This window comes from Bos javanicus, chromosome 15 (genome assembly GCF_032452875.1).
Source record: "Bos javanicus breed banteng chromosome 15, ARS-OSU_banteng_1.0, whole genome shotgun sequence".
NCBI classification, from domain to species: domain Eukaryota; kingdom Metazoa; phylum Chordata; class Mammalia; order Artiodactyla; family Bovidae; genus Bos; species Bos javanicus.
The window spans coordinates 12,197,000-12,341,178 of record NC_083882.1 but is presented as its reverse complement, the minus strand read 5'-3'; positions in this window follow the sequence as shown (position 1 = coordinate 12,341,178).

The following is a 144,179-nucleotide window of genomic DNA, read 5'->3' as shown; positions in this document are numbered from 1 at the left end:
CAACCCCAAGGACTGTAGCCTGCCAGATTTCTCTGTCCATGGAATTCTCCAGGCAAGAATACTGAAGTGGGTTGCCATTTCCTCCTCCAGAGGATCTTCTTGACCCAGATGTCGAGCCAGGATCTCCTGCATTTGCAGGCAGATTCTTTACCCTCTAAACCACCAGAGAAGCCTGAACTATCTATATTACTATTATTGTAGTCTTTTTTATTATTGTTTTCTTTCACTTGTATCATAGTGATTTCTTGTGCATTTTAAATCTCTATTAGTTACTCCCTTGTTTTTGTTAGAGATTTAAAAAGAAAAGCATTTGGCTGGGTATAAAGTTGAGAATATTTTGTTAATAGCAACAGCATTTGCAGGGGCTCATACTAATAGCATTGTTTTCCCACCATTAAAGTGAAAGAAAAATAAATTACATATTGATGTTCCAGTATAAAAGTATATCATAAATGTTTTATAACAACTTTGATTCTATAATATCTGGGATTTTATTTGGTACCAACAATGTTTTCCAGAGTAAAAACTCTTTTATACTGGCATTAAGTCAAAATACATCTTCCCCTTGAGTTTTTGTCTGCCACACTTTGATACTCAATTGAAAGTGATATAGTGTCAGATTATTGAGTGTTTGTTGTCAGGAAAACAAATAATACAATGCACCATGGGGAACAACATGAATCTGTGGGCAAAGGTGAGTGTTTTATAACAGCAGCCAGTGTTTTTTTTTTAAAAAAGAGTATTTTCACCTGCTATGGGTATATAGTTATGACTGGAAACACACGCAGGTATATTCATTTCTCTTTGCCAGAATTTTACTATTATTTTGGTATTTTATTTAAAATAAATATAGGGGATGACCAATCATGCCAATTGAATAAGATAAAATAGTTTGAAATGCAAACATACTTATGGTGAAGAAGCCTATATTTTAAAAAAATATTTAGTAAAACAAATTGCTTTTGTTAACAGTATTATGTAAGAGATTCTAATATAGCTAGCTTCTCATATATGAGGACCAGGGAGGACTGACAAATTAAATAAGATTGGGCTTTTCTTTCCTGTAATGCCACAGCTATTTACATGTTACCAATTTATGCATGTGTGCTTCAGAAGGTTGAACATATAAACATTTAAAAAAAAATAGAAAAAGACTAGGCACTATTAAAGTTTTATAACATAAATGTAATTCTACTAATGAAGTGAATCTCTGCAAGTTTTCTTTTTGTCTGTATATGTCTCCAGTGTTTTTTAAAAAATAGCAGTATGACAACTGGAAAATTACTGTATGACTATATTTCCATGGTTTGTGTTTGTTTGTTTGTTTTCCTCTAAACCTTATATAAACATTCTCAGAGGAGTCTAATTTATAACCATTCTGAAATGGTGACATTTCAAAATTATCAAGCTTTGTTTTTCTGTGCTAGATAGTATCCTCTAAATAACAAAATTCCAGTGAGCTGGAACAATCACCTGCAGAGAATGTTTTAGCAAACAGACCTTTCCCTGAAGCACAGTTGGAATTATATCCAACTGTCAGAAAGATCCACAGATTATATCTAAGGGTATGTATTGTCTAAGGATCTGCATTATCTATGCCCAGGTAGAAGGTCAACAGACATCGCTCTTAATATTTTCTGGTTGTTATTTAAACCTTTCTCTAGTTGGAAAAGCAGAAATTCACTAATGAGTTTGATAGATTTGAATTTAGTTTGCTGCCCAAATACACATTTTTATTGAATGATTTCTGAATTTAGTAATCTGGTCTTGAACAACAATGTGTTAACTGAATTTCCCAAGATTAAAGATGTTTAACCTCAGAACAGGTGACCATTTAAAGAGATGCTATAGCTCAGGTGCAGGCATCTGACCTCTAGCTAAATGAACTTTAAATAACTTTTCAACACTAAAATCTGTCTGTATGTAGAATATAATCAATTGTTCCATGAAACAGAAACTTAGGAGACAAAAGAGAGAGTTTGTTACCTCAAATATTATTGCCTTTTTGTTTCTTAATATTTATTGAGCTCCTGCTATATATCAGGAATTGTAAAAGGTACCAAGATCCTACCTGTGAATATTGTCCTTGGCAATTTCAATTATTGTCCCTGGTACAACTTAGAATCTAATTAAGAATATTTACTTTAAAAATATAATTCCTAATTATCAGAGAAGGCGATGGCACCCCACTCCAGTACTCTTGCCTGGAAAATCCCATGGACGGAGGAGCCTGGTAGGTTGCAGTCCACGGGGTCGCAAAGTGTCGGACGCGACTGAGGGACTTCACTTTCACTTTTCACTTTCATGCATTGAAGAAGGAAATTGCAACCCACTCCCGTGTTCTTGCCTGGAGAATCCCAAGGATGGGGGAGCCTGGTGGGCTGCTGTCTATGGGGTCACACAGAATCAGACATTACTGAAGCAACTTAGCAGCAGCAGCAGGAGCAGCAGCTCAATTATTGATCATACTTGTGCTGATTAAATACTGAGAGTAGTGTCTATGAGTATATGTTTCATGAGGAGCTGATATTATTTCTTGTTTAATCTGAGCACTGAAATAGGAATTAAGATGTGTCCGGGTACAAATGAGGGAGATGGTCAGTACAAGGGCTCCAAAATCACTGCAGATGGTGACTTCAGCCATGAAATTAAAAGACACTTACTCCTTGGAAGAAAAGTTATGACCAATCTCGATAGCATATTGAAAAGCAAAGACATTACTTTGCCAACAAAGGTCCGTCTAGTCAATGCTATGGTTTTTCCAGTGGTCATGTATGGATGTGAGAATTGGACTATGAAGAAGGCTGAGCGCCGAAGAATTGATGCCTTTGAACTGTGGTGTTGGAGAAGACTTGAGAGTTCCTTGGACTGAAAGGAGATACAACCAGTCCATTCTGAAGGAGATCAACCCTGGGATTTCTTTGGAAGGAATTATGCTAAAGCTTAAACTACAGTATTTTGGCCACCTCATGTGAAGAGTTGACTCTTTGGAATAGACTCTGATTCTGAGAGGGATTGGGGGAAGGAGGAAAAGGGAATGACAAAGGATGAGATGGCTGGATGGCATCACTGACTCGATGGATGTGAGTCCAAATGAACTCCGGGAGTTGGTGATGGACAGGGAGGCCTGGCATGCTGCGGTTCATGGGGCCACAAAGAGTAGGACACGACTGAGTGACTGAACTGAACTGAACCAAAAGTGACCAAAGAAAATGTTTTGGCAAGGCAGGAAGGAAATAACAGTGATTAGACTAAGGTGGGGAACTTATCAATGTAGATACTAAAGGAAAGTGGTAACTCACCCACAAGTATTCCCCACGTTTCATTGTCATTGGTGGAATAAGAAATATAGCATCATGTAAAAAAAAAAATGACCCTGAGATGAGACAGGTATATACTTGAATGTTAAATTGACTGTATGGTTGTTGTGAGGATTAGAAATAATATGGGTCTTTGATAGACCAAAAAAAAAAAAATTCAGTAAGAGGTTGGTATCATTAATGGTATTACTACTAATAATACTATTGTGAAAAGTGAAGTTGCTCAGTCTTATCGGATTCTTTGCATCCCCCCGGGCTGTAGCTTACTAGGCTCCTCTGTCCATGGGATTTTCCAGGCACGAGGACTGAAGTGGGTTGCCATTTCCTTCTCCAGGGATCTTCTCAATCCAGAGATCGAAGCTGGGTCTCCTGCACTGCAGACAGATGATTTACCATCTGAGCCACCAGGGAAGCCAATACTACTATTATATAATATCAATTATTCACTTTACTTGCAAATAGTCCAAGAAACTTCTAAGAACAGTCCAAGAAATAGTCCAGAAAACTGAAAGTTAGAGACAACTTGCCGTTCCTCTATTATTCAGGAACTTTGAATTATCATTTTTTTGCATATTTGAAATCATTTTTCCACATGACCTTCACATAATATAATAGTCTCATATTTTTCTGGACTCCCATTTAATTTCTTGTTACTGTTGGAATTACTTTAACGTGGATAAGCAATGTATTCCTATTCCTTTACATGTATACAGATAGAAGGAAGGCAGAAAAGGTACTGGATGTTCCAAACTGTAAATGATTTTGTAACTCAATTCTCTTATCCAGCTGTTGTTCGATGACTTGTTTTGGAGAATTTAAGTCTGCTTTTCACAGTGCACATATACAATGCACCACTAGAGGCCATGAGACACCTCAGTAAATAAACAGATCTACATATCAATTAGTACTTTCATTGGCATGCAAAAGTTTGTTGTGAGAGCTGGAGCAAATGAATTTTTCAGTGAAGTTTACAGATTTGTATGGAGGAAAATAAAATATAATATTGTATGATCTTTTATATATTTAAGAGTTTCTATGGAAACAACTTTATAATAGAATGTGGTAAAGGATTAAGAAACAGTTTTGAAATATGAATTGATGATATATAGTTTTTTTCTCATGAAGTATTGAGAAGCAAAGTGACTTTCTTATAATCATAAAGTTAAAATGAATAATGCAGCAGTATTTAGCCTTAAACTACTAGGCCATGGAAAAAATACTTTATAAGATTATAATAGATATAATAAAAAATGCATAAAGTAAGTATAAGTTTGGTATGAAAGTAACTGTGGTTTTATATTGCTGAACTTTGTCATTTGTTATTGGAATACATTCTTAAATAAATGTGTTTATGTTATACATGATTTTAATGATCATTTCTCACTATTTTTTTTGCTAATGACTTATTACTTGCTATTTATTTTATATTTATCTAGACTATGGAAATGATGTTAAGTAAAAAGCAAATTCAAACAATTTTCTTATTCGAGTTTCAAAATGGGTTGTAAAGCTGTGGAAACAACTTGTCACATCAACAATGCATTTGACCCAGAAAGTACAATGCAGCTAATGAAAGTACAGTGCAGCTATAATTCAAGAAGTTTTGCAAAGGAGAAGAGAGCCTTAAAGTTGAGGAGCATAGTAGCTGGTTATTGGAAGGTGACAATGACTGGTTGAGAGGATCACTGAAGATGATCCTCTTACAATTACATGAGAAGGTGCTGAGGAAATCACCATTGTCCATTCTATGGTCATTCAGCATGTGAAGCAAACTTGAAAGGTGAAAAGGCTCAATAAATGGGTGTCTCATGAGCTGACTGCAAATCAAAAAAAAAAAATCATTTTGAAATATCATTTTCTCTTATTCTATGCAACAACAATGATGAACCATTTCCTGATTGGGTTGTAATGTGAGATGAAAAGAGGATTTTATATGACAACCGGTTATGACCAGCTCAGTGGTTGAACTGAGGAGAAACTCCAATGCACTTCCCAAGCCAACCTTGCACCAAAAAAAAGGTCATGGTCATTGTTTAGTGGTCTGCTGCCTGTCTAATCCACTACATCTTTCTGAATCCCAGTGAAACACTACACCTGAGAGGTATGCTCAGCGAATCAATGAGATACACTGAAAACTGCATTGCCTGCAGCCAGCATTGGTCAACAGAAAGGGCCCAAATCTTCTCCATGACAATGCCCAACCGCATGTTGCTCAACCAGTGCTTCAGAAGTTGAACAAATTGAGCTATGAAGTTTTGCCTCATCTGCCGTATTCACCTAATCTCTCACCAAAGTACTAGACCATCACTTCTTCAAGCACTTCAACAACTTTCTGCAGGGAAAATGCTTCCACAACCAGCAGGAGGTAGAAAATGCTCTCCAAGAGTTTATTGAATCCTGCAACAGGTATTTTTATGCTACAGGAATAAACAAACTTGGCAAAAATGTGCTGAATATAATGGCTCCTATTTTGATTAATAAAGATGTATTTGAACCTAGTTATGATTTAAAAGTCACAGCCTGAAACCACAGTTATGTTTGCACCAATCTAATAGTAGGAAAGGCAAACTTTTTTACAACCCTTTCTTTTGATATTCGAATTTTGTCTGTTAAAACCATTGGTCCCATTAAAATAAGAATGTGTGTGAAAATGATACATTTACATGTGTGTGTGCTTTCACGTCTGACTGTTTTGCAACCCTTTGTACTGTAGCCTACCAGCCCCCTCTATCCATGGATTTCCCAGGCAAGACTACTGGACTGGGTTGCCATTTCCTTCTACAGGGGATCTTCCTGATCTAGGGATTGAACCCTGTCTCTTGAATTTCCTGCATTGGCAGACAGATCCTTTACCACTGCATCCCCTGGGAAGCCCAAAACATGTGCAAATGAAGCAGAAATTTCTTCTAAATCTTTTAATTTAGCTTATGTGTTCCAATTTTAAATTTGTCTGAAGGATGATTTGTAACTAGTTGATTTTCAAAGCTTTAAATTAAATATGTTCTTTTACTGTGGTGATTATATTAAAAACATGAAATGGTATTGCATTGACAATTGAATGTTCCATAAAGGCTAGCAAAGAAACCTATTGATAAAGGAAATCAGGATTCATTAAATTTACTGCATCAAGGGAGAACTTAACTTGAAATATTGTCTCAGAAGTAGGCTGAAGAAAGATATTTATAGACTTTTTTTATCTAGGCTCATGAGTTTTAAGATACACCTTCTGAGATGGGGAGCTAATAGAAATTGGATAAAAATAACAATATTTTTTGTGAAAAAGTTTTAAAATAAACTGTTGTCTGGTGAGTGGGCTGTGGCCATGTGTGCAATCTATTGTTTCAGTATGAGAGAAGTTTTTCCACATGAACACATCATTTGATTAGACAAAATGGTTTGTGAGAATTTCTTGAAGAAAACAGTAAATTTCTTATTTACTATCCTATTTCCTCAGTAAAAATTTCCTGTAACAGACTCTTAACAGAGATACTGTCAGTTGAATACTATTGATGCTGGTTATATCAACTGTCAGTAACCCTCTGTGTGGTGTGTCATTCTCCGGCCTAAACTGGAAGATGCACCTGTACTGTATGCATCACTTGTCAAATTCTTTTCACTGATATGATATTATTTTTACATCGTATATTCAAGAGAAGGTTGATTTACAGTTTTATGTATAATGTTATATTTGTTTTACAAAGGCTTGGGAAATGTCTTTACCTTTTTAATGCTTAGGATAACTTGTACAACATTTGGACTATGTAATCTTTTATTATCTGGTGGTATTTTCTTGTGGAGACTTCTATGTCTACTGATTTTTTAGGTGGGGGGGATATTTTTTATATAACTAGCACCATGTCTTGTATTTCTTTTTGAAACATGTAGGCTAACTCATGAGATCGATGTTGATAGTCTGTATTTTGCTAGGAAATTATGGATTTCATATTTTCACAAAGATCTACATATTTTTCTCATAATTTTCAAGTCACCTGTGTTTCAGTTGTTGTTTTTCCCATTGGATTTCTTATGTTGCTTGTAGTTTTTTCTTTTTTCTTTGAACACATTGGCTATCAGTTTCTGAATGTTGATTTATTAATTATATCTTTTTTTCTAGTCTCTGTCTAATAATATTTTGCCATTATTTTCTCCTTTTGATTTCCACATGCAAATTTACTTTGTGTTCCTTAATCTTTTGATCTGTAAGAGCAGCTCACTAGCTTTCATAATTTCTGTATTACTGATAAAGTTTATAGTGATATGAATTTTGTCTAATAATAAGTTGAATCTACCATGTACACATATACCATGATGTGTATTGATTTCTTCATGATTGATTGACTTTTTAAATCTGTAATTTCAGAGTATACTTTTTCCTCTACCCAAGATTTTCTTGATAAAAGGTTAAGAAAGGGCCTGTTTGTTTTTCTATTTGTCTGCTCTTTGTTTTTGTTGGTAATTTCTAGATTTTTTTTTTTGTATCTGATGGAATATATTGTTTGAAATATTTCTACTTTCTAAATTCTACTTTGATATTAGCACATTTCATTTTATTTGCCTGATACACTTTTTATAAAATTGAAGTATAGTAGGGAATAGATACCTACTCTAGTATTCTTGGAGCTTCTCTGCTGGCTCAACCAGTAAAGAATCTGCCTGCAATGCAGGACATGTGGCCTTTGATCCATGTATTGGGAAGATCCCCTGGAGAAGGGACTACCTTCTCCCTTGCAGAAGGGAAGGATACCCACTGAAGTATTCTTACCTGGAGAATTTCATGGACAGAGGAGCCTGAAAGGCTGCATGCAGTCCATGGGGTTGCAAAGAATCAGAGACAACAGTGACTAACATTTTCACTTTCATAGTTGATTTACAGTGTTGAATTAGTTTCAGGTGTGCAGCACATATATATTAATATGTACATGTAGGCTTCCTGATGACTCAGTGGTAAAGAATCCACCTGCAATGTAAGAGTTGCAGGAGATGCTGCTTCGATCCCTGGGTTTGGAAGATCCCCTGGAGGAAGGCATGGCAGTCCAGTATTCTTGTCCAAAGAATCCCATGGACAGAAAAGCCTGAGCAACCTGCAGTTCACAGTGTTGCAAAGAGTCAGACATGACTGAATCGACTTAGAACACATGCACCTATGTATGTGTACATAAATATTTTATTTCATTATCTATTTTATGTGTAGTAGTGAAAGAGATGAGAATACCAGACCACCTGATCTGCCTCTTGAGAAACCTATATGCAGGTCAGGAAGCAACAATTAGAACTGGACATGGAACAACAGGCTGGTTCCAAATAGGAAAAGGAGTATGTCAAGGCTGTATATTGTCACCCTGCTTATTTAACTTATATGCAGAGCACATCTTGAGAAACGCTGGGCTGGAAGAAGCACAAGCTGGAATCAAGATTGCCGGGAGAAATATCAATAACCTCAGATACGCAGATGATATCACCTTTATGGCAGAACGTGAAGAGGAACTAAAAAGCCTCTTGATGAAAATGAAAGAGAAGAGTGAAAAAGTTGGCTTAAAGCTCAACATTCAGAAAACGAAGATCATGGCATCTGGTCCTATCACTTCATGGGAAATAGATGGGGAAACAGTGGAAACAGTGTCAGACTTTATTTTGGGGGGCTCCAAAATCACTGCAGATGGTTACTTCAGCCATGAAATCAAAAGACGCTTACTCCTTGGAAGAAAAGTTATGACCAACCTAGATAGCATATTCAAAAGCAGAGACATTACTTTGCCAACAAAGGTCCATCTAGTCAAGGCTATGGCTTTTCTGGTGGTCATGCATGGATGTGAGATCTGGACTGTGAAGAAAGCTGAGCACAGAAGAACTGATGCTTTTGAACTGTGGTGTTGGAGAAGACTCTTGAGAGTCCCTTGGACTGCAAGGAGATCCAACTAGTCCATTCTGAAGGAGATCAGCCCTGAGATTTCTTTAGAAAGAATGATGCTAAAGTTGAAACTCCAGTACATTGGCCACCTCATGAGAAGAGTTGACTCATTGGAAAAGACTCTGATGCTGGGAGGAATTAGGGGCAGGAGGAGAAGGGGACGACAGAGGATGAGATGGCTGGATGGTATCACTGACTCGATGGACGTGAGTCTGAGTTAACTCCAGGAGTTGGTGATGGACAGGGAGGCCTGACGTGCTGCAATTCATGGGGTCGCAAAGAGTCGGACACGACTGAGCGACTCAACTGAACTGAACTGAGTGTGCATATGCTAATTCCAAACTCTTATAATTTATCCTTTCCTCCTCTCTACTAGCCATAATACTTTTGTCTATTCTTTATTTGTAGTCTTTCTGAATTGGTGTTAATTGTGCTTACAGTAAAACATAGTTAGATTTTGGTTTGTGAACCAAACTGAAAAATTATCTTTAATTACATGAGTTAATTCCTTTGGTATTTACATATATTATTGTCTTCGGTATAAACTCTGTCACAACTTTTGCAATTATGTATAGTTTGCTTTATATGATAGTTGTTTCCTTAGGAGATGTATATGTTCTGTGGCTAGGAAAAAGTTGGTACCTTTCTAGAAAATTTAACAGTTGAATTGTAGTGGTTGATTGTAATAGTTACTCTTGTACATGCATATTTCTATTGTCTTTAGTCTCCTAATTTATTCCTTAATATTTTAACCACTTATCATTTTTTGTATAATTTAGTGCCACCTATTGACATACTAAAATGGTTTACAATAATTTCCCATTGTCCTCTCATTTCTCCTCCTACTTTATTGTATTGTTTCATTTTTTATTAAACAATTTTAAAATTATTTTTCCATCCTCATATATTTTCTGTTTAGCCCTAGGGTGTACATTTGGTGATTTTAATATACTCACCATTAGTTTAATTAAGTCTCATTTGTTTATTTTTGTTTTCGCCTTCATTACTGTGGGAGGTGGGTCATAGAAGATTTTGCTGTGATTTATGTCAGAGAGTGTTCTGCATATGTTTTCCTCTAAAAGCTTTTGCACAATGAAGGAAACAATAAGCAAGGTGAAAAAGTCAGCCTTCAGAATAGGAGAAAATAATAGCAACTGAAACAACTGACAAATAATTAATCTCCAAAATATACAAACAGCTCATGCAGCTCAATACGAGGAAAATGAACAACCCAGTCAAAAAGTGGGCCAAAGAATGAAACAGACATTTCTCCAAAGAAGACAAACAGGTGGTTAGTAAACACATGAAAAGATGCTAATCACTCATTATTAGAGAAATGCAAATCAAAACCACAATGAGGTATCATCTCACGGTGGTCAGAATGACCACCATCAGTCTACAAACAATAAATGCTGGAGAGGGTGTAGAGAAAAGGGAACCCTCTTACATTGTTGGTGGGAATGCAAACTGGTACAGCCACTATGCACAACAGTGTGGAGAATGCTTAAAAAAGCTGGAAATAGAACTGCTCTAAGACCCAGAAATCCCACTGCTGGGCATACACACAGAGTAAACCAGAATTGAAAGAGATGTATATACCCCAATGTTCATTGCAACACTGTTTACAACACCAAGGAAGCAACCTAGATGCCCATTGGCAGATGAATGGATCATGAAGTTGTGTACATATACACAATGGGATATTACTTAGCCATTAAAAAGAATACATCTGAGTCGGTTCTGATAAAGTGGTTGGAACTGGAGCTTATTATACAGACAGAAACTGAAAAGTGAAAGTGAGTCTCTCAGTCATTTCCAACTCTTTGCAACCCCATGGACTATAGAGTCCATGGAATTCTCCAGGCCAGAATACTGGAGTGAGTAGCCTATCCTTTCTCCAGTAGATCTTCCCTACCCAGGAATCAAACCGGGGTCTCCTGCATTGCAGGTGGATTCTTTGCCAACTGAGCTATCAGGGAAGCCCTCATACAAAGAGAAGTAAGTCAGAAAGAGAAACACCAAAATAGTATATTAACACATGTTTGGAATGTAGAAAGACGATAATGATGACCCTATTATGAGGCAGCAAAAGAGACACAGATGTAAAGAACAGATTTTTGGACTATGTGGGAGAAGATGAGAATGGGAAGATTTGAAAAAATAACATTGAAACATGTATATTACCATATGTAAAATAAATGACTAGTGCAAGTTTGATATATGAAGCAGGACACTGAAAGCTGGTGCCCTAGGACAACCCAGAGGGGTGGTGTAGGGAGGGAGGTGTGTGTATGGGGTTCAGGATGGGGGGACACACGTGCACCCATAGCTGATTCATGTCAGTATGTGGCAAAAAAAAATCACAATATTGTCAACTAATTATCTTCCAATTAAAATGAATTAATTAATCTAAAAAAAAATCAATCACCATTAGGACTTTAGTTTTTTTCAGGCAACATTTGTTTTTGAAGGAAGCTCTCCCTCTGGTATATTCCTCAAGAAGTGCAGATAGTTGCAAAAATTTTTAAGTTAATGTTGAAAGATTTTCTCTATAGTCTTGATGTTTTAATGACAGCATGGCTAGATATAAAATACTTTACCTTTGTTTATTTGATTGGAGAAAAAAGCTGCTTAATTATTCTTTGCTTTGTATGTTGGTTTTTAAATTTCTGATGTGAACCTAATTTTTTAGTTTTTGAAATTTATCTGACCTTTACCTTGAAGACTTTACTTTTGAAAGTTGAGTATTTTATTTGGCTCTTTACCAGAGTGGATCATTGTTCCTTCCCTCTCCTCACCCTGATATACTAAATGAGCTCTTTCAACTTTTAGGTTATCTTTTTTCTAAAAATATTTATTGGATTATAGTTTTACATGTTAGGTCTGTTCCATTGTTTTACTTTTTAAAAGATAATGATAATACATTGTTCTTTCTTTATCTTCAGTTTCTACTATTTTATTTTTGACCCTTTTTGCTTTTTTATTGATACTATTTTCTTTTTCTTACTTATTACACCTTGTCTCTCTCCCTTATTTTCTTTTAGTCTGTACCTTTTAATGCATGGTATAATTTATTTTCCACTTCTGAGATAATGTGTTTCTCTTGACTTCAATGAACCCTCTCCATAATCTTCATATTTTTTGTACATTTGTTTTTAATTTTTGGATTTATGATTTCTATTTGTCTTTCATACACTCACATAATTATTTGTGTATATTTGATTCTCTTTGGAAAGCTAACATAGTTTTCTTCTGGTTTGTGCTTCTATTCAGGGAAAAACATTTTCAATTGATATGAAAACTTTTTTGTTATTTATTTTATGTTCAAGGGTTACAGTATTCTAGTTTAATGGCACATGCAGCTCTAAGTATATTAAAGTCATTTCAGTTCAGTTCAGTCACTCAGTCGTGTCTGACTCTTTGCAACCCCATGGACTGCAGCATGCCAGGCCTCCCTGTCCATCAGCAACTGCCAGAATTTACTCAAGTTCATGTCCATTGAGTCAGTGAGGCCATCCAACCATCCCATCCTCTGTCATCCTCTTCTCCTGCCCCCAGTCCCTCCCAGCATCAGTGTCTTTTCCAATGAATCAGTCCTTCAAATCAGGTGGTCAAAGTATTGGAGTTTCAGCTTCAGCATCAGTCCTTCCAATGAATATTCAGGACTGATTTCCTTTAGGATGGACTTGTTGGATCTCCTTGCTGTCCAAAGGACTCTCAGGAGTCTTCTCCAATACCATAGCTCAAAAGCATCAATTCTACAATACTCAGCTATCTTTATGGTCCAACTCTCACATCCACACAAGACTACTGGAAAAACCATACCTTTGACTAGACAGACTTTTGTGGGCAAAGTAATGTCTCTGCTTTTTAATATGCTGTCTAGGTTGGTCAAACTTTTCTTCCAAGGAGCAAGTGTCTTTAAATTTCATGGCTGCAGTCACCATCTACAGTGATTTTGGAGCCTGAAAAGATAAAGTCAGTTAGCAGATTCTATTTCTTTTCTTTTCATGGAGAGGAAATACTCAGGTTACAAAAATCAAGAAATTTTATTGCCACAATCAGAGCTGTATTTCTCTGGTTTAAAGGACTTCAAATCATCATAAGCATAAGAAATACAAAGAAAAACTCAATATCATTTGTAAGTTTCAAAGGGACTGAAGCTTGGATTAGTATCCACATACATTCTTTAAAATTCTATTATGATAATCCTGATGACAAGTGAGAACTGTAGAAGAAATACACTCATAAATTTTGGTAAAGATATCTAAACAAATTTTACCTCTTGCAATCATACAGATGTCATAGACATGCCAAAAGTTATTTTCTTATAATTTACAACCAGATTTTCTGTACCTTACTGGTTTCCTCTTTACTTTTTCTATAAATAGAAAAAGGTGCTTTCATTTCATTTATTTATTTATAGCTTTTTTTATGGATTTCTCTTTCTTATTGCAATTCTACTTTTTTTTTCCCCTCATGTATTCTGAAGCTATTAGAAATGCAGTTACTGTTGATAAACTTGCCCCTTTAACATCATTAAATAATCTTCTTTACTACTGGTAATATTTTTTTTCTCAGGAATCTATTTTGTCTAAGGTTAATATAATCCATTCAATGTTTTGTGATTAGTGTTAGTATGAAGAATCATTGCTCACTTTTTAATTTTAATCTATTTATCTTTTAATTTTTAGTTGGATTTCCTAGGCATCTTATAATAGAAACATAATTTATTTATTCACATTACTAACCTCTCCCTTTCATTTGAGGTCTTTAAGCCATTTACCCATTCCAGTCCATCTTAGTTCACTGATTCCTAGAATGCTCACTCTTGCCATCTCCTGTTTGACCACTTTCAATTTGCCTTGATTCATGGACCAAACATTCCAGGTTCCTATGAAATATTGCTCTTTACAGCATCAAACCTTGCTTTGGGCTCCAAAATCACTGCAAATGGTGACTGCAGCCATGAAATTAAAAGACACTTACTCCTTGGAAGGAAAGTTATGACCAACCTAGACAGAATACTAAAAAGCAGAGACATTACTTTATCAATAAAGGTCCATCTCGTCAAGACTATGTTTTTTCCAGTAGTCATGTACGGTTGTGAGAGTTGGACTACAAGGAAAGCTGAGCACTGAAGAATTGATGCTTTTGAAATGTGGTGTTGGAGAAGACTCTTGAGAGTCCCTTGGACCACAAGGAGGTCCAACCAATCCATCCTAAAGGAGATCAGTCTTGGGTGTTTACTGGTAGGACTGATGTTGAAGCTGAAACTCCAATACTTTGGCCACCTGATGGGAAGAGCTGACTCTTTGGAAAAAACCCTGATACTGGGAAAGATTGAGAGCAGGAGGAGAAGGGGACGACAGAGGATGAGATGGTTGGATGGCATCACTGACTCAATGGACATGAGTTTGAGTAAACTCTGAGAGTTGGTGATGGACAGGGAGGTCTGGCGTGCTGCAGTTCATGGGGTCTCAAAGAGTCAGACATGACTGAACAACTGAACTGAAGCCATTTACATTTAATACAATTATAATAAATTTGAGCTTGAATCTATCATTTTTCTCTTTCTTTTCTACTTGAACTATATGTTTCATTCTTCCTCTTTTACTCACTATGATAGGATTAATCAAATATTTTAGTGATTCTATTTTATCTATTGTTTTAATGTTTTTTATGTATAATTTCTGTTACTATTTTAGTAGATTATTTTAGTAATACATTATTCACCTAAAACTTAGTATATTCTATCTTCAAGTGATATTATATCACTGCATGCTTAGTGTAATGATCTCTAAATATTATAATCTTTCTTTTTGAACGTTGCATTACTATTAAAATGTATTTCTTAATATGTCATAAATGACAATATATTGTCATTGCTTTTATTTTAATCAGTTATTGTTTTAAACCCAACAAATTACATTTTCCAGGTTTCTTTCTTTGTTTTTTTACTTAGATTTCTTTCTGGTCTTATTTTTTTTCTGCTTGAAATATTTCCTTCTAAATTCATCTCCTTGGAGGTCTGTTGGTGATGAATCAGCATCTGTTTGCCTGAAAGTGTTTTTGGTTTCCATTTTTGAAATATATTTTCATGAAACATTTCTAGTTTGACACCTTTCATTTTTAAAACATTTCACAAAATTTTTTGTGAAAAAAATTTATCACCTGTTTTACTAAACAAAAGCAAATCTGCTATCAATTTGATCTTTTTCTCCCCCCTGTCAGTTCAGTCACTCAGTTGTGTCCGATTCCTTGTGACCCCATGGACTGCAGCACGACAGGCTCCCCTGTCCATCACCAAATCCCGGAGCTTGCTCAAACTCATGTTCATCAGGTCAGTGATGCCATCCAACCATCTCATCCTCTGTCATCCTTTTTTTCTCTTGCCTTCAATCTTTCCCAGCATCAGGGTCTTTTCCAATGACTCAGTTTTTCGCATCAGGTGGCCAAAGTAATGGAGTTTCAGCTTAGGCATCAGTCCTTTCAATGAATACTCAGGACTTATATCTTTTAGGATTAGCTGGTTGGATCTCATTGCAGTCCAAGAGACTCTCAACAGTCCTCTCCAACACCACAGTTCAAAAGCATCAACTCTTCGGCACTCAGCTTTCTTTGTAGTCCAACTCTCACATCCATACATGACCACAGGAAAAACCATAGACTTGACTAGATGGACCTTTGTTGGCAAAGTAATGTCTCTACTTTTTAATATGTTAGCAAAGTAATGTCTCTGCTTCTAAATATGCTGTCTAGGTTGGTCTTAGCTTTTCTTCCAAAGAGCAATTGTCTTTTAATTTGATGACTACAATCACCATCTGTAGTGATTTTGCAGCCCAAGAAAAGAAAGTCTCTCACTTTTTCCATTTGTTTCCCCATCTATTTGCTGTGAAGGGATGGGACTAGATGCCATGATCTTAGTTTTTTTAATGTTGAGTGTTGTTTTGTTTTGTTTATTTAGAAATACAAAAGAGCTTTTATTTTGTATATATAAATTACAAACCACATACATAATTAGAACAAATTAAAAATATGTTTAGTGTGTGAACAAGAATAATTACAGTGCCTCAACCAGTCTTGGCACATGATACAGTAGTTTAAGGTTGATGTTTCTGTTTTGACAGTAGGCTTATAAAGGGGATGAAAGGCAAAAAAAAAAAAAAGCGAAAAACCTGATTTCTCCTTTCTTATGTTACGTTAAACGGGTAATAGCATAATGAAGGACTAGCGTTTCTTTTTTTAAATTATATTTTAAATTTTAATATAAATTTATTTATTTTAATTGGAGGCTAATTACTTTACAATATTGTATTGGTTTTGCCATACATCAACATGAATTCGCCATGAGTGTACATGTGTTCCCCATCCTGAACCTCCCTCCCCATCCCATCCCTCTGGGTCATCCCAGTGCACCAGGCCCAAGTATCCTGTCTTATGAATCAAACCTGGACTGGTGATTCATTTCACATATGATAATATACATGTTTCAATGCCATTCTCCCAAATCATCCCACACTCGCCCTCTCCCACAGAGTCCAAAAGACTGTTCTATACATCTGTGTCTCTTTTGCTGTCTCGCATACAGGGTTATCGTTACCATCTTTCTAAATTCCATATATATGCATTAGTATACTGTATTGGAAGGAATGATGCTAAAGCTGAAACTCCAGTACTTTGGCCACCTCATGCAAAGAGTTGACTCATTGGAAAAGACTCTGATGCTGGGAGCGATTGGGGACAAGAGGAGAAGGGGACGACAGAGGATGAGATGGCTGGATGGCATCACTGACTCGATGGACGTGAGTCTCAGTGAACTCCGGGAGTTGGTGATGGACAGGGAGGCCTGGCCTGCTGCGATTCATGGGGTTGCAAAGAGTCAGACACGACTGAGCGACTGATCTGATCTGATCTGATCTGATACTGTATTGGTGTTTTTCTTTCTGGCTTACTTCACTCTGTATAATAGGCTCCAGTTTCATCCACCTCATTAGAACTGATTCAAATGTATTCTTTTTAATGGCTCAGTAATATTCCATTGTGTATATGTACCACAGCTTTCTTATCCATTCATCTGCTGATGGACATGTCCCGACTATTTTAAACAGTGCTGCTATGAACATTGGGGTACATTTGTCTCTTTCAATTCTGGTTTCCTCAGTGTGTATGTACAGCAGTGGGATTGCTGGGTCATTAGGCAATTCTATTTCCAGTTTTTTTAAAGAATCTCCACACTGTTCTCCATTAACTCTGTTTTTCCACTCTCCTCTCTCACTTTCATCAAGAGGCTCCTTAGTTCCTCTTTGCTTTCTGTCTTAAGGGTGGTGTCATCTGCCTATCTTATTGGTATTTCTCCTGGAAATCTTGATTCCAACTTGTGTGTCATCCAATCTAGCATTTCACATGATGCACTCTACATATAAGTTAAATAAGCAGGGTGACAGTATATTGATTGAAGTATTGCTTTCCCAATTTGAAATCAATCTGTTGTTCCATGCCTGGTTCTCACTGTTGCTTCTTGACCTGAATGCAGATTTCTCAGGAGGCAGGTAAGGTGGTATGGTAAGGTGGTCTTTTTTTTTTTTTTTTTTTCCTGTGTTTTTTCCCCTGTAATTAATGTTCTTCTTCCCAATCCTGGCTGCTTTAAAATTATTTCTTTATTATCAATTTTATGAAATTTGGTCAAACTTGGAACTTCTTAAACCATTATTTCTTAAAATAGTTCTTTCCAACTTCCATCTCAATTAAAGATTCTAGTTACATGTGTATAAGATCATTTGGAGTTTGCAGTTTTCCAGAGATCATTAATGCTATTCATTTTTTTAAAATCTTTCTCTCATTGTGGTTAATTTTAGATGAATTCTAGTGATAAGTCTTTAATTTTACTAACCTTTTTTTCTTCAATTTCTGACGTGTCTTTAATCCCATCCAGTTGTATTTTTCATTGTATCCTCATAGCATCCATTACTAAAATTTTAAGCCTTCTAAAATATAATTTTAATGTTTTTGCTTAATATTCTTAGCTTTTTCTGTAGCATCTTAGGCAATTTCAAGTTACAACACATGTTTATATACATTGTATATTAATTCTATCATCTGTATAATATTTGGGCTGATTAGTTTTCTCTTCATAGTGGTTTTATTTTCCTGATTTTTATAATTTATTTTATTGGGTGCTTGATATTTATGCATTCTTATTTATGTTTTATGTTTAATTCTTGAGAGAGTCATTTCCTAGGTAGGTTGATAAGAAGCCTAGGGGTCCCCAAGGAGAGAGGGATCTTGAATTCTCAAGAAGGAAGAAACCACAAACTTTTTTTCCTCTACATTCCATAGGATTATATAACAATACTGTATCCTGCCTGAGGACAGTCTCTGGATTAAACCTTCTGGCTAATTCTTTTATCTTAAAATGTAAATTATGGGAGTAGGTCTGGTGAGGTCTTTACAACCTCCAGACATTCTTTGGATTCATTGGAGAGTATATAGCTCCATTGCTAACACTAGCAAGGGGGTACTCTTTTTACCCCTTTCTGATGTCAGAAGCTTTCTCTATCTCCTTTATACTTTAATAAAACTTTATTACACAAAAGCTCTGAGTGATCAAGCCTCATCTCTGGGCCCAGATTGAATTCTTCTTCTCCAGAGGCCAAGAATCCCGGCATCTTTGCGTCATTTAGCAACAATCTTTCGTCTTGGGGGCTTGTACAGGATTTTTCAGGACAAGGTAAGGATGCTTGGAGCTCTAGTTCTTTGTTCTCCTAGTGAACACGTTTTGTGCTGTACTTTATTAACTCTATGGTGTGCTTAAGTCAATGCATGAAATGCCCTGTGTGAAGCAAGTGAGGAGGCCTGCTCTGCTGTTCTGTGGTGACCTCATACAACTTACAGCAGAAACCTGTTGGGGGTTTATATTGACCTGCCAATGCCAAGAGACACCCAACATCTCCTTTGGTGACCTGATAGAAATGGGCAAAGCTTGTGGAGCAAACTCTTTATTGGTCAAAATTTTCGGTCTCTTTGACCATTTCACAACTCCATGGAAATTAGAAGTACTAACCTAATCTAGACTAGAGATCTCTTCAAGAAAATTAGAGATACCAAGGGAAGATTTCTTGCAAAGATGGGCTAGATAAAGGACAGAAATGTTATGGACCTAACAGAAGCAAAGTATATTAAGAAGAGGTGGCAAAAATACACAGAGGAATTGTATAAAAAACATCTTCATGACCAAGATAATCACAATTGTGTGATCACTCACCTAGAGCCACACATCCTGGAATATGAAGTCAAGTAGGCTTTAGAAAGCATTACTATGAACAAAGCTAGTGGAGGTGATGGAATTTCAGTTGAGCTCTTTCAAATCCTGAAAGATGATGCTGTGAAAGTATGCACTCAATATGCCACAAATATGGAAAACTCAGCAAAGTCCACAGGACTGGAAAAGGTCAGTTTTCATTCCAATCCCAAAGAAAGGCAATGCAAAAGAATGCTCAAAATACCACACAATTTCACTCATCTCACATGCTAGTAAAGTAATGCTCAAAATTCTTCAAGCCAGGCTTTAACAATATGTGAACTGTGGACATCCAGATGTTCAAGCTGGTTTTAGAAAAGATAGAGGAACCAGAGATCAAATTGCCAACATCCACTGCATCATCAAAAAAGCAAGAGTTCCAGAAAAACATCTATTTCTGCTTTATTGACTATGCCAAAGGCCTTGACTGTGTGGATCACAATAAACTGTGGAAAATTATTCAAGAGATGGAAATCCCAGATCACCTGACCTGCCTCTTGAGAAACCTATATGCAGGTCAGGAAGCAACAGTTATAACTGGACATGGAAAAACAGACTGGTTCCAAATAGGAAAAGGAGTATGTCAAGGCTGTATACTGTTACCCTGATTATTGAACTTATATGCAGAGCACATCATGAGAAATGCTGGGCTGGAAGAAGCACAAGCTGGAATCAAGATTGCTGGGAGAAATATCAATAACCTCAGATATGCAGATGAAACCACCCTTATGGCAGAAAGTGAAGAGGAACTAAAAAGCCTCTTAATGAAATTGAAAGAGAAGAGTGAAAAAGTTGGCTTAAAGTTCAAACGAAGAAAATGAAGATCATGGCATCTGTTCACATCACTTCATGGGAAATAGATGGGGAAACAGTGGAAACAGTGTCAAACTTTATTTTGGGGGACTCCAAAATCCCTGTAGATGGTGACTGCAGCCATGAAATTAAAAGATGCTTACTCCTTGGAAGGAAAGTTATGACCAACCTAGATAGCATATTCAAAAGCACAGACATTACTTTGTCAACAAAGGTCCGTCTAATCAAGGCTATGGTTTTTCCAGTGGTCATGTATGGATATGAGATTTGTACTGTGAAGAAAGCTGAGTGCCAAAGAATTGATGCTTTTGAGCTGTGGTGTTGGAGAAGACTCTTGAGAGTCCCTTGAACTACAAGGAGATCCAACCAGTCCATTCTAAAGAAGATCAGTCCTGGGTGTTCATTGGAAGGACTGATGCTAAAGCTGAAACTCCAGTACTTTGGGCACCTCATGCTAAGAGTTGACTCATTGGAAAAGAGTCTGATGCTGGGAGGGATTGGGGGCAGAAGGAGAAGGGGACGACAGAGGATGAGATGGCTGGATGGCATCACCAACTCGATGGACATGATTTTGGGTAAACTCTGGGTGTTGGTGATGGACAGGGAGTCAGGGAGTGCTGCAATTCATGGGGTCACAAAGAGTCGGACAAGACTGAGAGACTGAACTGAACCGAAGTGAACTGAACCTAATCTATGGGATCATAGACTGTCAAGGGACTTGTGATCTATGCTGTTACAGTGTACTATGACTTAGGCCCCAAATTTGGATTGGTAGTCAGGAAGTGCCTAGCCTCGCTAGAAATCGAAAGTTCAGAAGTTAGATGGAGCTTTAGCTACAAGAGCATCTTTGAGGTTAAAGGTTACTCATATTGGAACTACAATGGGTTTTTTTCCTTTGGTAATGCTGGCTCTTAGTGGACAGAGGAGACTCTTACACTGGTGTGGTGATGTTTAGGAGGCTATTTTACTGGTGTGGTGATGCTGGGAAGAAACATCTCAGTTTTATGTTCGTATCAGTCTTATTGTGGGCAAGAATATACTCAGGGTCGTGCACAGACACTCAGGTGACAAATTTTTCCCCCAGCTGTTTAGCCTGGGAGGCATTCCAGAAGGTTACTCTGATCGCACCCTGGGTGGCATCAGAGGCAAAAAAGCTTTTAATGGTGAGGAGCTGGACGTCAATCAGGGATGCCATCAGATCTACCCCTGGTGCATCTCCACCCCATCTCAGTCATAGAACCGGCAGGGACGAGTAGGTCGCCTGCATCAGTAAGGGACAGATTAAGTCCGACCAGGAAATAAAAGCTTTGGTGTAAAATCTGTCTACACCCCCATCTAGAGCAAGGAGGGAGCCTCCAGTAGAAAGATGGTGCTGGTGGCTTTTTTTCTCTCTTACAGATGGGAGCTAACAATTCCAGGTTCACTCCTTTGAACTGTATCCTGAAAAACTGGGATATATTTAATCCCCAGGGCTTAAAAAAGACACACCTGGTCTTCCTATGTGATACTGTATGGCTACGGTATCCATTGGAATATGGCAAATGGTGACCGGTTGGAGGGTCTCTTAAGAATAATACTGTTTTACAAGTAGATCGATTCTGTAGAAAACAAGGGAAATGGGTAGAAGTAGCATATGTGTTGCCCTTTTTCTCTCTGCGAAATATGCCAGACTTATGTCCTAAGGGTATAGATTTGGGTGTGACTCCTTCAGCTCCCTCCTGTCCTCCTACTTTGCTAGATGAGATGGAAGATAGGAGACAAAGAGATAAAGAAAAGCAGGTTTCTCCAATCTATCCCTGGAATCATATGTGCAAAGCAGCCAGAGAGACTGAGGAACAGCCACACAATCTGTTGCCTTTTCATGAAACACCCACTGGGAGAAATAATCAGTCTATGAGAGTTAATAAGCCTTTTTCTTATCAAGAAATACAAAGAATCAAGGAGGATCTGGGAGAATATTTAGAGGACCCAGAAAAATATATCAGAGCTTTTAAAGGTGTTACTCTGTTTTATGACCTTATTTGGAAGGATGTGATGTATATCTTGGGACAAAAGCTGACTCCCGACTCAGAAACTCCAGTTTTGGGAAAAGCGGTTGCTTATGGAGATGAATGGTTTGGTAATGAATCAGTAGGGAAGAGGGAGGATGAGATAACCGCCCTCCCCATTGGAAATCAGGTGGTACAAATACAGAACCAGACTGGGACTACAACACAGCTAAAGGAAGATGGGATCAGAGTCATTTTGTCAGATGTATTCTTGAAGGACTCAGACAGGCGTGTGCTAAGCCTTTAAACTATGTCAAACTGGCAAGCATAGAACAAGAGAAGGAAGCTTCTGGTAAATTCCTATATAGACTGAGAGAAGACCTTTGCAGATTCACTGAGATTGATCCCGAAACTGAAGAGGGAAAAGTGATCTTAAAAAATAGATTTCTCACTCAGTCAGCCCCAGATATCTGCCATAAGCTAGTAAAACAGGCATATGGAACAAATCAGTCTTTAGTTAATCTGTTACAACTGATTCAGACAGTCTATTATGGTAGGGAATATGAGGAAAAGAAAGAAAGGCAGAAAAAGACAAAGGAACAGGTGGAAGCCTTTGCAATGGCTATGAAAACCATTCTTAAACAGCCTGAGGAAAAAGATCCCCAGAGGGACCTAGGTGAAAAGGGATGGGCTTGGTATTACTGTGAAAGGGAGGGGCAACTCAACCAGAATTGCCCTCAGGCATCTAAGCCATCCAGGCTCCATGTCTGGTCTGCAAAGGACCACACTGGAAGAGACTGCCCCCAGAAATGTAGGTTTCAGGGGTCGGACTCTCAAGACAATCAGGACTGAAGGTGCCCAGGGGTCCCCACACAAGCTCCCATCCTAATTACACCCGAGGAACCCGGGGTATTAACTGTGGGAGGCCAATCCATCAATTTCCTTTCAGACATGGGGGCAACTTACTCTGTGCTTACCAAAGCCCCTGGCCCACTTTCTTTCCGATCCGCTTCTGTAATGGGACTCTCTGGATGAGACACAAGATGGGCCTGATAATCTATGTGAGTCTACTTCTGCTGACTCCAAAAATCCTGAGTCTGCCATTTGATTCTAGACAATGCTGTCCTGTCCTGGGCTCACTCCTATGCTGCATTTCATAATCGGTCTAACTGCTGGGTCTGCGGAGCACTCCCCTCTTCATCAGTGGAAGGCTTCCATGGTGGACATCTCCACTTCAAGGAAAATACTTTCTCCAAGTCTGCGAATACCTTCAACAGCAATTGAATGTGATGCCTCTTCTTAAACTGATTACATCTAACAACCTTAAGATGGATTGATGTAACTACAGACATAATGTAACTTTTCATTTTGATTTTAATTTGATTTAATGACTATTTTTGCCTTATGTCTGTAACTGTATAATGGGGTTTTCTAACTGTCTAAAAGCTTTTAAGTTACAAATTGTTGTCCAACTCCTACGAGTGCCACAGACTCCTCCAGCTATTGCGTGGGGGCCCTGGATCAGAGATACTCAGTATAAGGGTTAGGAGAATATGTTGCCTCAACAATTTAGGGACTGTGCCTCTAAACAGCAGGAAGTAGTTATGGAATGAAAACGATGTCCCCTTCCCTTGGCAACATAATTCTCCTAAAAGAAAAGGGGAGAATGAGAGAGTCATTTCCTAGGTAGGTTGAGAAGAAGTCTAAGGGTCCCCAAGGAGAGAGAGGTCTGGAATTCTCAAGAGGGAAGAAAGGACAAACTTTGTTTCCTCTGTCTTCCTTAGGATTATATAACAATAATGTACCCTGCCTGAGGACAGTCTCTGGATTAAACTTTCTGGCTAATCCCGTTATCTTATAATGTAAACTAGGGGATTAAGTCTAGTGAGGTCTTTACAACCTCCAGACATTCTGTGGATTCATTCGAGAGTATATAATTCCATTGCTAACACTAGCAAGGGGGGTACTCTTTCTAACCCCTTCTGATGTCTATGTCAGAAGCTTTCAATATCTCCTGTATACTTTCAGTTCAGTTCAGTTCAGTGCAGTCACTCAGTAGTGTCTGACTCTTTGCGACCCCATGAATTGCACCACGCCAGGCTTCCCTGTACATCACTAACTCCCAGAGTGCACTCAGACTCATGTCCTTTGAGTCAGTGATGCCATCCAGCCATCTCATCCTCTGTCGTCCTCTTCTCCTCCTGCCCTCAATCCCTCCTAGCACCAAGCCTTTTCCAATGAGTCAGCTCTTCGCATGAGGTGGCCAAAGTACTGGAGTTTCAGCTTTAGCATCATGCCTTCCAAAGAAATCCCAGGGTTGATCTCCTTCAGAATGGACTGGTTGGATCTCCTTGCAATCCAAGGGACTCTCAACAGTCTTCTCCAACACCACAGTTCAAAAGCATCAATTCTTTGGTGCTCAGCTTTTTTCACAGTTCAACTCTAACATCCATACATGACCACTGAAAAAACCATAACCTTGACTAGACAGAACTTTGTTGGCAAATTAATATTTATGCTTTTCAATATACTATCTAGGTTGGTGATGACTTTCCTTCCAAGGAGTAAGCGTCTTTTAATTTCATGGCTGCAGTCACCATCTGCAGGGATCTTAGAGCCCAAAAATTAAAGTCTGACATTGTTTCCACTGTTTCCCCATCTATTTCCCATGAAGTGATGGGAACAGATGCCATGATCTTGGTTTTCTGAATGTTAAGCTTTAAGCCAACTTTTTCACTCTCCACTTTCGCTTTCATCAAGAGGCTTTTGAGTTCCTCTTCACTTTCTGTCATAAGGGTGGTGTCATCTGCATGTCTGAGGTTATTGATATTTCTCCTGGCAATCTTGATTCCGGCTTGTGCTTCTTCCAGCCCAGAGTTTCTCATGATGTACTCTGCATATAAGTTCAATAATCAGGGTGACAGTATACAGCTTGACATACTCCTTTTCCTATTTGGAACCAGTCTGTTTTTCCATGTCCAGTTCTAACTGTTGCTTCCTGACGTGCCTATTGGTTTCTCAAGAGGCAGGTCACGTGGTCTGGTATTCCCATCTCTTTCAGAATTTTCCACAGTTTATTGTGATCCACACAGTCAAAGGCTTTGGCATAGTCAATAAAGCAGAAATATATGTTTTTCTGGAACTCTCTGGCTTTTTCCATAATCCAGCAGATGTTGGCAATTTGATCTCTGGTTCCTCTGCCTTTTCTAAAACCAGCTTGAACATCAGGAAGTTCACGGTTCACATATTGCTGAAGCCTGGCTTGGAGAATTTTGAGCATTACTTTACTAGCGTGTGAGATGAATGCAATTGTGTGGTAGTTTGAGCATTCTTTGGCATTGCCTTTCTTTGGGATTGGAATGAAAACTGACCTTTTCCAGTCCTGTGGCCACTGCTGAGTTTTCCAAATTTGCTGGCATATTGAGTGCAGCACTTTCACAGCATCATCTTTCAGGATTTGAAATAGCTCAGCTAGAATTCCATCGCCTCCACTAACTTTGTTCATAGTGATGCTTTCTAAGGCCCACTTGACTTCACATTCCAGGATATCTGGCTCTAGGTGAGGGATTACACCATCGTGATTATCTTGGTCGTGAAGATCTTTTTGTACAGTTCTTCTGTGTATTATTGTAACCTCTTCTTAATATCTCCTGCTTCTGGTAAGTCCATACCATTTCTGTCCTTTATAGAGTCCATCTTTGCATCACATCTTCCCTTGGTATCTCTAATTTTCTTGAAGAGATCTCTAGTCTTTCCCATTCTGTTTTTTCCCTCTATTTCTTTGCAATGATCACTGAGGAAGGCTTTCTTATCTCTTCTTGCTATTCTTTGGAACTCTGCATTTAGATGTTTATCTCTTTTCTTTTCTCCTTTCCTTTTCACTTCTCTTCTTTTCACAGCTATTTTTAAGGCCTTCCCAGACAGCCATTTTAGTTTTTTGCATTTCTTTTCCATGGGGATGGTCTTGATCCCTGTCTCCTGTACAATGTTACAAACCTCCATCCATAGTTCACCAGGCATTCTATCAGATGTAGTCTTTGATAGTGTAAATCTATTTTTCACTTCCACTGTATAATCATAAGGAATTTGATTTAGGTCATACCTGAATGGTCTAGTGGTTTTCCCTACTTTCCTCAATTTAAGTCTGAATTTGCCAATAAGGAGTTCATGATCTGAGCCACAGTCAGCTCCCAGTCTGGTTTTTGCTGACTCTATAGATCTTCTCCATCTTTGGTTGCAAAGAATATGATCAATCTGATTTTAGTTTTGACCATCTGGTAAAGTCCATGTGCAGAGTCTTCTCTTGTGTTGTTGGAAGAGGGTTTTTCCTATGACCAATGTGTTCTCTTGGCAAAACTCTATTAGTCTTTGCCCTGCTTCATTCCATATTCCAAGGCCAAATTTGCCTGTTACTCCAGGTGTTTCTTAACTTCCTACTTTTGCGTTCCAGTCCCTTTAATGAAAAGGACATCTTTTTTGGTGTTAGTTCTAAAAGGTCTTGTAGGTCTTCGTAGATCCATTCAACTTCAGCTTCTTCAGCTTTGCTGTTTGGGGCATAGACTTGGATTACTGTGATACTGAATGGTTTGCCTTGGAAACGAACAGAGATCACTCTGTCGTTTTTGAGACTGCATCCAAGTACTACATTTCAGACTCTTTTGTTGACCATGATGGCTACTCCATTTCTTCTAAGGGATTCTTGCCCATAGTCGTAGATATAATGGTCATCTGAGTTAAATTCACTCATTCCAGTCCATTTTAGTTCGCTGATTGCTAGAATGTCAACGTTCACTCTTGTCATCTCCTGTTTGACCACTTCCAAGAATTGATGCTTTTGAGCTGTGGTGTTGGAGAAGACTCTTGAGAATCCCTTGGACTGCAAGGAGATCCAACCAGTCCATTCTGAAGGAGATCATCCCTGGAATTTCTTTGGAAGGAATGATGCTAAAGCTGAAACTCCAGTACTTTGGCCATGTCATGCGAAGAGTTGACTCATTGGAAAAGACTCTGATGCTGGGAGGGATTGGGGGCAGGAGGAGAAGGGGATGGCAGAGGATGAGGTGGCTGGATGGCATCACTGACCCAATGGACGTGAGTCTGAGTGTACTCTGGAAGTTGGTAATGGACAGGGAAGCCTGGCATGCTGGGATTCATGGGGTCACAAAGAGTGGGACATGACTGAGCAACTGAACTGAACTGAACTGAACTGAGCTGTATTTGCCTTGATTCATGGACATGACATTCCAGGTTCCTATGCAATATTTCTCTTTACAGCTTGGGACCTTGCTTCTATCTCCAGTCACATCCACAGCTGGGTATTGTTTTTGCTTTGGCTCCATCCCTTCATTCTTTCTGGAGTTATTTCTCCACTGATCTCCAGTAGCTTATTGAGCACCTACTGACCTGGGGAGTTCCTCTTTCAGTATCCTATCATTTTGCCTTTTCATACTGTTCATGGGGTTCTCAAGGCAAGAATACTGAAGTGGTTTGCCATTCCCTTCTCCAGTGGACCACAGTCTGTCAGACCGCTCCACCATGACCCACCCGTCTTGGGTGGCTCCACAGGGCATGGTTTAGTTTCATTGAGTTAGACAAGGCTGTGGTCCTAGTGTGATTAGATTGACCTGTTTTCTGTGATTATGGTTTCAGTGTGTCTGCCTTCTGATGCCCTCTTGCTACACCTACCATCTTACTTTGATTTCTCTTAATGGCTGCTCCAGTAAAGCGCAGCCACCGCTCCTTACCTTGGACAAGCGGTATCTCCTCACCCCTCCCCCTCCTGACCTTGAACGTGGAGTAGCTCCTCTAGGCCCTCCGGCGCCCGTGCAGCCACAGATCCTTGGACGTGGTGTAGGTCCTCTCGGCTGCTCCTGTGCTGTTGCAGCCTGGCACTCTCGCCCACCACCCCTGACCTCGGACGTGGGATAGCTCCTCTTGGCCGCCACCCCTCGGGCATGGGGTCCTCCAGGCTTCTGCCCCTGACCTCGGAGGTGGGGTAGCTCCTCTCGGCCACGCTTGTGCACTGTCGCAGCCGCCCGAGGTCGTGCACCATGTCTCTCACAAAGAATCGGACACGACTGAGCGACTGAACTGAACTGAACTGAACATATATGGTTACATATATATATGTGTGTGTGTGTGTGTGTGTGCAGTGGAACACTGCTCAGTCATAAAAATAAAAATTTTGCCATTTGCAACCACAAAGATGGACGAGGAGGGTATTACACATTGTGAAACAAGTGAACAAAGACAAATATTGTATGTTTTCTCTAATATAAGGAATTTCAACATATAAAACAAATAAATAAAACAGAAACACTTACAGATAAAGAGAACAAGCTAGTGTTTACAAGAATGGAGAGAGGTAGTGGGAGGATCAGAATAGTTGAAGGGGATTAAGAAGTACAAACAGCTAACTAGAAAATGTAAAAATCTAATGTAAAGCACAGGGTATTTGACCCATATTTTATAATACATTTATATGGAGTATTAGCTATAAAAATACAGATTTACCATGTTGTACACCTGTAACTGATGTTATAACTTAAGTCAACAATCCTTCAATAGACAAAATGAATATATGTCTACAGCCCAGTTGTTTATAATAGCAAGAAATTTTAAACTTCTATGTATATATAATGTTACCATTTTACAAAGTTAAAATACTATTCTTCTCAGATGCTTAACTACATGTATTGAAGAAAGAGGTGCTTATAAAGACTACCTTCACCTATGCCACTTTTTTCTGAGCAGGTGATGATAAAATTCTGCCACAGAAGAAAAAACATTTCCACTTATAAATCATGCTTCATCTACTAGGTTTGTCACTGATTACTTCAGTCTTTACATATATAGCATGCTTTAAATATTTTATATATTAAATATATATATATTTATTTATTTATTTATTTATTTATTTTCCCATCTACATGTGATTTACTTCATGTTAAAGAATCAAGTTAAAGAATTAAGGAATCAATGATGATAAGTTGTGGTATATCTTCTTTAGGTATATATGCAGAAACATGCTACAAAATAAAATTTTGTTATAGTTATATTTTACTAAAAAACTATAATTCAAATTACTTACAAAATTATGTAACATACAAAATAATGTCACTGAGTTTGTACATGGCTAGTTTACCTGCCGGAGAAGGCAATGGCACCCCACTCCAGTACTCTTGCCTGGAAAATCCCATGGACAGAGGAGCCTGGTAGGCTGCAGTCCATGGGGTCGCTAAGAGTCAGACATGACTGAACGACTTCACTTTCACTTTTCACTTTCATGCATTGGAGAAGGACATGGCAACCCATTCCAGTATTCTTACCTGGGGAATCCCAGGGATGGGGAAGCCTGGTAGGCTGCCATCCATGGGGTCACACAGAGTCGGACAAGACTGAAGTGACTTAGCAGCAGCAGCAGTTTACCTGCAGAACACTTCATATTATGAATTTTACAACAGCAAATCTTGAGTTCTTTCTTTAGATAAAGGAAATTATCTTACTGTATTTGTCTAATTTGTTGTCCTCTTATTTTTATTCCTTTTAGAACATTTATTGTTCATAATATGTCTTTGTATCTTTCTTCTAACTCGTTTTCCTTATAATATCTCATTGTTTACTCTTTTTAAATTTTTTATTGGATATTTGAAATCACTAATCATCTTCTCAGGAAGGTCAATGTTTTATTTTTTATTTTTTATTCCATGTGGTGTTTAATTTAATTTTATTTTTAAACTTCACAATATTGTATTAGTTTTGCCAAATATCGAAATGATCTGCCACAGGTATACCTGTGTTCCCCACCCTGAACCCTCCTCCCTCCTCCCTCCCCGTACCATCCCTCTGGGTCGTCCCAGTGCACCAGCCCCAAGCATCCAGTATTGTGCATCGAACCTGGACTGGCAGTCCTCCCCCTCCATTGTTTGAAAAATTCAGATTTCATTTCTTTCCATAAATCATTTTTGCTTTCTTTTTACTATTTATTTATTTTAATTTTGACAATTAACAGTGCTTTTTTAACAGACATTTCTTTGTGATATACAACTTGGATCTCCTCCCTTATGTTGTTGAGTTGTATATGTGCCTATGTATATGTGTATATATGTGTCGTGTGCATATTTATGACGGTTTTAAATCCATTAATACCTATACAACTTATTCCTTTATAGTTCGGCAAGAAGTGGGAAAACAATGTGAGCAGTGAAATAGAATTACTACTGGTGGTAAGTTGATTGGCAAAAACTTATTCCTCTTCATAAGGTCTAGAGAACTTTTGTGCTCTCTAATCCCCTCAAGTGCACATTTTGTCCCTTCCTCCAAACACAAGAAGAGGAAACAATCAGCTATCATTTTGGGTCATCACAGATCCATCAAATTCTGTCAATTCAAGCAGACACTCCAAGTACCCATGGAAGAAGCTGTCCTGCCATTTTGGAGAGTCACAGGAGTTTGCAGCTGAATGACCTTGGGCATTCTTCTCTTTGACTGAGTCCTCTAAGAAAAGTCAAATTTCCTCTGTATCATGGGTCATTCGGGCTTCCCTAGTGGCTCAGTCCCTAAAGAATCCATCTACAATGTGGAAGACCTGGCTTGGATCCCTGGGTTGGGAAGATACCCTGGAAGAGGGCATGGCAGTAGTCTTGCCTGAAGCATCCCCAAGGACAGAGGAGCCTGGCGGGTTGCAGTCCACGAAGTTGCATTGTCAGACATGACTGAGCAACTAAACACAGCACAGCATCATGGGTCATTCAGCTCTCACCAACTCTAAGAGTGCCTGATCCAGAAGTCCGTGCAGCCCTGGATATACCCTGTAGGTTTTCCCTGTTCAAGTTATTAATTTTGATTTTCTGTATTTCCCTCAAAAAATAGTCCAGATACTGAGATAATCAGGCACATGCTTCAGAAACATATTTCTCTGTCCTTTATTATTTTGAAATAATGCAAATTAGGTGAAGACACAGTTGCCTCTTGAACACACAGGTTTAAACTGTGCAGGTACACTTATAGGTAGAATTTCTCAACAGTAAATGCTGCAGTAAGTAATACACAATCCATGGCTGATTGCATCTATGGACATGGAACTGAATATTTGTAGAGGAACTGCATATAATGACAACCAAATATGTTATAGGCATTTTTTTTTCCAGCAGGGTTTGCACCCCAACCTCCATGTTGTTGAAGTAGGATGTAATGACTAATCATTTAATAGATGGGAATGCTCTTTCCAAGTACAAATACTAACCAGTATTAATATTTTATCATATTAACTAGTATTGATCTTTTTAGATGCATTTTTCAAACCATAGTATAGTTTATTTTTGAGATCTAATCTTGTCAAGATTTATACAAGAAGGGAATCTCTGAGTAGTTTAAAATAGGGTTATGTTTGAAACATGGCAGTAAGATATTGAAAAATAATTTTGAATCTAGACAATACTTCACAAGCTGTGATTAATCTTGGCACTTATACAATCCAATTTTTGCTCTGGATGTATGTTGTTTCTACCTCTCCTTTTTTTCTCTTTAATAGTTCTGTTCACATCCTCTCAAAGGCTGATATTTTCATGGTATATTTCTTTTCCTTTCTCTTGATTTTGAAAAGTCACCTATTAATTTCATAACCTATAATGTAAACTATTTCTCCTAAAGTTCTGCTCACTTCTGTGACAAGGCATTAACTATTTTTAAGTCTTCTCAAAAATATAATTTATAAATTTGGAGGATAAATGTAGAAAATGTTTGAAGAAAACAGATATCAAGTGACTGGTTTAGGACACTCATAGCTGATTGTTCAGGAAGATTTGAAAAAGAATGCCAGTGGTGGTTCATATATATGCCACAAGTCATAGAGATAAAAGTAAACTGTTACTCCAAAATTGAGAGAGAAGGGTGCATACAAGAAAGTGGACAAGATTTTTTTTTTTTTCCCTGGGACAAAAGTCCCTGGAGCTCTTAACTGGTAAGGACATTGGAAATGCTGGAGAGTGTGAATGAGGATTGACTAGCATGAGAGTGAGAAGCTGCAAGGGATCTGCAGTCTTGCTGGAGGCACTCTTCCATGCATTTTAATTCTAGGAATCTAGCCAGTTTTCACAGTGAGGAACCACTAAACATCCCCCCAGGATGAAATGAAAGTAACCATTTTGAAATACCTCCAAAAGATTTTCTATAATAAAGACTTACTTTTTAGGTGATAAGACTTTAGGAGAATCTTATCTCACCTGGAGGGAAGGGCATGCATTCAATCACTGCTACACCACATATAATCTGTCCCTTACAAAAGAGGGAGGGGAAGAAGACAAGAAACACTCATGAATGTGTAACTAGCCCAAGAACAAAGACCTATCAAAAATCAATTTAACTATAAGATTAGAAAATCTTCCCCCTCCCAAATCTTACTAAGACATCTCCAGGCCTCCAGTAAAATAATAGAAAAAAGGAGCTGAAAGAGCTACAAAATAAGGTATTTATAGAATATTTCTGAGAGAAGGACATAAATAAAAGGAAATGGAAAATCACGGACACTAGACTTACAGCTACAGTAAACATTGTAATCTAACTCTAGCAACATATTAACTTCAATTAACCTTAAATGATCACCTCAGTTATCCTCACATCTTAAACACAAGTTCACAAACAGTTGATAACAAAAGGCCAGAAATATATATATATAGATATATATCTATATATATCTATATCTATCTATCTATCTATATATATATATATATATATATATGCTATAAAAATACCAGTTATAAGAAGACTGATATAGTACATTGAAATAAGAAGTCAAATTTTGGATCAATCAATATTACAAAAGATTAAAAGGAATCATAATTTTTTAAAGGGGTCAATTTAAAACTAAGACAGCAATATTAAATTTGCACATGTCTATAACATGGCTTTATTATATACAGAGTAAAAGCTGAGAAAAATTAGCTGAATCAATTTAATTATTCTAAACTTACACTGTGTCGAGACCAGCTCGACAAGCAAGGTTTCCAAAAGTGCGATATGGTGAGAGAATGAGAAATGAGACACAAAAATTCAGAGAAAAGCAAGGATCAGGGGACCAAAACTGCTCCAAGGTGAAGTTATTGAAACTGAATCCAAGCCGGCTTTTTTATACTTTCAGCCGTGAATGAAAGAATATGCAGGGAGTTAAAGTATAACTCATGTGGCCTTCAGGGCCAAAGAACAAAATGATCATTAACCATTGAGTAATTAGGAAACAATAATCAATAACAAATCAGTAACTAAGATTAATATTCTTATCTATAGATTTTCCACCAGATATGTAAAACATGTGACTCTGAAACACCAATTGAGAAAGAGTTTGGGGTCGGTATTATGACCCCAGTATCATATCTTATTTTCAAGATTATGAACTGTTCCCTCTGGACTTGTTTCAAGAGTCTCATGCCTTATAGCATCCAGTTTATCAATAATCATAGATTTCTTTTGTGGCCCTTGCCAGGGCCTGCTTTTCTTTTATTCTTCCTGTCTCCCACAGCATTTGAAAACTTTAACAATATAATAAATATACTGTTAAATAAATAGCTATAATATTTCATAAGTATGGGCTTCTCTAGTGGCTCAGACAGTAAAGCATCTGTCTGCAATGCAGGAGACCCGGGTTTGATCCCTGAGTTGGGAAGATCCCATGGAGAAGGAAATGGCAGCCCACTCCAGTGTTCTTGCTTAGAAAATCCCATGGATCTTGGAGCCTAGTAGACTACCATCCATGGGGTCACAAAGAGTCGGAAACAACTGAGCATCTTCACTTCACTTCATAAGTATGAACTACTATATGTTAGAATATATAAAAGTAGAACCATGCAATTAACAAGACTAGCATATAGACAGTAGAGCCAGACAACCATAGAAAGTGTTCGTTTCATCTGGGTAGACAAGATTCTTGGCTGTGGCCTCACAGTTACACATAGCTGCCTTTATGACTGATTAATTTTTTAATTAAATTAATTTTTAACTGAAAGATAATTACTTTACAGCATTGTGTCAATTTTTGCCAAACATCAACATGAATCAGCCATAGGTAGACATATGTTCCCTCTGTCCTGAACATCTCTCCCACTGCCTTCCCATCCCAATCCTCTAGGTTGTTACATAGACCCTGTTTGAGTTCTCTAAGTCACACAGCAAATTCCCATTGGCTACCTATTTTACATATGGCAATGTATGTTTTCACATTACTCTCTCCATACAGCCTACCCTCTCCTTTCTCCCCCCATTCCCTATGTCCATAAGTTTTTTTCTCTATGTCTGTATCTTCACTGCTGTCCTGTAAGTAGGTTCATCAGTACTATCTTTCTAGACTCCATATATATATATAACTTAGTATACAATGATTGTTTTTTTCTTTCTGACTTACTTCACTCTGTATAATAGGCTCTAGATTCATCCACCTTATTAGGATTGACTCAAATGCATTCCATTTTATGGCCGAGTAATATTCCATTGTATATATATACCACAACTTCTTTATCCATTCATTTTTCAATAGACCTCTAGGTTTCTTCCATGTCCTAGCTATTGTAGATAATGCTCCAATGAGCACTGGGGTACTTGTGTCTTTTTTTTAGATTTGGTTTCCTCAGGGTATATGCCTAGTAGTGGAATTTCTGGGCCATGTGGTGGCTTTATTCCTAGTTTTTCAAGTTTATTGATACACACCACAGAAAGATGATGAGAAACTCTGGCTTAGAGTAAGACCATGGAAGTAGGTGACTGAGGTGAATTCTGCTGGCAGAAGGTAAGAAAATTAGAGGCTAAGGTGTTGGATGGAAATGTGAGAACTGGTAATCTAAATAATTATCTTCACTTAAAAATTAACCATGGATTTGATAAGTGAGGGAGAGGAAATATAAAATTTGCACTCTTTTCAAGTGACTGTGGAACAATTAACAAGTTTTATAAGTTCTATACTCATAGTGAATATTTAGTCTGACTATACAAATAGGATTAAATAAGGAATCAATAAAAATAAGATAACTGCAAAACCCATAATATTTGGAAATTAAGTAATGTATCTTTACCTAATACATGGGTCAAAAAATGTCATAGGAAAAATTATTAAATGTTTTGAATGAAATATAAATGAAAATATATATTCCAAATTTGTGATGATAAAGCTTACACAGGGAAAGAATTTTACACATTAAAGACAGTGCTGAATAAAATAAAATTAAATTAAACTTAAAAAATAAAGACATGTCTACAAGAGACCCACCTCAAAACAGGGGTCACATACAGACTGAAAGTGAAGGGCTGGAAAAAGATTTTCCATGCAAATTGGGACCAAAAGAAAGCAGGAGTCACAATACTCGTATCAGATAAATTAGACTTTAAAACAAAGGCTGTGAAAAGAGACAAAGAAGGTCACTACATAATGATCAAAGGATCAATCCAAGAAGAAGATATAACAATTATAAATATATATCCACCCAACATGGGAGCACCGCAGTATGTAAGACAAATCCTAACAAGTATGAAAGGAGAAATTAACAATAACACAATAATAGTGGGAGACTTTAATACCCCACTCACACTTATGGATAGATCAACTAAACAGAAAATTAACAAGGAAAAAAAAAAAACATGTATCTATAAAGTTCACTAAAGCAAAGCACAGTAAAATGAGGTATGGCAATAAAAGGCGTTAAATTTATCAAATAAAAAAAAAGTATTTATTATGGAAAAAAAAATAAAGACAGTGCTGAAAACATAATATATGAATAAAAGAAAGCAAGTTAACATCAAATCAATTATAATGGAAAAATGGAGAGCTAAGTTTTTTTTTTTTTTTTTTTTTTTACTTAAAAGACTAATGCAAATGATACATTCATTGGCTAATCTGAGACACAAATTATCTACACAAAGAATATAAACAGGTGCATCACCACAGACAGAAAAAATAAACTCAAAAGGAGAGTAACTTTATGCTAACAAAGAAAATAAATTATATGAAGTGGAAATTAATCTAGAAAAATATAACATAAAATGTGATACAAGAATAAATAGTAGTGTCTGAACAATCCTGTGTTCTTGTGTCTGTTTAAAACATTAGGGTATTACTAATAAATTTCCCACAAATAAACTACAGTACAAAATTATTTCACTATTGGAAACAAGTAAAGTAGGAAATACATGAAAAATCAAACATGATATTCAATCTACAAAAACAAATACAATGTATAGATCAGTCTTATGGACTCTGTTGGAGAGGGAGAGGGTGGGGAGATTTGGGAGAATAGCATTGAAACATGTATAATATCATGTATGAAACGAGTCGCCAGTCCAGGTTTGATGCACGGTACTGGATGCTTGGGGCTGGTGCACTGGGACGACACAGAGGGAGGGTAGGGGAGGGAGGAGGGAGAAGGGTTCAGGATGGGGAACGCGGGTATACCTGTGGCGGATTCATTTTGATATTTGGCAAAACTAATACAATATTGTAAAGTTTAAAAATAAAATAAAATAAAAAAGAAAACAAGAGAATCCATAAACTATCAATACTATAAGAATTTAGTAAGGTTTCCTAGATATAAGTTAAATATATGAGAAAATCAATTCTGCTTTTGCCCTTTCCTATTACAATGATTATAAGAATCAGACAGTTTCTGGTTCAAGGAGGATTAGAGAGTTGCAACACCCTATCTCCACCAGAAAGCCCAGCCTAGACCCAAACTGGTAAGTTCACTAGAGATCAGCCAAGTCATCCAGACAACCACAGAGACTCATGAGCTAAATATTCCTTACTGTTATAATGATAATACTGATAATGGTAGTGAAAATTAAAAATTTCATTCCTATCTACTAATCAATTAGGTTTAGCATTAGCAACAAAATTGCAGATCCAGGAGTAAATCCAATAAAAAAAAGTATGTGAGACCATTCTGAAAAAAGTTACAAGAATTTACTTAAAGATATAAAATATACCTAAATAAATGGAAATATAAAGCATGTTTTAGATGAGAAGACTCTATTCATAAAGATGACAAATTTCTCCAGGGTAGTATCAGTATCTGGTGAAATCTGAATTAAAAATCTCAACAAGGATTTTTGTTCAAATAAAAGAAACAAAGGGCTGAAAACAACAAAGGGAAATTTGAAGTTTTATGTAACTAAGGTGTATTTCAAATCTGTATGTGGCAGTAGGGGTAAAGGGAAGTATACTATTATGTAAATGGGACTGGGACAACTGGTTACCAAATAAAAATTATTTATTGTTGTTCAGTCAAAAACAAAACAAAAACAAAAACAAATACAACATGGATTGTAGATATAAATGCAAGAGGTAAAACAGTGTCTTGATCAATACTATAAGAGAGCATTTATATTATCTTGAAGAGGTGAGCAGGTATAATATGTAGAGACTTAACAGCAGCAGCAGTAGCAGCAGAAAACAATAACAATAAAGGAAAATAAATAAATAAAAATGTATAAAATTAAAATGTATAAAATAGTCATCAAAGCATACCAATAAAGAAATAAAAAATTAGTTAAATAATGGGAAAAGATATTGCAAGACAATGTCAGAGATAATACTCATATATAGAATATGTAAGAGTTCAGAGTTCAGTCACTCAGCCTTGTCTGACTCTTTGTGACCCCATGAAATGCAGCATGCCAGGCCTCCCTGTTCATCACCAACTTACGGAGTTCACTCAGACTCACGTCCATTAAGCCAGTGATGCCATCCAGACATCTCATCCTCTGTCATCCCCTTTTCCTCCTGCCCACAATTCCTCCCAGCATCAGAGTCTTTCCAATGAGTCAACTCTTTGCATGAGGTGGCCAAAGTACTGGAGTTTCAGCCTTTGCATCATTCCTTCCAAAGAACACCCAGGGCTGATCTCCTTTAGAATGGACTGGTTGGATCTCCTTGCAGTCCAAGGGACTCTCAAGAGTCTTCTCCAACACCACAGTTTAAAAGCATCAATTCTTAGGTGCTCAGCTTTCTTCACAGTCCAACTCTCACATCCGTACATGACCACTGGAAAAACCATAGCCTTGACTAGATGGACCTTTGTTGGCAAAGTAATGTCTGTGCTTTTCAATATGCTATCTAGGTTTTGCTAACCTTTCTTCCAAGGAGTAAGCATCTTTTAATTTCATGGCTGCAGTCACCATCTGCAGGGATTTTGGAGCCCCTGAAAATAAAGTCTGACACTGTTTCCACTGTTTCCCCATCTATTTCCCATGAAGTGATGGGACCAGATGCCATGATCTTCGTTTTCTGAATGTTGTAAAGAACTTCCAAAAATTAATAAGAAATAGAAAACCACTTCAAATTTGTCAAAAGTATTAACTAAGTCTTTATACAAAGAACTTATTTAAAAATTCAATCAGCATACTTAGTTCAGTAAAGTCACTCAGTTGTGTCCAATTCTTTGCCAGCCCATGGACTGCAGCACGCCAGGCCTCCCTGTCCCTCACCAAGTCCTGGAGTTTACTCAAACTCATATCCAATGAGTTGGTGATACCATCCAAACATCTCATCCTCTGTCATCCCCTTCTCCTCCCACCGTCAATCATTCCCAGCATCAGGGTCTTTTCCAATGAGTCAGTTCTTCGAATCAAGTGGTCAAGGTATTGGAGTTTCAGCGACAGCATCAGTCCTTCCAATGAATATTCAGGACTTATTTCCTTTAGGACAGACTGGTTGGATCTCTTTGTAGTCCAAGGACCTCTCAAGAGTTTCCCCAACCCCACAGTTCAAAAGCATCAATTCTTTTGTGCCCAGCTTTCTTTATAGTCCAAACCTCACATCCATACATGACTACTGGAAAAACAGTAGCTTTGACTAGATGCACCTTTCTGGCAAAATAATGTCTCTGCTTTTTAATATGCTATACAGGTTGGTCATAACTTTTCTGCCAAGGAGTAAGCCTCTTTAAATTTCATGGTTGCACTGACCATCTGAAGTGATTTTGGAGCCCCCCCAAAAAAAGTCTTTCACTGTTTCCATTGTTTCCCCATCTATTTGCCATGAAATGGTGGGACCAGATGCCATGATTTTCATTTTCTAAATGTTGAGTTCTAAGCCAACTTTTTTACTCTCCTCTTTCACTTTCATCAAGAGGCTCTTTAGTTCCTCTTCACTTTCTTCCATAAGGGTGGTGTCATCTGCATATCTGAGGTTATTGATATTTCTCCTGGCAATATTCATTTCAGCTTGTGCTTCTTCCAGCCCAGTGTTTCTCATGATGTACTCTGCATAGAAGTTAAATAAGTTGGATGACAATATACAGCTTTTGCATACTCCTTTCCTGATTTGGAACCAGTCTGTTTTTCCATGTTTTTCTAGTTCTAACTGTTGCTTCCTGACCTGCATACAGATTTCTCAGGAGGCAGGTCAGGTGGTCTGGCATTCCCATATCTTTAAGAAGTTTCCAGTTTGTTGTGATCCACACAGTCAAAGTCATTGGCATAGTCAATAAAGCAGTAAATCTTTTTCAGGAACTCTCTTGCTTTTTCAATGATCCGATGGATGTTGGCAATTTGATCTCTGGTTCCTCTGCCTTGAATATCTGGAAGTCATGGTTCATGCATTGTTGAAGCCTGACATGGAGAATTTTGAGCATTGCTCTGCTAGCGTGGGGAATGACTGCAATTGTGTGGTAGTTTGACAATTCTTTGGCATTGCCTTTCTTTGGGATTGAAATGAAACTAACCTTTTCCAGTCCTGTGGCCATTGCTGAGTTTTCTAGATTTGCTGGCATATTGAGTGCAATACTTTCATAGCATCATCTTTCAGGATTTGAAATAGCTCAACTGGGATTCCATCACCTTGACTAGCTTTGTTCATAGTCATGATTTCTAAGGCCCACTTGACTGACTTCACATTCCTTGATGTATGGCTCTAGGTGAGTGAACACACCATTGTGATTATCTGGGTCGTGAAGATCTTTTTGTATAGTTCTTCTGTGTAAAATTGCCACTTTGCCTTAATATCTTCTGTTTCTGTTAGTTCCCTACTATTTCTGTCCTTTATTGTGCCCATCTTTTCATGAAATGTACCCTTGGCATCTCTAATTTTCTTGGGGAAATCTCTAGTCTTTCCCATTGTAATGTTTTCCTCTATTTCTTTGCATTAATCACTGAGGAAGTGATTTCTTTCTTATCTCTCCTTGATATTTTTTGGAACTCTGACTTCAAATGGGTATTCCTTTGCCTTTTGCTTTTCGTCTTTTCTCAGCTATTTGTAAGTCTTCGTCAGGCAACCATTTTGACTTTTTGCATTTCTTTTTCTTGGGAATGGTCTTGATCCCTGCCTCCTGTACAAGTCATGAACCTCTGTCCATAGTTCTACAGGCACTCTATCAGATCTAGTTCCTTAAATCTATTTGTCACCTCCACTATAATTGTAAGGGATTTGATTTAGGCCACACCTGAATGGCCTAGTGGTTTTCCCTACTTTTTTCAATGTAAGTTTGAATTTGTCATTAAGGTGTTCATGATCTGAGCCACAGTCAGCTCCTGGTCTTGTTTTTGCTCTCTGTATAGAGCTTCTCCATCTTTGGCTGCAAAGAATATAATCTGATTTTGGTATTGATCATCTGATGTCCATATATAGAGTCTTCTCTTGTGTTGTTGGAAGAGGGTGTTTGCTTTGACCAGTGCATTCTCTTGGCAAAACTATATTACCTTTGCCCTGCTTTATTCTGAACTCCAAGGCCAAATTTGCCTGTTACTCCAGGTATTTCTTGACTTCCTACTTTTTTATTGCAGTCTCCTATAATGAAAGGGACATCTTTTTTGGATGTTAGTTCTAGAAGGTCTTGTAGGTCTTCATAGAACCTTTCAACTTCAGCTTCGTCACTCGTTAGGGCATATTACTCGTTAAGGCATAGACTTGGATTACTGTGATATTGAATGGTTTGCCTTGGAAACAAACAGAGATCATTCTGTCGTTTTTGAGATTGTATGCAAGTACTGCATTTCAGACTCTTTTGTTGACTATGAGGGCGACTCCATTTCTTCTAAGGGATTTGTACCCACAGTAGTAGATATAATGGTCATCTAAGTTAAATTCACTCATTCCAGTCCATTTTATTCCACTGATTCCTAAAATGTTGATGTTCACTCTTGCCATCTCCTGTTTGCCCACTTCCAATTTGCCTTGATTCATGGACCTAACATTTCAGGTTGCTATACAAATATTGCTCTTTACAGCATCAGAATTTACTTCCATCACCAGTCACATCCACAACAGCATTATTGTTGCTTTGGGTCTGTCTCTTCATTCTTTCTGGAGTTGTTTCTCCACTGATCTCCAGCAGCATATTTGGCAACTACTGACCTAGAGTGTCCTTTCAGTGTCCTATTTTTGCCTTTACATACTGCTCATGGGGTTCTCAAGGCAAGAATACTGAGGTAGTGTGCCATCCCTTCTCTAGCGCCTCACACCCAATCAGTATATTGGAGAAATGCAAATGAAGATTGTAATAATATATGATTAGGCCTAAAAGAGGATTCTGCAGTGTCAATACTATTCTATATATTGATCTGATGAGGTAGACAGATACATTTTTTATTCTCTTTTTCAAATAAGAAAAACTAAAAGCACAGTCATTAGATTAATTACCCAAGTCATAGAGTCAGTGAATGAAAAATACAGAGGATGCAAAGTCTGATTTTCTGATATTAACCATTGACATCTGGAAATACAGGCCAGGGACATCTGTTGAAGTTATGGGAATCTGAAAGATCGATTTACAGAATAAATGAAGTAGTATTGCACGTGTTTGTCCTTAGTCTCTCAGTCGTGTTTGACTCTGCAACCCCATGGACTGTAGCTTGTCAGTCTCCTTTGTCCATGGGAATTCTCCAGGCAAGAATATTGGGGTGGGTAGCCATGCCCCCTTCCAGGCGATCTTCCCAACCCAAGGATCAAACCCAGGTCTCCTGCATTGCAGGCAGATTCTTTACCATCTGAGCTACCAGGGAAGCCCATGAATACTGAAGTGAGTAAATTATCCCTTCTCCAGGGGATCTTCCCGACCCAGGAAGTGAACCGAAGTTTCCTCCATTGCAGGTGCATTCTTTACCAGCTGAGTTAGGAGGGAAGCCCTTTAGTAGAGTATAAGAATGTCTGATTAGTTGGAACAATCCACTCCTGGGTTCATGCTAGATACCAGATTATTCTTTACCAGTTTAAAGCTATGAAAATATGTAATTTGGTATTCAGCAGTTTCCAAGTCACAGAGTCTCAGAAACGACAATAAACTGACTGAGAGACAGTGAGAATGACTTCTATCATTCATTACTCAGGGGTTTAGGATGGAAAATCATACAAGTTGCTGCCCTACAAACCAATTTCCCTATCTCTGAGAAAATAGTGTTTTCATAATAAAGATTGACACTGAGTCAAGTATGTTTCTTTTATAATGGCTATGTGAACTCTGATTTTAGATCTCTGCATATGTCTTAAATCGTGAATATTCAAGACCTAGAAGAATCTATATTGCAAAAGCAAGCACTTTAACAAAAAGCACTTTTTTTTTTTTTTTGGCACTCTTATTGTATTTACTGCCATCTATTTTCACATTGAAGTTTCTGACTTAAGTTCTTTATAGTCAACCACATATAACAATTACTATTTAAATAATATTTCTTTTAAATCAAAAGAGACATAATAAATGAAAGATAATGCTTTTATTCTTAAGAGAAAAAGCTGTTCTATTGAGAAGTAAGTTAATCTTTTGAGATTTAAATCTGTACTTCTTTTTATTTAATTTCTATGCATTTTAATTACATATTTATGTTTATAGCAAGGTAAGCTGGATTCATCCAAGTTTTTATTTTGTCATTAATTTTGTGTGATTGAACAGAGAATTAAAAGAAAAATGATGCCTTTTTGGCTCATTACTCAAATTCAAATTTGCATGCTTCCTCTTCTGTAAACCTGTCTTGTAAGTAGTGCTATTAATGCTCTGTTATTGTAGTGCACTGAACACAACAGCATTCAACATTTAAATACAGTAATGTAATTAAATATTTATATATACTGTTCCTAACCAGTATTTTGTTTCAGGTACTATTTAATATTTTTGCATTTCTACTTCCTATGAAAGTACCTGATTTACACAAAAATTCATTTCAAATGTCAAGTGCATGAATGCAAATCTGTTTCCCTCAAAACTCTCAATGGGGAAGGGACAACCATAAGTATATGAAAGAGATTAATAGTTGATATACAAAGGATTGGTCATTGAATGTTTCAGAAGAGACAGCTGAAGATTAGAGAGATTAAGTCATATATCTAGGGTTGTGCAATTATAAGGTGACGAAACCCTGACTGCTACTGATGCAATGCTACTTCAATTTGCCTTTGACACATACATCCAATAATTGTTTCCTGTAAAGTTACAAAACCTCCTTTTTCTATTTTTCCTTAACCAAGTCCTTTTAATATCCTTTTTTTTTCCTAAGATTTTTTATATAGTTTTACTTTAGTGAAATCATCCAAATAGCATGAAACATGTTCAATTTAAAGAATGCATTTTTTGGGTAGTCCGGTGGTTTAGTACAGGCGTGTGGTGTGTCTTCCTGCAAAGATGCCGGATCCAGCAAAATCCACTCCTGAGAAAGATTTAAAAAAAAAAAAAAAAGAATGCATTTTTTAAAATTACAAAAACTGTTCAATAACGCTTTGTTATTTTTATGTGCCTTCCCATACTTCTAGTTTGACAATCACAATATCCCAATATTTGGGACTGTTGTTTCCTTTTTATGGAGGAGAATGGCATTACAAAATTACAATATTTGCCTAAAGTCAGATAATTGGTGCTTTTAAAATTTCGGATTTAAGGAAGTCAGCAACTGTTATAACACCTCTAACCAGATATAAAGACATCTCTCTTTCTCCCTCTCTCCAGTTCTCTTTTGCCCACCCATCTTTGCCTGTTAATGCATTGTTCATCAAGCTTAAAACATTGATAGACTTAATTCATACTTTTATGAAGCAATTGTCTCACCATAATAATTATAATATGATGTCAAAATATTCAGCATATATAAGACTAATATAGAAAATATTTAAAGGGCCTGAGACAGGTTTCTATTACAAGTATTTACATTAATATATGAATAAAAAAACTTTATAGCACTATTCACATTTTAGCATTTTCAAAGACAAAAATAATTGAACCCAAATGACCTACCTTTATACTAAGCACACATCAGAGATTTAATAGTCAAGAAATAATTTTAAGAATAAGGCAAATATTTAAGAATAAGGCAAATATTAACTTGCTTAAAAGTGTAGGACGCTGCTGTTGTTTCTCAGATACTTTTCAAGTCGATGAGGTTAAGCATTTGTGTCTGTGCCTTGTCACATATTTCAGAGCTTTGAGACTATCATACAGTCAATTGTAAGAACTGTGCCTCAGACTTACTGGTTTTAACTTCCTATGAATTTGAACATTAAAATCATGTGTCTGACTTTAGTGTTATATCAGAATTAATGACACAAATAATAAAGTACAAGCTAATTGTACTGTATACACAATATCTTAGGGTTTTTAAGACTATTTATTTACATAATTTTATTAAATATTTACAACAATCCTAGGAAATGAACACTAAAGTTATTCCCATTTTATAGATGAGAAAAATGAAGCTGGAGGAAAGTGAAGAGCTTGTTCAAAATCATGCAGTTTTCTAAGCATTGTAGCTAAAGTTTAAACTCTAAAAGTTTATTTTCAAAGCCAATTTTCTTAATATATTGTTATCTTTATCAAGCATATTTATTTTTGTATAAACATATAGTAAAAAGAAAAAAACAGAAAATAAGAAAAAAGTCTCCCAAATGCAAACAGTTATGTAATATATGGAGGTATAACTAGAGATATCAGAAAATAAAGTGGTCAGCAATAAATTTTATTAATACAATTGGAAGGCCATTAAATTTTTTTCAGTGTGTTTCAGAAGTGAACAAAGATGATAAATAATAGAAAGTTAGTGGGAAACAGAATATTAGTCTAAACAAGAAAGTTAGTATAAAACAAAGGGTATTACCCACTATCCAGTTCTACAAGGATTAAATCATTAGCCAATGTAGTCACAGACCAACAGTGCACCCTGTGAGAAATTCAGGACTAAACACAGGATGAAGCACTCTACCTCTGAGAAAAACAGTCATCAGATAGAAGTACATTTCAGAAAGAGTTTTAATGAATTCAGATTTTTGTATGTTGCTGCTAAGTCGCTTCAGTCGTGTCCGACTCTGTGCGACCTCATAGAGGGCAGCCCACCAGGCTCCCCCGTCCCTGGGATTCTCCAGGCAAGAACACTGGAGTGGGTTGCCATTTCCTTCTCCAATGCATGAAATTGAAAAGTGAGAGTGAAGTCACTCAGTCGTGTTTGACTCTTAGCAACCCCATGGACTGCAGCCTACCAGGCTCCTCTGTCCATGGGACTTTCAAGGCAAGAGTACTGGAGTGGGGTGCCATTGCCTTCTCTGAGATTCTTGTATATTCCCACAGAAAGAAGGGCCCTAAAATCAGTGAGATATCTGTTTCCATAAGAGTAACCTCTTATGAAAATGCCTGCTTTACTGCATATATCCCTTAGCCAAAAAGTGATATATGTTGTATGTGTTAAGTTACTGCAGTCATAACTTTGCAACCCTATGGACTGCAGCCTGCCAGGCTCCTCTGCCCATGGAATCCTCCAGTAAAGAGTACTGGAGTGGGTTCTCGTGCCCTCCTCCAGGGGATTTTCCTGACTCAGGGACTGAACACATGTCTCTTACTTCCCCTGTATTGGCAGGCATGTTCTTTACCACTAGCTCCACCTGGGAAGCCCCCACAAGTCATGTATATACTGGTTTGTCTCCCTACCTATTTGGAGCAGAACTACTAAGAGGCTGTTTCCTGGGTTATAGTTCTCAGTATGGTATCAGTAAGGCCATAGTTCTTAATGTTGTCTCCTTTTCTTTTAGTTGACATTGATGATAATGAATAAAACCCATTTTCTAGAGAAGAGAGGCCTCTCAAGTGTGTGTTTTCCAAAAGATTGTGAAATGTTATAGAGCCTTTAAAATTGTATGTGAGAGATATATCAAAGTAAATGTTTTAAATATATGTTAAATAGGACAGAGGCATACATTTCAAATGATCTTAAAATATTAAGAGAAAGAATGTTGAAACATTAAAATATTAATTAAATTAATTCAGTGATAAATTAAAGGGAAAAGGCCACAAAAACTGTTACATTTTTTCTTCAAATTGGCCACACTAAATGCATATTACTTCTATAATTTCTAAAACAAATGCATAAAATATACAGAAATTAATAGTACATAATTCCTCAGTAATTGCACAATTCTAATGTTCTCATTTGATTCATTTTAAATAAACAACTTTTGTATAGAAAAGCCTCTCTGCACTGTGATTTCATTGGCACCTGTTTTGATTGGCCTCTTTCATAAGTAAAAAGAAGACACAATCATTTCATAAGGAATGATTGTTTATACTAATATATTGTTTGAAACAAAAAATAATCAAATATCTTTTTGATACTAGATAACTTTATCATTTAAAATATCTCTTTAAATAGTATACTGGGGGAATTCCCTGAAAGTCCAATGGTTAAGACTCTGTGCTTCCACAAATGGGGGCACAGGTTCAATCCCTGGTTGGGAAACCCAGATTTTGCATGCTGTGTGGCATTACAAAATAAATAAATGAATAGTATGCCAGTCATACAAATTGAGGCAATTGAAATTAAAATATATATATATGGCATGGCCACTCATTAAATGATTATTCACTAATAACATTTATGATTTACTATGTATCAAATATAATGCCACATGCTAAGAATACAATACTTTATAAAAGGTAATCAAGAAAGCCTGAAGTAGGTTATAATTCATTGTAAGAAACAGAATAATAGACTAAATAAGAAATTGTAATATTTGGCAATAAGTTCTCTGATACAGAGGGTAAACAAAGGCATTAAAACTTAGACTTCAAGGCTATGGTTTTCTCTGTTACACAATTATATGTCAATAATACATTGAAATAAATTTGAGAACACAATAAACAAGACCTGTATAGAGAACAAAAGCCTTCCACGTTTTGCAAATATTTTGAAAAGATCTACACATTCTCAAATCAATGCTGTGCAGAATATTTTGTTCTAATAAAAAGTACTTGTTATTTGAATTATGTGTGAAAATTCTATTGATCAAGTAACTCTTTAACACTGTCAATAGCCTCATCTTTAAATTCTGAAGATAATGACATATTATGCATAATTTAAAGATGTCTCCAGAGATCTATCATTATCTCCTATTCTCATATTTACTTATAAAATTATCTCATTTATAAGATAATTTTAGGTATCTCATATGTTATATTATTACATATGAGATAGTGATTATCACATATTATAATTTTATATAAATACATACCATAAATATAAATACATATATGTGCTATATGCTAAGTCACTTCAGTCATGTCCAACTCTACGCAATGCTATGCACTGTAGCCCTTCAGTCTCTTCTGTCCATGGGATTTTCCATGTAAGAATACTGGAGTGGGTTGCCTTTTCCTTCTCCAGGGGATCTTCCCAACCCGGGGATCAAAACCTCATCTCCTCTGGCTCCTTTTTTGCAGGTAGATTCTTTACTGGTGAGACACCAGAAAAGCCAAATTATATATATATATATATATATATATATATATATATATATATATATATATATTCTGAAAGAGATGGAAATACCAGACCACCTGACCTGCCTCTTGAGAAACCTGTATGTGGGTCAGGAAGCAACAGTTAGAACTGGATATGGAAAAACAGACTGGTTCCAAATAGGAAAAGGAGTACATCAAGGCTGTATATTGTCACCCTGCTTATTTAACTTCTATGCAGAGTACATCATGAGAAACGCTGGGCTGGAAGAAACACAAGCTGGAATCAAGATTGCCAGGAGAAATATCAGTAACCTCAGATATGCAGATGACACCACCCTTATGGCAGAAAGTGAAGAGGAACTCAAAAGCCTCTTGATGAAAGTGAAAGTGGAGAGTTAAAAAGTTGGCTTAAAGCTCAACATTCAGAAAATGAAGGTCATGGCATCTGGTCCCATCACTTCATGGGAAATAGATGGGGAAACAGTGGAAACAGTAGAAACAGTATCAGACTTTATTTTTATGGGCTCCAAAATCACTGCAGATGGTGACTGCAGCCATGGAATTAAAAGACACTTATTCCTTGGAAGGAGAGTTATGACCAACCTAGATAGCATATTCAAAGCAGAGACATTACTTTGCCAACAAAGTTTCGTCTAGTCAAGGCTATGGTTTTTCCAGTGGTCATGTATGGATGTGAGAGTTGGACTGTGAAGAAGGCTGAGCGCCTAAGAATTGATGCTTTTGAACTGTGGTGTTGGAGAAGACTCTTGAGAGTCGCTTGGACTGCAAGGAGATCCAACCAGTCCATTCTGAAGGAGATCAGCCCTGGGATTTCTTTGGAAGGCATGATACTAAAGCTGAAACCCCAGTACTTTGGCCACCTCATGTGAAGAGTTGACTCATTGGAAAAGATTCTGATGCTGGGAGGGATTTAGGGCAAGAGGAGAAGGGAACGACAGAGGATGAGATGGCTGGATGACATCACTGACTCAATGGACGTGAGTCTGGGTAAACTCCAGGAGTTGGTGATGGACAGGGAGGCCTGGCGTGCTGCGATTCCTGGGGTCCCAAAAAGTCGGACACGACTGAGAGACTGATATATATATATATATATATATATATATATATATATATATATATATATATATATATGGAATATACCAGGTTTTCTTTTGTAGATCTAAAAAGAAGGGGTCTCTAAATACATGTTCCATTCTGCTCACACAAAAGTAAGCCAAACTATTTTATGTGAAACTCATAATCTAAAATGGTAAGAAATCTTAAAACTTGACTAAGCTTATGTGAGTTCTTAGAAAAAGTTATAGTATAGTTTGATCTAAATGAAACAAACGAAAGACCAAACATTCGCTGAAACTTTTTCTCATATCGTGACTTATGTTCAGTTAAGTTCAGTTGCTCAGTCGTGTCTGACTCTCTGCGACCCCATGGACTGCAGCATGCCAGGCTTCCCTGTCCATCAACAACTCCCAGAGCTTACTCAAACTCATGTCCATCAAGTCAGTGATGCCATTCATCCATCCTGTCCTCTGTCATCTCCTCCTCCTGCTTTCAATCTTTCCCAGCATCAGGGTCTTTTACAATGAGGCAGTTCTTCACATCAGATGGCCAAAGTTTTGAAGTTTCAGCTTCAGCATCAGTCCTTCCAATGAATATTCAGGACTGATTTCCCTTAGGTTGGACTGGTTGGATCTCCTTGCAGTCCAAGGGACTCTCAAGAGTCTTCTCCCAGCACCACAGTTCAAAAGTATCATTTCTTTGGCACTCAGCTTTCTTATGTGGCTTATAACATATATATTTAAATATCATTTCATTTAATCAATATTAAATATTTCATTATAAGGTCCCTAAATAACCTATAATACAATATCAATATCAGATGAGAAAACTGACAACCATAAGCATACACTGAAATCTCCCAGAAGTCTTGAATCTTTGTTTAGCAATTTTCTTTTCTTCTTCGATTTCACATTGAAGACTAGAGATACTGATTTACAATAGTGTTATTTTCACCACAAGTATTGATTCACATACTTAAATTTATAGCAAATGAGGTTTAAATGTATCTGGCAAAACTCTGTAGAAAGATGTATGTTCTTTAAATATATATATATAGTATTTTAAATTGCACACATATATGTCTCAATACACACATACTCAAATCCACATGATTTAAGAAATGAAAAACCCAACTTACAATAGTGTCTTCCATTAAGTTTGCATAGACGGCATTTGTTTTGTTTTGTTTTGTTTTGTTTTGAGATGTACTTAGACTGATCTTAGTGACCTAACTATTCTCTTATTATGCTAGGGCTCTCAGAGTTGCTGGGCTCACATCCCAGGACATCTAGACAATCTTCAACACCCAAGCCATGATTCTCCATCTACAATAAATTTTGTCAGGCAATAAAAAGAATAGACAAAATCTTAACAAAATTGCTCTGAATATTTTAAGTGTTACTTGTACTGTCCTTAACAGCCACATTTTTATCAAGAGCAAACTAAAATGTTCAAAAGCAAAAGAGATGGAAACACTGTCCACAGGGAGGAAAGAACTTACAGTTTTTCAGTAGCTTTGTTGTTGATGTCAGCACATCCATTCAAGGAAATTTTATTCTGGCTTTGCATGCTTTAGCAACTAAGATGATTGGGAAGATTCATTCCTTTTCCATTCATTAATCAAATATTTAATTGATACTAGGCACAGTGCTAACAAATCTTTATTCTCTAATTGTGTTTGCAATTATTTTTGTATAAAATTGGAATACATTCAAAGTCCTGATTGAGAAAGTTCTGCTGCTGCTGCTGCTGCTGCTAAGTCTCTTCAGTCGTGTCAGAGTCTGTGCAACCCCATAGACGACAGCCCATCAGGCTCCTGCATCCCTGGGATTCTCCAGGTAAGGACACTAGAGTGGGTTGCCATTTCCTTCTCCAATGCATGAAAGTGAAGAGTGAAAGTCAAGTCTCTCAGTCATGTCTGATTCTTAGCGACCCCATGGACTGCGGTCCACCAGGCTCCTCCGTCCATGGGATTTTCCAGGCAAGAGTACTGGAGTGGGGTGCCATTGCCTTCTCTGGAGAAGATTCTACACTGTGCCAACATTAAAAAAAATAATAATAATTAAAGTAAAAATTGCAGTATCATTGCGTGGGTACTTCGTAGATAGTTTGTTAGAACAGTTAGTACTTACTCTGTGGCCTTACTCTGCAAATAAATCATCCAGCTTGTTTGAAATTAAAACTTGTAATTTTACTGGAAGAGTTTTCTTCCATTTACAAAGATATAGCCAATGCAAATGACCAAAATAAGGGAGCGTATTGTTTATTTAACATAAAGAATCTAAGTTGCTCTGTTTGATAACCAAGTCTCTGAAGCTATCTTATTATAATTAAGAAGCAAAATACATTGCATTTTCCTGTTCCTTGTCTTTTATATGTGACTAACATTTGTAAGACACAAGGATAGAAAGGTTACCACAGAATTTATATTTAATAATTATTAATTCACTTATCCAGTGTCAATTGTGGGCATAGCATAATATGCAGAGTCAGAAAAACAACTAAATGAATACTGTGAGCAATCTGAATTCAAGATACTGGTACAGTAGATAATGTACTTTGTGGGAATTTTTACTGAAACAGTATGATAAAAGATGAGTTTATCCTGTATTCATGGAAGTTATGGGGACTTCTGATAAATACAAGTAATAAAAGTAAAGTGGCTTAGACGTTATTGCCTACATTGGATGCAAGACCATCATAAAGCACACTTTCCCAGTTGACCTATCTCCCTACATTTGACATCAAATTCCTCTAAATTGCTGGCATGGCCTTTAGAATCTAAAAGCTAGAAGGTGACTACTTGAGGCTGATGCATTTTTAATAATGGCAAACCTGAGATACATCATGGCAGAAATTGCATCTGATGCCAGGGTGATTAGCATATGTTCCAGCTGCAGCCAGCCCTTCTGCTGATTTCCCCAATGAACTGTGAACCTCAGAAGTGTTTTGCTGACCTTGTATTGAGTGTGCTTTTCCAGAACTCCCAGTTGGAAAGATACAAAATATATTTAATTCACAGTGGCAGCTGTCTTTTGCTTACTGGTGAATTTGGGTGACAGTAACACTTGGGACCAAATAATAGCAATGTCATCTTGGATGAAAAGAGATAGTAAATTTCTTAGAGAAAGAGATATTTAAGTTGTAATTATAAATTAACAATCTGAATTTTAAAACCTGTAGGAGAATTTGTCATCCAACATTGTGAATTTGTTCGAATAGTCACTTGCAATGATTGTCTATTTGTCCCAATGCTGCTATCATCAATATAGACAGTTTTGGAACATTGAATTTTATTGGTAAAAAATATCTTATTAATTTAAATGAATTGCCTTTATTTACATATTTCTTCCATTATAATCAGCATTAGTTCTACAAATAAATGTTAACTATTTTAGAATTACAAGGAGCTGTACTGCTGCAGTAAGATATTAAAATGGAGTTCTAAACTAATTTTATGAAAAGTCAGTCTTCTGTAATATTTTATGCCATAAAATACTTTATATATGTATCTTATATTATAAATGTTAAACTGTGCATTTTATACTATAAACCTCTACTATTTTTTTATAAATGTCATATCCTTCTGTTAAAATCAAATTATTCCAAGGGGCACATTCAGTTCAGTTCAGTTGTTCAGTCGTGTCCGACTCTTTGCGACCCCATGAATCACAGCACGCCAGGTCTCCCTGTCCATCACCAACTCCCAGAGTGCACACAGACTCATGTCCATCGAGTCAGTGATGCCATCCAGCCATCTCATCCTCTGCCGTGCCCTTTTCCTCCTGTCCCCAATCCCTCCCAGCATCAGAGTCTTTTCCAATGAGTTAACTCTTCACATGAGGTGGCCAAAGTACTGGGGTTTCAGCTTTAGCATCATGCCTTCCAAAGAAATCCCAGGGCTGATCTCCTTCAGAATGGACTGGTTGGATCTCCTTGCAGTCCAAGGGACTCTCAAGAGTCTTCTCCAACACCACAGTTCAAAAGCATCAATTCTTCGGTGCTCAGCCTTCTTCACAGTCCAACTCTCACATCCATGCGTGACCACAGGATAAACCATAGCCTTGACTAGATGGACCTTTGTTGGCAAAGTAATGTCTCTGCTTTTGAATATGCTATCTAGGTTGGTCATAACTTTCCTTCCAAGGAATAAGCGTCTTTTAATTTCATGGCTGCAGTCACCATCTGCAGTGATTTTAGAGCCCCCCCCAAAATGAAGTCTGACACTGTTTCCACTGTTTCTCCATCTATTTCCCATGAAGTGATGGGACCGGATGCCATGATCTTTGTTTTCTGAATGTTGAGCTTTATAATTCCTAGTAATGTATTGTTCTTAGTACATGAATGTATCAAGTATTGAGTGTTGTAGTCAATAGGCCAGTAAATTTGGAAAACTCAGCAGTGCCCATAGGACTGGAAAAGCTCAATTTTCATACCAATCTCAAGGAAGGGCAATGTCAAAAAATCTTCAAACTACCACAGAATTGCAGTCATTTCACACTCTAGCAAGGTAATGCTCAAAATCCTTCAAGTTAGGCTTCAACAGTATGTGAATGGAGAACTTCCAGATGTATAGGTTGTATTTAGAACATGCAGTTCAGTTCAGTTCAGTCACTCAGTTGTGTCTGACTCTTCATGACCCCATGAATTGCAGCACGCCAGGCCTCCTTGTCCATCACCAACTCCCGGCGTTCACTCAGACTCACATCCATTGAGTCAGTGATGTCATCCAGCCATCTCATCCTCTGTCGTCCCCTTCTCCTTCTGCTGCCAACATCCATTGGATAATAGAAAAAGCAAGAGAATTCCAGAAAAACACCTATTTCTGCTTCATTGACTACACTAAAGCCTTTGACTGTGTGGATCACAACAAACTAGAAAAATATTAAAAGATAGGAATACCAGATCACCCTATGTGCCTCCTCAGAAATCTGTATGCAGGTCAGGAAGCAACATTTAGAACTGGACATGGAACAACAAACTGGTTACAAATTGGGAAAGGAGTATGCCAAGGCTGTATATTATCACCCTGCTTATTTAACTTATATGCAGAGTACATCATGAGAAATGCTGGGCTGGATGAAGCACAAGCTGGAATCAAGATTGCCAGGAGAAATATCAATAACCTCAGATATTCAAATGACACTATCCTTATGGCAGAAAGCAAAGAGGAACTAAACCTATTGATGAAAGTGAAAGAGGAGAGTGAAAAAGATGGCTTTAAACTCAACATTAAAAAAATGAAGATCATTACATCTGGTCCCATCACTTCATGACAAATAGTTGGGGAAACAATGGAAACAGTGATAGACTTTATTTTCTTGGGCTCCAAAATCACAGCAGATAATGACTGCAGCTGTGAATGTAAAAGACACTTGCTCATTGGAAGAAAAGCTTTGACCAACCTAGACAGTGTATTAAAAAACAGAGATGTTGCTTTGCTGACAGAGGTTCATACAGTCAAGGCTATAGTTTTTCCAGTAGTCATGTACAGATGTGACAGTTGGACCATAAAGAAGGTTGAGCACCAGAGAATAATGCTTCTGAACTGTGTTGCTGGAGAAGACTCTTGGGAGTCCCTTGGACAACAAAGAGATCCAACCAGTCCATCCTAAAAGGAATCAACCCTGAATATTCATTGGAAGGACTGATGCTGAAGCTGAAGCTCCAACACTTCTGCCACCTGATGCAAAGAGCCAACTCATTGGAAAAGACCTTGATGCTTGGGAAGATTGAAGGCACAAGGAGAAGGGAAATGACAAAAGACAAGATGATTGGTTGGCATCACCAACTCAATGGACATGAGATTTAGCAAGCTCCAGTAGATGGTGAAGGAGAGGAAAGCCTCAAGTGCTGCAGTCCATGGGGTTACAAAGAGTCAGACATGACTGCGAAACTGGAAAAGAACAACACTATTCTTAGATTCTTGCATGAGATGACAGCAAACATAATGAAAAATTTCATTTAACATTTATATCATTTTGTGAAGGAAAATCTTATTTCTATTAAAAACAAAATGTAAAAATAAGTGTCCCATAGTTGAGGCACAGAGATAATGAAATGCTAATTTTTTAATAGGCTAATGTTGTAAAAAAGAATTGGTGTTTTTGAACTGTGGTGCTGAGAAGACTCTTGAAAGACCCTTGGACAGCAAGGAGATCAAGCCAGTAAATCTTAAAGGAAATCAATCCTGACTATCCATTGGAAGACCTGATGCTGAAGCTTCAATACTTTGTCCACTTGAAACAAATAGCCTACTTATTGGAAAAGACCATGATTCTGGGAAAGACTTAAGGCAGAAGGAGGAAAGGGTGACAGAGGATGAGATGGTTGAATGGGATCCCTGATGCAATGAACATGAATTTGGGCAGTCTCTGGTAGATGGGGGCAGGGATGCATGCTGAGCTGCAGTCCATGGGATTGCGAAGAATCTGTCATGACTTGGTGACTGAACAGCAACAATGTTGTAAAAGGACAACAGTAGTCACACAAATCTTGAGACTTTTTTTCATTCAATCAAATACTCACTTGGCAAATAAGTATGAGTTTATTCAGAGATGGAGACTTTTAGACAAAAATGAGTCATGGAGGAGAAGCTAAGATGGTGGAGGAATAGGACAGGGAGACCACTTTCTCCCCCCACAAATTCATCAAAAGAACATTTAAACACCAAGTAAATTCCACAAAAAAACTTCTGAATGCTGGCAGAGGACATCAGGCACCCAGAAAAGCAACCCATTGTCTTCAAAAGGATGTAGGAAAAAATATAAAAGACAAAGAAAGGCAAAAGAGGGAGGGATGGAGCTCCGTCCCGGGAAGGGAGTCTTAAAAAGAGAGAAGTTTCCAAACACCAGGAAACACTCTCATGGCCGAGTCTGTGCCAAGCCTTCGAAGCACAGAGGGCAACATAACAGGGAGGAAAAATAAATAAACAATTAAAACCCACAGATTACGAGCCCAACAGTAACTCCCCCAGCGGAGAAGCAGTGCAGATGCCTGCATCTGCTACTAGCAAGCTGGGACTGGGCAGGGAGGCGTGGGCTGCATCGCTTAGAGTAAGGATCTGGCCTGAATGCCCCAAGCGCTATCTGAGCGAACTAATTTGGGCTAGCAAACCAGACTGGGACAACTACCACGCCAAAAGCCAGCCCTAACCTAAGACACTGCCAGGCTTGCGCATGGAACAAAGGACTGAACAGAGATAGCCAGCTGCAGACCATCTCCCTCCAGTGACAGGCAGCCAGAGCCAGAAAGGGGCAATCGCAGATCCAGAGAGACGTTATCTACAAAACTGTAAGCAGGCTTCTTTGCTTAGACTTCTTGGGGTTCTGGTCAGTCAACAACCGCCTGAGAAGGTGTGCCGGTTATACATCCTGAAAACCGAGCGGCAGGGAGGCGATAAGATGCAGCAACCGCTCTCACCAAACACCTCATCACCTGAGCTGCTCGGACCTGGGAAGGGCACAAAACGCAGGCCCAACCGAGTCTGCGCCTCTGAGGACTACCTGAGTGCCTGAACCTGAGCGGCTTAGACCTGGGAGGTGCAGGCAGCCCAGGGCCAGCCTCAGATGATTCCCGGTGGAGCAACCTAGAACCTGAGCATTGTGGGCAGGGAGGCTACACCCGCCGTGAATGGGGGCAGGCCCAGTGTGGCTGAGGCACTGCGAGCACACGCCAGTGTTATTTGTTTGCAGCGTCTTCCCTCTCCACAGTGCAACTGAACAAGTGAGCCTAAAAAAAAAAAAAAAAGAAGTGTCCACCACTGCCCCCTTTGTATCAGGGCAGAAATCAGACACTGAAGAGACCAGCAAACAGAAGAAGCTGTAACAGAGGGAACCGCCTTGGAAGCGACAGGCAATAGAGTAAATAGGTAGTCGTTAATACCGACTACATAGGAAGGGGCCTATAGATCTTGAGAAATATAAGCCAGACCAAGGAACTAGCCGAAAATGAACTGACCCCACAATACCCACACCACCACCAGAGAAAGTCCTAGATATATTTTTACTATTTTTATGATCATTCTTTTTTTTTAATTTTTAAAAAAATTTTAAATCCTCTATTACTCCTTTAATTTTCACTTTTACAACCTACTATTACTTTGCAAAAAAAAAAGACCCTATTTTTTTTAAAAGCAAACTTCATATATATATTTTATAATTTTTGTAACCTTGTTTTTTTTTTCTTTTTGTCTTTCTTTTTTTTTTTTCCTTCTTTTCTTTGACATTGTATTTTTGAAATTCCAAACTCTAATCTAGATTTTTAATTTTAGCTTTTTGGTATTTGTTATCAATTTTGTACCTATATATATTTTATAATTTTTGTGACTATTTTTCTCTCTTTCTTTCTCTTCTTCTTTTCTTTAACATTGTATTTTTGAAATTCCAAACTCTACTCTAGATTTTTAATTTATGCTTTTTAGTATTTGTTATCAATTTTGTACCTATATTTTTTTTTTATAATTTTTGTGATGTTGTTTTTGTTTGTTTGTTTTTTCTCTTTCTTTTTCTTCTTCTTTTCTTTAACATTGCATTTTTGAAATTCCAAACTCTAGATTTTTAACTTCTGCTTTTTGTATTTGATATCAATTTTGTACATATATTTTCTTTATAATTTATGTGACTTTTTTTTTTTTCCTCTTTCTCTCTTTCTTTCCCTTCTTCTTTTTTTTTAACATTGTATTTTTGAAATTTCAAACTCTACTCTAGATTTTTAATTTTTGCTTTTAGGTATTTGTTACCAATTTTGTACCTTTAAGAACCCAATCTTCAGTACCCATTTTTTTACTTGGGAGTGAGATTACTGGCTTGATTGCTCTCTCCCTCTTTGGACTCTCCTTTTTCTCCACCAGGTCACCTGTGTCTCCTCCCTAAACCCTCGCTACTCTACCCAACTCCATGAATTTCTGTGTGTTCCAGACGGTGGAGAACACTTAGGGAACTGATTACTGGCTGTATCTGTCTCTTTCCTTTTCATTCCCCCGTTTTATCCTCCTGGCCACCTCTGTCTCCTTCCTCCCTCTTCTCTTCTCTGTATAACTCTGTGTACATCTCTGAGCGGTCCAGTTGTGGAGTACACATAAGGAAGTGATTACTGGCTAGACTGCTCTCTCCTCTATTGATTCCACCTCATCTCATTCAGGTCACCTCTAACTCCCTCCTTCCTCTTCTCTTCTCCATGTAACACTGTGAACCTCTCTGAGTGACCCTCACAGTGGAGAAACTTTTCATCTTTAACCTAGATGTTTTATCAATGGTGCTGTATAGAAGGAGAAGTTTTGAGACTACTGTAAAAATAAGACCAATAACTGGAAGCAGGAGGCTTAAGTCCAAACCCTGTCTCCAGGGAACTCCTGACTCCAGGGAACATTAATTGAAAGGAGCTCATCAAACGCCTCCATACCTACACTGAAACCAAGCACCGCACAAGGGCCAACAAGTTCCAGGGCAAGACATACCAAGCAAATTCTCCAGCAACACAGGAACACAGCCCTGAGCTCCAATATACAGGCTGCCCAAAGTTACTACAAAACCATAGACATCTCATAACTCATTACTGGACACCTCATTGTACTCCAGAGAGAAATCCAGCTTCACCCACCAGAACACTGACACAAGCTTCCTGAACCAAGAAACCTTGACAAGCCACCTGTACAAACCCACACATAGCGAGGAAACTCCACAATAAAGAGAACTCCACAAACTGCCAGAATACAGAAAAGACACCCCAAACTCAGGAATATAAAAAAGATGAAGAGACAGAGGAATACCCAGTATGTAAAGGAACAGGATAAATGCCCACCAAACCAAACCAAAGAGGAAGAGATAGGGAATCTACCTGATAAAGAATTCCAAATAATGATAGTGAAATTGATCCAAAATCTTGAAATCAAAATGGAATCACAGATAAATAGCCTGGAGACAAGGATTGAGAAGATGCAAGAAAGGTTTAACAAGGACCTAAAAGAAATGAAAAAGAGTCAATATATAATGAATAATGCAATAAATGAAATAAAAAACACTCTGGAGGCAACAAATAGTAGAATAACAGAGGCAGAAGATAGGATTAGTAAATTAGAAGATAGAATGGTAGAATTAAATGAATCAGAGAGGATAAAAGAAAAATGAATTAAAAGAAATGAAGACAATCTCAGAGACCTCCAGGACAATGTTAAACTCTACAACATTCAAATCATAGGAGTCCCAGAAGAAGAAGACAAAAAGAAAGACCATGAGAAAATACTTGAGGAGATAATAGTTGAAAACTTCCCTAAAATGGGGAAGGAAATAATCACTCAAGTCCAAGAAACCCAGAGAGTCCCAAACAGGATAAACCCAAGGCGAAACACCCCAAGACACATATATTAATCAAATTAACAAAGATCAAACACAAAGAACAAATATTAAAAGCAGCAAGGGAAAAACAACAAATAACACACAAGGGGATTCCCATAAGGATAACAGCTGATCTTTCAAGAGAAACTCTTCAAGCCAGAAGGGAATGGCAAGACATACTTAAAGTGATGAAAGAAAATAACCTACAGCCCAGATTATTGTACCCAGCAAGGATCTCATTCAAATATGAAGGAGAAATCTAAAGCTTTACAGACAAGCAAAAGCTGAGAGAATTCAACACCACCAAACCAGCCCTCCAACAAATACTAAAGGATATTCTCTAGACAGGAAACACAAAAACGGTGTATAAATTCAAACCCAAAACAATAAAGTAAATGGCAATGGAATCATACTTATCAATAATTACTTTAAACGTAAATGGGTTGAATGCCCCAAACAAAAGACATAGACTGGCTGAATGGATACAAAAACAAGACCCCTACATATGCTGTCTACAAGAGACCCACCTCAAAACAGGGGACACATACAGACTGAAAGTGAAGGGCTGGAAAAAGATTTTCCATGCAAATAGAGACCAAAAGAAAGCAGGAATAGCAATACTCATATCAGATAAAATAGACTTTAAAACAAAGGCTGTGAAAAGAGACAAAGAAGGTCACTACATAATGATCAAAGGATCAATCCAAGAAGATATAACAATTATAAATATATATGCACCTAAAATAGGAGCACCACAATATGTAAGACAAATGCTAACAAGTATGAAAGGAGAAATTAACAATAACACAATAATAGTGGGAGACTTTAATACCCCACTCACACCTATGGATAGATCAAGTAAAGAGAAAATTAACAAGGAAACACAAACTTTAAACGATACAATAGACCAGTTAGACCTAATTGATATCTACAGGACATTTCATCCCCAAACAATGAATTTCATCTTTTTCTCAAGTGCACATGGAACCTTCTCCAGGATAGATCACATCCTGGGCCATAAATCTAGCCTTGGTAAATTCAAAAAAATTGAAATCATTTCAAGCATCTTTTCTGACCACAATGCAGTAAGATTAGATGTCAATTACAGGAGAAAAACTATTAAAAATTCCAACATATGGAGGCTGAACAACACGCTGCTGAATAACCAGCAAATCACAGAAGAAATCAAGAAAGAAATAAAAATTTGCATAGAAATGAATGAAAATGAAAATACAACAACCCAAAACCTGTGGGACACTGTAAAAGCAGTCCTAGGGGGAAAGTTCATAGCAATACAGGCATACCTCAAGAAACAAGAAAAAAGTCAAATAAATAACCTAACCCTACACTTAAAGCAACTAGAAAGGGAAAAATGAAGAACCCCAAGGTTAGTAGAAGGAAAGAAATCTTAAAAATTAGGGCAGAAATAAATGCAAAAGAAACAAAAGAGACTGTAGCAAAAATCAACAAAGCCAAAAGCTGGTTCTTTGAAAGGATAAGTAAAATTGACAAACCATTAGCCAGACTCATCAAGAAACAAGGGGAGAAAAATCAAATCAATAAAATTAGAATTGAAAATGGAGAGATCACAACAAACAACAAAGAAATACAAAGGATCATAAGAGACTACTATCAGCAATTATATTCCAATAAAATGGACAACTTGGAAGAAATGGACAAATTCTTAGAAAAGTACATCTTTCCAAAACTCGACCAGGAAGAAATAGAAAATCTTAACAGACCCATCACAAGCACAGAAATTGAAACTGTAATCAGAAATCTTCCAGCAAACAAAAGCCCAGGTCCAGACGGCTTCACAGCTGAATTTTACCAAAAATTTATAGAAGAACTAACACCTATCCTACTCAAACTCTTCCAGAAAATTCCAAAGGAAGGTAAACTTCCAAATTCATTCTATGAGGCCACCATCACCCTAATACCAAAACCTGACAAAGATGCCACAGAAAAAGAAAACTACAGGCCAATATCACTGATGAATATAGATGCAAAAATCCGTAACAAAATTCTAGCAATCAGAATCCAACAACACATTAAAAAGATCATACACCATGACCAAGTGGGCTTTATCCCAGGGATGCAAGTGTTCTTCAATATCCGCAAATCAATCAATGTAATACACCACATTAACGAATTGAAAAACAAAAACCATATGATTATCTCAATAGATGCAGAGAAAGCCTTTGACAAAATTCAACATCCATTTATGATAAAAACTCTCCAGAAAGCAGGAATAGAAGGAACATACCTCAACATAATAAAAGCTATATATGACAAACCCACAGCAAACATTATCCTCAATGGTGAAAAATTGAAAGCATTTCCTCTAAAGTCAGGAACAAGACAAGCGTGCCCACTTTCACCATTACTATTCAACATAGCTTTGGAAGTTTTAGCCACAGCAGTCAGAGCAGAAAGAAATAAAAGGAATCCAAATTGGAAAAGAAGAAGTAAAACTCTCACTGTTTGCAGATGATATGATCCTCTACATAGAAAACCCTAAAGACTCCACCAGAAAATTACTAGAACTAATCAATGATTATAGTAAAGTTGCAGGATATAAAATCAACGCACAGAAATCCCTTGCATTCCTATACACTAATAATGAGAAAACAGAAAGAGAAATTAAGGAAACAATCCCATTCACCATTGCAACGAAAAGAATAAAACACTTAGGAATATATCTACCTAAAGAAACTAAAGACCTATATATAGAAAACTATAAAACACTGGTGAAAAAAATCAAAGAGGACACTAATAGATGGAGAAATATACCATGTTCATGGACTGGAAGAATCAATATAGTGAAAATGAGTATACTACCCAAAGCAATTTATAGATTCAATGCAATCCCTATCAAGCTACCAAAGGTATTCTTTACAAGCTAGAACAAATAATTTCACAATTTGTATGGAAATACAAAAATTCTCGAATAGTCAAAGCAATCTTGAGAAAGAAAAATGGAACTGGAGGAATCAACCTGCCTGACTTCAGGCTCTACTATAAAGCCATAGTCATCAAGACAGTACGGTACTGGCACAAAGACAGAAATATAGATCCATGGAACAAAATAGAAAGCCCAGAGGTAAACCCACACACCTATGGACACCTTATCTTTGACAAAGGAGGCAAGAATATACAATGGATTAAAGACAATCTCTTTAACAAGTGGTGCTGCAAGAACTGGTCAAAAACTTGTAAAAGAAGGAAACTAGAACACTTCCTAACACCATACACAAAAATAAACTCAAAAAGGATTAAAGATCTAAATGTAAGACCAGAAACTATAAAACTCCTAGAGGAGAACATAGGCAAAACACTCTCCGACATATATCACAGCAGGATCCTCTATGACCCACCTCCCAGAATATTGGAAATAAAAGCAAAAATAAACAAATGGGACCTAATTAAACTTAAAAGCTTCTGTACAACAAAGGAAACTATAAGCAAGGAGAAAAGACAGCCTTCAGAATGGGAGAAAATAATAGCAAATGAAGCAACTGACAAACAACTAATCTCAAAAATATACAAGCAACTCCTACAGCTCAATTCCAGAAAAATAAATGATCCAATCAAAAAATGGGCCAAAGAACTAAATAGACATTTCTCCAAAGAAGACATACAGATGGCTAACAAACACATGAAAAGATGCTCAACATCACTCATTATCAGAGAAATGCAAATCAAAACCACTATGAGGTACCATTTCACACCAGTCAGCATGGCTGAAATCCAAAAGTCTACAAGCAATAAATGTTGGAGAGGGTGTGGAGAAAAGGGAACCCTCTTACACTGTTGGTGGGAATGCAAACTAGTACAGCCACTATGAAGAACAGTGTGGAGATTCCTTGAAATACTGAAAATAGAACTGCCTTATGATCCAGCAATCCCACTGCTGGGCATACACACTGAGGAAACCAGAATTGAAAGAGACACGTGTACCCCAATGTTCACTGCATCACTGTTTATAATAGCCAAGACATGGAAGCAACCTAAATGTCCATCAGCAGATGAACAGATAAGAAAGCTATGGTACATATACACAATGGATTATTGCTCAACCATTAAAAAGAATACATTTGAATCAGTTCTAATGAGGTGGATGAAACTGGAGCCTATTATACAGAGTGAAGTAAGCCAGAAAGAAAAACACCAATATAGTATACTAATGCATATATATGGAGTTTAGAAAGATGGTAACAATAACCCTGTATATGAGACAGCAAAAGAGACACTGATGTATAGAACAGTCTTTTGGACTCTGTGGGAGAGGGAGAGGGTGGGATGATTTGGGAGAATGGCATTGAAACATGTATAATATCATATATGAAACGAGTCGCCCGTCCAGGTTTGATGCATGATACAGGATGCTTGGGGCTGGTGCACTGGGACGACCCAGAGGGATGGTATGGGGAGGGAGGAGGGAGGAGGGTTCAGGATGGGGAACACATGTATACCTGTGGCAGATTCATTTTGATATATGGCAAAACCAATACAATATTGTAAAGTTAAAAAATAAAATAAATGAGTCAGAAAAACATAGAATTTGATATGAGATAAATAAATTCCAGTTTTGGAATTTACAGATGGCTCAAAGTATGATCAGACAACATTCTTAAAGAAGGCCTGGAATTGATGACTTCAGCACTGGATGCATGAGACAGTATGGTATAATTCATGAAGTAAGAGAGAGGTGATGAGACAAGGAAGAATCACTGTCATATGGTATCTGGAGGTCTACTGCAGACTCAATACAAGAATAAGAATTGCCATAACTACTAATAGCAATAAAGATATTTGATTTTTTTCACAACTAGGACTACCAGAGAAACCTCATTCATCCTAAGGATAATAAAACGTTAAATGATATAACTTTTGGAAAATAATAGAAAGTTCAGTAACAGCATAAATGAAAACCTCACATATGATAAAAGTGACAGCTGACTATCAAAGACTAGTTAAAAATATGTAATATTAAATATATATATAAAGATAAAGGAAATAATGCATAATTTGTGATTATATGACTCCACACACATAGAAATGAGTTCCAGGGAATTTATTTATTTATTTATTTTAAATTTTATTTTATTTTTAAACTTTATATAATTGTATTAGTTTTGCCAAATATCAAAATGAATCCATCACAGGTATACATGTGCTCCCCAATTCTGAAAAGCAAGACTGTATACCTTTTCCAAAAATGTGAAAGTCATATGTTATGACTGATAAGAACTTATTAACACAACAGAAAAGAAATGGAAGCCAAAAACTTAAGAGAAAGGTTAATTGTATTGGAAGATTTTATGGATTCTAATATTAGTTGTTCACAGTTTTGTTTGCTTGGGGTACATTAGTGAGGAAAGCAAAGATCTTTGCTGTTTTAGCACTTATCAGACGAAAGATGAAATGGTTTTTTTAAGAAATCACATCATAAGTGTTATTACATAGCATGGTAGTAAACTATAAATTCTAAAGGGATGTAACCAATAAAATATTGTAAAGTAATTAACCTCCAATTAAAATAAATAAATTAAAAAATAATCTAGGGTAGAAGAGTCAGCATATCTGAAGTGAGAATCAAGGGCTGTTGCAATTTAAAAAAAAAGGGTAACCTCTTTAGGTCTTGTTGAAAAGTTGACATTCAAACCAACTTGGGAGAGAGACAAAACATCATGCACATAACTGTGTATTTGAGGAACACTATGAAAATGAACATGATTAGAGCAGAGTGAGCAAAAGAGAGACTGTTAGGAACTGATATTCTTAAGAGCTGACATCAGAAATAAAATTATAACTTGTTCATATGTAGCCATTGAATTCTGTGGTATGTTTCAGAAATTATTTCTTTATTCCAAAATATTGAGAATGTTTGTATGTATTTTCTTCTCCAAATTTAATATTTTGGCTTTTACAGTGAAACATTTCAACATCTGAAACTGATTATTTTTTATGATGAGAAGAAATTAATTATAACTGCATTTTTTCTTATGGCAAATCAATTGGAACAGTGTTTTTTGAATGAGCCTTCCCATCTCCACTGATTCCACTGACTTGTAATTCTATTTTTGCCAAATCAATTCATTTACACGTATGCTGCATTCTAGCCTGTCTATTTTACTCCATTTGCTTCATTTGGTCTATTGTTTTGTGGTAAGTCTTAATATATTGTGGCTTTATCATCTGAAAAATTGTCTTGTTCCTTTGGTCCTTTTAGATCTTTCATTAAATACAAGTAGAAACTGATTGCAAAGAACTACCAGAAGCTAACTGCAAACTTCTACCAGAAGTAAGTTTAAAGAATTTGAATGGAATTTCACTGACTTTATAAGTTAATAAACAAAATCAACATCTTTAGAAAACTGTCTTTCTAAATAACAACTCTACTATAATTATTCATTTACTTGCACTCTATAAAGTGCTTCATTTCTTAAGTTTCAATTTATTCTGTTTTCATTTTCATTCATTTCTATGTATTTTCTAATTTCCTATGTGACTAAATTTTGATAAATTAGTTGTTTAAGGGTCAGTTATTAAATTTCCAAAAGTTTTTGAATTTTTCAGTTTTAACTTTGTTGATTTCTAACTTCATACTGTTGTGGCTGAAAAAGGAAGATATTTTTCATGGTCTCTACTTTTCAAATCTATTGAGACTGAATTAGTAGGCTAACATGGTCTATTCTTAAAAATGTCATATACACTTAAGAAGAATATGTATGCCTTGTTGTTGGATAGTGTTCTGTATTTGTGCATTAGATCTATTAAACTAATTTTACTGTGTTGTGTAGGTCCTTCAGTTTAGTTCATTCACTCAGTCATGTCCAACTATTTGTGACCCCATGGACTGCAGCAAACTGGGCTTCCCTATCCATCACCAGTTCCCAGAGCTTGCTCATATTCACGCCCATCAAGTTGGTGATGCCATCCAACTGTCTCATCCTCTGTCATCCCCTTCTCCTTCCACCTTCAATATTTCCCAACATCAGGGTCTTTTCTAATCAGTCAGTTCCCCACATCAGGTGGCTCAATTATTGGAGTTTCAGCTTCAACATCAGTCCTTCCAATGAATATTCAGGACTGATTTCCTTTACGATTGACTGGTTGAATCTCCTTGCACTTCAAGGGCCGCTCAAGCATCTTCTTCAACATCACAGTTCAAAAGCATAAATTCTTTAGCACTTAGCTTTCTTTATAGTCCAACCCTCACATCCATGCACAACTACTGGAAAAACTATGGCTTTGACTAGACAGAACTTTGTTGGCAAAGCAATGTCTCTGCTTTTTAATATACTATCTAGATTGGTCATTGGAGAAGGCAATGGCAACCCAATCCAGTACTCTTGCCTGGAAAATCCCATGGACGGAGGAGCCTGGTAGACTGCAGTCCATGGGATCGCTAAGAGTCAGACACGACTGAGCAACTTCCCTTTCACTTTTCACTTTCATGCATTGGAGAAGGAAATGGCAACCCACTCCAGTGTTCTTGCCTGGAGAATCCCAGGGATGGGGGAGCCTGGTGAGCTGCCGTCTACGGGGTAGCACAGAGTCAGACACGACTGAAGTGACTTAGCAGTAGCAGGTTGGTCATAACTTTTCATCCAAGGAGCAAGTGTCTTTTAATGTCATGGAAGCAGTCACCATCCACAGTGATTTTAGAGCCCAATAAACAAAGTCTGTCACTGTTTCCATTGTTTCCCCATCTATTTGCCATGAAGTGATGGGACCAGATGCAATGACCTTAGTTTTTTGAATGTTGAGTTTAAACCAACTTTTTCACTTTCCTCTTTAACTTTCATCAACAGGCTCTTTAGTTCTTCTTCACTTTCTGCCATAAGTGTAGTGTCATTTACATATCAGAAGTTATTGATATTTCTCCTGGCAATCTTGATTCCAGCTTATACTTCATCCAGCCTGGCATTTTGCAAGATGTATTCTGCATATAAGTTAAATAAGCAGGGTGACAATATGCAGCCTTGATGTACTCCTTTCCCAATTTGGAACCAGTCTGTTTTCCCATGTCCAGATGTAACTGTTGCTTCTTGAACTGCATACAGATTTCTCAGAAGGCAGTTCAGGTGGTCTGGTATTCCAATTTCTTTACGAATTTTCTATAGTTTGTTGTGATCCACACAAGCAAAGGCTTTGGCATAGTCAATAAAGCTGAAGTAGATGTTTTTCTGGAACACTCTTGCTTTTTTGATGATTCAAGAAATGTTGGCAATTTGATCTCTGGTTACTCTGCCTTTTCTAAATCCAACTCGAACATCTGGAAGTTCACAGTTCAGGTACTGTTGAAGCCTGGCTTGGAGAATTGTGAGCATTACTTTCCTAGCATGTGAGATGAGTGCAATTGTGCAGTAGTTTGAACATTCTTTGGCGTTACCTTTCTCTGGGATTGTAATGAAAACTGACCTTTTCCAGTCCTGTGGCCACTGCTGAGTTTTCCAAATTTGCTGGCATATTGAGTGCAGCACTTTCTCAGCATCACCTTTTAGGATTTATAGCTCAACTGGATTTCCATCACCTGCACCTGCTTTGCTCACACTCATGCTTCCTAAGACCCTCTTGACTTGGCATTCCAGGATTTCTGGCTCTAGGTGAGTGACCAAACCATTGTGGTTATCTGGGTTATGAAAATCTTTTTGTTTAGTTCTTCTCTGTATTCTTACCACCTCTACTTAATATCTTCTGCTTCTGTTAGCTCCATAACATTTCTGTTCTTTAATGTGCTCATCTTTGCATGAAATATTCCCTTGGTATCTCTAATTTTCTTGAAGAGATCTCTGGACTTTCGCATTCTATTGTTTTCCTCAATTTCTTTGCATTCATCACTGAGGAACACTTTCTTATCCCTCCTTGCTATTCTTTGGAACTCTGCATTCAAATGGGTATATCTTTCTTTTCTCCCTTGCCTTTCACTTCTCTTTTTTTCTCAGCTATTTGTAAGGCCTCCTCAGACAACCATTCTGTCATTTTGCATTTCTTTTTCTTGGGGATGGTCTTGATCACCACCTCCTGTAAAATGTCACGAACCTCCATCTATAGTTTTTCAGGCACTCTATCAGACCTAATCCCTTGAATCTATATGTCACTTCCACTGTACAATCATAAAGGATTTTATTTAGATCATACCTGCATGGTGTAGTGGTTTTCCCTACTTTCTTCAATATAAGTCTCTATTTGGCAATGAGGAGTTCACGATCTGAGCCAGGGTAAACTCCATTTTCTTACTTATCTCTGTTTGTTTAAACCATTAAGGAAAATTATCTAATATTTTGAATATATTAAACTATCTCTAGGATGGAACTGCCTATTTATCATTAATTCTGTCAGGTTTTACTTGATATATTTTGATGACATTATTATTATGTAAATGTCTATAATTGGTATATCTTTTACTGCATTGTATTAATATATAATGTCCTTGTCTCATATGTTTTTCTTATTTATAACCATTTTTGTATGATATTTGTATAGCCATTCCTGCACCCTTTCAACTATTACTTACATGGAATAACTTTTTGAATCCTTTCAATTTTAACATGTTTGTGTCTCTAGATCTACAGGAAATCTCTTGTAAAAAAATATCTCATTGGACCACTTTTATTTATCCAGTCTGTAAGTTTGCATTTTGACTGAAGATTTAATCCATTTACATATGAATAATTATCGATAAGGAGGGACTGATTTCTATCATTTTTTTTATTTGTTTTCCTTTTACCTTGTAGGTTTTTGTTCCTAATTTCCTCCATTACTATGCTACTGGGGGTTTTGATGAAGTGTTTAATATCTGTGTTCTTTCATTTTGTGTATTCCACAGCTATTTTTTGTTACCACTGACATTTAATTGTTACATTTAATATCCTAATTTTAAGATACCTTAATTTGAATTTATACTGATTTAACTTCAATAATGTTTAAAAATTTCACTCATTCAAAACTCTCCCCACACCTTTCATTGTTGTCCCCAAATTATATCTTTATATATTTTGTAGCCAAAAGCATAATAACTCTTTTAAATGCAATAATCTTTTTTATATAGCAACCAAAGTGTGGAGTTACAAATAAAAATTACACTATCTTTTAGAATATATATTTTTAATATCTTACTCTTCTATATCATGTGAAAACAAAAAGTGGAGTTACAGATTATTGTTAGAGTAAAAATAGCTTTAAAAATTGTCTATGAGATGGATGAAACTGGAACCTATTATACAGAGTGAAGTAAGCCAGAAAGAAAAACACCAATACAGTATACTAATGCATATATATGGAATTTAGAAAGATGGTAACAATAACCCTGTGTACGAGACAGCAAAAGAGACACTGATGTATAGATCAGTCTTATGGACTCTGTGGGAGAGGGAGAGGGTGGGGAGATTTGGGATAATAGCATTGAAACATGTATAATATCATGTATGAAACGAGTCACCAGTCCAGGTTCGATACACGATACTGGATGCTTGGGGCTGCTGCACTGGGATGACCCAGAGGGAGGGTATGGGGAGGGAGGAGGGAGGAGGGTTCAGGATGGGGAACACAGGTATACCTGTGGTGGATTCATTTCGATATTTGGCAAAACTAATACAATATTGTAAAGTTTAAAAATAAAATAAAATTAAAAAAAATTGTCTATGTATTTACTTTTATTGATATTTTTGTTTCTTCAGACAGCTTTGAGTTATTTCCTTGTCCTTTCTTTTCATCCTACAGGATTCTCTTGAGTATTTCTTGCAGGTAATGTTTAGTAATAATAAATCCTTTAAGCCTTTGTTTATCAGGGAATGTCTTAATTTTTCCTTTGCTTGTGAAGGTCAGTTTTGCCAGAAAAAGGATTCTTGGTTGACAGGTGGTTACTTTTAACCCTCTAAATATAGACACATGATTTTTTACATTGCTTCACTCTTCACTTTATTTTGCTTTACAGGTATTGCATTTTTTACAAATTGAAAGTGTTTTTTTGTTTGTTTGTTTATGGCTTTGCAACAAGTAAACCTATTGGTGTCATTTTTCCAACAGCATTTGCTTACTTTGTATCTCTGTATCACATTATTATTAATTCTTGTAATATTTCAAACTCTCCTTCAACAAAATGATTATGAATTACTGAAGGCTCAGCTGATAGCTGGCATTTTTTAACAATAAAGTATTTTTAATTAAGATATGCACATTTTAACACATAGTGCTATTGCATACTTAATAGGCTATAGTATATTGTAAACATAAGTTTTACATGCATAGAAAAACCAAAAAACTCATGTGACTCAAATTATTGCAATATCTGCTTTATTGCAGTGGTCAGGAACCAAACCTACAACATCTTCGAGTTGTACTTATACATCATTCCACTGATTTCTGGCCACCAAACTTTCTGATGGGAAATAGATTTATAACCTTATTGAAGATCACTTGTATGAGACAAATTGTTTCTGTTTTGCTGTTTTCAAGATTTTCTCTTTGAGTTTGGCTTTTGAAAATTTTATTGTGTTGCAATGTGAGAATCTGAGTTCTTCTGGGGTTTGTTTAGCTACTTGGATATTAACTACCTGCATTTCATTAAATTTAGGAAGTTTTCACCCATTACTTGTTCAAACATTCTCAATAATTCCTTTACCTCTCTTTTTCTCTATTGAAGCTCATGTAATGTATTTTTTGATCAACTTGATTGTGACTCACAGGTCTCTTAGGCCCTGTAGATTTTTCTTAACTCTGTTTCTTTTGATTCGTTAAAATTAGTAATTTCCAACATTCTATTTTTCAGTTTGCTAATGCCTTCTTTGGCCTGCTTAAATATGACCTGAATCCCTCAGTGAAACTTTTATTCCAATTATATTCCAGTTACTGTACTTGAAGACAGTTCTTTTAAAGGTTTTTTTTTTTTTTTCCTAGTAAATGTACCAAGTCTTTTTCAGTGACAGTATCTGTTGATTTATTTTTTTCAAATGAGATATACTTTCCTGTTCTTTACGTGTCTTTTTCTTTTAAACTGAATATTTGAATCTAATAATGTGGTAATCAGATTCTCCCCATTTCCCAGGGTTTGCTGATTTTATTATTATTATTTTATTTTATTTTATTTTTTTGGTCTTTAATTGCAATCGCTCTATTTTGAGGATCAGCCTAAACTATAAACCTAATTTTTTCTCAGATCTTTTACAAGCCTTTTTTTTTCTTTTTTTAAAATTTTATTTTATTTTTAAACTTTACATAATTGTATTAGTTTTGCCAAATATCAAAATGAATCCGCCACAGGTATACATGTGTTCCCCATCCTGAACCCTCCTCCCTCCTCCCTCCCCATACCATCCCTCTGGGTCGTCCCAATGCACTAGCCCCAAGCATCCAGTATCGTGCATCGAACCTGGACGGGCATCTCGTTTCTTACATGATATTTTACATATTTCAATGCCATTCTCCCAAGTCTTCCCACCCTCTCCCTCTCCCACAGAGTCCATAAGACTGTTCTATACATCAGTGTCTCTTTTGCTCCCTAGCATTTTTGACCATTTATAATTATCCCCTTATATGCCTTTGCGTTCAAATTTTCTCTCCTAAAAGGAAAAGAAGAGAAAAACAGTGAGAAGGTAGGGTGCTGGCCTTCGAATTTCCTGGGAATCATTTCAGATGGAGAAGGAATTTTCAACCATAGGGGAAGGTGCACCAACAATGCACCAACAATTACTGCCCAGCTATTTTTCTGCAACTTTGTGATCAGAGGCAGCACTCAGCAATCAGAGCACAGACCCCTAATATTTAAAGGACATGTGGTGTTTTGTTTTGTTTTTTTTTTTTTTTTCTGGCCTTGGCTCACACAAACCATATGTAAATTGAAGGATGGATGACAGAAAACTGGTACAGTGTTGGGAGTTGAACTTGATCTTAAACTAACTACATAGCATCATCTAGCTTCTCCTGGAAGTTCCAAGCTTTCAGTAGACTCCAGGGTTCCAAGATAGTTGCATCTTCACATCAGACAGATTCTGCCAGTGCAGTTGTAGTTTAGGTGGAGTAGAGATTCCCAGTGCGTCTTACACTACCATCTTCCCAGATTCTCTGTCACGTTTTTTGTGTTAAACAGACTATATTGGGACAAGTCTCATTTAGTCATACTATGCAATGTGTTTCATATGTTGCTATATTCGATTTGCAACTAATTTGTTCCAGGTTTTTATACCTATATTTATACATAATATTGGCTCTATTTTTATTATAATATCTTAAATATATTTTCAGGGCAATATTTTGATCATATACTGAGATATGGATTCCTCCATCTACTTTTTTTGTGAGGATTGTGAAAAAATATATTGTTAGTTGTTTACATTTTTGATATAATTTACCAGGTACGTCCTCTGTACCAGAGTGCTTCTTTGTGGTGAATTTATAATTACTGATTCAATGTCTTTAATTATCACAAATCAGTTCAGATTTTCTATTTTCCCTTGAGTGAGTTCCAGCAGTTTGTATGCTTCTAGAAATTTGTCCACTTATTCTATATTATACATTTTGTTGATATACAGATATTTATGGTATACCCAATAATCATATTTTTGGGGCTTCCCTAATAGCTCAGTAGGTAAAGAATCTGCCTGAATGCAGAAGACCCAGGTTCAATTCCTGGGTCGAGAAGATCCTCTGGAGAAGGAAATGGCAACCCATTCCAGTATTTTTGCCTGGAAAATCCCAAGGACAGAGGAGCCTGGTGGACTACAATACATGGGATCACAGGAGTTGGACACGACTTAGCAACTAAAACACCACCATAATCATATTTATTTCTAGAAGGTTGTAGTTAAGTATCTTTCTTCATTTCTTATTTTGATGATTTAATAGTTTTTCCTCTTCTTTATTGGTCAGTCTAGGTAAAGTTTTGTCAAATTTGTTAATCTATTGAAAGAACTGATTCTTCGTATCATTGATTCTCTAAGTGTTTTTCTAGTCTCTACTGCATTCATTTCCACTCATAATTTCCTTCTTTCTATATAATTTCTATTTGGGGTGCTATATTTTTTAATTCTTATGATAGAAATTTAGGTTTATTGATTTGAAATATTTTTGTTTTATAAATTCCCTCTGGGTACCACTCTTACTGTATCTCATAATTATTTGTATGTTGTATTTAGGATTTATGTCTGTACGTGTGTGCTAAGTCGCTTCAGTCATGTCTGACTCTTTGCCACCCCATGGACTGTAGCCTTCCAGGCTCCTCTGCCCATAGGATTTTCCAGGCAAGAATACTGGAGTGGGTTGCCACTTCCTTCTCCAATTTATGTCTGACATTTTGATACTTGTTTTTAACTTATCCTGTCTTGTTTCTTGCTGAATTTTTCCTTGACTATCTTCTTTAAATAGATATTTCCAAGGTCCTATATTGATTCCTTTTTTTGTTTTGTTTTGTTTTGTTTAATGACAGCTTTCAAAGTTATTTTTGTGGTTGTTCTAATGATGACAGTTACCATGTTAACTTTCAAAAATACAGTTTTGATTATGACTTTAATTCAATAATATACAGAAGTTTGCCCCCATATAGCTCCAATTCTTCCCTCATAATATCATCATAGAACATATGTCTTTATACATCATGTGCCCATCAACACATTTTTATACTTATTAATACATTTGTCTGTTTAATCAGAAGGAAAAATTGCAAAGAAAAATATATTTATGCAGTCTTTTATGTAGCTGTCTTTCTCACAGCTCTTCATTTCATTATGTAGATTCAAGTTTTTGCCTAATATTCTTCTGTTTCAGCCATAACAACTCTTTCTAGTATTTCTCATAGTACTTTGTACATGATCTTAAAGATTGAGGGAATAAGGAGAAGAGAGCTACAGAGAATGAGATGGTTAGATAGCATCACTGACTCAATGGACGTGAACTTGAGCAGACTCTGGGAGATAGTGGAGGGCAAGGAAGCCTGGTGTGCTGCAGTTCATGGGGTTGCAAAGAGTCAGACAGTACTAACTGACTGAAGAACAACAGCATAGTGAAGGGATAGTCTGCTAGCCATTCATTTTCTCAGTTTTATTTATCTGAACTTGTCTTTATTTCTTATTCATTTTGAAAAATAGTTTTGCTGGATGTTGAATTTTTGATATACACTCTTTTCCTAGTAGAGGTATTAGTACATCATTCTACTGCTCTCTGTACTCCATAGTTTCTGAAAATGAATCTTCTGAAAATCTTATAGAGCATCCCTTTTATATGATGAATTACTTCTGTCTTACTGTTCACATGATTTTTCTTCCTCTTTGTCTTTAAACAGTTTGTTATACTTCAAAAATTTGTTATGTTTCTTTGATTGTATTTTACTTGGAGGTTTCCAGTCTGATGCTAGTGGTAAAGAACTTGCCTGCCAATGCTGGAGACATAAGAGATGGAGAGTTTGACCCTCAGGTCAGGAAGATCCCCTGGAAGAAAACATGACAAACCACTCCAATATTCTTGCCTGGAAAATCCCAAGAACAGAGGAGCCTTGTGGGCTACAGTCCACAAGGTTGCAAATACTCAGACATGACTGAAGCAACTTAGCACAGCACGGCATACATTGTACCTGGAGTTCCTTGAGATTCATTGTGTGTGGTTTAATAGTTTTGCAGTCATTAAGTCCTCAGATATCATTGTTGCCCCTTTCTCTTCCATCCTCTAAACCTCCAGTTGTGCATATGTTGATATCATAATAGATGCCTGCAAGTCTCTGAGGCTCTGTTCATTTTTCTTTATTCATTTTACTTTATGCACTTAAGATGGGATAACTTCAATTATCCTATAGTCCACTGCTTCTTTCTGGTGCTTATCCAGACTTGAAGTGGAACCACACTAGTATATTTTTTATTTAATTTATCGGACTTTTCACCTCCAGAAATGCATTTTTTTCCTTTTTGCTCTTATAATTTAAGTTATCTTATTCATGCTATCTTCAGTTACATATTATTCTCATATCTTCTTTTAGTTCTTGAAATATAGCTACTTTGGATCTTTGAGCATTTTAAAAATAGCTGATTTAAAGTCATTATCTTGGAAGTGTAATATCTGAATTTCCTCAGTTGTGATATATTATTTTTTTATTTCATTGTTCATATATATAATATGCATACATGCATTTTATTTCTTATTTTTATTTACCAATTACTGAAAGACATGCCTTAAAGTATCCTATCATGATATTGAATTCATGTATTTCTATTTGTAGTTCTATCAATAATTATATTGTATGTGATTGTGAAGCACTGTTATTAACTATATACAAGTTTTAAATTACAATTGTTGCCTAGTAAATTCAATAGTATTGCCATGTGGAAATTTGATTTTCTATGTAAAGCCTTTTTTGCATGAGAAAATATTTTGTGAAATATGAATATGAAAAATAATGGCCAAATACTAGAAATATATAAATATTTATGAGTAGTTTGTGTGCATATGTTAATATGTATAAATTTACCTCTACATTAGTATTATTATTATGCCCATTTTTAAGTAATTTGAAAAAATTAAACAGTTCACAAAGGACTGACTATAAATCTTGGCAGTCTAGTTATAGAGTTTTTGTTCATTTTCTGTTTGTTTCTGTACAGCATTTGCTTTATGTACATGGTAGTTTATAATTTTTCTTTTTAGCATTCCTATGATTGCAAAGTGTCATTTACAAATAATATTTGCCAGAACTTTAAAAGCTTCTCTATTAACATCTACTTCAATAATAGTGCTTTCATAATTTACCACTCTGGTATTAGTAATCCATCCCTTATGGATTTTTATTTGGTTCTAGTTTATTATTCATGTTTGCTATAGTTTATGCACATGTAACTATTACATAAAAAGAGTTTTTCAGACTTTTATAGGTAAAACTTTGATTTTTATTTAAGATATTCATGTTTGGAATTAAATAGCAATAATTAAGTAAAAACAACCTGCTTATTTAAAAAAAGAAATTAGTGAATGCACTTCAACAACTATAACCATTTAAGAGTTGTATTAACAATTTAATCAAAGGCTTATACCAAGAAACAAGGGTATAACTTCTTTATTTCTTCTACTTGTTTATTTCAAAGTTCAAATTCACCATCAACATCTTCTCTCTCTCTTTTTAATCTCTTGGTATCTGTTTCTAATCCAAGATCATTTGGATCTATTTTCTTTTTCTATTCACTACCATTAATCATCTGATTCTGCAATAATGACTACAATAACCTCTTAATTTGCATCTCTGCATCTTATTTTACCAAGTTCCCACATTCCCTCTCTACATTGTGAATAGGACAACTTTACAGCTAATATATTGCACTATCTCTCCCAATTTAAATCTGTCTGCCTTGCAAGATAATGAGTGCATTTTATCTGAACTGAGAGTATCCTCATAATCTTATTATTTTACTCCTCACCAAATTATATGCCTTTCATCTTATTGTTTTCAAAAATTTTGGCCTTTGTTTATTCTGCCAAGCCCTTCAACAGCATGTCTCACTGTCATTTGGATGTATTATCCATATTGACTGGAATTCTCTTAAAGAGGCCCTTCAGAAATCTGGCTCATTACCTTCCTACAGATCTCTGCTCACATATTATCTTCTTAGTGTGCTCTTTCCTAACTAAAAACACATAATCCATCACAATGTTCCATTTTCTATTAAAGTACCACATATTTTCTTTTTCCATATGAACCTTTGTTATTTTCCAATCACTTACTTGCTTATGTTTTGTTTTCTTTTACTTTCACAGTATACTATATACTTGATAAGAATAGAAACGATGCTAATTTCTGGTATTCCTCTGTACATGGCACTATGCAGAATGCTTACTCACATGCATCCCAGGTGGAATATAGTTCTTTGGGAGGTGAATACAGTGCACTTTCTGATGACCCCTTTAATGAAATAAAAATCTTCTATTATTTGTGGGAAATAAAATTTAAGTTCAAATTTGGCTCTTATTTATAAGGTGCTTGCCCTTAAGATATCAAGGCTTCAGTTTTCCTTTGTGAGGTGCAGATAATAATTTATATATAATTATTATCATTGTAAGAAATTATGTAAAATGTTCTTCACATTAAGATACTTTAATAAAATTATATTATTATTGACCTCTCTTTTATTATTGAATTTGGTATACTCCATAGTAAGAAGTCTATTCTTAAGTATTGTTATATTCATATTGTATTAGTCAAGATTTTCAGTTGCAGATATTAGAAACTCAACAGAAACTGAAGCAATTGTGTCAGTTATCAGTCTTCAGCTCCCTAAGGTTGAATATGTCCCTAAGGACAGCCCAAATAATGCAATCCATCTTTCTGATTAGGACAATTTCTTTTGATTATTCAGTAAGCAGAAAGTACATTCGACCCTTTCACAAAAGTGCACCAAACAAGGTCATGTCCAACTACTGAAACATAAAGTACTCTTACTGAATTTCTTATCTATGAGTCAGTATGTATAGTCATATCCACATCTACTCTCTTGAATTAAGAATATTTTGCAATTTGTCCAACCAAAAGAAGGGGAAAAAATACTTTTAGCAAGTAAAATTTATTGGCTTATCTCCAGTTTTCCAATTTGATCTGCCTTCACAAAGAGCTATATTCAGAGGCTTGACTACTGTAATTACGAACTTTTGACCATATATCAGTTCTTCATGGTTTGGCTTGAATTGATTCTTTAGTATAACCTTTCTTCAAAATATATATGACAGCTCTAACAGAGATGAACATGCAGAATATCATATCCCCATGTTGTTCTTCACTCATCTACACCCTTATTTCAACCATAATATAACTTTCCAACATGGACTAGAAAAAAGGCTTGTTACCTTCACAACATAATCAAACCAAATAATTCACAAATAGCAGATTCCAGGATGATAATAGATGAAAACTAGGTGAGTTGAAGGTACACATTTACTTCTGTGGTGATCCCTTTTCAATATTGTGCAGTTTATTGACTCATTGAAGAATTTAACTATGATCTCCATTCATTATCCAAAGGTGGAAAAGAAATAGATGATGGAGGAAAGGAAGTAATATAACACATTCCATGTTTAATAGGATACACCAGTTTCTTTGGGCCAGGTTCAGTAGGTTTTTCTTCCTATGTGTTGAATGGCCTCATACTAGATTTCTCAGTATGAATAGTTGAGAATTCTTGTCTATGCTGCCCCATGAACTAATCTGAAATAAGCAGAAGGGTGGATTTCTCCACAATGAGCTATACAGTGTTTGCTATCTGCTAACTAAACATACTACTAAGGAGGTGGGGCATTGGAGAATGATTTAAGAACTGAAAATTTGTATCACCCATATATACACTTTCTTTTAGTAGTATATCTCTTGAAAACCACAGAAAGCCTGTGGCCAACTTGATTTTGCTTATTTCAGGAGTTGTAACCAAAGTAAAAGTGAGTGGAGTCACAAATCTTGAATTTGGACACCTACAATAAGATTTCTATCCCTTAGAAACAAGCCTACATGTGTTGTACATGTCCCAAGCCTAACATAGTTTATCTGACTATGGCTAAAACAATAAGGTACACTTAATATTCCCCCTACTTCAATAATGTAACCAGTTTGGGAATTAAATTTCACATTTATTTTGTTCATCCTGTGTCCCAGTCCTGTATTCTTCTGTTTCCTTTCATTATGATTTTTTAAATATACATATTCATAGTTCTATAAGGATATAATTTACAAAAAACTTTGGTAATTTTAGTTCTTTTATTTTATGTGAAATGTGCCATTTTTCAAAAGCAGCATCACATTATGTCCTTCTGTTCTTTAGAATGAGTAGCCTAAAAAAAAAAAAAAAACAAAAAACTTGAAACTTCTTTAAACATCTCTGCAGATGTATAGAGATAGCCAAGAGTTCAAGACTAATTTTACAACAAGCAATCTAATTATTTATATTTTATGAATGCATAGTGTGAATTCTGACACAATATTTCACAGATTAAAAACTGCTAACTGGCCAACCCAAATTCATTTGGTCAATTCTAAAATTTTAGATCTGTCATTTGTAACTTCCCACTTTTAAAAACACTGTTACTTAATTGAAATCAGAAAATATGAATAAACTAACTTAAAAGACAATTTATTAACTCACATAAATGTGAACATCAAGAGTAGAATACTTTAAGGCAAAGTGTTCCTAATTATGTTATAGCACTGTTATTCTCTTTATCTCTGTCTTTACTAATAACTCGTTTGCTGCAAATCTAAATCCTCTAGTGAAAAAGAATATTGTGTTTTATTAAATGTCCACATGCCATAGAAAAATTCTAATTAGCTTTGTTTGGATCAAATGATTTTTCTTAAATCATTCCTAAAGTAAGCATCAAGCTTTCTATTAAAAAAATCCTTGAATCTCTCTCCCTCTCTCATGCACACACACACATGTGCACACACACACAGACAAACTGTACTACAAAAAAAAACAGAATCAAGTTATTGATAGCCAAGAAGGACTCTGTGAACAGGACATAGACAGGTATTCACAGAAGTATGGTACTAGTAAAAGCAATATATGCTCACTTGATCTACTTTGTGCAAGATACAGACTGAGATATTGGGTGTGAGTTAGAGATATGAGGGGGCAGTTAACCAATGGAAAGATATGTATGGCATTTTGCTGAAGAATTTGAGCCATGAATTTGTGTATTTACAATACAGAGCAACCCTTTGTATTATTTAAAATAGAATATTACCTCTTTAAAATGTTTTCTTAAAAACTGCCACTAGTTCATTTGAAATTCCATTGTTTCCTCCATTATGAGATAGTGAAAACATTTAAATAATCTCATTCTAATGAAGCTCTGTCAGTTATAGTTAAGTCAGAAAAACAGAACTACAATTGTTATGAGAATAATACATTTCTTATAGTAACTAGATCATACATAAATATGAAAGTCTGGGGGTGTGAAGATATGGAAAGGATGTTACAGCATCAGAGAAAGCATGACTAATTGGCTAACATGAAACCGGTTCAGGACTTGCAAAGACATTTAACAAGCAAAACATGTCAGATCACTTGAGTGAGATTGAAATGTGAGCTCAAAGTGATGTCTCTGGGGAATGATTACCTCTATAAGGTTAAAATATCTGTGATCTGCATTCAAGCATTTGGTTAGTAGTTCTCAGGATACATTTATCAGTGAGGACACAGTTGAGAAGACAGCTGGATGAAAAGCAGAAGAGGAGAAATGCTGGCACCAGCTAGGTGAATCTGTATCTGTCTGTTGCACGTCATCACTGCATTTTGTATGAGTAGCTATTCTTCACTTCTACCTTCTATAAGTTACTCTCATTCCTTTTATGGCCAAATCTACCCTCAAGCCTTAAAGGGAAGAAAATTGAGAAAAACATGGTTCCCATATGTAATTTTGTGGATTAACAGCATCCAAAACAATCTACTATTTTTTCAAATTGTCATTCATATACGCTTTATTTAATAGCTGTGTTTAAGCTAAGGATATGAAGGAATATAAAATCTTGTTTTCAACTTACAGGATTTCACTATATCTTGTTGAGAAAATACATATCAACACTCCTTCCAAAGGGAATATATGACACATATGTCATTTTAGCCACTATTATGTCTTGTTTATTCCTCCAGAAACTGATTCAGTAAAATTGAGAAAGGAGTACACCAAGGCTGTATATTGTCACCTTGCTTATTTGACTTATTTACAGACTACATCATGTAAAATTCTAGCTGCATGAATCACAAGCTGGAATCATGATTGCCAGAAGAAATAACAATTTCAGACTTGTAGATGACACTACCCTAATGGCAGCAAGTGAAGAGAAAGTAAAGAGTCTCTTGATGAGGGTGAAAGACAAGAGTGAAAGAGCTGACTTAAAAGTGAACATTCTAAAAACTAAATCATGGCATCCAGTCTCATCACTTTATGGTAAATAGATGGGGAAAAAATGGAAACAGTGACAGACTATTTTCATGGGCTCCAAAATCACCATGGATGGTGACTGCAGCCATGAAACTAAAAGATGCTTGTTCCTTGAAAGAAAAGCTATAACAAATCTAGACAGTGTATTATAAAGCAGAGACATCACTTTGCTGACAAAGGTGTGTATAGTCAAAACTATGGTTTATCCAGTAGTCATGTATGGATGTGACAATTGGACCATAAAGAAGGCTGTGCACCAAAGAGTTGATGCTTTGAACTGTGGTGCATTAATCTAGTAAATGCACACACACAAATATACCCATATAAATACAAGGAAGACAAGCAAATGTTACTGCCTTCACTTCTGTATGGTCATATTGTGTATTAATTTTCTATTGCTGTATAAAAAAGTATGATAAATATCAGGGCTTAAAAGAGTACTCATTATCTTACAGTCTTTTCATTCAAATATTGGGCATTGCATTACTGGATTCTCTACTCAAGATCTCACAAGACTAAAATCAAGATCCTAGCCAAGCTGACTCCTTTCTGTAGCTCTACGTTCTGTTTCAAGTTTATGCCAGTATTGATGATATTTATTTTTATGTGATTGTATGATGGAAGTTTCTGCTTTATTAGCCATTATCTGTGGGGTCATTCTCAGTCCTTAGATGCTGCCAACACATTTTACCAACTTGGTCTCTCTATAACTGAAATGCTCCACGTCCACAGTCCCTCCTATAATCAAAGGGAAGCAGCAAGGAGTGAGATCAAGTGGGTGCCTTAGAATTCTGCTTGCCATATATGGTCATATCTTTGACTTATTATTTGTGTCTTCTACTCTCTATTCTCCCTGGAGAAGGAAATGGCAACCCACTCCAGTACTCTTGCCTGGAGAATTCCATGGACAGAGGAGTCTGGCAGGCGACACTCCATGGAGTCACAAAGAGTCAGACACAACTGAGAGACTAGCACACTCTTTATTTCATATTCCCTTGGCCTTCAAAAGCACCTCAAGTTTTGCGTTCCCTTAACTGCTGAAATTACCCAAGCCTTCTATGAGGATTAATTTTCTGTGTGTATTTGACTGAATCAAAGGATGCCCACATATCTGGTTAAATATTATTTCTACATGTGTCTGTGAGATTGTTTTTGGGAGAGTTAGCACTTAGATTGGTGGGGAGAGTAAGAGAGGTTGTACCATTTAATGCGGTAGGTATCATTCGACTCATTGACATGGATACAATGAAAGGGTGGAGGAAAGCTGAATACTAACTCTGCCTGATTCCTAGAACTGAAGCATCAGTCTTTTCCTGCTCTGGTACTGGACTCAAAAACACCATCACGGGTGCTTCTGGTTCTCAGTCTTTGAACTTGGAGTGGAGGTTACTGTTAACCAGTTTATTGAAGCATAATTGGCACACAGATAACTGTGCCTATTTAATGTATGTAATTTGATGTGTTTGAAGATGTATATATCCATGAAACCATCACCATAATCAAGGTCATAAACTTATTTATCACATCTAAAGAAAGCCTTTCCTGGGTCTCTTGCTTGGAGGTGATAGGACATGGCACTTCTCAACTTCAAAATTTCATGAATCAATTTTTTATCATAAATCATATTATAAATAAGAACACTATTATATTTATATATATATCAATGTATGTTTATATTAAATCATGTTACAGCTATATTAGTTTCTATGTAATAGGATACATAATGAGATATACATAATTAGATAATATATGTACAAAGTACATCTATTCTATTTGTCTTGTTTCTCAGGAGAATCCAGACTAACACATTTTAATTACTGAAGGTCTTGAGACAGTTTTTAGTTTTTTCTGTGTTGGGTAATTATCTATATTTAGATTTCACAAAGGATATGAAAATATTAAATAGATTTTCAAAGGATCTCTTGGGTTCTGAATACTTACTTTGTACCCATTATACAATAACAATACATTCCCACCTTGATTTTCAAAATTAATCACCCCAGGAAGTAAAGTATTCCCTTTCTTCTTCTTGTAGTTTAATGATATACAAAATATTTTTTTGCTTTGATTTGTTTCCTTTGTGTGAAATGAAAAGAAGATTGCTATAATATGTGGTTGACATGCAAACTGCTCAGCTACTTCAGCCACATGACTCCGTGGGTGTAGGATGACACAGAAGAATGCTGTGTGAACTTCTGGCAAGTTGCTGTAAGTGAAGACTGTGGCAGACCATTTCAATTTGGGTGCAGAGTGATCCCACCCTTTGCAGATAACTATTCTACTTCTGAAAATATCTTTTATTTGCCTTTGAACCCTTCTCAGTACAAAAGTAGCTTGGCCATAGACCACCAATGTTTCACATAAACTGAGCCATTCACCACAAATTCAGTATAATCTGGCTGCTAAGTCACTTCAGTCGTGTCCAACTTGGTGCGACCCCATAGACGGCAGCCCACCAGGCTCCCCCGTCCCTGGGATTCTCCAGGCAAGAACACTTGAGTGGGTTGCCATTTCCTTCTCCAATGCAGGAAAAGTGAAAAGTGAAAGTGAAGTCGTTCAGTCGTGTCCAACTCTTAGCGACCCCATTAACTACAGCCTACCAGGCTCCTCTATCCATGGGATTTTCCAGGCAAGAGTACTGGAGTGGGGTGCCATCAACCCCTAAAAGTTGAATGTACAAGTCATCACTGTCATGGAGTAGATTTGATATATAAATAGATATGACTTGAGCCTTCCTGAAGGCACATGTAATTTGCATGAGAAAGTGGCTCCAATTCACATGGCTGCTTCTCCTGCAATACTGATGTTTCTGTCTCAGAACACCTTTATTATCTCCTAAGGTGTTCACTATGAACAACTGTTGGAAGAAATAAAAATCGGATCTTATTTACAGAACGTTCTACATAATATGTTGGTGTTACCTGAAAGTGGACAGGAGTAACATTTTAATTCTGCTCAGGTTTCATATAAGATACAGTGTCAAAGAGAAATCCTTCCAGTAGACAGAATTTAAAGCAGTGCCTATGGTCAGGAATTTAGAGGAAAAAAACAAAACAAAACACACACAACTGAAAATTGGCACTGAGTATTTCTTAGAGACATATGTGGGGCTTCTTAGATTACAGATATAGAGGCAATGAACGATGTTGAGGGTAGATTTTGGTGAGAAAACTAACGTCTACTATAAAGCAACTGCCTCATAACTGTTCTTTAGTTTCTTCAGACAAATGGAAATCCACTTATTCAAGTAGGGAAGAAACTCTGTTACTAGTGGTGAAAGTATCAGGAAAACTTTAGAGTAAAATTTGTAACTTTATATGAATCTGTCCATGTGGTTCCAACTCAATTTTCAGGATCTTATTTACACCCAATCATTGCCCTGATAATAACATAAAATACATCACAATGCTATGAATTCAATTCACTTTATAATTTTGCTAGTAAAATGCATTTATATATAGCTTCTGAATTGTCAACTCTGAAAACTATGACTTCTGAATTGTCAACTCCCAAAACTAGGATCGCTATTTAGGACCAACTCTAACTACATTTGAACCTCTGAGCCATAGTAAGGAAAAGAAAGAAGAAGCTATGTATCAATTGTATCAATACTAGCCAAAGCACAAAAGTCATCAGAACAATAAGTTGCCAGTGTTATCCATTTCAGACCCACATGGTATGACTCCAGGACTGAACACCTGACCCATGTGTTATTCTGGTTCTCCTACCTCTCAAAAGAATAAATAAATAACAAATAAAACAAACAAGATTGATATTATAAACTTCAAAATATAAAATATATTCAAAATATAAGCTTCAAAATATAAAACACTGCAAAATTAACTATATGAGTTATTCAATCTTGCTTAGAGAGAAAAATATTATCAAAATCCTTTTACAAACTTTCTCAAACTACATACAAGTCCCTAAGGCTTTCAGCTCTCCCACTCAATTATCTCTCTCTCTCTCTCTCTACTACACATATGAAGTGAAGAAGTAAAGTCACTCAGTCGTGACCGACTCTGTGACCCCATGGACTGTAGCCTACCAGGCTCTTCCCTCCATGGGATTCTCCAGGCAAGAGTACTAGATGGGTTGCCATTTCCTTCTCCAGGGAATCTTCTCAATCCAGGGATCGAACCCAGGTCTCCTGTATTCCAGACAGACGCTTTAACCTCTGAGCCACCAGGACTTAGACAAAATCATGGCTGTATCATTTTACTGTTATAGCTAGAGATGTATATCATTCAGTTGTGCTAAAGTTAAGAATATGTAAATTTACCCAAGAATACTTTATTACTTTTTAAAAATAGCCAAAATCTTAATTTCCTCACAAAGTAAGCAATATATAATTTTTCTACAAATGAAATTTAATAAATTGGCACTTGTGAAAAATACAAGAAACATAATTAAATTTCAGGTTACAGAGAAAGACTTAAAAAGAGTAGACAGACTGAGATAAAGATAATGTTGAAGCAGTTCCTGTAGATCAATACCAGAAAAACAAACAGCCCAATTGAAATGTGAGAGGAAGGCATAAACAGACATTTTTTCAAAGAATACTACAGATGGTTAATAAATGCATGAAATGATGCTTAACATCACTCATCATTATAGAAATGCAAATCAAAACTCCAATGACATATCACCTTACAGAGGTCAGAAGAGCCATCATCAAAAAATCTACAAATAATAAATGCTAGAGAGGGAAAGTGTGGAGACACTGGAACCCTCTTGCACTGTTGGTGGGAATGTAAATTGATACAGCCACTATGAAGAACAGTATGGAGATGCAAGGCTATGGTTTTTCCTGTGGTCATGTATGGATGTGAGAGTTGAACTGTGAAGAAAGCTGAGCACCAAAGAATTGATGCTTTTGAACTGTGGTGTTGGAGAAGACTCTTGAGAGTCCCTTGGACTGCAAGGAGATCCAACTAGTCCATTATAAAGGCAATCAGTCCTGGGTGTTCTTTGGAAGGAATGATGCTGAAGCTGAAACTCCAGTACTTTGGCCACCTCATGCAAAGAATTGACTCATTGGAAAAGACCCTGATGCTGGGAGGGATTGGGGGCAGGAAGAGAAGGGGACGAGAGAGGATGAGATGGCTGGATGGCATCACTGACTCCGTGGACATGAGTTTGAGTAAACTCCAGGAATTGGTGATAGACAGGGAGGCCTGGCATACTGCAATTCATGGGGTTGTGGAGAGTCAGACATGACTGAGCAACTGAACTGATGGAGATTATTTAAAAAAAAAAAAAAAGGAATAAAACTAGCTAGAATATGACCCAGCAATTCCACTACTGGGCATACACTTTGAGAAAATCATAATTGAAAAAGATACATGTACCCGTATAGTCAAAGCTATATTTTCTCCAGGAGTCATGTATTAATGTGAAAGTTGGACTGTAAAGAAGGCTGAGACACAAAGAATTGATGCTTTTGAACTCTGGTGCTGGAGAAGACCCTTGAGTGTCCCTTGGACAGCAAAGAGATCAAAGCAGTTAATCTTAAAAGAAAGCAACCCTGAATATTCATTGGAAGGGCTGATGCTAAATACTTTGGCCACCTGATGAGAAGATCTGACTTATAAGAAAAGACCCTAATTCTGGGAAAGATTGAAGGCAGGAAGAGAAGATAACAACAGAGGATGAGTGGTGGGATGGCATCACCGACTTGATGGACATGCGTTTGAGCAAGCTCCACGAGGTGGTGAAGTACAGGGAAGCTTGGTATGCTGCAGTCCATGGGGTCTCAAAGGGTCAGACTTGAGTGAGCAACTGTAAAACAACAATAGCTTCAGTATTTATTGCAGCTCTATTTACAATAGATGTGACATTGAAGCAACCTAGATGTCTCAACAAATGAATGGATAAGGAAGTTGTGGTACATGTACACACTGGAGTACTGTTTACTTGTTCGGTCGCTAAGTCATGTCTGACTCTTTTGCAACCCCATGGACTGTAGCCCACCAGGTTCCTATGCCCATGGGGTTTTCCAGGTAAGAATACTGGAGTAGGTTGCCATTTCCATTTCCAGGGAATCTTCCCAACCCAGAGACTGAACTGATGTCTTCTGCACTGGCAGGCAGATTCTTTACCACGAGCCACCAGGGAAGCCACAATGGAATGTTACACAGTCATAAAATTGAATGCACCTAAGTTAATTCTCAGAGAAGGCAATGGCACCCCACTCCAGTACTCTTGCCTGGAAAATCCCATGGACGGAGGAGCCTGGTAGGCTGCAGTCCATGGGGTCGCTAAGAGTCAGACAAGACTGAGCGACTTCACTTTTACTTTTCACTTTCATGCATTGGAGGAGGAAATGGCAACCCACTCCAGTGTTCTTGCCTGGAGAATCCCAGGGATGGCGGGGCCTGGTGGGCTGCCGTCTTTGGGGTGGCACAGAGTCGGACACGACTGAAGCGACTTAGCAGCAGCAGCAGCAAGTTAATTCTAGTGAGGTGGATTGAACCTAGAGCCTATTATATGGAGTGAAGTAAGTGAGAAAAAGAAAAATTTCATATATTAGCACACATATATATAAATAGAATCTGGAAAATTGTACTGATGAACCTATATACAGGACATAAATAGAGATGCAGATATAGAGAACAGACTTTGGACACAAAAAGGGAAGGAGAGGGTGATACAGATTGAGACAGCAGCCTTGAAACATATTCATTAGCATATGTAAAATAGGTAGCTAATAAGAAGTTGCTGTATAACACAGGAAGCTCAAACTGTAACTCTGTGTAGGGTGGGAGGTGTTGAGGAGGTTCAAGAGGGAGGAAACATATATATATACTTATGACTGATTCACATTGTTGTATGGCAGAAGCCACCACAAAACTGTAAAACAATTATCCTTTAATTAAAAATAAATTAAAAGAGAAAATGTTGAAGATTTTCAGATACCTTTAAATTCACATATTCTATTCAAATTAAAACACAATCATTTTTATTTTCTATACATTCAGTTCAGTTTAGTTCAGTCGCTCAGTCATGTCCGACTCTGGGACCCCATGAATCGCAGTATGCCAGGCCTCCCTGTCCATCACCAACTCCCGGAGTTCACTCAAACTCACGTCCATCGAGTCAGCGATGCCATCCAGCCATCTCATCCTCTCTCGTCCCCTTTTCCTCCTGCCCCCAATCCCTCCCAGCATCAGAGTCTTTTCCAATGAGTCCACTCTTCGCATGAGGTGGTCAAAGTACTGGAGTTTCAGCTTTAGCATCATTCCTTCCAAAGAAATCCCAGGGCTGATCTCCTTCAGAACGGACTTTTTGGATCTCCTTGCAGTCCAGGGACTCTCATTACTATTTTGCAAATAGTGCAAATATATAGTAATTCTCAATTGCCAATTTTTCTTATGTAAATCATAAAATTTCCATTTAGTTTTACAATGTTTTAACACATAAAGCAAGTACATCTTAAGGAAATAATATATGTGTGTGGGACATTACAATGCTGTATTATTTGGGAAATTTCTTTATATATGATTTAAATAATTATATTAAAACTGATTTTTGTTTGAGATTTTATTAAAAATAAACCATAAAATAATGCTTGATATTTGAAAAACTTCTCCACAATAACTAAAAATGAAATTTTCCATGGCACTGTGAGAACATATATCACTTTCTGTCTTGTTTCTAATTTTAATTCTCTATAGATACTTAGAAAAGTCAAAGTAGTACTAATTGACAGAATGTTCCTACTATGTAAAAACATCTGCCTACTAAAACCTGAATGGAGAACTCAGATTTTTTATGAATAAATGCTAACAGGAACAGGGGCTTGGGATTTCTAAATATAATATCATTACATAACATTATTAGGTTATTTTTTATTTCAATTTTTTAACATGGAATATTTGACAAGGTTTAAATTATAAATGCCAGTGAGACTAGATTTGAAATTATTAGTTTTCCTCACTACATAAAACTTGAAAGCTGGATTTTTTCTCCTTGTATACCAAACATTGTAGATGATTTTTCTTGATAAAATTATTACTATGAGAACAATTTCATTGTGATTGAAATGATAAAATAAAAAATACTTTCCCTTAATTTCCTTCATATGCACTTTTGAGTTATAAAATGTCAAAGTAAATCTTCATAGAAAAATTCAGGATTTTAAAAATTGAATCCAGGCTGTGTCTTTCTTTTTTTTTTTCTGTAGCTGAATTTTTGACACTATTCTTGAAAATGACTTAGAGTTTTTACTTAGTGCTTTTTCCTCTATTTCCTACGGGCTTTCTGAAATTCATCTATGCCATTGAATAAAAAATAGAAAGTAAAAGAACCATACAACTGTATAGGTTATGGTTCCAACCCGATTCCAAATTGGATGTTCCACACAGGAAAATGTCAAATGGGTCTACAGAAACCATTCAGATGCCATTAATCAGGGATCTTTTGTTATTCACTGATTTCCATAGCTTTTCTCACTATCAGTCTCAAATTTTATTGCATGCTGCATCCCTAGGGATTTTTCTATTCACTCTCTTCCTTTTTTACAGAAAGATATTTTTAAACGTACATCTTCCCCTCTGAATTCCACTCCCATTAACTGCTGTGCACAGCTTGCTCGAATGCAAACATTTTCCTCTGTAAAAAGATATTTTATTTTCAGTCCTAAGGTAATGACTTATCCAAGTTTGGTCCTTTTTATGTGTGAATGGTACTAAGTTCTGTGAATGATTAAAGTATATTCTTCTAAGGAAAGATAGCAAGATAATAATTACATTGATTATCTTAAATCTATAAATTCTTAAAATCTGTGTTGACATGACAATGATCTGGTTGAATATTTTTAGAAAACAGATTTTAATATCTAACATTCAATGTGGTCAGGAGAGCTAAGCTATTTTGATTACAAACTAAATATTTACGACTCACTAGGTATCTTTTATGCACAGAAGCACATTTTATAATCTTTCCAAAGCTTTGCAGAAGGATTTATCATGTTATTTTTATAGATAAGAAATTGACTCAGAAAGTTTAAGAAATATATTTAGGATCCTACAGATACTAATTCTTGCATAGGACATGAAAGCCATAAGCTTATGTTCTAATCTGAAAACTATTATGTTATCACAAAGTACAAAATCAGGGACTATAGAAGCAAAATATTTCAGACTTTTAACTGAGATTAAGTATATTTCACATATGTTTTAATTCACCACAAGAGCAAAACCAAGGGTTTCATTAGTCATGTTTCCCACATAATCTAATGAAATAAACAAATACATGCTTAGAAAATAACCATTATTTTTGAATTCCCAGAAGTGCTCCTAACTATGCCAGATATTAGTTATGCTAACAGCCAACTAACTTTACGTTTACTAGGTCCTTCAGAGGCAAATAAATAAATTTTGTTTTCTGCCGTCTAAAAGGATACTATGGTATGTATTGGAAAAGGAAACAATCACTTGATAAGACCTTTTACCTAAGATCCTGTATAGTTAAAGGTACTGTCAGTCAGTTCAGTTGCTCAGTCGTGGCTGATGCTTTGTGACCCCATGGACTGCAGCACTGCCAGGCTTCCCTGTCCATCACCAACTCCCAGAGCTTATTAGGTACCAACTTATATACGTACTGTCAGGTTGTATGAATATCCAGAACTTAATTTGTTTAGACCTAAAGATAATCAAAGTTGTCTGTTTCTTGCACCTTGTTGTCAGTTCGTTAGGCAGATTAATATAGGGAACTAGGTTTCAAGTGAGAAAGATACACAAATACTTGAGTATAAATCCTATTTCCAACAAATAACTTTAGTCTCTTTTCTTGCATATCTAAAATTTGTTTCCAGAGCTATGGTCCAATTGCTTTCCTTTCTCAACAAGGTTCACCTCTTCACCTGGCATGAATGCATCTGGAGGGTAGGAAACCAATACTGTTATTTGGGGTTATTTACTGTATTCTCTTTGTTTATCTCAGGGCCTGCCACAAAGTAGCTATCCAAACAAAATGAGTAATTTTATTAGATAAAAAACAATATTTTGTGAAAAATCCTTGGCTGAATATTATTAAAAGATGTAGATGAATGTCATACTTAAAATCTACAGTAATCTATAGTTTTGTACAGGAAATAATTTAATGTTTGTATGCAAAAAGTATAATAAACTCACAAAAGAAGATCTGCTAGAGTTAAAATTCATGAAGTTGGACTAATCAAGGAATTGCTCCTAAAGAAGTTATGTTTGTGATGAGCTTAGAGGTATGGTAGCACATGTAAGGGAGAAGGCAATGGCACCCCACTCCAGTACTCTTGCCTGGAAAATCCCATGGATGGAGGAGCCTGGTGGGCTGCAGTCCATGGGGTCGCTAAGAGTCGGATATGACTGAGGGACTTCACTTTCACTTTTCACTTTCATGCACTGGAGAAGGAAATGGCAACCCACTCCAGTGTTCTTGCCTGGAGAATCCCAGGGATGGGGGAGCCTCGTGGGCTGCTGTCTATGGGGTCGCACAGAGTCGGACACGACTAAAGTGACTTAGCAGCAGCAGAAGCAGCACATGTAGGGAAGGAAAAAAAAAAAAAAAAGCATATCTGGTGAGCAAAAATGGGAGAGAAGATGAGAAAATGGTTTAGTTTGGCTAGGGTTCAATAGTAAACAATTTGACTTTTCCCTTCCTTCCTGGGAAGGAACTTCTAAATACTGATAGCTCCCAAATGATTAGAGTGTCTTTGTTATTCACATGGGACCATATCTGAGTTTATGCTAGCAAGATTATCCAGAACGGAAGCTGGCCATTTGAAAAAGACCAACAATGTGGTTAGAGTTTTGGAACTTTGAGCCACATGATAAGAGCACTACTTCTTTGGAGGGAGGAGGAACTGGAATTTGAGTCAGGTGAATGTAATTTAATCAAGCATGCCTATGTAGTAAAATCCCAATAAAAACTCTGGACACTAAAGCTTAAAGTCCAGATTAGCATCACAGACGGAGAAAAGGTATGTCAAAACAGTATTATACTTTGTTATATGATTGTGGTAGCACTGAATCGGAGAAGGCAATGGCACCCCACTCCAGTACTCTTGCCTGGAAAGTCCCATGGACGGAGGAGCCTGGTAGGCTGCAGTCCATGGGGTCGCTAAGATTCGGATACGACTGAGCGACTTCACTTTCACTTTTTACTTTCCTGCATTGGAGAAGGAAATGGCAACCTACTCCAGTGTTCTTGCGTGGAGAATCCCAGGGACGGGGGAGCCTGGTGGGCTGCCGTCTATGGGGTCGCACAGAGTCGGACACGACTGAAGCCACTTAGCAGCAGCAGCAACAGCACCACTGAATGGTTAATATAAATCATTTTTGCTTTTTCATTTGGGAGTGGGAAAGCATTTATGATTTTAGAATAAAGGAAAAATTAAAATAAGGTCATGATTTAGAAAAATTAATATATGATAGGGTACAGACTAGAATGTATGGGAGACAGAAGATACAGGAGATGCCAGTTTGGGAATTCTCACTACAGTCATATTAGAAAAAATAAATGAATTTATAAATTTTTCAAATAAATATAAAGGAGAAATAATTTGTCCTTGATATTTAAGTAAAGATTAGAGAAGAATGAAATTAAAATAAATTCAGGAGTTTAGGATTTGAAACACTATTTCGGTGAATAAAAGTAACAGAAACAAAAAATTCTAGAGCCAGAGAAGTTGAATTCCGTTTTGACTTAGGGCTTACTAAGTTGATCTACTTTTAGAGTTATTTAAATTAAAATAAAATAATTGGAATTTGAAGAATATTAAATATATTATGCACCAATATTACTTTTTTTTTCATAACAAAATGAGAATATATTTTGAGATGCTCTTATGAAGACAAACCTATAAATACCTTTGGGGAGTATTTATTATTTTATTAGTACTTACTTAGAAGTAAATAATAGACTGCTGAAATATTTCATATAATGTTACCTGCTAATATTTATCTTTCACAGTCCATTTTCCTCTCCTCAACTAGATTATAAAATTTTGTGGCAGTTGTTTTAAATACTGATGAAAATGATACATATGATCATTTTAATATTCACAATTTTTTGAAATCATGTAATTTAATATCAATTCATTGAAGAATTAGAAAAAAGAGATTAATGCCTGTATATACACACATGTGCAGTTCAAATAAATCAGACACTTTAATGAATAGTGATTCTCATGTACATGATAATATCAGTAATGTTATGGGATTCTACCCTTGACAATGTCCTTGCACATGCATCTATCTAAATTAATTTCTTCTTGAGAAATGTTTTTTTTTTTCTTCTTCTTGGGAAATATTGCAAAACTAGTCATAAGGTAAAATCCTGGACAAAATAAGGGAGAATTATGCAAAAACTCGGTGTTCTTCATCTAAAATAGACACAATTTAATATTTACAATGTGTACAGAGTGTCTTCTCTTTTCATAAGCAGGAAAATGCCCTAATACCTACCCCTGCACAAGAAAGGAATGCAAATTATTCCGGATAATGATGGTGAGATTCAAATATTTTCCTATAGGTAAACAATACTGCCCCTTACACCAGGAAATGCAAATCCAGTAGGAGTTTGGTGAAAGTGACATAATCATTTTCTGTACTTTAAGGAAACAAAGTAGTCCAAATAATTGTTAAGTGACAGCATCAGCCCTTCCAAAGTTGGTTTTAAAGACATTATGCAGTGAATTTCATGTTTCTATTCTACTATTTAAATAATAAACATATTTTCATTAAAAATAACCTATAATTCACTTATTTGAAAGAACAGTGTACAATCATCACATGTTTTCAGTGTGAGTGGCAGTTGGATGATTAATTTGTTATTTAAATGATTTCAAATTCCTTGGTATCCTGTCACTGTACAAAGGACATAAGCACAGGACTCTTCTAATTCTACTGAGAATTGGCCACTGAAAAGAGCTTCCACAAATCACACTTCAGAGTAGGAGTTAAACTTTATAAAGCTTCTTTTATATCTTTCCTGTTGTCAGTTAATGCCAAAAGGAATACAATTCACTTGAAGTAAAATGGTATACCAATGAAGTTATAAACATTCTACTTGTTTTTATCATTTTATGCATCACCACCCCTACTCTTTCCTCAAAAAATAGAAAAAGCAAAGAAAAAAAAAATTGAGTCTTCCAGCAGTTAGCAGTCTGTTCCTTACCCTTAAAGAACATAGATGCCCAGTAATATGAGGCAGAGAATAAACATGACATGAAGGTAATAATTTGAGATTCTGGTATGTATTATGAAGGGAATTTAGAAAGTATTATGATACCTAAAAATGGTTAGTCTCCAGCAAGACTGCAGTTTTGGATGTAATGATATACATCAGGTGGCTTTGGTAATTAACATAGTTAATCCATTTGTCATCTGTATGTGGACCAACTCAAGAATGTTCTTATAGGCCTCTATGGAGGCAGAACAGGAAAAGAGAGACAAAAAGTAGACTAGTCTTAAGAAAAATATTTTGTCCTTCTGTTTTTTTTTTTTAAGACCAGATATTGACTGTAACAACACAGCACCTTCATTTAAGGCACATCCTAATCATATGCATAATAATTTCACTCAATAAACTAATGAATAAACTATCTGTAATACATCTATAGAATGAAATACCATTCAACAATAAAAGTAAATGAGCTCTTGATTCATGAAAAATGTAAATGAGCATTGAATGTATTTTGCTAATATCTTCAGAAAAAAGTAGTGATAATCTTGGACTCTATATTATAATATATATATATATATCACCACACTACTGCTATAAATAAAATATTAAACAAGAAAGAGGGCAGAAATGAAAAATATTCTTTGCAGAATGATCACAAATAATAAATTTAAGGATATAAAGGAAATAGAAAATCACTATTAGTGTACTAGAATTCATAGATAAGATCAACTTATGTGAACTTAGTGAACTGGACTTTAAGAAGGTGGTTTTGTAGCTTCTGATCAATGAATTTAGTGAAGTTTCAGGATATAAAGCAAATACACATAAATCTGCTGCATTTCTATACACTAACAATGAATTATCAGAAAGAAACTAAGGAAATGATCACATTTACAATTGCAACAAAAAGAATAAAATGCCTAGGAATAAGCCTATCTAAGGAGGCAAAAGACCTGTATGCAGAAAACTGTAAAATATTGATGAAAGAAATCAAAGATAACACAAACAGGTGGAGAGACATACCATGTTCTCAGATTGGAATAATCAATATTATGAAAATTACTATGATATACAAAGCAATCTACAGATTCAATGCAATCCCGATCAAATTGTCAATGGCAATTTTTACAGAATTATAGGAAAAAAATTACAATTCCTATGGAAACACCAATGACCCCAAAAAGCCAAAACAATCTTTAGAAAGAAATATGGAGCTAGGGGAATCAGATTCTTAGACTTCAGAAAGAGCAGCCTCTTTAATAAGCGGTGTTGGGAAATCTGGACAGCTACATGTAAAAGATGGAAATTAGAACACTTCCTGGCTTCACTGGTAGCTCAGCTGATAAAGAATTAGCCTGCAATGAGGGAGACCTGGGTTCTAACCCTGGGTTGGGAAGATGCGCTGGAGAAAGGAAAGGCTACCCACTCCAGTATTCTAGCCTGGAGAATTCCATGGACTGTATAGTTCCACAGGGTCGCAAAGAGTTGGACATGACTGGGCAACTTTCACTTTCATACCATCTACAAAAATCAACAGAAACTGGGTTAAAGATCTAAATGCAAGGTCAGACATTATAAAAGCCTTAGAGGAACACACGTAGCTGTTCAGATTTCACATTCTGACTGGTGTGAGGTGATATGTCATTATAGTTTTGATTTGCATTTCTCTAATAATTAGTGATGTTGAGTATCTTTTCATGTGTTTGTTGGCTATCTATATGTTTTCATTGGAGAAATGTCCGCTTAGGTCCATTTTTTGATTTGGTTGTTTGGTTTGATGATAAGCTTCTTGCATATTTTAGAGATTTGTCAGTTGCTTCCTTTGCAAATATTTTCTCTCATCCTGAAGGTTGTCTTTCTGTCTTGTTTCTGGTTTCCTTTGCTGTGCAAAAGCTTTTCAGTTACATTGGGTCTTATTTTTATTTTATGAGGTGGGTAAAAAAGTTCTTGATGCAATTTATGTCAGAATGTTTTAGTCACTCACTCATGTCCAGCTCTTTGCGACACCATGGGGACTGTAGCCCACCAGGTTCCTCCGTCGATGGACTTCTCCAGGCAAGAATACTGGAGTGGGTTGCCATTCCCTTCTCTGGGGTATCTTCCAGACCCAGGGATTGAACCAGGGTCTCCTATATTGCAGGCAGATTTTTTACCATCTCAGCCACCAGAGAAGACCTCAGAATGGTCATCATCAAAATATATACAAACATCAAATGCTTCAGAGAGTGTGAGGAAAAGGAAACCCTAATGCACTGTTGGTGGGAGTATAAATTTATGCAGTCACTATTGAGAAGAGTGTGACCATTTCTTACAAAACTAAAAATAGAATTACCATATGAGCCAGCAATCCCATTCTTGGGTATATACCTGCTCTGCTGCTAAGTCACTTCAGTCATGTCTGACTCTGTGTGACCCCATAGACGGCAGCCCACCAGGCTCCCCCGTCCCTGGGATTCTCCAGGCAAGAACATTGGAGTGGGTTGCCATTTCCTTCTCCAATGCATGAAAGTAAAAAGTGAAAGTGAAGTCGCTCAGTCGTGTCTGCCCCTCAGTGACCCCATGGTCTGCAGCCTACCAGGCTCCTGCATCTATGGGATTTTCCAGGCAAGAGTACTGGAGTAGGGTGCCATTGACTTCTCTGGGGTATATACCTGGAAAACTATAATTGAAAAGATATATGTCCATGTTCATAGCAGCAGTATTTGCAATAGCCAGGACATAGAAGTAATTTAAATGGATAAAGAAGATGTACAAACATACAGTGGATAGTAGTCTGCCATAAAAGGAATGAAATTGGGTGATTTGTAGAGATACAGATAAATCTAGAGGATGTCATACACAGTGAAGTCAGAGAAAAACAAATATACGTAGAATTTAGAATATATGTAGAATCTAGAAAGAAAGTGAGGGTGAAGTGGCTCAGTCGTGTCCAGCTCTTTGCAACCCCATGGAGTATAGCCTACCAGGCTCCCCCATCCATGGAATTTTCCAGGCAAGAGCACTGGAATGGGTTGCCATTTCTTTCTCCAGGGGATCTTCCCGACCCAAGGATCTAACCCAGGTCTCCCGCATAGCAGGCAGGCACTTTTATCATCTGAGCCACCAGTGAAGCCAAATCTAGAAAAATAGTAGGCATAATCTTATTTGCAAAGCCAAAATAGAGAGACATTGAGAAAAGACATATGGAGACCAAGGGTGAAAAGGAGAAGTGAAAGGAATTGGGAGATTGGTATTGAAACATATACATTATTAATACTATGTATGAAACATATAACTAATGTGAACCCACTGTATAACACAGGAGACCCTACTAAATCTAAAAGGGAGGCATGTATGTATATGGATGAGATGGCTGGATGGCATCACCGACTCGATGGACGTGAGTCTGAGTGAACTCCGGGAGTTCGTGATGGACAGGGAGGCCTGGCATGCTGCGATTCATGGGGTCCCAAAGAGTCGGACACGACTGAGCGACTGAACTGAACTGATGGCTGATTCAGAAATAGTAAAGACCTAATAGAAGCAGAAGAAACTAAGAAGAAGTGATAAGAATACACAGAACTATCAAAAAAAAAAAAAAAAAAAAAAGTTTTAATGACCCAGATCCTCAATGCTGTGGTCACTCACCTAGAACTGGCAGTCCTGGAGTGTGAAGTCAAGTGGTCCTTAGGACTACAAAGCTAGTGGAAATGATATAATTCCAGCTGAGTTATTTAAAATCTTAAAGATGACTCTGTTAAAGTGATGCACTAAATATATCAACAAATTTGGAAAACTCAGCAGTTGCCACAGGACTTGAAAATGTCCATTTTCATTTAAATCCCAAAGAAGGGCAATGCCAAAGAATATTCAAATTACCATACAACTGTATTCATTTTACATGCTAACAGTGTTATGCTCAAAATCCTTCAAGCTAGGCTTCTGCAGTATATGAATCAAGAACTTACGATTGTGTAAACTGGGTTTAGAAAAGTCAGAGTAACTAGAGATCAAATTGCCAATATCTGTTGGATCATAGAGAAAGCAAGCAATTTCAGAAAAGCATCTACTTCTGTTTCACTGACTACACTAAAGCCCTTGACTGTATGGATCACAACAAATTGTGAAAATTCTTAGAAAGGGAATACCAGACTACATTTTCTGTCTTCTAAGAAGCCTGTGTGAATGTTAAGTAGCAACAGTTAGAATCAGACATGGAACAAATGGCTGGTTCAAAATTGGAAAAGAGTATGTCGAGGCTGTATATTCTCACCCTACTTATTTAACTTACATGCAGAGTACATAATGTCAGGCTGGAATAATCACAAGCTGGAATCAAGATTGCTGAGAGAATTATCAATAATCACTGATTATGAAGATGACACCACTCTAACAGGAGAAAGCATAGAGGAACTAAAGACCCTTTTGATGAAGATGAAAGAATAGATTGAAAAGGTTGGCTTGAAACTCAGCGATAAAACAACTAAGATCATGGCCTCTGGTCCCATCACTTCATGGCAAATAGAAGGGGTTAAAGTGGAAGCAGTGACGGATTTTCTTTCCTTAGGCTCCAAAATCTCTGCAGATGGTAACTATAGCCATGACATCAAAAGATGATTGTTCCTTGGAAGGAAATCTATGACAAACCTGATCAAAGTGTCAGTCACATCTAACACTTTGAGACCCCCATGGACTGTCACCCACCAGACTCCTCTGTTTATAGAATTCTCCAGGCAAGAATACTTGAGTGAGTAGCCATTATCTTCTCCAGGAGATCTTCCCAATCCAGGGAATCAAACTTAAGTCTCCTGTATTGCCAGCAGATTCTTTACCATATGAGCCACCAAGGAAGTGGATGATTACTGTAGCCATGAAATTAAAAGACATGTTCCTTGGAAGGAGAGCTGTGACAAACCTAGACAGTGTATTAGAAAACAGAGACATCACTTTGCCAACAAACATTCATTTAGTCAAAGCTATTGTTTTTCCAGTAGTCATCTATGGATGTGAGAGCTGGACCATAAAGAAGGCTGAATGCCTAAGGATTTATGCTTTTGTGTTGCAGTGCTGGGGAAGTCTCTTGAGAGTCACTTGGACTGCAGGGAGATCAAACCAGTCAATCCTAAAGGAAATCAATTCTGAATATTCATTGGAAGGACTGATGCTGAAGCTACAATATTTTGGCCACCTGACAGGAAGAGCCAGCTCTTTGGAAAAGACCTTGATGCTGGGGACGATTGGAAGCAAAAGGAAAAAGGAGTATAAAGTCATGAGATGGTTACACAGCAGCACTAACTCAATGGACCTGAATTTGAGCAAACTCCAGGAGACAGTGGAGGACAGAGGAGCCTGGCGTGCTGCAGTGTATGGGGTCAAAGACTTGGACAAAACCTAGTGACTGAACACCAGCAACAACATGGCTGATTCATTTTGCTGTAGAGTACAAACTAACAAAACATTGTAAGGCAACTCTGCTTCAGTAAAAATTAATTAAAAATAAATATTCACCAAATACTTGTCAATTACTGTTTTGTTTTAGTATGTGCCAAGAAGTTTTACATTCTTTCTTCCAAGAGGTAGAATGGAATTTCCCTGTTACTGACTATAAGCTGGATCTGAACTTAGTGACTCATCTTAGAAAACCCAATATGAAAAGAAAATAATTGTATTTGAGTGGAGAAATCTTGCAGACACTTCTTTAACTAAGTGATCCATATTAAAATTGCCAGAAGTAAAACATGTTGCTTTCATGCACCTCTTGATATGAGGAGCACTTATATTCTGGAGCATTCCTTTCAAAAATTCATCAGTTCAGTTCAGTTCAGTCGCTCAGTCATGTCCGACTCTTTGGGACCCCATGAATCACAGCACGCCAGGCCTCCCTGTCCATCACCAACTCCCGGAGTTCACCCAGACTCACATCCATCGAGTCAGTGATGCCATCCAGCCATCTCATCCTCTGTCGTCCCCTTCTCCTTCTGCCCCCAATCCCTCCCAGCACCAAGCCTTTTCCAATGAGTCCACTCTTCGCATGAGGTAGCCAAAGTACTGGACTTTCAGCTTTAGCATCATTCCTTCCAAAGAAATCCCAGGGCTGATCTCCTTCAGAATAGACTGATTGGATCTCCTTGCAGTCCAAGGAACTCTCAAGAGTCTTCTCCAACACCACAGTTCAAAAGCATCAATTCTTCTGTGCTCAGGTTTCTTCACAGTCCAACTCTCACATCCATACATGACCACTGGAAAAACCATAGCCTTGACTAGATGGACCTACGTTGGCAAAGTAATGTCTCTGCTTTTGAATATGCTATCTAGGTTGGTCATAACTTTCCTTCCAAGGAGTAAGCGTCTTTTAATTTCATGGCGGCAGTCACCATCTGCAGTGATTTTGGAGCCCAAAAACTAAAGTCTGACACTGTTTCCACTGTTTCCCCATCTATTTTCCATGAAGTGATGGGACCAGATGCCATGATCTTCGTTTTCTGAATGTTGAGCTTCCAGCCAACTTTTTCACTTTCCACTTTCACTTTCATCAAGAGGCTTTTTAGTTCCTCTTCACTTTCTGCCATAAGGGTGGTGTCATCTGCATATTTGAGGTTATTGATATTTCTCCCAGCAATCTTCATTCCAGCTTGTGCTTCTTCCAGTACAGCGTTTCTCATCATGTACTCTGCATATAAGTTAAATAAGCAGGGTGATAATATACAACCTTGACATACTCCTTTTCCTATTTGGAACCAGTCTATTGTTCCATGTCCATTTCTAAGTGTTGCTTCCTGACCTGCATACAAATTTCTCAAGAGGCAGGTCAGGTGGTCTGGTATTCCCATCTCTTTCAGAATTTTCCACAGCTTATTGTGATCCACACAGTCAAAGGCTTTGGCATAGTCAATAAAGCAGAAATAGATGTTTTTCTGGAACTCTCTTGCTTTTTCCATGATCCAGCGGATGTTGGCAATTTGATCTCTGGTTCCTCTGCCTTTTCTAAAACCAGCTTGAACATCAGGAATTTCACGGTTCATGTATTGCTGAATCCTGGCTTGGAGAATTTTGAGCATTACTTTACTAGCATGTGAGATGAGTGCAATTGTGCAGTAGTTTGAGCATTTTTTGGCATTGCCTTTTTTTTGGGGATAGGAATGAAAACTGACCTTTTCCAGTCCTGTGGCCACTGCTGAGTTTTCCAAATTTGCTGGCATATTGAGTGCAGCACTTTCACAGCATCATCTTTCAGGATTTGAAATAGCTCAACTGGAATTCCATCACTTCCACTAGCTTTGTTCATAGTTATGCTTTCTAAGGCCCACTTGACTTCACATTCCAGGATGTCTGGCTCTAGGTCAGTGATCACACCATCGTGATTATCTGGGTCGTGAAGATCTTTTTTGTACAGTTCTTCTGTCTGTATAATCTTGCCATCTCTTGTTAATATCTTCTGCTTCTGTTAGGTCCATACCATTTCTGTCCTTTATCGAGCCCATCTTTGCATGAAATATGCCCTTGGTATGTCTAATTTTCTTGAAGAGATCCCTAGTCTTTCCCATTCTGTTGTTTTCCTCTATTTCTTTGCATTGATCACTGAGGATGGCTTTCTTATCTCTTTTTGCTATTCTTTGGAACTCTGCATTCATATGTTTATCTCTTTCCTTTTCTCCTTTGCTTTTCACTTCTCTTATTTTCACAGCTATTTGTAAGGCCTCCCTAGACAGCCGTTTTGCTTTTTTTGCTTTTCTTTTCCATAGGGATGGTCTTGATTCCTGCCTCCTGTACAACGTCATGAACCTCATTCCATAGTTCATCAGGCACTCTATCAGATCTAGGTCCTTAAATCTATTTCTCACTTCCACTGTATAATCAGAAACCTTAAACAAATCTGTATTCTGGACATTCTACAAAATACCTGACCTACTTCAAGGGATCTTATTGACCCAGAGATCCAACACGTATCTCTTGAATCTCCTGCATTGGCAGAGTGGTAAAGAATCTACCTGGGAAGCCTTGGGAATATATCCTTAATGCAAATATATTTATTTCCTTCAGTTTAGTTTAGTTCAGTCACTCAGTCGTGTCTGACTCTTTGAGACCCCATGAGTTGCAGCACGCCAGGCCTACCGGTCCATCACCAACTCCCGGAGTTCACTCAAACTCATGTCCATCAAATCGGTGATGCCATCCAGCCATCTCATTCTCTGTTGTCCCCTTCTCCTCCTGGCCTCAATGCCTCCCAGCATCAGAGTCAACTCTTCGCATTGTTTTTCTTTCCTTTCAATCCCTTATTTAACAGACTCTTATATTTGTTCATTTAAAATGTCTATGTTAGCAGGAAAACCTGGTTCTTGAAACAATTCATAAATATTAAATACTAATAAATGTTTTATTAAAAACTTTTAAAATATTTTTCTACAACATTCCAGAACAGTGATCACTAGAAGACTGACTGTATACAATCACAATTATGATTTATTTGATAAACTCTATAAATGGGACTAAAATTTATGTGTGGTTAGGTTTAAATTATTGAAACAGTAAGTAACTAATAGAATAAATCTTATAGTAATAATGTCTTTCTCCTTTAATTAAATCTGAAAGTAGGGTCTAATTAGAGAATGATTACGGAAACCTGATGGCTCTAGTGGTAAAGAACCTGCTTGCTAATACACTAGACGTAAGAGAGGCAGATTCAATCCCTGAGTTGGGAAGATTCCCTAGAAGAGAGCATGGCAAGCCACTCCAGTATTTCTTGCCTGGTCTCCTCTCTTGCCTGGAGACCACCAGAGAAACCTGGTGGTCTACAGTTAATGGAGTATCAAAGAGTTGGACACTACTGAAGCAACTCAGCATGCAAGGAAATGTGAGGGTGACTTACTTTCTTTCACTTGGTTATGAATTATGGTTGTATACTAATCACAAGTTAATGTCAAAATGCCTACCTAGAGATAATAATTATGCAATCATCCACTGGTGACTGATTTCTACTTCACTCATCATTTAGATTTGATCATAATATACCAGAAAGGAATCACAGTGATAAGTCATGTCAGCTATACTAAAAGAAAATATCTGTATTATCTTACTAAAGACAAATTACATCCATACTATACCATGGCCTTTACTGGCATCATTTTCATAGTGGATATTGTTATGACTTATAGTATAGAACATAAAATTTTCTCAGCCTTTTCTTTTGCTTTCAATGAAAAATATATTGTGTCTTTGTATACATTCTATGATAAGCTGGCAATGATAATCAACTCTAATTACAGGTCAACTTGGGCAAATTCCCTCACCAGTAATTGAGAAGCCAAAGCATTAAGGTGAAGTTGATAGAAAAAAATCATTATAGCTTATTAACACCAAGATCTTTAATTTCCAGAGTATAATAAATGGGTAAGGATATGTACTTGGAAGAAATTATGTCATTTATCAATTTTAATTATTTTTTAGTCTTGTAAAAGAGAAATGGAAAATAAGCACTTACTGAAATTGAATTGTAAAGTTCTAGAGGCTCTTATTCTCAATGATTGCAAAATTTATTCTGTAAGCTTTTTTCATGATTTTGTCATTATTACTGGTAAAGTTATATTTTTTAATTTTCATGGTATGTTTTTGCATCATAATGTAAACATTGATTTTATTTCCAGAATTTTTTTTGTAAAGAACAGTTGTATGTATAAACCAACTTTAAGTAATATCTTATAATATTATCCAATTATGCATTCTTGATACACAATTTCTCCCATTATAGGCACAATCTACATCCTGGAACAATCCTGAAGAGTAAAAAAAGTATGCTTCTGATTTTTCCTACAGAGATTACTCATATTTGGTCTCTGTATGCCTAGAAAGTTGACATTATGAGGACAATTTTGTTGAGAAAATAAAAATAACATTGAAGTAATTTTGTTATTGCTTACTTATGGATCACATGAGATTTCTTATCTGATTTGCACTCCCTACCATAACAATAAGCAAACTCCAGTCTTAACCTGGCTAAGTGATCCACTCAGAGTATATTAGTGTCAGATATTTCACATGCAAGTGTGTTAACCAGAACTTTCTCCTTTAGCATTATGTAACTATTCACCAGCTATATTGTGCAAAAATGTCAACTATTCCAGGACTTATATAATTTTATTATCAGAAACTCTGATGACATAGTAGAGGGATGAGAAAGCATATTCTACAAGGTTTGGTGCTAATACTGAGATGTGATTCACAGCAAGTATATATTATATTTCAAATTGCTTTTTTTTTATTTTTAAATGAGTTTTTCCTCCTGCTGCTTCATATTAAGCATATAATAGTAAAGACGCAAGATAAAACAATGTTTTCTTCTGAAAAAGGCTATCTACAAATTATTTCAGTAAAGGCCAAGATATGTATATAATAGTAAAGATGCAAAAACAAACAAACAATAAGATTTCTTCTGAAAAAGGCTATCTACAAATTATTTCAGTAAAGGACCAGGCAGTAAATACGTTTGCCTTTGCATGTCACATGGTTTCTCATAATTGTAGTGAGAAAGTAACCAAATCAATATGTAAAATAATGAACACAGTTGTTTTTCAGCAAAAAGTAATTTGCAAATTAATACATCATAGTTAGAACCAGTCATCTGGTTGTAACTTATTGATTCCCTTCCAGAGAATTCTGAATTGTGGAAACCTAAATTATAGTGAAATAGTTCAACAAAATTTATATTGAAATTTTCAGTAAACTTTAATATTATTTTATGGTAAATAACTGCCCTTCTTAGCCATTCCAATCCCATCTCCAAACTGAAAATATGATACACTCTTAATATTTATTTAGAACTCTATTGCTCAGTTTTTAGTTGGAAAAGAAAATAATAAAATTGTGTGAGAATACGAATTTTATTTTCTGCAATATGGTAGAATTGTCAAATGTAACATAAAATAATCTAAAATACTCTAGACTGATTCTGAATATTTTTAGACTGATTCTTAATTTTATAAAATTAATCTGAATGCATTATAGATACACCTTGTCAGTTTTACAAACTGGCAATGATTCCAACTTAACAGAATCTGTGGATTTGAAGCTCACATTTTCCCCTACCATTGCATTCTTATAAGCTAAATATCTATACAATCTATCTTATAAAATGTTTGCAAGAATAACATTTGAAAATGTGTTTGATTTTTAAATCATAAAGAGTATTACTACAAGATAATATTATTACAATTTCAGTAATAACATTATTCGGTTACATTGCTAGCATATTAGTGTTCAGTTCAGTTCAGTCATTCGTGTCTGACTCTTTGGGACCCCATGAATCACAGCAAGCCAGGCCTCCCTGTCCATCACCAACTCCCGGAGTTCACCCAAACTCATGCCCATTGAGTTGGTGATGTCATCCAGCCATCTCATCCTCTGTCGTCCCCTTTTCCTCCTGCCCCCAATCTCTCCCAGAATCAGAGTCTTTTCCAATGAGTCAACTCTTCACATGAGGTGGCCAAAGTACTGGAGTTTCAGAGGAGCTATTTTATTTAAAAAAGCAATATTTAACATTATCGAAGCTATTTCTTTTATTATTATTATTTCTTAAATTGTGTTTATATGCTATTGGAAAAGGAGATGTAAGTCTTATTTATTGGAAATTCTTCTATTGTTAAATAAATTCTTCTTAAGTTGAATGAGAAGTGAAACTCATACTGAGAAATATAAGATTCAGACAGTAAGTATAATTTGGCTTATAATACATCATGAATTTTAAATATACTAATGTTGTTCTATATAGGTTACCAAGAAAAGCATTCTTATGATCCTAATTTATTGCAGTCAAGTTAAAAAAGAAAAAAAAGAAAAAAAGAAAAAAAAAAAGAAAAAAACAGACACTTCCAGCAAGAATTTTGGAGTGGATAGATTAGGGAGTAGTGTCAGTCTGTGATGAAGGATTATGGAAACCTCAGTCTAAACCTTCCATAGTAACCCTTGGAATCCCTTGTTTGAATCATACTCTTAAACCAAATCCTATATCCCCAATTCTCTGAATATGAATATCAAGGAAACATCTACCAAGTGTCATCAGCAAGTAGAAAATATCATCACTATATTAGATTTCATCCATGTCCATCTGAAGATAAACAATGTTCAGCCATAAATGATTTACCTGGGGACATGAATGTGAATATAAGAGATGGGCTACTAGTGTCTTTTCTATTTTTTCCTTTTGTTTTCAAAACATTATCAAAACCATATAATTTTCTTTAAAAAGAAATAATAGTTCTGCTTCTTTAGAGCACTAAATTTTGAGAAATGCCTTAGAAATATCATCCAAAACATAGAAATAAGGCAAAATATTCAGCGATGAACTTGTAATATTATATAGACCTAAGGAGTCTCAGTGAACTCTGGGAGTTAGTGATGGACAGGGAGGCCTGGAGCGCTGCGATTCATGGAGTCGAAAAGAGTCAGACACAACTGAGCGACTGATCTGATCTGATATGATCTGAAGGCCCATCTAAGAATCTTCCAGGGAAATTGCTTTTCTTTGACTCACTATTTACTATTGATTAAAGTTCTCAGACTTAGTGAAATCATATGTTAACTCACAGAATTTTTCAGACCAAAATGCAAACAATCTATGTCTAATAGAAAAGATAATTCTAAATGTCAAAGGTTATTACTCAGCAAGATATTAGTCAATTTTGAAATTAATCCAGCAGTCTTATCTTAACTTTCCATTATTAAATTTTCTATAAAAACCTAAGCTCCTAAATGCTGTTAGAATCCACCTTAACATCTTCTTTTCTTATTAATTAATACTGAAAAAAAAAAAAAAACATTTAACAAATGGCATTTTATATTTGAAAAAAATCATGATTTTGTCAGTTGAAAATTATACCTTAGCAGTTTTTCGAATTCAACCAAGATGACAAAATGGACTAATTTGACAAAGCCAACTAAACTATACTATTGGCTTAATTAATCTGACCCTCTTAAACATCTTACATTGCTTTTGTTTACTGATAAAATAAGCTAATCCCTTAGGGTTTCCCCTGGTGGCTCAGTAGTAAAGAATCCATCTGCAATGGATGAGACACAGGAGATGCAGGTTTGATCCTTGGGTCAGAAAGATCCCCTGGAGGAGGAAATGACAACCCATTCCAGTATACTGGCCTGAAAAAGCCCATGAAGAGAGGAGCTGGCAGGTTACATTCTAATGGGTCTCAAAGAGTTGGATTCAAGAGAGCAGCATAGCAGAGCATACTTCCTTAACATTACAAAATATGAAACTGGTAAATTTCTAATAAACTATGTTGAATCATACTTCTGACAAAGATTTTACAGCATGTAAATGTGTCATACTTTAAAAATTTGAGCATTTCCAAGAGCTTAAATAACTTAAAAGCCAAAACTTTGTAATAATATAATATTGAGTTAATTAATGGATAATTATCATATAGATAGTTTCTAAGTAAAATAGAGTACTGAAACATTGACTAAAAGCAAAATTTTATTTTTTTTAATTTAAATTTATTTATTTTAATTAGAGGCTAATTACTTTACAATATTGTATTGGTAGAATTTTAATGTTATGTACATTTGCTTCTTCAAGTTATATGCTATATTTTTGGGTCATCTTAATTTACTTGTTGGGTTTCCCTAGTGGCTCAGAGGTTAAAGAGTCTGCCTGCAATGTGGGAGACCCAGGTTCCATCCCTGGGTTGGGAAGATCCCCTGGAGAAGGAAATGGCAACCCACTCGAGTATTCTTGCCTGGGAAATTCCATGGATGGAGGAGCCTGGTGGCCTATAGTCCACAGGGTCGCACGGACACGACTGAACAACTTCACTTCACTTCACTTCACTTCAATTTACTTGATAGTTTTTGCTAATATTAGATGATCAAGAAGGGATGTGAGTAGTTATAGAAATTTATTTTATTTGTATTTATGCGTTGCTTTCTGCTAAATCTGATCATATGGCAGTCACTTTACAAGTACTCTCTTATCTCAGTTTTGTAAGTGAAATGCAAGTTAATTACTTTGTTACAATTATATGTACTTCATTTTATAGTTTCAGTTTTTTGGATTAGTGCATGATACATAATGGAAATTGTTTTGTTTTTCTTTTTTTTTTTCTTTTTCCTAATAAAAGCAGACTCATTTCACCATATGGAAATACAGGGGAAATTTGTTTCTGAATTTTAAAATGCATAGTGAAAGACAAATTTGGGGTATGTCTAAAAATTTATGGAGGGAAGATTTTAAATTTTTAAAATTATACTTTGCAAAACATTCAGCTAGGCTGAGTAATGGTAAACACGGGTGGCTCAATGGTAAAGAATCTGACTGCAATGCAGGAGATACAGGTTCAATCCCTGGGTCAGGAAGATTCCCTGAAAAAGGAAATGAAAACCCACTCCAGTACTTTTGCTTGGGAAATCCCATGGACTGTAGCTCTTCAGGCTACTCTGTCCATGGGGTCACAAAAGAGTCAGACATGACTGAGTGACTAAACAATAACAACAACAAAGACTGTCTTTAAACAGCTCAGAAATCAACCAGAAACATCATAATAGCAAACAAAATGGCAAGCTCTACCACTAGCTACTTAAAGTGGAAGTACTTTGTGTCTACAGCACCCTAGATTCAGCAGGATAAGTGAAGAGAAGTTTAAACAATGAAGACGAAAAGACCAATGAGTCTTGAACATTTGAAAACAGTAGCACCAGTCCAAAGTGAAGACAGAGCAAAATATAGGCGAAACAAAGGCAATTAAAAAAAAAAAAAAAAAAGATAGCTTCAGTAAGCTGTGGAACATAAAGTTGATTGAAACTCATGTAATTAGTGTTCCCCCAAAAGAGAAGAGTAATAAAATAATGGATTTGATGAAGACCATGAATACAAGAGGCTAAATTAAATCCAAGCAGGCTAGTCATAAGCACAGGCACACAAAATTATATCTTAATCAAATTGCTGAAATTAGTGAAACAAAATTTAAAACACCTGGAAAAAAATGAATACATACAGAGAAATAAAAAATGGGAATGTCACACTTTTCAGAAACTGTGCAAAATTCAAGACAATGGAACAGCCTTTTAGAAATGCAGAGGAAAAAAATGATCCTAAAATCCTTTATCCATTGGAAATATTATCCATAATTAAAGCAAAACAGAGTCGATTTCTGACCTACTAAACTGAATGAATTTATTCTCAGCTGACCAATATTAGCCTCTAATTAAAATAAATAAATTTAAATTAAAAAAAAATAAAAAGAAAGAAAGAAAGAAACAAACCACCTGCCAATGCAGGAGACACAGGAAACATGGGTTCAATCACTGGATTGGGAAGATCCCCTGAAAAAGGAAATAACAACCCACTCTAGTATTCTTGCCTCGGAAATCCCATGGACAGAGGAGGCTGGAGGGCTATGGTCCTTGGGGTCACAAAGAATGGGACACAACTGAATATCTGAGTATACACGTTATGACCTGTTCCCAAGTAAATGTAAAGGAATAAAGACAAATGCAAGGAAATTGTATTAGGCAGAAAAATGAGCTATGAAATAAAGAAATAACCAGAAAATAATAAATCTTCTGATGAGTATAAACACAAGGTTTTTAAAATTTTTGGTTTGTTTTTATGAGCATAAATAATTACTGATAGTGTGAAATAAAACTTAATAAGAAAATTTGTGTATACAGAAAATACATGGATATGTATGTATGTGTATATACATGTATATCCATGGGTTATCTAAAAGAAGAGGAAACAAAAAGAGAATGCATGTTTTTTTACTTTCTTAAGTTATATGTGAAGTAATATATCAATATAGAGAGTGATAAATTAAAGATACATATTGTAAGCCCTAGAACAACAACTAAAAATGAATAAAACAAAGAAGTGTAGTCAAAATACCAAGAGTGGATGCTAAATGGAATGCCAATTATACTCTATTCATCAAAAATAAAAAAGGATATGAGAGAAAGTAAATAATAGACAAGGACAGATAGATGGTAGAATACAACTCAATCTTACTCAGAACAATATTGATTTTAAGTAGGCTATCAAAGTTAAAAGGCACTACCACCAGAATAAATAATAATTTTAAGAAAGCATATCTCTATCCTCTCCTAAAGAATCACACTTTATGTTTACAGACATACAAAATAAAAATAAAATGGTGGAAAAAGTATATATTGTGTAAATAGTACTGATAATGAAACATATGACTATGTTAACATCATAGGAAGCAAATTGCAGAGAAGGAATATGACCAGATATTAAGAAAAAAAATCACGATTATAAAATTGTAAATTCATCAAGATAACAAAGATAAATGGCATGTTTTTGCATCAGAAAACAGCTTCAAAATATATAAGCAAAAAAGGACTGAAGTAAAAGTTTTAAAAATCTATAATTATAGTTGCAAATGTCAACCCTACTCTCCCAGCAGTGGATATAATAAGCACATAAAAAATCAAGGAGAATAGAAAATACTATTAAAACACCATTGACTATACTAGACTTGAATGATATTTATACAACTTTCTACTCAATAGCAGAAATATATATATTCGGACCAGATGCACATCTAATATTCATCAATGTTACCACATGTAGGATTACAAAACTGAAAGATTGATATTTTGTAGAAAACACACCACAAATTCATTGAATCATACACAAATAACCCAAATAAAACTTTAGGGGTTGAATCCAAATGGTGGAGTATGAGAGTGTGGAACTCACCTCCTGCCATGGACACATCAAAAATACATCTGCACATGTAACAGTTCTTATTGAAAACTATTAAAAAACTGTATATAAGCAGAAAGACACCTGCATATTCAAGGTTATAAGAAAGATCCATTCAGAATCATATAGCAGGGGGAAAGAAGTGATCAATCAGGACCCACGCTTCTGGGAGGAGACTCACAGGAAAAGTGAGATTACACTAGCAGAGACATTACATGGGAAATGAGCTGTTCAAGCCATACATAGGATATCCCAGCCCTAAGGGCTGACAAAGAGAATGCAAGCTCCCTTGGATCCAAATAAACTTGCCTAGCAATTTAGTGCTCTGGTTTTTATGATGAAAACATAAAACAAATAAGTAAACAAGCCACACACACAAACAAAAACAGATAACTATGAAGGAATCTATTTGTATCAAACATTGAACTTCGTTCTCCGGGCACATAGACACACATTTTATTTTCTTATTATGATTATTTAAGGACTGAAGTCAGTCAATTCCCCAATTACAAAAACTCATTCCTAACTAAGGTACTTATACCACGAAGATGTAATATTATCAATATTTATTTCCTTTTTTCTTCTTTTTTTAATATAAATTTATTTATTTTAATCAGAGACTAATTACTTTATAATATTGTATTGGTTTTGCCATACATCAACATGAATCTACCACGGTGTACACATGTTCCCCATCCTGAACTCCCCTCCCCCATCCCTCCCCATACCATCCCTCTGGGTCATCCCAGTGCACCAGCCCCAAGCTTCCTGTATCAAACCTGGACTGGTGATTTGTTTCATATATAATATTATACATGTTTTGTTGCCATTCTCCCAAATCATCCCACCCTCTCCCTCTCCCACAGAGTCCAAAAGACTGTTCTATACATCAGTGTCTCTTTTGCTGTCTCGCCTACAGGGTTATCATTACCATCTTTCTAAATTCCATATATATGTGTTAGTATACTGTATTGGTGTTTTTCTTTCTGGCTTACTTCACTCTGTATAATAGGCTCCAGTTTCATCCACCTCATTAGAACTGATTCAAATGTATTCTTTCTAATGGCTGAATAATACTCCATGGTGTATATGTACCACAGCTTTCTTATCCATTCATCTGCTGATGGACATCTAGGTTGCTTCCATGTCCTGGCTATTATAAACAGTGCTGTGATGAACATTGGGGTACACGTGTCTCTTTCAATTCTGGTTTCCTCGGTGAGTATGCCCAGCAGTAGGATTGTTGGGTCGTATGGTAGTTCTATTTCCAGTTTTTTAAGGAATCTCCACACTGTTCTCCATAGTGGCTGTACTAGTTTGCATTCCCACCAACAGTGTAAGAGGATTCCCTTTTCTCCACATCCTCTCCAGCATTTATTGCTTGTAGACTTTATTGGAAAAGAAGAAGTAAAACTCTCACTGTTTGCAGATGACATTATCCTCTACATAGAAAACCCTAAAGACTCCACCAGAAAATTACTAGAGCTAATCAATGAATGAATGTAGTAAAGTTGCAGAATATAAAACCAACACACAGAAATCCCTTGAATTCCTATACACTAATAATGAGAAAATAGAAAGAGAAATTAAGGAAACAATTCCATTCACCATTGCAACGAAAAGAATAAAATACTTAGGAATATACCTAACTAAAGAAATTAAAGACTTATATACAGAAAACTATAAAACACTGGTGAAAGAAATCTAAGAGGACACTAACAGATGGAGAAATATACCATGTTCATGGATTGGAAGAATCAATATAGTGAAAATGAGTATACTACCCAATGCAATCTATAGATTCAATGCAATCCCTATCAAGCTACAATGGTATTTTTCAGAGCTGAAACAAATAATTTCACAATTTGTTTGGAAATACAAAAAACCTCGAATAGCCAAAGCTATGGTCTCTTTTGTTTTCTTTGCATTTATTTCTGCCCTAATTTTTGAGATTTCATTCCTTCTACTAATCCTGGGATTCTTCATTTCTTCCTTTTCTAGTTGCTTTAGGTGTAGAGTTAGGTTATTTATTTGACTTTTTTCTTGTTTCTTGAGGTATGGCTGTATTGTTATGAACCTTTCCCTTAGCACTGCTTTTACAGTGTCCCACAGGTTTGATGTTGTTGTGTTTTCATTTTCATTCATTTCTATGCATATTTTGATTTGTTTTTAATTTCTTCTGTGATTTGTCAGTTATTCAGCAGTGTGTTGTTCAGCCTCCATATGTTGGAATTTTTAATAGTTTTTCTACTGTAATTGACATCTAATCTTACTTCATTGTGGTTAGAAAAGATGCTTGACATGATTTCAGTTTTTTTAATTTACCAAGGCTAAATTTATGGTTCAGGATATGATCTATCCTGAAGAAGTTTCTGTGTGTGTTTGAGAAAAAGGTGAAATTCATTGTTTTGGGGTGAAATGTCCTATAGATATCAATTTAGATCTAACTGGTCTATTGTATCATTTAAAGTTTGTGTTTCCTTATTAATTTTCTGTTCAGTTGATCTATCCGTAGGTGTGAGTAGGGTATAAAAGTCTCCCACTATTATTGTGTTATTGTTAATTTCCCCTTTCATACTTGTTAGCATTTGTCTTACATATTGCAGTGCTCCTATGTTGGGTGGATATATATGTTTATAATTGTTATATCTTCTTCTTGGATTGAACCTTTGATCATTATGTAGTGTCCTTCTTTGTCTCTTTTCACAGCCTTTGTTTTAAAGTCTATTTTATCTGATATGAGTATTGCTACTCCTGCTTTCTTTTGGTCTCTATTTGTGTGGAATATCTTTTTCCAGCCCTTCACTTTCAGTCCGTATGTGTCCCCTGTTTTGAAGTGGGTCTCTTGTAGACAACATATATAGGGGTCTTGTTTTTGTGTCCATTCAGCCAGTCTTTGTCTTTTGGTTGGAGCATTCAACCCATTTACGTTTAAGGTAATTATTGATAAGTATGATCCTGTTGCCATTTACTTTATTGTTTTGGGTTCAAGTTTATACACCCTTTTTGTGTTTCCTGTCTAGAGAAGATCCTTTAGCACTTGTTGGCGTGCTGGTTTGGTGGTGCTGAATTCTCTCAGCTTTTGCTTGTCTATAAAGCTTTTGATTTCTCCTTCATATTTGAATGAGATCCTTGAGTAATCTGGGCTGTAGGTTATTTTCTTTCATCACTTTAAGTATGTCCTGCCATTCCCTCCTGGCCTGAAGAGTTTCTATTGAAAGATCAGCTGTTATCCGTATGGGAATCCCCTTGTGTGTTATTTCTTGATTTTCCCTTGCTGCTTTTAATATTTTTTCTTTGTGTTTGATCTTTGTTAATTTGATTAATATGTGTCTTGGGGTGTTTTGCCTTCAGTTTATCCTGTTTGGGACTCTCTGGGTTTCTTAGACTTGGGTGATTATTTCCTTCCCCATTTTAGGGAAGTTTTCAACTATTATCTCCTCAAGTATTTTCTCATGGTCTTTCTTTTTGTCTTCTTCTGGGACTCCTATGATTTGAATGTTGGGGTGTTTAACATTGTCCTGGAGGTCTCTGAGATTGTCCTCATTTCTTTTAATTCGTTTTTCTTTTTTCCTCTCTTATTTATTTAATTCTACCATTCTATCTTCTACTTCACTAATCCTATCTTCTGCCTCCGTTATTCTACTATTTGTTCCCTCCAGAGTGTTTTTTATCTCATTTATTGCATTATTCATTATATACTGACTCTTTTTTATTTCTTCTAGGTCCTTGTTAAAACTTTCTTGCATCTTCTCAATCCTTGTCTCCAGGCTATTTATCTGTGATTCCATTTTGATTTCAAGAGTTTGGATCATTTTCACTATCATTATCGGAATTCTTTATCAGGTAGATTCCCTATCTCTTCCTCTTTTGTTTAGTTTGGTGGGCATTTATCCTGTTCCTTTACCTGCTTGGTATTCCTCTGTGTCTTCATCCTGTTTATATTGCTGTGTTTGGGGTGGCCTTTCTGTATTCTAGCAGTTTGTGGAGTTCTTTTTATTGTGGAGTTTCCTCACTATGGGTGGGGTTGTATGGGGGCCTTGTCAAGGTTTCCTGGTTAGTGAAGCTTGTGTAGGTGTTCTGGTGGGTGAGGCTGGATTTCTTCTCTCTGGAGTGCAATGAAGTGTCCAGTAATGAGATGTCAGTAGGTTTGGAGTGACTTTGGGCAGCTTGTATATTGAATGTCAGGGCTGTGTTCCTGTGTTGCTGGAGAATTTGCATGGTATGTCTTGCTCTGGAACTTGCTGGCCCTTGGGTGGTGCTTAGTTTCAGTGTAGGTGTGGAGGTGTTTGATGAGCTCCTGTCGATTAATGTTCCCTGGAGTCAGAAGTTCTCTGGTGTTCTCAGGATTTTGACTTATGCCTCCTGCTTCTGGTTTTCAGTCTTATTTTTACAGTAGCCTCAATACTTCTCCATCTATATAGCACCATTGTTAAAACATCTAGGTTAAAGATGAAAAGTTTCTCCACAGTGAGGGAGACCCAGAAAGGTTAACAGAGATATATGGAGAAGAGAAGAGGGAGGAGGGAGTTAGAGGTGACCTGAATGAGATGAGGTGGAATCAAAAGAGGAGATAGCAAGCTAGCCAGTAATCACTTCCTTATGTGCACTCCACAGTCTGGACAGCTTGTAGATGTTCACAGAGTTATACAGAGAAGAGAAGAGGGAGGAATGAGACAGAGGTGCCCAGGAGGATAAAGGGGGGGATTCAAAAGGAGAGAGACAGATCCAGCCAATAATCAGTTCCCTAAGTGTTCTCCACCATTTGGAACACACAACGAGATTCACAGAATAGGGTAGAGAAAAAAAGAGGGAGGGAGGAGATAGAGGCAACTGGGTAGAGAAATAGTAGAGTCCAATGGGGGATAGAGCAGTCAAGCCAGTAATCTCGCTCCCAGGTAAAACTGGGTACTGAAGATGGGGTTCTTAAAGGTACAAAATTGATAACAAATACCAAAAAGCAAAGATTAAAAATCTAGAGTAGAGGTTGGATTTTCAAAAATACAATATTAAAGAAAAAAAAAGTCACAAAAATTATAATATATATATATATATATATATATATATATATATGAAGTTTGCTTTAAAAAATAGGATCTCTTCTTTTTTTTGCAAAGTAATTGTAGGTTATAAAAATGAAAATTAAAGGAGTAATAGAGGACTTAAAAATTGAAAAAAAATTAAAAAATAATAGTAAAAATATATCTAGGACTTTCTCTGGTGTTGTTGAGGGTAGTGTGGGGTCAGTTCATATTCGGATATTTCCTTTGTCCAACTTATATTTCTCAAGAGAGATAGGCCCTTTCCTATGTAGTTGGTACTAACTACAGGGATTTAATCTATTGTACCTGTCACTTTCAAGGCAGTTCCCTCTGTTTTAGTTTCTTCTGTTTGCTGGTCTCTTCAGTGTCTGATTTCCACCCTGACACAAGGGGGCAGTGGTGGACACTTTTTTAGGCTCACTTATTCAGTCGTGCTGTGGGGAGGGAGGGACGCTGCAAACAAATAACACTGGTGTGTGCTTGCAATGTCTCAGCCACACTGGGCCTGCCCCCACTCACGGCACGTGTGCCCTCCCTGCCCACACTGCTCAGGCTCTAGGTTGCTCCACTGGAACCGTCCGAGGCTGGCCCTGGGCTGCATGTACCTCCCAGGTCTAAACCACTCAGGTTCAGGCACTTGGGTAGTCCTCAGAGGTGCAGACTCAGTTGGGCCTATGTTCTGTGCCCTTCCCAGGTCCAAGCAGCTCAGGTGATGAGGTGTTTGGCAAGCACAGTCGCTGTGACTTACTGCCTCCCCAATCCCTGCTGCTCAGTTTTCTGTATGTACAATTGGTGCACTTTCTCAGGTGGATGTTGACCGTCCAGAATCCCAAGAAGTCTTAATTAGCAATGAAGCCTGCTTGCAGTTTGGTAGATAATATCTCTCTGGGGCTGCAATTTCCCCCTTCCACTCTGGTTGCTTGTCACCAGAGGGGGATGGTCTGCAGCCGGCTAGCTCTGTTCAGTCCTTTGCCTGGTGGTGTCTTAGGTTACGGCTTTTCGCGTGGTAGCTATCCCAAAGTCCGGTTTGCTAGCCCAAGTTGGTTCCCTCAGATGGCCCTCAGGGCATTCAGGCCTGGTCCTTACTCTAAGCAATGCAGCCCGTGCTTCCCTGCTCAGCCCCCACTTGGTAGTGGCAGGTGCAGGTGTCTACGCTGCTTCTCCACTGGGGGAGTTACCATAGGGAACGTAATCTGTGGGTTTTAATTATTTATTTATTTTTCCTCCAAGTTTTGTTGCCCTCTGTGGTTCCAAGGCTGGCCATAGACTCGGCAGTGAGAGTGTTTCCTGGTGTTTGGAAATCTCTCTTTTTTAAGACTCCCTTCCCTGGACAGAGCTCTGTCCCTACCTCTTTTTTCTCTCTTTTTGTCTTTTATATTTTTTCCTACCTCCTTTCAAAGACAATGGGCTGCTTTTCTGGGTGCCTGATGTCCTCTGCCAGCATTCAGAAGTTGTTTTGTGGAATTTACTCAGTGTTTGAATGTTCTTTTGATGAATTTGTGGGGGAGAAAGTGGTCTTCCTGTCCTATTCCTCCACCATCTTAGGGCCACCTCCAATATTTATTTCCTTAACATCATAATTTTTGAAAGGATAGTTCAATTTTCAAAGGAGTCAAAATTTAGCTCTAAAGAAACAAGTAACTATTGACATCAGAAAACCAAAAACTATATCAGAGTCTCTTGTGAAAAGAAGAGTCAGTTTCTTTTTTGCTCAGTGTCCAACTCTTTGTGACCCTATGGACTATAGTCCACCAGGCTCCTCTGTCCACAGGATTTTCCAGGCTAGAATACTGGAGTGAGTTGCATTCCTCCTCCAGGGAATCTTCCCAACCCATGGAATGAACTTATGTCTCCTGAATTGCAGGCATATTCTTACCAGCTGAGCCACAGGGAAGGTCCCATTTCTCTTCTAGTGCATTAAAAATCCCATCATGAAACTATTCAGCATTCTCTACCTCGTGAAGTGACTCAGAAACACCTAATAATTGATAGACAGATGTCTGCATCTGCATCGTCACACTCCCATATGCAAACATAATATATTTGATTATGCTGTGTTATCCCAAGCTTAGCACTGGTTACAGGTTATATTCTGAAACCACTCTTTGAACAAACCATCAGGAAAAAAAAAATGAACTTCATACAGAAGGTTTAAATTGAGACTTTAAAGCTAATTTTTGTTGTGTTAACAGTAAACACAAAAGTAAAATAATCACTTTAATCAAGTCTATGTTACACTGATTTGGTTCTGCTAGTAACTAGTACATGATCATGCAAAAGCATCATTTCTTCTCTGGATATAATCTTTTATTTTAAAAATAAGTAAGGGCAAGTAAGATTAACTTTAAATCTATACTTCAATAATTTGTGTATAATTTTTGCACAGTCTCTGGATGAGTGGAGATATGGCTAATGTAATACTATGAAATACCACATACACATAGAATGCTTTCTACTTCCACTTGTTTTCAGGGAATTTAAGATTATTTTTTATTCTTTATTCTAATTTTCAGGGGCAGAGTGTGAGAGTCGTAGCTTGCTATTATTTGTCTAGGAGCAGCAGTAAAAAATTATTGATTCAGCAAATGTGTTCCAATACACTTCTGAATTAGGAGAGGAAGAAAGGAAATCCTTGAATTTCAATTTCTAGTATTCTTAGGACATAGGATTTATAGTTTCAGAATTAAGGGAAAAAATTAACACAGATTATCACATGGGAAAATAAATGAACTGAATTTAATATTAAACCTTATTGCAAAGTTTTTCTATCATCCCAGTAAAAATCAAGATAAAATATGTTAACATCTGAGAACTTGAAAAAAGTTAAATAATATATTTATATGCAAGGTAAAATAATTAAAATGAAAATAAAAATTGGATGATGCAATTAAACAAAATTCTTTCTGAAACAACATTGAGAAGTCCAAATAAATAATTATTTAGAGTCAGATTTAAAGGATAGAATGAGAACATTAGAGAATAATGAAGGAGAGCTTAATTACCAACAATTTTAGAAAATACATGCTTATGTGGAAATCTTTTGAAGGTCTATATTCTAAGAAAACAACAACACAATCTGTTGTTTATATAACAAAGGAACTGATCAGAAATGGAGGTACACACATGGGAACATTTGCTCTCAGAAGAAAACAACCATATACTAGTTGGGGAACAACATCTGCTCTGCTAGCTGCTGACTATCAGTTGTGTCACCCAGGGGAAGAGGAAAAACCTCAGGGAAACCAAGAAGCTTAGCTGTGGCTTGAGTCAAATTAGCACAGTGATTACTTTAACAATAACAAGGATCTAGGACATTCAAGTCTTATATTTCAAATAAAGGTATTTTCATAAAGTGAGGAAGAAAAACTTAGCAATATTGGATCAAGACCATTGCCTAAATATCCTACTTTAGTTGTGATTCTGGAGCTATAGAAGGGACTCATCTTCTTCGATATTTCTAGGACAAGCTTTAAAGTTTCTGCAATAACCCTACTCCTCAAAATTGCCCTGCACGCACCCTGCATGCATGAAACCAATTTGGGGTAGTTAATACTAAAATTAAATTCTGTATCAGAAATGATTTTATTTATTTAAGAGCTGCTAGTATTAGACTTGTCCAAATCATGCCACTGCTTTAATATTTTTATTCCAAATGATGTATTTAACTATCTTTATTTCCTGAAAATACACATTTAATTTGCAAAAAAAAAAATCAATAATAATTTCAAATTCTTATTATAGCTTGTTACACATATATATCAGATTTGAATGAATGAATGTAGTGGAAAGTAACAGAATAATATAAAAACCCATGTCTTCATAACCAAGCTTTAGAAATAGAACATTACCAATAATTATAAGCATCACAGTGTACCTGTTAGAAATTACATACCTTCCTTAAAGACAAAGTTGTACTAAATTTTGTTATCATCTTCAAACTCTTCAAAATAATTTTTTCATATAAGAATAATGCTTTCGATTTGTGCAGTTTTATACTTCACAATAAAACGACTCCCAGTGGATAGAATTGATCAGTTTAAATACAACTGGCACCTTGATGATGCATTAAACAAGACAGCATAAGTCACTGATCTTTTACTACTTGAATTAACTTAATCATTCTAGTAAGAAAATAATACCAATATGATCATGATAGAATGAATATAGAGGCAACATTTATACCACAAGTTTAAGAAGTCTATCTTATTAAAAGAAAGTTTCTGTGTTATATTTCTTATTTTTTCATATTTAGCCACCTATATTTATGATTAAATATATAATTTTTTCTTTTTAAAAATTAACTTTATTGCTTTACAATGCTATGTTATTTTCTGCTATACAGCAAAGTGAATCAGCTATACATGTAAATATAGTCTCTCTTTCTTGGATTCCCTTCCCATTTAGGTCACCATAAAGGACTGAGTAGACTTTCTTGTGCTATACAGTAGGTTCTCATTAGCTGTCTATTTTATACAAAGCTGTTGTGTGTGTGTATATATATATATATATATATCCATCCCAATCTCCCAATTCATCTCATTCCTCTTCCCCCTGGTATCCATATATTTGTTCTCTATATCTGTGTCTCTATTTCTACTTTGCAAAATAAGTTCATCCATATCATTTTCCTAGATTACACATATAAGCTATACTATATAATATTTTTATTTTTTCTCTTTCTGACTTAATTCACGATGTATGACAGTCTCTATATCCATTCACGTCTTTGCACAGTGCAAAATTTCATTCCTTTTTATGACTGAATAATATTACATTGTATATATATATACCACATCTTAATTATCCATTCCTCTATCAATGAACATTTATGTTACTTCCATGACCTGCCTTGTGGCTTCCTTGTGACATCCCTTGTCTTTCAACTGATAAAGAATCTGCCTGTAATGTGGAAGACCTGGGTTCAATCCCTGGGTTGGGAAGATCTCCTGGAGAAGGGAAATGGCTACCTACTCCAGTATTCTAGCCTGGAGAATTCCATGGACTGTGTAGTCCATGGGGTTGCAAAGAGTAGGACATGACTGAGGAACTTTTTTTTTTTTTTTTTAAGTTGTCCTGCCTATTGTAAATAATACTGCAATAGAATGGGTGCATGTGTCTTTTTGAATTATGGCTTTCTCTGGGAATATGCTAGGAAGTGAGATTGCTGGATCATGTGTTAATTCTAATTTTAATATTTTTAAGGAACTTCCATATTGTTCTCCATGGTAGTTGCTCCAGTTTACATTCCCAGCAACCATGTAGGAGGGTCACTTTTCTCAGCACCCTCTCCAGCATTTATTGTTTGTAGACTTTTTAATTATGGCCATTTCACATTTTCACCAATGTGAAGTGATACCTCATTGTAATTTTGATTTATATTTCTCTAATAATTAGTGGTGTTGAGCATCTTTTGATGTGTTTTTTGGTCAACTGCATACATTGTTTGGATAAATGTTTATTTAAGGTCTTCTACTTATTTTTTTATTTTTGCTTTCTCATATTGAACTGTATAAGCCTTTTATATATTTTGGAGATTAATTCTTCTCAGTTGCTTGGTTTGCAAATGTTTTCTTCCATTCTAAGGGTCATCTTTTCTTCTTGCTTATGGTTTCCTTTGCTGTGCAAGCATATAGCTGTCTTTCAGGGACTACACTATGTGTGTAAAATAAAAACATATTTTCTTTTAGATCATTCTAAAATATATTGAATTCCATATATAATTCATTGTTTTTGTACTGTGTAACAGTGTCTTTTAGTCATTAAGGAGAAGCAATGCATGCATATGTGCTCAGTCACTTCAGGTATGTCCGACTGTTTGTGACCCTATGGACAATAGCCTTCCAGACTCCTCTATCCATTCTCCAGACAAGAATACTAGAGTGGGTCACTGTGCTCTCCTCTAGCAGATCTTTCTGACCCAAGGATAGAACCCAGGTCTTCTGCTTCACAGGCAGATTCTTTACCCACAGAGCCACTAGGAAAGCCCATGAGAGGCAAAACTCAGAGACAATACCAAACAGACACAAGAGAACATAATCTTTTTATCCTCCAGAAAATTAAAGTGCATTCATCAGGTGCTGATTATTATACTTTTTTTTTAGTAGTCAAGGGATGAGGGATTTTATAAAATTCTGTGTGTGCCTGTTTTTAAGCTGTTCTCTTGTAGCATCAGAGCCCCTCTTCTATGGGCATTTTTGTGATGCTGGAGCAGAAACCTGGTAAACCACATTTCCACCTTTGCAGGCCGGTCTGCTGGTATACCATGACATTTGGGAAGTGCTAGGAAAAGAGATTGCTGCTGCTGCTGCTAAGTCACTTCAGTCGTGTCCGACTCTGTGCGACCCCATAGATGGCAGCCCACCAGGCTCCACCGTCCCTAGGATTCTCCAGGCAAGAACACTGGAGTGGGTTGCCATTTCCTTCTCCAATGCAGGAAAGTGAAAAGTGAAAGGGAAGTCGCTCAGTCGTGTCCGATTCTTTGCAACCCTATGGTCTGCAGCCCACCAGGCTCCTCTGTCCATGGGATTTTCCAGGCAAGAGTGCTGGAGTGGGATGCCATTGCCTTCTCTGAGGAAAAGAGATTAGTAGGCTTAAAAAGGAAATACAGACTTGTTTCTTTCTCTCTGTTTCCTGTTCCTATCATTTTCACAGCAGCAATAAGTGTACATGGAGGCAGTGGCTGCTTATTTCAGTAACAGCTGTAGGTTCCAATTTCCACATTTGGTTTTGGTTTTTGTTTGTTTTTTTCAGATGACCAGATTCAGGCATACTAGACCCCCTAAGTTACCTGCTAAGCCAAGCCCCCTCATTAGAAATCTGTGCCTTGATTCCAAGTGATTTGTCACTCAGTCTCAAAATACTCAAAGACAGTGTGGACCTGTTCTTCAGAGATCTAAGTCCCAGGCCTCTGGGTCCTCTGCTCCAAAATCTTTTGTTCTCTTGGTTCCCAGAGCTTTAGGAACAGAGCTTTAGCTACTTTATGTGAGTACCATTTCTGTAATACTTCATTGCTCAGTCTTTGAAGTTAATACACCAGTAAGTATTTTTTAAAATAGTAAGTCCTATTTATTAAAATATCTATCGTGGTTTTCATTTTTCTGGAGTAGACCTTGACTAATGGACTATAGTTAAATTTCCTTAAGAATGCCCTTCATAAATTAAGATGATTGTCTTTCAGGGTAATGTGGCTTCAGGTGAGGCTGACTCTCTTTGACTGTAGCCTTGGGTTTCCCTCATAACTTAGTTGGTGAAGAATCCACCTGTGATGCAGGAGACCTGGGTTCAATTCCTGGGTAGGGAAGATCAGCTGAAGAAGGGATAGGCTACCCACTCTAGTATTCTTGGGCTTCCCTTCTGGCTCAGCTGGTAAAGAATCCTCCTGCAGTACAGGAGACCTGGGTTTGATCCCTTGGTTGGAAGATCACCTGGAGAAAGGAAAGGCTACCCACTCCAGTATTCTGGCCGAGAATTCCATGGACAATTCCGTCCATGGGATGATAAAGAGTTGGACATTACTGAGCAACTTTCACTTCACTTCACTTCTACCGTAGCCATCAATAAAAATATGACTATGGTATTTTTAAAACATTTATAATCTATTATTAAAACTCACTTATCTGATCCTTTTACATTTAGACCTCTAAATAAATGAAAAATCATAGTTTTGTTTGTGACTTTGGAACTAGGACTTTGAGGGAATGTTTCCCCTCTCAATTCTTAAAATAAAACATGTTGCAGTACATGTAGATTATAAGATATAATAACATGTTTAAACTGATTAAAATTAACAGGGTTTTATTTTGGAATGTAGTATTTTTAGAAGATTATAAACAACTTTGCTCAATAAAAATAAAACAAAAAATAATCTTGTATTCTCTCCATCCTTATATATCTTATGGGTAAACTGATGAATGTTTTAGAAAAATTTACTTATTTACACTTTGTCCTTTCAATGCATGTAAATTAACAGGACCAGAAAAGATATTATTAATAATAAAACATTGAAAAGGCCAGTAGTGTTGGTGTTTTCCTGGGAATAGGAAACATTAAATGGTGAGAAGACACATGCGCACACACAAATATTCAAGCCATGAAAGACTGATAAAAACTTTACAGATGGTATTAGTTAAGTAAGAGAACATACGTCATACAACTGACCATGTCATAATGAGAAAGCAAAATTTTCTGAACTAATACACAGGACAATTCATGGAATTCATATATCTTTTGTAATACATAATACACACATTTTTGACATCTGAATAAAATGAAATGTGTAACCTATGACCCAGCTATTCTACTCTTAAGGTTTATCCCATAAAACTTCAACTTCTAGTGAGCATATATGACATACCTGAAATAGTATTTATAATAGCCTCAAAATGAAAACAACCCTAAAATCCAGTGGAAGCAGTGAAAGGGATTTTAAAAATGTGATATATTAATACAACAAACTACTATTAAGGAAACCACAAAGACAGAATATAGTATGATTTCATCTGTGTAAATTTTCAAAAGTTGGCAAAACTAAACTATATTGTTTAATTCTAAAAACAAACAAACAAAAAACCCCTTTCCAAGTCAGAGAGTAGTTATCAGTTCAGTTTGGTCTCTCAGTCATGTCTGACACTTTGTGACCCCATGGACTGCAGCACTCCAGACTTCCCTGTCCTTCACAACTACCCAAGCTTGCTCAAACTTATGTACACCAAATTGGTGATACCATCCAAACCCTCTCATCCTCTGTGGTCCCTTTCTCCTCCAGCCTTCAATCTTGCCCAGCACCAGGGTCTTTTCCAGTGAATCAGTTCTTTGCATCAGGTGGCCAAAGTATTGGAGTTTCAGCTTCAGTATCAGTCTTTCCAATGAACATTCAGGACTGATTTCCTTTAGGATGAACTGGTTGGATCTCCTTGCAGTCCAAGGGACTCTCAAGAGTCTTCTCCAACACCAGAGTTCAAAAGCATCAATTCTTCAGTGCTCAGCTTTCTTTATAGGCCAGTTCTCACATCCATACATGACTACTGGAAAAACCATAGCTTTGACTAGACAGACCCTTTGTGGGCAAAGTAATGTCTCTGCTTTTGAATATGCTATCTAGGTTGGTCATAACTTTTCTTTGAAGTTGTAAGAATCTTTTAATTTCATGGCATCAGTGATCATCAGCAGTGATTTTCGAACCCATGGAAATAAATTCTCCTACTGTTTCCATTTTTTCCCCATCTATTTGCCATGAAGAGTTGCAACCAAATGCCATGATCTTCCCACTCCAGTGTTCTTGCCTGGAGAATCCCAGGGATGGGGGAGCCTGGTGGGCTGCCGTCTATGGGGTCGCACAGAATTGGACACGACTGAAGCGACTTAGCAGCAGCAGCAGCCATGATCTTAGATTTTTGAATGTTGAGTTTTAAGCCAACTTTTCACTCTCCTCTTTCACTGTCATCAAGAGGCTGTTTAGATCTTCACTTTCTGGCAAAAGGGTGGTGTCTTCTATGTGTCTATTTTTATTGATATTTCCCCTGGAAATCTTGATTCCAGATTGTGCTTCATCCAGCCCAGCATTTTCCATGATGTACTCTGCATATAAGTTAAATAAGCAGGGTGACAATATACAGCCTTGACATACTCCTTTCCCAATTTGCAACCAGTCTGTTGTTCCATGTCAGGTTCTAACTGTTGTTTCTTGACCTGCATACAGATTTCTCAGGAGGCAGTTCAGGTGGTCCGGTATTCCCATCTCTTGAAGAATTTTTCAGTTTGTTGTGGTCTATACAGTCAATGGCTTTTACATAGTCAATAAAGCAGAAGTCGCTGTTTTTCTGGAAGTCTCTTGTGTTTCCTATAATCCAATGGATGTTGGCAATTTGATCTCTGGTTTCTCTGCCTTTCCTAAATCCAGCTTGAACATCTGGAAGTTCACAGTTCATGTACTGTTGAAGCCTGGCTTGGAGAATATTGAGAATTACTTTGCTAGCATGTGAAATGAGTGCAATTGTGCTGTACATTGAAGATTCTTTGGCATTACCTTTCTTTGGGGTTGAAATGAAAACTGACTTTTCCAGTCTTGTTGCCACAGCTGAGGTTTCCAAATATGCTGGCATATTGAGTGCAACACTTTTAAGCATCATCTTTTAGGATTTGAAATAACTCGACTGGAATGCCATCACCTCCACTAGCTTTGTTTGTAGTGATGCCTCCTTAGGCTTCCGTAGTGATGCTTCCTTGACTTCACATCCCAGGATGTTTGGCTCTAGGTGAGTGATCATACCATCATGGTTATCTGGATCATGAAGATATTTTTTGTGCGGTTATCCACTGTATTCTTGCCACCTCTTCTTAATGTATTCTGCTTCTGTTTGGTCCATACCATTTCTGTCCTTTATTGTGCCCATCTTTGCATGAAATATTCCCTTGGAATCTCTGATTTTCTTGAAGAGATCTCTAGTCTTTCGCATTCTATTGTTTTCCTCTATTTTTTGCACTGATCACTGGGCACAGCTTTCTTTATTTTTTTATTAATTTTTTTTTTTTAAACTTTACAATATTGTATTAGTTTTGCCCAACATCGAAGTGAATCCGCCACAGGTATACCGGTGCTCCCCATCCTGAACCCTCTTCCCTCCTCCCTCCCCATCCCTTCCCTCTGGTCCGTCCCAGTGCACCAGCCCAAAGCATCCAGCATTGTGGGTACAGCTTTCTTATCTCTCCGTTGCCATTCTTTGGAACTGTGTATTCAGATGAGTATATCTTTCCTTTTCTCCTTTGTTTTTAGCTTCTCTATTTTTTCTCAGCTATTTGCAAGGCCTCCTCAGACAACCGTTTTCCCTTTCTGCATTTCTTTTTCTTGGGGATGGTTGTGATCACTGCCTCCTGTACAATGTCATGAACCTCCATCCATAGTTCTTCAGTAATTTTGTGTATTAGATCTAATCCCTTGAATCTATTTGTCACTTCCATTGTATAATCATAAGGGATTTGATTTGGGTCATACTTAAGTGGTCTAGTGGTTTTCCCTACTTTCTTCAATGTAAATCTGAATTTGGCAATAAGGATTTTATGATATGAGCCACAGTCAGCTCCCAGAATTGTTTTTGCTGATCGTGTAGATCTTTTCCATCTTTGGCTGCAAGTAGTTATGGTTCTTTATAATTTTTTTCAGTGTGTATTTATGATGTATATTTTATTAATAGAGATGTTATTTTCAAAATAAAAGGTATGATAATCAAAATTCAAATCGTATTTTGTGGCTGGATTTCAGGATACTGCATTCAACAAAGGAACACTTCCTTAAGCCAAACATTATTTAATGACATTAAATAAAAGCAAAGATGTTGGGATGACTATAACAAGAATGCTTTATTATAGATTATTGAATGTATGAAATAACACTGATTGGAGTGACAAGAACAAATTTGTATTTCACCCTTAGCATTCATAACTTATTTTTAAGTTCATGGCTTTTATATGTGTGTGTGTGTGTATGTGTGTGTGTGTGTATATATATATATATATATATATATATACTTTTAGTGTAATGTGGAAAATTCTAAGTATTTGTTAAATCTGAGGTTATTACATGGCAGCCATTATAGTTTCTAAGTAAGCTAGAAATTTTTAAGAATTTAATTTATTGTTAGAAAAATTTGTGCATATACTTTATTGAACACCTTTGGTATGCACTTTTGATGATTTTCTTTTGTTTTGTCATATCTTTTGTAATCGTGTTTTACATTTTTTTAATTATAATGGTAAAGTTATAGAGATAACTGAAAGCAAAGAGAGATTTTAGCCTGCTCATGAATAGCTAGACTGACATTCGTGTGTAATGAGCTATGTGTTCATGTCACAATTTCTTCTGTCCTTTTAAATAACAAGTGAGCAGGTGGCTCACTGGTAAAGAATCCTCCTGCCAACACAGGAGACTTGGGTCTGATCCCTAGGTCAGGAAGATCCTCTGGAGGATGAAATAGCAACCCACTCTAGTAGTCTTTCTTGGGAAATCCCATGGACAGAGAAGCCTGGCGGGCTATAGTCCACAGGGTCGCAAAAGAGTCAGACACGACTGAGTGACTGAGAATCCATGCATGCTTCGAATAACACAAAGTTACTAAATTTGAAGTGGACTATCTTATTGACATTTCTGTCTTTGTCTATGTCTATCATAAAACTTAGAGTGCACAGTATCAGTTTGTGTGACAGCTACACTGGACTTTCCTGTGAGGAGAAAAAAGCTTTAACAACAGTAAAATATCTAGCACTGTGCTCCTTTCATAATATAAATGTATATATATATTATTCTCAAAGGCAACTGTGTTTCATCTTAACCCAAGCATGGAGTTTCAAATAGAGGATACATAATCTGACTTCAAAGGAATTGCTTAGCAGAAAGAATTGAATATGTCTAGCAGAATGTCAGATATTCATATAAAAAGCAAAGGATATAATTTTAAGAACTTGAGAAGAATAAAATTAATTCTATTTCAGATTGTTTCCTAACTGCTTCTTTGGCATTTCCTTCCTTGGTACTTGAGATTTTTACTTCACAGTGTATTTTATGTTTGTCAATACAAATTCATTGCATAAATAATATTTCAAGAAAAGGACTATTTTAATGTGTACAGAAATGTATAGTTAAAACCACTCTTTCATAATTATGTAAATTATCAAATTAACTTTTAAGAAGTGTTATTAAATTTATTTATATGAAAGAAACTAAATCTCAGTATATTTTGCCACACAATTGCTAGGTGCTCTGCTTTGTAAGCTGCAATATCCTATGCACATATTTTTCTTGTTGGAGTAAGAAGTCATGGGCTTGTGTCTCAAATGCAACACTAATATTTACGTGTGAATTAGACTGCACTCCATGAGGTCGCTAAGAGTCGGACATGACTGAGCAACTTCACTTTCACTTTTCACTTTCATGCTTTGGAGAAGGAAATGGCAACCCACTCCAGTGTTCTTGCCTGGAAAATCCCAGGGACGGGGGAACCTGGTGGGCTGCCATCTCTGGGGTTGCACAGAGTTGGACATGACTGAAGTGACTTAGCAGCAGCAGCAGCAGCAGAACTAAATGAAAGAGTCTGGGACAAGAATCCAGCCTTTTACACTTAGAGGCAATGCTAACATTTGCAAATGACTGTGTTACATAAGATTTTATTTTGTCAGGTCATTTTATTATTCCAAAGAATGATCACTGGAAAGAATAACAGTCAACAGCTGATGTACTAATTAGCCACACTGCAAACCTGTGGTCCCATTCTTTTATGTAAGACAGTTTGTAGGACTGAAAAGACTGAGAAGAGAGTTCAGATTCCCATTTGTAACTGTTCAGCCTCAACATTGCTTTTAGTCTTCTGTAACTCTTCAATGGAAGACTCTTAAGAGTCCCTGGGACAGCAGGGAGATCCAACCAGTCCATCCTAAAGGAAATCAGTCCTGAATATTCTTTAAAGGACTGATGTTGAAACTCCAATACTTTGGCCACCTGATGTGAAGAACTGACTCATTGGAAAAGACCCTGATGCTGGGAAAAATTTGAAGGCAGGAAGAGAAGGGGACAACAGAGGATGAGATGGTTGGATGGCATCACCAACTCAATGGACATGAGTTTTGAGTACACTTCGGGAGTTGGTGATGGACAGGGAGGCCTGGTGTGTTGCAGTCCATGGGGTTGCAAAGAGTTGGACGTGGCTGAGTGACTGAACTGAACTGAACTGAGCTTTTCACTTCATAGATGCTGTAGGAATCTAGAAAAAGGAGTAATTTAGGGAAAAAATAGAATTAAATTTACGGACAGCCTTCTGATTAAATTTAGGATCTGTTATATGATAAGGACTCATATTATAGCCAAAATCAGAAATAATTCTAAATATGTGAACAAGATGTTCCAAGTTGCAGACTACTTTGGTAAAAGATAGATATTAACAAATACTATAATCTTCTCATTAAAATATTTACGTTGAAATATTTCACTCTTTGATATGTAAGTTTTTATCTTTGAAATATAATTTAGTATATGATGTTTAAAACTTTTATGGAATTATTTACTTTTCAATTATTAAAGCCTTGAGATAGACACATCACAAATAGAACAAAAATGTATTAGGGATTTGTCTGAGAAATAACCCTTTAGACTCCTAGATGACATAGGCAATCTTTTTTAATTTACATGACATCTTTGAGCTCCAGATTCATTGAAAATACGTTTAATCATTCTATTGTTATAAAGGGTCTAGTGTAGAATAGATGGTGAACTGTTATGATTATTTAAATATATTTGAGACATGAAATATATAGCCTTATTGATAAATATAAAGGTAATTCCAAGTATCCATGGTATTAGAGATGCAGATAACCAAATAATATCTAATTTTTATTTAAAATTGATCCACACAATGTTTTACATTGCATTTACCTTTTACTTTTTATATTTGAGTGAGAATGGTATTGGGTTGATTATAGGATTAGATTGCTGTCAAATTATGGCAGAGAGAAATGAGCTCTAAATTACTTACTAGAAGAAAGCAAGTCTGAAACTGAAACTAAACATTTGCTGAAAAAATACACAAGATTTAAAACCTCATGTTTATAAGTTTAATAATCATAGTGACAATGGTAATCATTGTTACTGATCATTTACTGAATATTAGACACACTGCATATATTTTCTTATTTTTGCAGCAACTCTACAATATACATATTATTGGTTTTATTTTTCTACTTACATATGAGCAAAGCTTAGATATGTTACCTAAAATAGCTTTTGTTACACTAATAGTGAATGACAAAACCAGTATAAAAACTCCTGACTATATTCAACCATGAGACTCTTCTATGATTCAGCCATTTATTCATCATATTTATTGTATGTAACTAGAAGTATCTTATTAAAATTCAGGGTTTTAGGGACATCTGTGGTTCAAGGGCATGTGATAATGTTAACATACACTTGTATATTCTACTTTGGAGAATTTAGAAATAAATTCTCTAAGAATTATTAGAGAAATAATTCTCTAAATAAATAACTCTAAGTCCACTTAGAGTTAAAATATAATAAGCAGAGTTTAAAATTATAACATAAAAAAGACTTGTTGTAGCTATTCCCATCCTAAGTAATTTTAATTTGTATATTTAGCAATAAACTGTGGTGTAAATCTACAGTGGCCAAGTACTCCCCACCCTTATTTTCTGTAGTAGGGCCAAAGCGATGTAGCCACTGAGGATGATTAGATTCAGCACCAGCTTTATCTTATGTATAACAGAAGGTGGACAAGGTAAATAAGAATGTAAGTGGGATTTAATTAAAAGCCAGAGGATGACTGAAGGCTTTTGACAAGAATAAATCAATGCTTTTGATGGTAAGACCTTGCAGAGACTTTGCTGCTATAATAATAGGAAACCAGCACAAGCAATTGCCTTCAGAGCCTTTACCAGCTGTGATACGTTCTTTGGGTCCTGGCTTGTTGAAGAACTTTTGACGTTTATTGCAGCACTGGAATCTTTCCACCCATTAAAATAGGGGAAATGAAATGATTCCTATACTGTGCCTTTTCTTAGAAGCATCCTCTACATCCTGTGGACATATGGACATTATATATAAAATGGGTTAAGAACTGGAAAAATAGTAAAATATAGGCTAACTGAAAGCAGTAGGAGATTGAGCTCTGTACCAGAGCTTTTGTGTTTGTATCATCTGGAAGATTTTTTGATTAAATAAACTGTAGAGCTATATACAGCTCTTAGCATAGGACTACAAGTAAATTGCCTAGGAATATAAGATTTTTTCTGTGTAGTTTAATTAAACTTTTCCACTCTTATAACTTGTTGAATACTACTAATTGGTAATTACTAGAAATAAGGAATGGAGAAGGAAATGGCAACCCACTCCAGTGTTCTTGCCTGGAGAATCCCAGGGACGGCAAAGCCTGGTGGGCTGCCGTCTCTGGGGTCGCACAGAGTCGGACACGACTGAAGCGACTTAGCAGCAGCAGCAGAAATAAGGAAAAGCAAGGATTGTGATGAGGCTGGATATCTGTAATTATCTTTGGAATCATTGATTTGTTTTCACTCCAGGTTTTCTCTGTCTTATAAAATGATTACAAAGTAAATTTGGCTTTGGCTTCAGACACATCTCTAGGCATATATCATTAATTTTCACTGGAACTATCATTTCAATGTTATTAGAATTATTGTTTTGCCATTTCAAGTGTGCTGTGATAACTTTGTCCTGAGAAATGTTAGCTATAAAATTTAAACTCTTTAACTAGGCAGCATCTTTGATTACTGTAGCATGATTTTCTGCCCCTCAGGACCAGTCTCTGAGCCAAGAACAAGTTACATCATATAATTAAGTGCATATTCTGCTTATGCTTCTCTGTGAAATCAACAGTAGTTGCAAAATAATTACTAGTTTCCTCAGATATTAGGAACCCTCATTAATATTTCCAAATACATTGTCTTTATGAGGAAAATAAAATTATTAATATTCAACTTTCTATTTGCTTTTTTGTTTGTTTCAGTGAAGCAATTACAAAGGTAAATTAAAAAAAAATTTGTAGGTGTTAGAAAACTAAGTTAAATTTTGAGAAATAGTTTTGTATAATAGATGTTATATTAAATATGTAGTAAACCTGATGTGGCATTCTACATCTACCCGATGTAGAGAAAGCATCTTACATGTGCCCAGTAACAAGGAGCAGATATGCACTAATGATCTTTCACAGCTTATCTTTGTCCTGATCACTTAGTTCTCTTTACCACACTCACTCATGAGAAATCCATTATTCATCATGCTCACCTCAAAAACTGCTGCTGCTGCTGCTGTTGCTTCCAAGTCACTTCAGTCGTGTCTGACTCTTAGTGACCCCATGGACGGCAGCCTACCAGGCTCCTCCATCCATGGACTTTTCCAGGCAAGAGTACCGGAGTGGGGTGTCTTCGCCTTCTCCAAAAAACTGCTACTGCTAGTAAATATTTAGGAGCTAGTTTTAATTGTGACTTGTTCTTCAAATTTTCTTTTTTTTTAATATATTTTCTTATTTAACTCTGCATTTATATTTTAGAATTTTTCTTCCCTACCTAAGCAGAATTTCCATTTTTGCAATGATAATCTAAAAATTAAAAAAGAATAATAAAATATATTAAAGAACAATAATGTTAATATCAATAATAAAAATAGTTCCTTTTGTTTACTATGGGCCAGACATGATTTTATTTCAGTGTTTTACATACATTATATATTTTGATGCCCTAAGGTGTAGGTAATGTTATTCCTATTAAGAAATGAGGAAAAAATGATAGAAAGGCTAAATGATACCTCAAGATCTCAAAAATGAGAAATGGCAGAGCCATCCTTCATTCTCAGGTTGACCACATTTCAAAGAACACTACTAACCAATTCATCAAAATGCCTCCTCCCCTTCATACCATTTTCTGTTTCAAATTCTAGGAAGAACTTGCCCTTACTCTCAACCAAACAAGTCAACTTTTCATAGCTTACAGACCATCCAACCATTTCTCCCTTTCTTTGTATTCCCAAAGCCTCGATTTTCTTTAATAAGCCCCATCACCTCCACATTCAGAGGGATGATTCTAAGTCTAAGCCAATGAATGCATAGCATGATGTAGATAAGTAAGTGGTCTAGGTTTAGTCCTCTGAACTAAGTGGGGCCTATCAGGCAGAAGGAAAGAATTTTGGTTACTATAGTTTTGGTTTTTGGCTTATTTAAGAGAATGCTGTTCTTTTTTTTTTTTCCCCCTTCTCTCTATCCTGGATAACATGATAAATGAAAGTATGCCCTCCAGTTGTCATAGGCAACCATTTTTGACTATGACAAGGATGAAATCAACACAGACAAAGCAAAGACATTAACCCTGTTTACAGTCTTGATCAGCAAATCATAACAAGTGTGGAGGCTCATTTTTTATTCCCATTCTTTTTTTTTTCATAAATCTCTTTTTAATATTTTATTTTTAATAGTATTTTGAGAGTGTGTTAAAAATGGCATCCTCAGTATTAATATACTATATCCATGTGGTTGATCAAAATTTCTCATAAAATGATAACATTTGTATCTGTTCAGTTCAGTCACTCAGTCATGTCCAACTCTTTGTGACCCCATGGACTGCAGCATGCCAGGCTTCCCTGTCCATCACCAACTCCCGGAGCTGTATCTGTAACAACACTGTATTGTGTATGCTGACTGAGGTAAGGTTGTTGGCAGGAAGATGATAAAAGTATGCCAAGTTATAAAGAAATTTTCTCAGTATAGCCTTAAAATTCTCTAACATAATATTAATCGCTCTTTTAGTATCAGATAAGTCAGTAGCTTCAATAGTCTTCTTAATGAAGTTTCAAACAGATATGATCAATTAACAGGATTTTAGGTTCCTCCCAACAAAAGATAATTAAAACCTATGGAAACTATGGGGCAAGGAAAATTCCAAACTTCCCTTGGCTTCACTTTATCCAAGCCATTAGCACAAGCACAGGTGAGAATAATTAGCATGTCTTTCTACTTTTCTCTTGATTCACTGGCACTTACCATTGGTCACTAAAAGGTCACACACACACACACACACAATGTAGATGCTTTCTTAAAAGGGCTTATATATGTCTGCCTTATGGCTTATTTTTAAACCATTTAATTTGGAGAGTTTCTGACATTTGGATGCAAAAGCATCCTAAGTGACCCTAAGATTTTAAAGAATCATTTAATGTAAAATATTTTCTTATTCCTTGTACATTTTAACTACAGTCCTGTTACTTTGCACTGGCCTTTTATTTTTTTGGATTCCCATGTTTCTTCTCTCTTTTTTTGTTTTCCTGTATTGCACAAGTTTCTCTAAGTCTGTTTTTTATCACTCACCTGATGTCTACCACACTTTGTTCTATGATCCTCACAATTTACATGTATCCAGACTCTAGCCTCTCAGGGCTTCTTTTGTCATTGCCAATCCTTAAGATTGACTTGTACTTTGCTGTGCTTAATCACCCAGTCGTGTTTTACTCTTTGAGACCCCATGGACTGTAGCCTGCCAGTCTCCCTTGTCCATGGGGATTCTCCAGGCAAGAGTACTGGAATGGGTTGCCATACCCTCCTCCGGGGGATCTTCCCAGCCCAGGGATCAAACCCAGGTCTCCTGCATTGAGGGTGGATTCTTTACCAACTCAACTACCAGGAAAGCCCAAGGTTGACTTAGCTGTCACTAAGATATTCACAGCCCAAGACACTCTACATAGACCTCACTATCTAGACACAAAATATTTCCCTCATATATAAAATTAAATACTAATAACTTTCTTTAAAAAGAAAATCATTTCTAGATAAGATAATCTTTAGTGAACTCAGTTGCCATTCTTGATTACCTAGCTATACTAACAGCATTATGTTTATGAATTTAAAGTAGAGATTAAATATAGTTAATAAAATAAGCATTAAAAGAGAATAATATATTTTAAAAACTCAGCAAGATGACATCAATAAACCTATGTGACAGAACTTGTCTCATTCAGAATTCTGAGAAGGAAGGCACCCTTTAATCACATTTGTTCCTTATTTTCAAAGGCAGTTGCTTCTGTTTATATGGTTTTTGCTTTTGGAAGATTTTTTTTTTCTCCATTATTGGTCATTTTATCATTTTGAGAGAGGAATGGAAAAATTTTCATACTTTAAAATTTCATATTTAAAATATTTGAATGGAGTACTGGCTCCTCAAACAAAATAATATTAGTAAATGTACTTAAAAACCTTTTAATAGCTAAATTGGATGACTCCATGTCTGGCTTTATTTGACTAGATCTAATTTAACTGATGCTTTCAGCATAATTAATCAGATAATGCACTTTAGTGAATGCCATCATTTCATGTTTTACTGACAGGGCTATAGAGGCTGGTTTTGGTGTCTAGGGGGTCTTGCCTGACATGACCACCTAGTTTTGTTTTGCTTTTTTTTTCCTCAGATCAAAAATACTAGGATAAATTCTCCTTAAAATTATGTGTCAAGTTTTAGTTGATGAATGAGGTAATGTTTGATATTTGCTCCTCTTCACCAAAAAGTCAAATGAAAAAAAAATTTTTCAGAAAAATATTAAATAACATGAAAGGGAAAAATCAGCATGTTAGCATTGTCTAGATGGGGAACACATGTATACCTGTGGTGGATTCATTTTGATATTTGGCAAAACTAATACAATTTTTAAAGTTTAAAAATAAAATAAAATTTAAAAAAATTATGGCTATAATATTTTGCAGTGGAAAACTACAATTAAAGACATATTTCAGAACTATAAGGGTAAGTTTATTTATAAATGTGTGCAATGACATTTGTATGTATAATTTGTGATAAAAATTAAAATAGAAAAAAAAGCTTCACCTAACAAGCTAATTCAAACATTCAAAAATTAGATCGCCCTTGAGTTTTCACTGTTTCCCTCCAGGCCAGAAAGTTCTATTTGAGGAAGGGAAGGAGAGGGCAGCAATGATAACTTTGATCTGGAATTGGACTTTACTCTAGTAGAGCATAGGGGAGGCTCAGATCACCTCCTCTCTCTGCTACTTAGCCCAGCTGCTTGGAGGACCGGTTACGGAGGCAAGAGGAACTGAATTTTCTCCCAAGTGGGAAAGGGTCCCAAGCAATCCAGAGAGGATGTCTGTGTGGTTTTCCCTCCCTATCTCCCCCAACTCCTACACTGGCCTTTGTAAATAAATGATATGGTCTTTGTTGGAAAAAAAAAAAAATTAGATCACATTTTTTTAGCTACATATCCCTCTTTAAATCACTTGCTTACTTCTTTACTCACTGTAGTATATGACTGATTTTATAGTTTTATCCTTGAATCTCTGTTTTCACTTGATCTTGGGTGTCAGATCATCAATGTCTTTCCTATACTGTTTGATAGCCTAGAAACAAACAAACAAAACTGGAATTAAAAAATTAAAATTTTAAAAAGTCTATCATTTTTTTGTTACCCTGTTTATTCATTTATTTTTACACTACAATATTGTAAAGTTAAAAAAAAAAGTCTATAATTTTTATTACTAATTAATGTAACTGAAAAATGACATATGAAGTTAAATGAAGTGAAAGTCACTCAGTCGTGTCCCCCTTTGCGACCCCATGGACTACATAGTCCATGGAATTCTCCAGGCCAGAATACTGGAGTGGGTGGCCTTTTCCTTCTCCAGGGGATCTTCACAACCCAGGGTTTGAACCGAGGTCTCCCACATTACAGGCAGATTCTTTACCAGCTGAGCCACAAGGGAACCCCAAGAATACTGGAGTGGGAGTGGGTAGACTATCCCTTCTCCAGCACATTTTCCTGACCCAGGAATTGAACCAGGGTCTCCTGCATTGCAGGTGGATTCTTTATCAACTGAGCTATCAGGGAAGTGCTAAAGGTGACATATATTTATATATATACACTTGTGCCTCTTTGGTGATAATAGTTATGGTTAAGTTCAGTTCAGTTCAGTTCAGTTGCTCAGTCCTGTCTGACTCTTTGCGATTCCATGAATCACAGCACACCAGGCCTCCCTGTTTATCACCAACTCTCAGAGTTCACTCAAACTCACGTCCATCGAGTAAGTTATGCCATTCAGCCAGCTCATCCTCTGTCGTCCACTTCTCTTCCTGCCCCCAATCCCTCCAGCATCAGAGTCTTTCCCAATGAGTCAACTCTTCACATGAAGTGGCCAAAGTACTGGAGTTTCAGCTTTAGCATCATTCCTTCCAAAGAAATCCCAAGGCTGATCTCCTTCAGAATGGAGTGGTTGGATCTCCTTGCAGTCCAAGGGACTCTCAAGAGTCTTCTCCAACACCACAGTTCAAAAGCATCAATTCTTTGGCGCTCAGCTTTCTTCACAGTCCAACTCTCACATCCATATGTGACCACTGGAAAAACCATAGCCTTCACTATATGGACCTTTGCTGGCAAAGTAATGTCTCTGGTTTTAATATTTACCTAGGTTGGTCATAACTTTCGTTCCAAGAAGTAAGCATCCTTTAATTTCATGGCTGCAATCACCTTCTACAGTGATTTTGGAGCTCAAAAAAATAAAGTCTGACACTGTTTCCACTGTTTCCCCATCTAGTTCCCACGAAGTGATGGGACCAGATGCCATGATCTTCGTTTTCTGAATGTTGAGCTTTAAGCCAACTTTTTCACTCTCCACTTTCACTTTCATCACGAGGCTTTTGAATTCCTCTTCACTTCCTGCCATAAGGGTGGTGTCATCTGCATATCTGAGGTTATTGATATTTCTCCCGGCAATCTTGATTCCGGCTTGTGCTTTTTCCAGCCTGGCATGTGGCATGACATACTCTGCATATAAGTTAAATAAGCAGGGTGAAAATATACAGCCTAGACGTACTCCTTTTCCTATTTGGAACCAGTCTGTTGTTCCATGTCCAGTTCTAGCTGTTGCTTCCTGACCTGCATATAGGTTTCTGAAGAGGCAGGTCAGGTGGTATGGTATTCCCATCTCTTTCAAAAATTTCCACAGTTTATTGTGATCCACCCAGTCAAAGGCTTTGGCATAGTCAATAAAGCAGAAATAGATGTTTTTCTAGAACTCTCTTGCTTTTTCAATGATCCAGTGGATGTTGGCAATTTGATCTCTGGTTCCTCTGCCTTTTCTAAACCAGCTTGAATATCTGGAAGTTCATGGTTCACGTATTGCTGAAGCCTGGCTTGGAAAATTTTGAGCATTACTTTACTAGCCTGTGAGATGAGTGCAATTGTGCGATAGTTTGAGCATTCTTTGGCATTGCCTTTCTTTGGGATTGGAATGAAAACTGACCTTTTTCAGTCCTGTGGCCACTGCTGAGTTTTCCAAATTTGCTGGCATATTGAGTGCAGCACTTTCACAGCATCATCTTTCAGGATTTGAAATAGCTCAACTGGTATTCCATCACTTCCACTAGCTTTGTTCGTAATGATGCTTTCTTTTTTTTTATTTTTTTAATTTATTTTATTTTTTAACTTTACAATATTGTATTGGTTTTGCTGTATATCAACATGAATCTGCCACAGGTATACACGTGTTCCCCATCCTGAATGCTCCTCCCTCCTCCCTCCCTGTACCTTCCCTCTGGGTCATCCCAGTGCACCAGCCCCAAGCATCGAGTATCGTGCATTGAACCTGGACTGGAGACTCATTTCATATATGATATTATACATGTTTCAATGCCATTCTCCCAAATCATCCCACCCTCTCCCTCTCACTTTCTAAGGCCCACTTGACCTCACGTTCCAGGATGTCTGGCTCTAGGTGAGTGATCATACCATCGTGATTATCTGGGTCGTGAACATCTTTTTTGTACAGTTCTTCTGTGTATTCTTGCCACCTCTTCTTAATATCTTCTGCTTCTGTTAGGTCCGTACCATTTCTGTCCTTTATCAAGCCCATATTTGCGTGAAATGTTCCCTTGGTATCTCTAATTTTCTTGAAGAAATCTCTAGTCTTTCCCATTCTGTTGTTTTCCTCTATTTCTTTGCATTGATCGCTGAGGAAGGCTTTCTTATCTCTTCTTGCTATTCTTTGGAACTCTGCATTCAGATACTTATATCTTTCCTTTTTCCTTTGCTTTTCACTTCTCTTCTTTTCACAGCTATTTGTAAGGCCTCTTCAGACAGCCATTTTGCTTTTTTGCATTTCTTTTCCATGGGGATGGTCTTGATCCCTGTCTTCTGTACAATGTCATGAACCTCCGTCCATAGGTCTGAATTGAAAAGTTTCAGGTGACTTTTATGGCGAAACCTGCCATAAAGACTAGGAAGCCTGACTTTGGACAAAATGTCTCAGAATATAATGAAAGATTGAAAAATGAGTCAAAAAGTATTTCAATGTCATTATTTTTAATGAATTTTTTTTTTTTAAGGAAATTACCCGACTTGATCTGTGAAAAGCTAGCCAGCAGATTTTAAATTTAGATGTAAATAAAGCCAAAGGAGTCAGGGTTAAAGTGTAGGCAGTTTTTTTAAGCATTTGTGAAATAGTTTACCAGTTCATTATTTTTCTTTTCTCAATCACAGTGAAATAAATACATATAAAAATAAACAATTATATCATACTTCATAGCAATTAGTTCTATGTTCATCAACCTGTATAATTTTAAAAATGACATTCTGAGTTATGTATTATAAAAAAAAAAGACTCAGAAAGATGCACATATTGATTAATAATTTGTTCTACATTTACATCAGTTTTATGTGATACTGTGTAAAGGTGATTATATTATGCTCAAGCTAAAGATCAGCCCTATTCCCACCCAGCTAAATACTTTTATTTAGGATACACATATACCAAGGATGAAATCCATGAAAGAAAGATTAAAAATTATTAAAATAAAATTCAGAAAAATATTTATCCAACAGAAGTGAAGAAAGAAAAAGAGGCAATGAAGGAAATATATGAAATATATAATCCCACAGCAAATGTAGATTTTGTGATTCTAATACCAATCATAGACACGTTGACTGTGTCATTGTTGTTATATATTTTACTCCGCCTTTCTCTTGTTAACATAAAGGAATGCGAGGTGGCTTAATTCTAATCTCATGTAGTCATGCCTACTGTAGTTGCAGCAATGCCTAGCCTCACTCTCTTTTGAAATATTAACTTCCTTTTCTACTAAGTCTTCTTCATATCTGGGATGAATTTTGGCCTACTCCAGATCTCAGTCTTTGTTTAACTTATATTCTCTATCTATTTTCACTTGTTTGAGAATCTCATCTAATCTCATAGTTCAAATACTAACCAGAGGATGATATCTTATAGTTTATGTTTCTAGGCTAATCCTCCCCACAAGCTCCATACCTTTTTATTTGTACTTATAGCAAGCTTGTTTTGTCCAGAGCTGAACTTCTGATCCCTCTTCCAAACTTGGCTCATCTCTCAGTCTCAGTTGATGCAGCATAACTTGTTCTGTTCACCAGGCAAAATCTTAAAGTAATCTTGATTTTATTCTTTCTTTCTAATATGCATCCAATATACTACTAAATCCCATTATTTTTATCTTCAAAGATACCTGGAATCCAGCCAGTCTTTTCTTTTCATCCAGGTTAAAATCAACCCTATCTGAGCCCCCATTGTTAGCCCAGAAAATCACAATGGCCTTCACTGGTTTAATGAAATCCATTCTTTCTCTGTTTCACTCTATTTTTTTTTTCTTTAAAAAAAGAGTGAGCCTTTTAAAATATATGTCAAATCAAGTGATTTACCAGATCAAATCCTTTGATGGTTTTATGTATTATCCAGGAGAGAAACCAAAATCTTTATAATACCTAACAAATAAGGTAACCATATAATATATCATCCAAACAGGGATATTTTTTAAAATGAAAAGGGTTCCCAAGTCATAATTATGCTAGTCAAGAAGTATGAACGAAGATTGCATTGGACAATCCTGGACATATGGTCACCATACATCAAAGGTCTTATACAATCTTTCCCCTTGTTACTCCTTCAGTTACATCTCCTCCTATTAATGCTTTTAATCACTCTACAGCCGTACAAGCCTCCTCGCTTTTTCTCTAAAATGCAAGAGCACTTGCACATTTGCACTGTTTATTCTCTTTGCCTGTAACACACATCTCCAAGATACTCCATGATTCATTCCTTATCTACCTCAGATCTTTGTTCAAATGTCCACCAGCTCTTTCTGACCAAGCTCTTTAACATGTCAATTTAATAATAATTCTTACACCTATTGCTGATTCATATTTCCTCTATAACATTTATCACTTTCAGATAAACTGTGTATTATTTTATTTATTGCTTGTATACCCTCCTCCACTAAAATATAAGCTCCATATAGAGAAATATTCTTTTGTTGGTACTAGTTGTCTAGTTTATTTGGGATATAGTTTTATAAGGAGGTATTTATTATTCAGTCAGTAAGGAATCCATCTGCAATGCAGGAGACACAGGTTTGATACCTGGCTTGGAACAGTCTCCTGGAAAAGGAAGTGGCAACCCACTCCAGTATTCTTGCCTGGGAAATCCCTTGGACAGAGGAGCCTAACAGCCTACAGCTCATGGGGTCACAAGAGTTGGACACAACTTAATGACTAAACAACTACTACCATACCTTACATAAGCTTATATAGATTTTGTGTTCTCTCTCCCAAAACACACATATCTGAAAACACTTAAACTGAAATTCACAAGGTTTGGCAAATACCTTCAATGCCTGCTTACTTGACTATGACTGACTTCAGTACAAATTCATGAATATATTTAAGAAGATCTTCCTGCATAAAGTGAGAGGATTGCAGGAGGGGGAGATGTCCATGCAAGTACTCAGTTCAACGTGTTACCAGGAAATGAAGTTTCTAAGACAAAATTTTAAAAGTGACTAAATCTAATAGTTGGTTGCCTTGTGCTTCAATTTCACCTCATTTCCCGAATGCCTCCAGATATATAAAGCTTGAAGATTTATTTAAAATAAAGTCAATATTCATGTTATCTCCTTAGGCATATTTGAGGGAGCTAAGTTATCAGATGGTTTCTTAAAAGTCTTTCAGACATTAGAATCTTCATTGTGTCACACATCTGTTCGGTTCTCTAGTCTGAAAACCTCGTAGAGCAGTACCAGTTGTGCTGATGGCTTTTAAGAAAGCTGTTACTTCTTGTCTGTGGTTATCTAAAGTTGAAAGACTAACTTATATCAATAAATATTTATGGGCTTCCCAGGTGGCGTTAATGGTAAAGAATCTTCTTGCTAATGCAGCAAATGTAAGAGATGCAGGTTCGATCCCTGGGTCCAGAAGATCCCCTAGAGAAGGAAATGGCAGCCCACTTCAGTATTCTTGCCTGGACAATTCCATGGACAGAGGAGACTGGAGGGCTACAGTCCATAGGGTCACAAAGAGTTGGATACGACTGAGCACAAAGCTGTTTTATATGAGAACTGTGACATAATTTTTCACTTCAGCAGATGGTAGTGCCCAGAGTCTCCTAAATGAGTTTTTTTTCTGTTTTTATCTCTACCTCTTCTCTCTTCATAAAGGATCACAGTATTACTTTGTCCAGAAGAAAGAACAGAACAATGGCATATACTTTTTATACTTTTTTTTTAAATCTAGTCATCTCTTTGCATTAAAAAAATGCATATAAACTTGGGAAAACAAATATAAGAATTAATGTCATCCAAAATTGGGTACAGGATTTCAACTTTAGCTAAAGATGCTCTGTGACATTTGACAATGTTATATTAGCCTTGTTATTTGTTATCTTTCAGAAGGTATCTTCTAAAGAAATGATTACTATATCATGAGCAAAACATTCTCTGTATTACTCATAGTTAATTCTAATTGTGTTTCTCCATCTATATATTATCTTACAATAATAGTCATTTTATAGTGGATTCGCCCATGAGGAAAGAATAATTATTCTTGTCTATGACATGTTTTAAAAAGATATGTTATGACATCTGTTTGTTAACGTGTTAAATTCTTTAAAAATCAGCTGTCTTTAGTTTCAAAATTTAACAAAGATGACAAATATTCTTGGGCAAACGTCTAAAATACTCAAGTGTCAGAGAAGTACAATTTGTTATTTTCTAATTGACAATATTCCCTACAGGCATTGCTGTTCTTTACTACATGGCTTAATCAAGATAAATATATATTAACCCACTGATATTCAAATTTCAACTAAATATTCATACCTATACTATCATTAATTTATAATAAATTCTTTGTACCTTCTTCAACTCACATGTCTTAAGAATTTTGTGAAAGTCAAACATTTCTGGATGCAGTATTATTTGAGAGAAAAAGCACAAACTTTGCATTCAAGATAACTGAGCTCTTTCTATTGCCTCTCAAATCATAAGCTATGTAAATTTTGAAAATTAAACACACCTTCCTTTGCCTTCATTTAGATCTCTGAAAATAGGAATTATATTTATGATCATATCATGAATATTTGAA